Below are 113,121 nucleotides of genomic sequence, written 5' to 3'. Positions count from 1 at the left end.
CCCAGTGTGCGTGGGGCTGTGCGAGGGCCACCAGGGAGGTTTGAGGCCAGGCACGCGTTTTGGGTCTGGCACCTTTGGCCTGGGAGCAGGGGCTCGACGTTTGCAGTTTTGAGGGTGAGTGCTGATTTTGGCCGAGGGTTAGAGTGACGTAAGGTGCTATGTGGAGGCCTTGCTCGGCTCGGCGAGCCCGCAGCCCCAGTGTGCGTGGGGCTGTGCGAGGGCCACCAAGGGAGGATGTGGGCCAGGCACGCGTTTTGGGTCTGGCACTTTGGCCTGGGAGCAGGGGCTCGACGTTTGCAGTTTTGAGGGTGATTGCTGATTTGGCCGAGGGTAGAGTAGACGATTAAGGTGCTATGTGGAGGCCTTGCTCGGCTCGGCGAGCCCGCAGCCCCAGTGTGCTGGGGCTGTGCGAGGGCCACCAAGGGAGGTTTGAGGCCAGGCACGCGTTTTGGGTCTGGCACCTTTGGCCTGGGGAGCAGGGGCTCGACGTTTGCAGTTTTGAGGGTGAATGCTGATTTTGGCGAGGGTAGTTTTTAGAGTGACGTAAGGTGCTATGTGGAGGCCTTGCTCGGCTCGGCGAGCCCGCAGCCCCAGTGTGCGTGGGGCTGTGCGAGGGCCACCAAGGGAGGTTTGAGGCCAGGCACGCGTTTTGGGTCTGGCACCTTTGGCCTGGGAGCAGGGGCTCGGACGTTTGCAGTTTTGAGGGTGAATGCTGATTTTGGCCGAGGGTAGGGTAGAGTGACGTAAGGTGCTATGTGGAGGCCTTGCTCGGCTCGGCGAGCCCGCAGCCCAGTGTGCGTGGGGCTGTGCGAGGGCCACCAAGGGAGGTTTGAGGCCAGGCACGCGTTTGGGTCTGGCACTTTGGCCTGGGAAGCAGGGGCTCGACGTTTGCAGTTTTGAGGGTGAATGCTGATTTTGGCGAGGGTAGAGTGACGTAAGGTGCTATGTTGAGGCCTTGCTCGGCTCGGCGAGCCCGCAGCCCAGTGTGCGTGGGGCTGTGCGAGGGCCACCAAGGGAGTTTGAGGCAGGCACGCGTTTTGGGTCTGGCACCTTTGGCCTGGGAGCAGGGGCTCGACGTTTGCAGTTTTGAGGGTGAATGCTGATTTTGGCCGAGGGGAAGTGAGTGACGTAAGGTGCTATGTGGAGGCCTTGCTCGGCTCGGCGAGCCCGCAGCCCCAGTGTGCGTGGGGCTGTGCGAGGGCCACCAAGGGAGGTTTGAGGCCAGGCAAGCGTTTTGGGTCTGGCACCTTTGGCCTGGGAGCGGGGCTCGACGTTTGCAGTTTTGAGGGTGAATGCTGATTTTGGCCGAGGGTAGAGTGACGTAAGGTGCTATGTGGAGGCCTTGCTCGGCTCGGCGAGCCCGCAGCCCCAGTGTGCGTGGGGCTGTGCGAGGGCCACCAAGGGAGGTTTGAGGCCAGGCACGCGTTTTGGGTCTGGCACCTTTGGCCTGGGAGCAGGGGCTCGACGTTTGCAGTTTTGAGGGTGAATGCTGATTTTGGCCGAGGGTAGAGTGACGTAAGGTGCTATGTGGAGGCCTTGCTCGGCTCGGCGAGCCCGCAGCCCCAGTGTGCGTGGGGCTGTGCGAGGCCACCAAGGGAGGTTTGAGGCCAGGCACGCGTTTTGGGTCTGGCACCTTTGGCCTGGGAGCAGGGGCTCGACGTTTGCAGTTTTGAGGGTGAGTGCTGATTTTGGCCGATGTTAGAGTGACGTAAGGTGCTATGTGGAGGCCTTGCTCGGCTCGGCGAGCCCGCAGCCCCAGTGTGCGTGGGGCTGTGCGAGGGCCACCAAGGGAGGTTTGAGGCCAGGCACGCGTTTTGGGTCTGGCACCTTTGGCCTGGGAGCAGGGGCTCGACGTTTGCAGTTTTGAGGGTGAGTGCTGATTTTGGCGAGGGTAGAGTGACGTAAGGTGCTATGTGGAGGCCTTGCTCGGCTCGGCGAGCCGCAGCCCCAGTGTGCGTGGGGCTGTGCGAGGGCCACCAAGGGAGGTTTGAGGCCAGGCACGCGTTTTGGGTCTGGCACCTTTGGCCTGGGAGCAGGGGCTCGACGTTTGCAGTTTTGAGGGTGAATGCTGATTTTGGCGAGGGTAGAGTGACGTAAGGGCTATGTGGAGGCCTTGCTCGGCTCGGCGAGCCCGCAGCCCCAGTGTGCGTGGGGCTGTGCGAGGGCCACCAAGGGAGGTTTGAGGCCAGGCACGCGTTTTGGGTCTGGCACCTTTGGCCTGGGAGCAGGGGCTCGACGTTTGCAGTTTTGAGGGTGAATGCTGATTTTGGCCGAGGGTAGTAGAGTGACGTAAGGTGCTATGTGGAGGCCTTGCTCGGCTCGGCGAGCCCGCAGCCCCAGTGTGCGTGGGGCTGTGCGAGGGCCACCAAGGGAGGTTTGAGGCCAGGCACGCGTTTTGGGTCTGGCACCTTTGGCCTGGGAGCAGGGGCTCGACGTTTGCAGTTTTGAGGGTGAATGCTGATTTTGGCCGAGGGTAGAGTGACGTAAGGTGCTATGTGGAGGCCTTGCTCGGCTCGGCGAGCCCGCAGCCCCAGTGTGCGTGGGGCTGTGCGAGGGCCACCAAGGGAGGTTTGAGGCCAGGCACGCGTTTTGGGTCTGGCACCTTTGGCCTGGGAGCAGGGGCTCGACGTTTGCAGTTTTGAGGGTGATGCTGATTTTGGCCGAGGGTAGAGTGACGTAAGGTGCTATGTGGAGGCCTTGCTCGGCTCGGCGAGCCCGCAGCCCCAGTGTGCGTGGGGCTGTGCGAGGGCCACCAAGGGAGGTTTGAGGCCAGGCACGCGTTTTGGGTCTGGCACCTTTGGCCTGGGAGCAGGGGCTCGACGTTTGCAGTTTTGAGGGTGAATGCTGATTTTGGCCGAGGGTAGAGTGACGTAAGGTGCTATGTGGAGGCCTTGCTCGGCTCGGCGAGCCCGCAGCCCCAGTGTGCGTGGGGCTGTGCGAGGGCCACCAAGGGAGGTTTGAGGCCAGGCACGCGTTTTGGGTCTGGCACCTTTGGCCTGGGAGCAGGGGCTCGACGTTTGGAGTTTTGAGGGTGAATGCTGATTTTGGCCGAGGGTAGAGTGACGTAAGGTGCTATGTGGAGGCCTTGCTCGGCTCGGCGAGCCCGCAGCCCCAGTGTGCGTGGGGCTGTGCGAGGGCCACCAAGGGAGGTTTGAGGCCAGGCACGCGTTTTGGGTCTGGCACCTTTGGCCTGGGAGCAGGGGCTCGACGTTTGGAGTTTTGAGGGTGAATGCTGATTTTGGCCGAGGGTAGAGTGACGTAAGGTGCTATGTGGAGGCCTTGCTCGGCTCGGCGAGCCCGCAGCCCCAGTGTGCGTGGGGCTGTGCGAGGGCCACCAAGGGAGGTTTGAGGCCAGGCACGCGTTTTGGGTCTGGCACCTTTGGCCTGGGAGCAGGGGCTCGACGTTTGCAGTTTTGAGGGTGAATGCTGATTTTGGCCGAGGGTAGAGTGACGTAAGGTGCTATGTGGAGGCCTTGCTCGGCTCGGCGAGCCCGCAGCCCCAGTGTGCGTGGGGCTGTGCGAGGGCCACCAAGGGAGGTTTGAGGCCAGGCACGCGTTTTGGGTCTGGCACCTTTGGCCTGGGAGCAGGGGCTCGACGTTTGCAGTTTTGAGGGTGAATGCTGATTTTGGCCGAGGGTAGAGTGACGTAAGGTGCTATGTGGAGGCCTTGCTCGGCTCGGCGAGCCCGCAGCCCCAGTGTGCGTGGGGCTGTGCGAGGGCCACCAAGGGAGGTTTGAGGCCAGGCACGCGTTTTGGGTCTGGCACCTTTGGCCTGGGAGCAGGGGCTCGACGTTTGGAGTTTTGAGGGTGAATGCTGATTTTGGCCGAGGGTAGAGTGACGTAAGGTGCTATGTGGAGGCCTTGCTCGGCTCGGCGAGCCCGCAGCCCCAGTGTGCGTGGGGCTGTGCGAGGGCCACCAAGGGAGGTTTGAGGCCAGGCACGCGTTTTGGGTCTGGCACCTTTGGCCTGGGAGCAGGGGCTCGACGTTTGGAGTTTTGAGGGTGAATGCTGATTTTGGCCGAGGGTAGAGTGACGTAAGGTGCTATGTGGAGGCCTTGCTCGGCTCGGCGAGCCCGCAGCCCCAGTGTGCGTGGGGCTGTGCAAGGGCCACCAAGGGAGGTTTGAGGCCAGGCACGCGTTTTGGGTCTGGCACCTTTGGCCTGGGAGCAGGGGCTCGACGTTTGCAGTTTTGAGGGTGAATGCTGATTTGGGCCGAGGGTAGAGTGACGTAAGGTGCTATGTGGAGGCCTTGCTCGGCTCGGCGAGCCCGCAGCCCCAGTGTGCGTGGGGCTGTGCGAGGGCCACCAAGGGAGGTTTGAGGCCAGGCACGCGTTTTGGGTCTGGCACCTTTGGCCTGGGAGCAGGGGCTCGACGTTTGCAGTTTTGAGGGTGAATGCTGATTTTGGCCGAGGGTAGAGTGACGTAAGGTGCTATGTGGAGGCCTTGCTCGGCTCGGCGAGCCCGCAGCCCCAGTGTGCGTGGGGCTGTGCGAGGGCCACCAAGGGAGGTTTGAGGCCAGGCACGCGTTTTGGGTCTGGCACCTTTGGCCTGGGAGCAGGGGCTCGACGTTTGCAGTTTTGAGGGTGAATGCTGATTTTGGCCGAGGGTAGAGTGACGTAAGGTGCTATGTGGAGGCCTTGCTCGGCTCGGCGAGCCCGCAGCCCCAGTGTGCGTGGGGCTGTGCGAGGGCCACCAAGGGAGGTTTGAGGCCAGGCACGCGTTTTGGGTCTGGCACCTTTGGCCTGGGAGCAGGGGCTCGACGTTTGCAGTTTTGAGGGTGAATGCTGATTTTGGCCGAGGGTAGAGTGACGTAAGGTGCTATGTGGAGGCCTTGCTCGGCTCGGCGAGCCCGCAGCCCCAGTGTGCGTGGGGCTGTGCGAGGGCCACCAAGGGAGGTTTGAGGCCAGGCACGCGTTTTGGGTCTGGCACCTTTGGCCTGGGAGCAGGGGCTCGACGTTTGCAGTTTTGAGGGTGAATGCTGATTTTGGCCGAGGGTAGAGTGACGTAAGGTGCTATGTGGAGGCCTTGCTCGGCTCGGCCAGCCCTCAGCCCCAGTGTGCGTGGGGCTGTGCGAGGGCCACCAAGGGAGGTTTGAGGCCAGGCACGCGTTTTGGGTCTGGCACCTTTGGCCTGGGAGCAGGGGCTCGACGTTTGCAGTTTTGAGGGTGAGTGCTGATTTTGGCCGAGGGTAGAGTGACGTAAGGTGCTATGTGGAGGCCTTGCTCGGCTCGGCGAGCCCGCAGCCCCAGTGTGCGTGGGGCTGTGCGAGGGCCACCAAGGGAGGTTTGAGGCCAGGCACGCGTTTTGGGTCTGGCACCTTTGGCCTGGGAGCAGGGGCTCGACGTTTGCAGTTTTGAGGGTGAATGCTGATTTTGGCCGAGGGTAGAGTGACGTAAGGTGCTATGTGGAGGCCTTGCTCGGCTCGGCGAGCCCGCAGCCCCAGTGTGCGTGGGGCTGTGCGAGGGCCACCAAGGGAGGTTTGAGGCCAGGCACGCGTTTTGGGTCTGGCACCTTTGGCCTGGGAGCAGGGGCTCGACGTTTGCAGTTTTGAGGGTGAATGCTGATTTTGGCCGAGGGTAGAGTGACGTAAGGTGCTATGTGGAGGCCTTGCTCGGCTCGGCGAGCCCGCAGCCCCAGTGTGCGTGGGGCTGTGCGAGGGCCACCAAGGGAGGTTTGAGGCCAGGCACGCGTTTTGGGTCTGGCACCTTTGGCCTGGGAGCAGGGGCTCGACGTTTGCAGTTTTGAGGGTGAATGCTGATTTTGGCCGAGGGTAGAGTGACGTAAGGTGCTATGTGGAGGCCTTGCTCGGCTCGGCGAGCCCGCAGCCCCAGTGTGCGTGGGGCTGTGCGAGGGCCACCAAGGGAGGTTTGAGGCCAGGCACGCGTTTTGGGTCTGGCACCTTTGGCCTGGGAGCAGGGGCTCGACGTTTGCAGTTTTGAGGGTGAGTGCTGATTTTGGCCGAGGGTAGAGTGACGTAAGGTGCTATGTGGAGGCCTTGCTCGGCTCGGCGAGCCCGCAGCCCCAGTGTGCGTGGGGCTGTGCGAGGGCCACCAAGGGAGGTTTGAGGCCAGGCACGCGTTTTGGGTCTGGCACCTTTGGCCTGGGAGCAGGGGCTCGACGTTTGCAGTTTTGAGGGTGAATGCTGATTTTGGCCGAGGGTAGAGTGACGTAAGGTGCTATGTGGAGGCCTTGCTCGGCTCGGCGAGCCCGCAGCCCCAGTGTGCGTGGGGCTGTGCTAGGGCCACCAAGGGAGGTTTGAGGCCAGGCACGCGTTTTGGGTCTGGCACCTTGGCCTGGGAGCAGGGGCTCGACGTTTGCAGTTTTGAGGGTGAATGCTGATTTTGGCCGAGGGTAGAGTGACGTAAGGTGCTATGTGAGGCCTTGCTCGGCTCGGCGAGCCCGCAGCCCCATTGTGCGTGGGGCTGTGCGAGGGCCACCAAGGGAGGTTTGAGGCCAGGCACGCGTTTTGGGTCTGGCACCTTTGGCCTGGGAGCAGGGGCTCGACGTTTGCAGTTTTGAGGGTGAATGCTGATTTTGGCCGAGGGTAGAGTGACGTAAGGTGCTATGTGGAGGCCTTGCTTGGCTCGGCGAGCCCGCAGCCCCAGTGTGCGTGGGGCTGTGCGAGGGCCACCAAGGGAGGTTTGAGGCCAGGCATGCGTTTTGGGTCTGGCACCTTGTGCCTGGGAGCAGGGGCTCGACGTTTGCAGTTTTGAGGGTGAATGCTGATTTTGGCCGAGGGTAGAGTGACGTAAGGTGCTATGTGGAGGCCTTGCTCGGCTCGGCGAGCCCGCAGCCCCAGTGTGCGTGGGGCTGTGCGAGGGCCACCAAGGGAGGTTTGAGGCCAGGCACGCGTTTTGGGTCTGGCACCTTTGGCCTGGGAGCAGGGGCTCGACGTTTGCAGTTTTGAGGGTGAGTGCTGATTTTGGCCGAGGGTAGAGTGACGTAAGGTGCTATGTTGAGGCCTTGCTCGGCTCGGCGAGCCCGCAGCCCCAGTGTGCGTGGGGCTGTGCGAGGGCCACCAAGGGAGGTTTGAGGCCAGGCACGCGTTTTGGGTCTGGCACCTTTGGCCTGGGAGCAGGGGCTCGACGTTTGCAGTTTTGAGGGTGAATGCTGATTTTGGCCGAGGGTAGAGTGACGTAAGGTGCTATGTTGAGGCCTTGCTCGGCTCGGCGACCCCGCAGCCCCAGTGTGCGTGGGGCTGTGCGAGGGCCACCAAGGGAGGTTTGAGGCCAGGCACGCCTTTTGGGTCTGGCACCTTTGGCCTGGGAGCAGGGGCTCGACGTTTGCAGTTTTGAGGGTGAATGCTGTTTTTGGCCGAGGGTAGAGTGACGTAAGGTGCTATGTGGAGGCCTTGCTCGGCTCGGCGAGCCCGCAGCCCCAGTGTGCGTGGGGCTGTGCGAGGGCCACCAAGGGAGGTTTGAGGCCAGGCACGCGTTTTGGGTCTGGCACCTTTGGCCTGGGAGCAGGGGCTCGACGTTTGCAGTTTTGAGGGTGAATGCTGATTTTGGCCGAGGGTAGAGTGACGTAAGGTGCTATGTTGAGGCCTTGCTCGGCTCGGCGAGCCCGCAGCCCCAGTGTGCGTGGGGCTGTGCGAGGGCCACCAAGGGAGGTTTGAGGCCAGGCACGCGTTTTGGGTCTGGCACCTTTGGCCTGGGAGCAGGGGCTCGACGTTTGCAGTTTTGAGGGTGAATGCTGATTTTGGCCGAGGGTAGAGTGACGTAAGGTGCTATGTTGAGGCCTTGCTCGGCTCGGCGACCCCGCAGCCCCAGTGTGCGTGGGGCTGTGCGAGGGCCACCAAGGGAGGTTTGAGGCCAGGCACGCGTTTTGGGTCTGGCACCTTTGGCCTGGGAGCAGGGGCTCGACGTTTGCAGTTTTGAGGGTGAATGCTGATTTTGGCCGAGGGTAGAGTGACGTAAGGCGCTATGTGGAGGCCTTGCTCGGCTCGGCGAGCCCGCAGCCCCAGTGTGCGTGGGGCTGTGCGAGGGCCACCAAGGGAGGTTTGAGGCCAGGCACGCGTTTTGGGTCTGGCACCTTTGGCCTGGGAGCAGGGGCTCGACGCTTGCAGTTTTGAGGGTGAATGCTGATTTTGGCCGAGGGTAGAGTGACGTAAGGTGCTATGTTGAGGCCTTGCTCGGCTCGGCGAGCCCGCAGCCCCAGTGTGCGTGGGGCTGTGCGAGGACCACCAAGGGAGGTTTGAGGCCAGGCACGCGTTTTGGGTCTGGCACCTTTGTCCTGGGAGCAGGGGCTCGACGTTTGCAGTTTTGAGGGTGAATGCTGATTTTGGCCGAGGGTAGAGTGACGTAAGGTGCTATGTGGAGGCCTTGCTCGGCTCGGCGAGCCCGCAGCCCCAGTGTGCGTGGGGCTGTGCGAGGGCCACCAAGGGAGGTTTGAGGCCAGGCACGCGTTTTGGGTCTGGCACCTTTGGCCTGGGAGCAGGGGCTCGACGTTTGCAGTTTTGAGGGTGAATGCTGATTTTGGCCGAGGGTAGAGTGACGTAAGGTGCTATGTTGAGGCCTTGCTCGGCTCGGCGAGCCCGCAGCCCCAGTGTGCGTGGGGCTGTGCGAGGGCCACCAAGGGAGGTTTGAGGCCAGGCACGCGTTTTGGGTCTGGCACCTTTGGCCTGGGAGCAGGGGCTCGACGTTTGCAGTTTTGAGGGTGAATGCTGATTTTGGCCGAGGGTAGAGTGACGTAAGGTGCTATGTGGAGGCCTTGCTCGGCTCGGCGAGCCCGCAGCCCCAGTGTGCGTGGGGCTGTGCGAGGGCCACCAAGGGAGGTTTGAGGCCAGGCACGCGTTTTGGGTCTGGCACCTTTGGCCTGGGAGCAGGGGCTCGACGTTTGCAGTTTTGAGGGTGAATGCTGATTTTGGCCGAGGGTAGAGTGACGTAAGGTGCTATGTTGAGGCCTTGCTCGGCTCGGCGAGCCCGCAGCCCCAGTGTGCGTGGGGCTGTGCGAGGGCCACCAAGGGAGGTTTGAGGCCAGGCACGCGTTTTGGGTCTGGCACCTTTGGCCTGGGAGCAGGGGCTCGACGTTTGCAGTTTTGAGGGTGAATGCTGATTTTGGCCGAGGGTAGAGTGACGTAAGGTGCTATGTGGAGGCCTTGCTCGGCTCGGCGAGCCCGCAGCCCCAGTGTGCGTGGGGCTGTGCGAGGGCCACCAAGGGAGGTTTGAGGCCAGGCACGCGTTTTGGGTCTGGCACCTTTGGCCTGGGAGCAGGGGCTCGACGTTTGCAGTTTTGAGGGTGAATGCTGATTTTGGCCGAGGGTAGAGTGACGTAAGGTGCTATGTTGAGGCCTTGCTCGGCTCGGCGAGCCCGCAGCCCCAGTGTGCGTGGGGCTGTGCGAGGGCCACCAAGGGAGGTTTGAGGCCAGGCACGCGTTTTGGGTCTGGCACCTTTGGCCTGGGAGCAGGGGCTCGACGTTTGCAGTTTTGAGGGTGAATGCTGATTTTGGCCGAGGGTAGAGTGACGTAAGGTGCTATGTGGAGGCCTTGCTCGGCTCGGCGAGCCCGCAGCCCCAGTGTGCGTGGGGCTGTGCGAGGACCACCAAGGGAGGTTTGAGGCCAGGCACGCGTTTTGGGTCTGGCACCTTTGGCCTGGGAGCAGGGGCTCGACGTTTGCAGTTTTGAGGGTGAATGCTGATTTTGGCCGAGGGTAGAGTGACGTAAGGTGCTATGTTGAGGCCTTGCTCGGCTCGGCGAGCCCGCAGCCCCAGTGTGCGTGGGGCTGTGCGAGGGCCACCAAGGGAGGTTTGAGGCCAGGCACGCGTTTTGGGTCTGGCACCTTTGGCCTGGGAGCAGGGGCTCGACGTTTGCAGTTTTGAGGGTGAATGCTGATTTTGGCCGAGGGTAGAGTGACGTAAGGTGCTATGTGGAGGCCTTGCTCGGCTCGGCGAGCCCGCAGCCCCAGTGTGCGTGGGGCTGTGCGAGGGCCACCAAGGGAGGTTTGAGGCCAGGCACGCGTTTTGGGTCTGGCACCTTTGGCCTGGGAGCAGGGGCTCGACGTTTGCAGTTTTGAGGGTGAATGCTGATTTTGGCCGAGGGTAGAGCGATGTAAGGCGCTATGTGGAGGCCTTGCTCGGCTCGGCGAGCCCGCAGCCCCAGTGTGCGTGGGGCTGTGCGAGGGCCACCAAGGGAGGTTTGAGGCCAGGCACGCGTTTTGGGTCTGGCACCTTTGGCCTGGGAGCAGGGGCTCGACGTTTGCAGTTTTGAGGGTGAATGCTGATTTTGGCCGAGGGTAGAGTGACGTAAGGTGCTATGTGGAGGCCTTGCTCGGCTCGGCGAGCCCGCAGCCCCAGTGTGCGTGGGGCTGTGCGAGGGCCACCAAGGGAGGTTTGAGGCCAGGCACGCGTTTTGGGTCTGGCACCTTTGGCCTGGGAGCAGGGGCTCGACGTTTGCAGTTTTGAGGGTGAATGCTGATTTGGCCGAGGGTAGAGTGACGTAAGGTGCTATGTCGAGGCCTTGCTCGGCTCGGCGAGCCCGCAGCCCCAGTGTGCGTGGGGCTGTGCGAGGGCCACCAAGGGAGGTTTGAGGCCAGGCACGCGTTTTGGGTCTGGCACCTTTGGCCTGGGAGCAGGGGCTCGACGTTTGCAGTTTTGAGGGTGAATGCTGATTTTGGCCGAGGGTAGAGTGACGTAAGGTGCTATGTGGAGGCCTTGCTCGGCTCGGCGAGCCCGCAGCCCCAGTGTGCGTGGGGCTGTGCGAGGGCCACCAAGGGAGGTTTGAGGCCAGGCACGCGTTTTGGGTCTGGCACCTTTGGCCTGGGAGCAGGGGCTCGACGTTTGCAGTTTTGAGGGTGAATGCTGATTTTGGCCGAGGGTAGAGCGATGTAAGGCGCTATGTGGAGGCCTTGCTCGGCTCGGCGAGCCCGCAGCCCCAGTGTGCGTGGGGCTGTGCGAGGGCCACCAAGGGAGGTTTGAGGCCAGGCACGCGTTTTGGGTCTGGCACCTTTGGCCTGGGAGCAGGGGCTCGACGTTTGCAGTTTTGAGGGTGAATGCTGATTTTGGCCGAGGGTAGAGTGACGTAAGGTGCTATGTGGAGGCCTTGCTCGGCTCGGCGAGCCCGCAGCCCCAGTGTGCGTGGGGCTGTGCGAGGGCCACCAAGGGAGGTTTGAGGCCAGGCACGCGTTTTGGGTCTGGCACCTTTGGCCTGGGAGCAGGGGCTCGACGTTTGCAGTTTTGAGGGTGAATGCTGATTTTGGCCGAGGGTAGAGTGACGTAAGGCGCTATGTGGAGGCCTTGCTCGGCTCGGCGAGCCCGCAGCCCCAGTGTGCGTGGGGCTGTGCGAGGGCCACCAAGGGAGGTTTGAGGCCAGGCACGCGTTTTGGGTCTGGCACCTTTGGCCTGGGAGCAGGGGCTCGACGTTTGCAGTTTTGAGGGTGAATGCTGATTTTGGCCGAGGGTAGAGTGACGTAAGGTGCTATGTGGAGGCCTTGCTCGGCTCGGCGAGCCCGCAGCCCCAGTGTGCGTGGGGCTGTGCGAGGACCACCAAGGGAGGTTTGAGGCCAGGCACGCGTTTTGGGTCTGGCACCTTTGGCCTGGGAGCAGGGGCTCGACGTTTGCAGTTTTGAGGGTGAATGCTGATTTTGGCCGAGGGTAGAGTGACGTAAGGTGCTATGTGGAGGCCTTGCTCGGCTCGGCGAGCCCGCAGCCCCAGTGTGCGTGGGGCTGTGCGAGGGCCACCAAGGGAGGTTTGAGGCCAGGCACGCGTTTTGGGTCTGGCACCTTTGGCCTGGGAGCAGGGGCTCGACGTTTGCAGTTTTGAGGGTGAATGCTGATGTTGGCCGAGGGTAGAGTGACGTAAGGCGCTATGTGGAGGCCTTGCTCGGCTCGGCGAGCCCGCAGCCCCAGTGTGCGTGGGGCTGTGCGAGGGCCACCAAGGGAGGTTTGAGGCCAGGCACGCGTTTTGGGTCTGGCACCTTTGGCCTGGGAGCAGGGGCTCGACGTTTGCAGTTTTGAGGGTGAGTGCTGATTTTGGCCGAGGGTAGAGTGACGTAAGGTGCTATGTGGAGGCCTTGCTCGGCTCGGCGAGCCCGCAGCCCCAGTGTGCGTGGGGCTGTGCGAGGGCCACCAAGGGAGGTTTGAGGCCAGGCACGCGTTTTGGGTCTGGCACCTTTGGCCTGGGAGCAGGGGCTCGACGTTTGCAGTTTTGAGGGTGAATGCTGATTTTGGCCGAGGGTAGAGTGACGTAAGGTGCTATGTGGAGGCCTTGCTCGGCTCGGCGAGCCCGCAGCCCCAGTGTGCGTGGGGCTGTGCGAGGGCCACCAACGGAGGTTTGAGGCCAGGCACGCGTTTTGGGTCTGGCACCTTTGGCCTGGGAGCAGGGGCTCGACGTTTGCAGTTTTGAGGGTGAATGCTGATTTTGGCCGAGGGTAGAGTGACGTAAGGTGCTATGTGGAGGCCTTGCTCGGCTCGGCGAGCCCGCAGCCCCAGTGTGCGTGGGGCTGTGCGAGGGCCACCAAGGGAGGTTTGAGGCCAGGCACGCGTTTTGGGTCTGGCACCTTTGGCCTGGGAGCAGGGGCTCGACGTTTGCAGTTTTGAGGGTGAATGCTGATTTTGGCCGAGGGTAGAGTGACGTAAGGCGCTATGTGGAGGCCTTGCTCGGCTCGGCGAGCCCGCAGCCCCAGTGTGCGTGGGGCTGTGCGAGGGCCACCAAGGGAGGTTTGAGGCCAGGCACGCGTTTTGGGTCTGGCACCTTTGGCCTGGGAGCAGGGGCTCGACGTTTGCAGTTTTGAGGGTGAATGCTGATTTTGGCCGAGGGTAGAGTGACGTAAGGTGCTATGTGGAGGCCTTGCTCGGCTCGGCGAGCCCGCAGCCCCAGTGTGCGTGGGGCTGTGCGAGGGCCACCAAGGGAGGTTTGAGGCCAGGCACGCGTTTTGGGTCTGGCACCTTTGGCCTGGGAGCAGGGGCTCGACGTTTGCAGTTTTGAGGGTGAATGCTGATTTTGGCCGAGGGTAGAGTGACGTAAGGTGCTATGTTGAGGCCTTGCTCGGCTCGGCGAGCCCGCAGCCCCAGTGTGCGTGGGGCTGTGCGAGGGCCACCAAGGGAGGTTTGAGGCCAGGCACGCGTTTTGGGTCTGGCACCTTTGGCCTGGGAGCAGGGGCTCGACGTTTGCAGTTTTGAGGGTGAGTGCTGATTTTGGCCGAGGGTAGAGTGACGTAAGGTGCTATGTTGAGGCCTTGCTCGGCTCGGCGAGCCCGCAGCCCCAGTGTGCGTGGGGCTGTGCGAGGGCCACCAAGGGAGGTTTGAGGCCAGGCACGCGTTTTGGGTCTGGCACCTTTGGCCTGGGAGCAGGGGCTCGACGTTTGCAGTTTTGAGGGTGAATGCTGATTTTGGCCGAGGGTAGAGTGACGTAAGGCGCTATGTGGAGGCCTTGCTCGGCTCGGCGAGCCCGCAGCCCCAGTGTGCGTGGGGCTGTGCGAGGGCCACCAAGGGAGGTTTGAGGCCAGGCACGCGTTTTGGGTCTGGCACCTTTGTCCTGGGAGCAGGGGCTCGACGTTTGCAGTTTTGAGGGTGAATGCTGATTTTGGCCGAGGGTAGAGTGACGTAAGGTGCTATGTGGAGGCCTTGCTCGGCTCGGCGAGCCCGCAGCCCCAGTGTGCGTGGGGCTGTGCGAGGGCCACCAAGGGAGGTTTGAGGCCAGGCACGCGTTTTGGGTCTGGCACCTTTGGCCTGGGAGCAGGGGCTCGACGTTTGCAGTTTTGAGGGTGAATGCTGATTTTGGCCGAGGGTAGAGTGACGTAAGGTGCTATGTTGAGGCCTTGCTCGGCTCGGCGAGCCCGCAGCCCCAGTGTGCGTGGGGCTGTGCGAGGGCCACCAAGGGAGGTTTGAGGCCAGGCACGCGTTTTGGGTCTGGCACCTTTGGCCTGGGAGCAGGGGCTCGACGTTTGCAGTTTTGAGGGTGAATGCTGATTTTGGCCGAGGGTAGAGTGACGTAAGGTGCTATGTTGAGGCCTTGCTCGGCTCGGCGAGCCCGCAGCCCCAGTGTGCGTGGGGCTGTGCGAGGGCCACCAAGGGAGGTTTGAGGCCAGGCACGCCTTTTGGGTCTGGCACCTTTGGCCTGGGAGCAGGGGCTCGACGTTTGCAGTTTTGAGGGTGAATGCTGATTTTGGCCGAGGGTAGAGTGATGTAAGGCGCTATGTGGAGGCCTTGCTCGGCTCGGCGAGCCCACAGCCCCAGTGTGCGTGGGGCTGTGCGAGGACCACCAAGGGAGGTTTGAGGCCAGGCACGCGTTTTGGGTCTGGCACCTTTGGCCTGGGAGCAGGGGCTCGACGTTTGCAGTTTTGAGGGTGAATGCTGATTTTGGCCGAGGGTAGAGTGACGTAAGGTGCTATGTTGAGGCCTTGCTCGGCTCGGCGAGCCCGCAGCCCCAGTGTGCGTGGGGCTGTGCGAGGACCACCAAGGGAGGTTTGAGGCCAGGCACGCGTTTTGGGTCTGGCACCTTTGTCCTGGGAGCAGGGGCTCGACGTTTGCAGTTTTGAGGGTGAATGCTGATTTTGGCCGAGGGTAGAGTGACGTAAGGTGCTATGTGGAGGCCTTGCTCGGCTCGGCGAGCCCGCAGCCCCAGTGTGCGTGGGGCTGTGCGAGGGCCACCAAGGGAGGTTTGAGGCCAGGCACGCGTTTTGGGTCTGGCACCTTTGGCCTGGGAGCAGGGGCTCGACGTTTGCAGTTTTGAGGGTGAATGCTGATTTTGGCCGAGGGTAGAGTGACGTAAGGTGCTATGTTGAGGCCTTGCTCGGCTCGGCGAGCCCGCAGCCCCAGTGTGCGTGGGGCTGTGCGAGGGCCACCAAGGGAGGTTTGAGGCCAGGCACGCGTTTTGGGTCTGGCACCTTTGGCCTGGGAGCAGGGGCTCGACGTTTGCAGTTTTGAGGGTGAATGCTGATTTTGGCCGAGGGTAGAGTGACGTAAGGTGCTATGTGGAGGCCTTGCTCGGCTCGGCGAGCCCGCAGCCCCAGTGTGCGTGGGGCTGTGCGAGGGCCACCAAGGGAGGTTTGAGGCCAGGCACGCGTTTTGGGTCTGGCACCTTTGGCCTGGGAGCAGGGGCTCGACGTTTGCAGTTTTGAGGGTGAATGCTGATTTTGGCCGAGGGTAGAGTGACGTAAGGTGCTATGTTGAGGCCTTGCTCGGCTCGGCGAGCCCGCAGCCCCAGTGTGCGTGGGGCTGTGCGAGGGCCACCAAGGGAGGTTTGAGGCCAGGCACGCGTTTTGGGTCTGGCACCTTTGGCCTGGGAGCAGGGGCTCGACGTTTGCGGTTTTGAGGGTGAATGCTGATTTTGGCCGAGGGTAGAGTGACGTAAGGTGCTATGTTGAGGCCTTGCTCGGCTCGGCGAGCCCGCAGCCCCAGTGTGCGTGGGGCTGTGCGAGGGCCACCAAGGGAGGTTTGAGGCCAGGCACGCGTTTTGGGTCTGGCACCTTTGGCCTGGGAGCAGGGGCTCGACGTTTGCAGTTTTGAGGGTGAATGCTGATTTTGGCCGAGGGTAGAGTGACGTAAGGTGCTATGTGGAGGCCTTGCTCGGCTCGGCGAGCCCGCAGCCCCAGTGTGCGTGGGGCTGTGCGAGGGCCACCAAGGGAGGTTTGAGGCCAGGCACGCGTTTTGGGTCTGGCACCTTTGGCCTGGGAGCAGGGGCTCGACGTTTGCAGTTTTGAGGGTGAATGCTGATTTTGGCCGAGGGTAGAGTGACGTAAGGTGCTATGTGGAGGCCTTGCTCGGCTCGGCGAGCCCGCAGCCCCAGTGTGCGTGGGGCTGTGCGAGGGCCACCAAGGGAGGTTTGAGGCCAGGCACGTGTTTTGGGTCTGGCACCTTTGGCCTGGGAGCAGGGGCTCGACGTTTGCAGTTTTGAGGGTGAATGCTGATTTTGGCCGAGGGTAGAGTGACGTAAGGTGCTATGTTGAGGCCTTGCTCGGCTCGGCGAGCCCGCAGCCCCAGTGTGCGTGGGGCTGTGCGAGGGCCACCAAGGGAGGTTTGAGGCCAGGCACGCGTTTTGGGTCTGGCACCTTTGGCCTGGGAGCAGGGGCTCGACGTTTGCAGTTTTGAGGGTGAGTGCTGATTTTGGCCGAGGGTAGAGTGACGTAAGGTGCTATGTTGAGGCCTTGCTCGGCTCGGCGAGCCCGCAGCCCCAGTGTGCGTGGGGCTGTGCGAGGGCCACCAAGGGAGGTTTGAGGCCAGGCACGCGTTTTGGGTCTGGCACCTTTGGCCTGGGAGCAGGGGCTCGACGTTTGCAGTTTTGAGGGTGAATGCTGATTTTGGCCGAGGGTAGAGTGACGTAAGGTGCTATGTTGAGGCCTTGCTCGGCTCGGCGAGCCCGCAGCCCCAGTGTGCGTGGGGCTGTGCGAGGGCCACCAAGGGAGGTTTGAGGCCAGGCACGCCTTTTGGGTCTGGCACCTTTGGCCTGGGAGCAGGGGCTCGACGTTTGCAGTTTTGAGGGTGAATGCTGATTTTGGCCGAGGGTAGAGTGACGTAAGGTGCTATGTGGAGGCCTTGCTCGGCTCGGCGAGCCCGCAGCCCCAGTGTGCGTGGGGCTGTGCGAGGGCCACCAAGGGAGGTTTGAGGCCAGGCACGCGTTTTGGGTCTGGCACCTTTGGCCTGGGAGCAGGGGCTCGACGTTTGCAGTTTTGAGGGTGAATGCTGATTTTGGCCGAGGGTAGAGTGACGTAAGGTGCTATGTTGAGGCCTTGCTCGGCTCGGCGAGCCCGCAGCCCCAGTGTGCGTGGGGCTGTGCGAGGGCCACCAAGGGAGGTTTGAGGCCAGGCACGCATTTTGGGTCTGGCACCTTTGGCCTGGGAGCAGGGGCTCGACGTTTGCAGTTTTGAGGGTGAATGCTGATTTTGGCCGAGGGTAGAGTGACGTAAGGTGCTATGTTGAGGCCTTGCTCGGCTCGGCGACCCCGCAGCCCCAGTGTGCGTGGGGCTGTGCGAGGGCCACCAAGGGAGGTTTGAGGCCAGGCACGCCTTTTGGGTCTGGCACCTTTGGCCTGGGAGCAGGGGCTCGACGTTTGCAGTTTTGAGGGTGAATGCTGATTTTGGCCGAGGGTAGAGTGATGTAAGGCGCTATGTGGAGGCCTTGCTCGGCTCGGCGAGCCCGCAGCCCCAGTGTGCGTGGGGCTGTGCGAGGACCACCAAGGGAGGTTTGAGGCCAGGCACGCGTTTTGGGTCTGGCACCTTTGGCCTGGGAGCAGGGGCTCGACGTTTGCAGTTTTGAGGGTGAATGCTGATTTTGGCCGAGGGTAGAGTGACGTAAGGTGCTATGTTGAGGCCTTGCTCGGCTCGGCGAGCCCGCAGCCCCAGTGTGCGTGGGGCTGTGCGAGGACCACCAAGGGAGGTTTGAGGCCAGGCACGCGTTTTGGGTCTGGCACCTTTGTCCTGGGAGCAGGGGCTCGACGTTTGCAGTTTTGAGGGTGAATGCTGATTTTGGCCGAGGGTAGAGTGACGTAAGGTGCTATGTGGAGGCCTTGCTCGGCTCGGCGAGCCCGCAGCCCCAGTGTGCGTGGGGCTGTGCGAGGGCCACCAAGGGAGGTTTGAGGCCAGGCACGCGTTTTGGGTCTGGCACCTTTGGCCTGGGAGCAGGGGCTCGACGTTTGCAGTTTTGAGGGTGAATGCTGATTTTGGCCGAGGGTAGAGTGACATAAGGTGCTATGTTGAGGCCTTGCTCGGCTCGGCGAGCCCGCAGCCCCAGTGTGCGTGGGGCTGTGCGAGGGCCACCAAGGGAGGTTTGAGGCCAGGCACGCGTTTTGGGTCTGGCACCTTTGTCCTGGGAGCAGGGGCTCGACGTTTGCAGTTTTGAGGGTGAATGCTGATTTTGGCCGAGGGTAGAGTGACGTAAGGTGCTATGTGGAGGCCTTGCTCGGCTCGGCGAGCCCGCAGCCCCAGTGTGCGTGGGGCTGTGCGAGGGCCACCAAGGGAGGTTTGAGGCCAGGCACGCGTTTTGGGTCTGGCACCTTTGGCCTGGGAGCAGGGGCTCGACGTTTGCAGTTTTGAGGGTGAATGCTGATTTTGGCCGAGGGTAGAGTGACGTAAGGTGCTATGTTGAGGCCTTGCTCGGCTCGGCGAGCCCGCAGCCCCAGTGTGCGTGGGGCTGTGCGAGGGCCACCAAGGGAGGTTTGAGGCCAGGCACGCGTTTTGGGTCTGGCACCTTTGGCCTGGGAGCAGGGGCTCGACGTTTGCAGTTTTGAGGGTGAATGCTGATTTTGGCCGAGGGTAGAGTGACGTAAGGCGCTATGTTGAGGCCTTGCTCGGCTCGGCGAGCCCGCAGCCCCAGTGTGCGTGGGGCTGTGCGAGGGCCACCAAGGGAGGTTTGAGGCCAGGCACGCCTTTTGGGTCTGGCACCTTTGGCCTGGGAGCAGGGGCTCGACGTTTGCAGTTTTGAGGGTGAATGCTGATTTTGGCCGAGGGTAGAGTGACGTAAGGTGCTATGTGGAGGCCTTGCTCGGCTCGGCGAGCCCGCAGCCCCAGTGTGCGTGGGGCTGTGCGAGGGCCACCAAGGGAGGTTTGAGGCCAGGCACGCGTTTTGGGTCTGGCACCTTTGGCCTGGGAGCAGGGGCTCGACGTTTGCAGTTTTGAGGGTGAATGCTGATTTTGGCCGAGGGTAGAGTGACGTAAGGTGCTATGTTGAGGCCTTGCTCGGCTCGGCGAGCCCGCAGCCCCAGTGTGCGTGGGGCTGTGCGAGGGCCACCAAGGGAGGTTTGAGGCCAGGCACGCGTTTTGGGTCTGGCACCTTTGGCCTGGGAGCAGGGGCTCGACGTTTGCAGTTTTGAGGGTGAATGCTGATTTTGGCCGAGGGTAGAGTGACGTAAGGTGCTATGTGGAGGCCTTGCTCGGCTCGGCGAGCCTGCAGCCCCAGTGTGCGTGGGGCTGTGCGAGGGCCACCAAGGGAGGTTTGAGGCCAGGCACGCGTTTTGGGTCTGGCACCTTTGGCCTGGGAGCAGGGGCTCGACGTTTGCAGTTTTGAGGGTGAATGCTGATTTTGGCCGAGGGTAGAGTGACGTAAGGTGCTATGTTGAGGCCTTGCTCGGCTCGGCGAGCCCGCAGCCCCAGTGTGCGTGGGGCTGTGCGAGGGCCACCAACGGAGGTTTGAGGCCAGGCATGCGTTTTGGGTCTGGCACCTTTGGCCTGGGAGCAGGGGCTCGACGTTTGCAGTTTTGAGGGTGAATGCTGATTTTGGCCGAGGGTAGAGTGACGTAAGGTGCTATGTGGAGGCCTTGCTCGGCTCGGCGAGCCCGCAGCCCCAGTGTGCGTGGGGCTGTGCGAGGGCCACCAAGGGGGGTTTGAGGCCAGGCACGCGTTTTGGGTCTGGCACCTTTGGCCTGGGAGCAGGGGCTCGACGTTTGCAGTTTTGAGGGTGAATGCTGATTTTGGCCGAGGGTAGAGTGACGTAAGGCGCTATGTGGAGGCCTTGCTCGGCTCGGCGAGCCCGCAGCCCCAGTGTGCGTGGGGCTGTGCGAGGGCCACCAAGGGAGGTTTGAGGCCAGGCACGCGTTTTGGGTCTGGCACCTTTGGCCTGGGAGCAGGGGCTCGACGTTTGCAGTTTTGAGGGTGAATGCTGATTTTGGCCGAGGGTAGAGTGACGTAAGGTGCTATGTGGAGGCCTTGCTCGGCTCGGCGAGCCCGCAGCCCCAGTGTGCGTGGGGCTGTGCGAGGACCACCAAGGGAGGTTTGAGGCCAGGCACGCGTTTTGGGTCTGGCACCTTTGGCCTGGGAGCAGGGGCTCGACGTTTGCAGTTTTGAGGGTGAATGCTGTATTTGGCCGAGGGTAGAGTGACGTAAGGTGCTATGTCGAGGCCTTGCTCGGCTCGGCGAGCCCGCAGCCCCAGTGTGCGTGGGGCTGTGCGAGGGCCACCAAGGGAGGTTTGAGGCCAGGCACGCGTTTTGGGTCTGGCACCTTTGGCCTGGGAGCAGGGGCTCGACGTTTGCAGTTTTGAGGGTGAATGCTGATTTTGGCCGAGGGTAGAGTGACGTAAGGTGCTATGTGGAGGCCTTGCTCGGCTCGGCGAGCCCGCAGCCCCAGTGTGCGTGGGGCTGTGCGAGGGCCACCAAGGGAGGTTTGAGGCCAGGCACGCGTTTTGGGTCTGGCACCTTTGGCCTGGGAGCAGGGGCTCGACGTTTGGAGTTTTGAGGGCGAATGCTGATTTTGGCCGAGGGTAGAGTGATGTAAGGTGCTATGTGGAGGCCTTGCTCGGCTCGGCGAGCCCGCAGCCCCAGTGTGCGTGGGGCTGTGCAAGGGCCACCAAGGGAGGTTTGAGGCCAGGCACGCGTTTTGGGTCTGGCACCTTTGGCCTGGGAGCAGGGGCTCGACGTTTGCAGTTTTGAGGGTGAATGCTGATTTTGGCCGAGGGTAGAGCGATGTAAGGCGCTATGTGGAGGCCTTGCTCGGCTCGGTGAGCCCGCAGCCCCAGTGTGCGTGGGGCTGTGCGAGGGCCACCAAGGGAGGTTTGAGGCCAGGCACGCGTTTTGGGTCTGGCACCTTTGGCCTGGGAGCAGGGGCTCGACGTTTGGAGTTTTGAGGGTGAATGCTGATTTTGGCCGAGGGTAGAGTGACGTAAGGTGCTATGTGGAGGCCTTGCTCGGCTCGGCGAGCCCGCAGCCCCAGTGTGCGTGGGGCTGTGCGAGAGCCACCAAGGGAGGTTTGAGGCCAGGCACGCGTTTTGGGTCTGGCACCTTTGGCCTGGGAGCAGGGGCTCGACGTTTGCAGTTTTGAGGGTGAGTGCTGATTTTGGCCGAGGGTAGAGTGACGTAAGGTGCTATGTCGAGGCCTTGCTCGGCTCGGCGAGCCCGCAGCCCCAGTGTGCGTGGGGCTGTGCGAGGGCCACCAACGGAGGTTTGAGGCCAGGCACGCCTTTTGGGTCTGGCACCTTTGGCCTGGGAGCAGGGGCTCGACGTTTGGAGTTTTGAGGGTGAATGCTGATTTTGACCGAGGGTAGAGTGACGTAAGGTGCTATGTGGAGGCCTTGCTCGGCTCGGCGAGCCCGCAGCCCCAGTGTGCGTTGGGCTGTGCGAGGGCCACCAAGGGAGGTTTGAGGCCAGGCACGCCTTTTGGGTCTGGCACCTTTGGCCTGGGAGCAGGGGCTCGACGTTTGCAGTTTTGAGGGTGAATGCTGATTTTGGCCGAGGGTAGAGTGACATAAGGTGCTATGTGGAGGCCTTGCTCGGCTCGGCGAGCCCGCAGCCCCAGTGTGCGTGGGGCTGTGCGAGGGCCACCAAGGGAGGTTTGAGGCCAGGCACGCGTTTTGGGTCTGGCACCTTTGGCCTGGGAGCAGGGGCTCGACGTTTGCAGTTTTGAGGGTGAATGCTGATTTTGGCCGAGGGTAGAGCGATGTAAGGCGCTATGTTGAGGCCTTGCTCGGCTCGGCGAGCCCGCAGCCCCAGTGCGCGTGGGGCTGTGCGAGGGCCACCAAGGGAGGTTTGAGGCCAGGCACGCGTTTTGGGTCTGGCACCTTTGGCCTGGGAGCAGGGGCTCGACGTTTGCAGTTTTGAGGGTGAGTGCTGATTTTGGCCGAGGGTAGAGTGACGTAAGGTGCTATGTGGAGGCCTTGCTCGGCTCGGCGAGCCCGCAGCCCCAGTGTGCGTGGGGCTGTGCGAGGGCCACCAAGGGAGGTTTGAGGCCAGGCACGCGTTTTGGGTCTGGCACCTTTGGCCTGGGAGCAGGGGCTCGACGTTTGCAGGTTTGAGGGTGAATGCTGATTTTGGCCGAGGGTAGAGTGACATAAGGTGCTATGTTGAGGCCTTGCTCGGCTCGGCGAGCCCGCAGCCCCAGTGTGCGTGGGGCTGTGCGAGGGCCACCAAGGGAGGTTTGAGGCCAGGCACGCGTTTTGGGTCTGGCACCTTTGGCCTGGGAGCAGGGGCTCGACGTTTGCAGTTTTGAGGGTGAGTGCTGATTTTGGCCGAGGGTAGAGTGATGTAAGGTGCTATGTGGAGGCCTTGCTCGGCTCGGCGAGCCCGCAGCCCCAGTGTGCGTGGGGCTGTGCGAGGGCCACCAAGGGAGGTTTGAGGCCAGGCACGCGTTTTGGGTCTGGCACCTTTGGCCTGGGAGCAGGGGCTCGACGTTTGCAGTTTTCAGGGTGAATGCTGATTTTGGCCGAGGGTAGAGTGACGTAAGGTGCTATGTCGAGGCAAACGACAGCCACGAGGCCACGGTGATGGGCGCCGAACCACACCCCCCCCCCCAAAGCCTGCCCAGCCCCCCCCTCAGGGGGCCCCCCGCTGTGTCCCATCCCCCCCTAATCCGGGGGGGTGACGTCACCCGGAAAAATCCTCCTCATCCTCCAGCTGGAGGCACCGGCTGCACCCCCCCCCCGCCCCCCCCCAACACCCTTTTAGGGGTCCCCCCACAGCTGCCCACCATCATTGCCCCCCCCCACTTTCTTGGGGTGGGGTCCACAGGCTGAACCCCCCCCCCAAAAATTGGGGTGCGATAGGGCTGTGGGGGGGGTGTGGGTCCGTCCTTACCAGAGTGATGGCGATGGCGGGGGGGGCCCCCCCGGTCCTTGGGGGTTTTGGGATGCTGGGTCTTGGGGGGGGTCGTGGCGGTGGGGGGGGGCACCCGGCATCTCAGGACCCACCGCAGCTCCGACAACCTATTGGGGGGGGGGGGAGAAGGGAATGAAGGGAACCCCCCCAAAACCCCCCTTATTGCCCCCCCAAATCCCCCCTATTTTTTGGGGGGGCTCCCCCCCACTTACGTCAGCGGGTGCCACCGGAGTGAAGCGGGGGGGTCCCGGCGGGGGGGGGGGGCAGCTCGCTGGCAACGGGGGGTGAGGAAGGCAGGGGTGGTCCGGCATGGCTCCCCGCTCCGGCAAGGTGGGGGGCAGGCGGCTGTGGGGGCACCCCAGAAACAGTCACGGGAGGGGGGGCCAGCCCCCCATGTTCTATACCCCCCCCCCCATACCCTAGGAAAGACCCCTATATCCCATAGGGGATCCCCAAACCCCATAGGGGAACCCCTATACTCATAAGGAACCCCATAGGGGACCCCCAAACCCCATAGGGACCCCTATACCCCATAGGGACCCCCCATATCCCCTAGGGGAACCCCCAAACCCCATAGGGGAACCTATATCCCATACCTCTAGATTCCATAGGGGACCCCTATACCCCATAGGGACCCCCCATATTCACTAGGGGACCCCCTAACCCATAGGAGAACCCCTGTACCCCACAGACAATCCCCATATCCCCTAGGGGAACCCCCAAACCCCATAGGGGAGCCCATACCCCCCACATTCCATAGGGGACCCCCCAGTATCCCATAGGGGAACCCCCAAACCCCATAGGGGAGCCCATACCCCCCACATTCCATAGGGGACCCCCCCATATCCCAGAGGAGAACCCATACACCCTATAGGGCACCCCACGGAGAACCCCCACACCCCATAGGGGACCCTCTCCACAGACCCCCTCATCCCCTTCAGCCCCCCAATTCCCACCCGAGCCCCCCCAGCCCCCCATAAACCTATAGCCCCCCAATACCTTTCCGTCACCGCCGGGCGAGGGGCCCCAAATTCCAACAGCTGGAGCTGGGGGGAGGGGGGGTGCGTGTTACATTTGGGGGGGTCCCATAACCCCCCCCCAAAACCGAGGCACCGCCAGATACCGGGGACCCCCCCCCCAAAGCCCCCCGGGCTGCAGCTGCGAGAGGGGAAACTGAGGCAGGATGGGGGGGGCAGCCCCCCCCCGCCCTTTTCCCAGCAGCGGCTGCCAGGACCCCCCCCCTCCCCCCCCAGCCCCTCCCCCACCCGCCTGGAAAAGCCATCAGGGACCGGGGGCCCCCGGTGGGGGCGGGCGGACACGAGTGGGGGTCCAACCCACACCCCTCCTTGGGAGGGGGGGGGCAGGAAGCCTGGGTCCCCGAAAAAATTTGGGGGGGGGGGGGGGTTGTCCCGGATGCCTGGGTCCACTCGAGGTTTTTTTTGGGGGGGTGTCCCCTGGGTCCCCTAAAGAATCGGAGGGGGACACACACGGACACACGCGTGGGTCCACTCGAGGGTTTTGGGTTTTTTTTTTTGGGGGGGGGGGTGTTGCCCCGGACTCACCCGGTCTCTGTCGCCCCCAGAGCCAGGAGGGTCCCCAAGATGCAAAGGGCGGCCGGGAAGGGGGGGCGCATGGCGGGGGGGGGGGTGTGGGTGTCCCGGTATTGGGGGGGCGGGGGGGATCCCCGGTATGGAGGAGGAGGAGGGGGGGTCCCGTTATGGGGATTTTGGGGGGGGGGGGTCTCACGGCAGCGCCCGGGGCTGACGGCGGATCCCGGCTGAGCCGTTGCTCTCCGGAGGGTCCCGGTGCCCCCCCCCGGGACCGCCCCCCCTCCCCGCAGCCAATGAGCGGGGCCGGGGGGCGGGACACCCCCACCTCCCCCCCCAAACCTCCCCACCCGCGCAGGTGGTCCCGGAGCGGCACCGGGTCGCGTGGGTGTGGGGGTGTCCGGTATTTTGGGGGGGTTTCCCGTGTGTGGGGGGGTGTTTAGGGCTGTGGTCGGTGCTGGGGGGTCCCGGGGGTACCGAAGGGTCCGCGGGGGGGGGGGGGGGGTGGTGTCTTGGGGGGGGTCCCCGTGGGAGCGTCCCCGTGGGAGCCCTTGAGGCCGGTCTTGGGGGGGTTCCGAGGGGTTCTGGGGGGGGTCCCGGGGGGGGTCCCCTAGACGGTGGTGTAGACGAAGACGATGACGAGGAGTTTGAGGACGATGCCCAGGACCCCTGGCACATCCAGGACCCGTCCTGCCGGCCCCCCGGGGACCCCCCCTCCCCGCCCCATCTGCACGTGCAGGTTCAGATCCACCTGCCGGGGGGGGGGGGGGGCACCCCAGGACCCCCCGAATCTCCCCCTGACTGCCCTCACCCCCCTCCAGACCCCCACTCAGACCTCGGGACCCCCCAGGACCCCCCGAACCCGGTTCCCGGGAGGCCTGGAACAGCCCCCCGGGACACCCCCGTGCCCCCCAGGGATCCCCATGGGGCCCCCCCGTACCCCCAAACCCCATCAGACCCCAGGGGGGCTGGGCTATAGGGCCAGGCTATAGGGAAGCTACAGGGGAGGCTGAGCTATAGGGCTGGGGGGGGCTATAGGGGGGGCTGAGCTATGGGGCGGGGGGGCTATAGGGGGTCTGAGCTATAGGGCAGGGCTATATGGGGGGACCTGAGCTATAGGGGGCACAGGCCGCCGCTGGGGCGAACCCCCCAAAAAATACACAGGGCAGAAAGCAGAGGGGAAAGGGGGTGTGTGGAGGGGGAACCCCAAAACCCACAGCACCGGGGGTCCCCTTCCACGGCTGGGCAAGCCTGCAAGCCCCAGTGTCAGTGGGGATGTTAAAGGACCACTCAGAAGGGGTTTTTTCTAGAAAAATCTTCTCTGTGGCTGGTATTTCTGTTGTGCTTTAAGGAGCAAATCTTCAGAGCTGTGTGACGGGGCTGGGCAGCCCAAGTGGGTCCCATGAGGATGACCATGAGGATGGGGCTGGGCATCCCAGGTGGGTCCCATGAGGATGGGGCTGGGCAGCCCAGGTGGGTCCTATGAGGATGGTCCTGGTCTTGGTCTTGGTCCTGGTCTTGGTCCTGCTGTGCCAAGGGTTCTAGCTGGGGAGGGGGTTGCCTGTTCCTGCCTGTCCTTAGGAGGTGGCCGAGGAGAGAAATGATGGGGTTACCGCAGGCAGCTGCCCTCCAACAAGGAACAGCAGGTCCCTGTGGTAAGGAAGGCTGGGAGATGGGTGCCTCCGTTGGCCGCGTGTGTGAGCTGCCGTGTGTCTGGGAAGCCTGGTGGGAGAGGAGCGTGGAGGCACCCGCCATCTGCTCCTGGGTGGGCGAGGGTCGGGCAGCCGGCACTGTGGAGGAGCAAGGAGTGGAGGCAGAGAGAGGCCTCGGGGCGGTGAAGGTCTCCCGTGGGTGCCAGGAGGTGTGGGGACTCGTGTGTCCATCCCTGCCGTGCTTCTCCAGATCTCTGCCTGCCTCCATCCTGTCCCGGCCTCCATCACCCTTTCGGGCTGTCCTGATCCCCCAAGATTTTTGCTCTTCTGCCGCTGCTGCCTTCCACTTTTCCTTTATATGCTTCTCCCGTTCTGGTACCCAACCTGCTATTATTTAATTCTTCTTACATTACTTCTGAAAAACGTATTTCTACGTCTTCAGTGCGTCCCTCTGCTCTGCACCCCGTTGCTCTTCCAACGTTCTTCTGCCTGCGGCTGTCTGCTGGGTTCCATCTCTGGACATTTAAGACTTTACCTGTATGGATAGAACTGTTTGGGAGGAGAGAGAGAGACGTAGGGAACCGTTACGTGTCAAGGTGAGCCCGCAGCCCCAGTGTGCGTGGGGCTGTGCGAGGGCCACCAAGGGAGGTTTGAGGGCAGGCACGCATTTTGGGTCTGGCACCTTTGGCCTGGGAGCAGGGGCTTGACGTTTGCAGTTTTGAGGGTGAACGCTGATTTTGGCCGAGAGTGACGTAAGGTGCTATTTGGACCCTTTCCGCGGCTAGGGCGGTTAAAGTGCCCCGCGAGCGTGAGAAGAGCAACGAAGCCGGTTGTGTTGGGTTTGTGTGGCAAAGTTTTGGTAGCGGGGGGGGGGGGGGGGGGGGGTGTCTACAGGGGTGGCTTCTGTGAGAAGCTTCTAGAAGCTTCCCCTATGTCTGATAGAGCCAATGCCAGCCGGCTCCAAGATGGACCCACCACTGGCCGAGGCCAAGCCAGTCAGTGCCTCTGTGATAACATATTTAAGAAGGAAAAAAAACAGAGAGAGCTTTTGCAGCCGGAGAGAGAGGTGAGAAGTAAGAAACTCTGCAGACACCAAGGCCAGTGCAGAAGGAGGGGCAGGAGGTGCTCCAGGTGCCGGAGCAGAGATCCCCCTGCAGCCCGTGGTGAAGGCCATGGTGAAGCAGGCTGTCCCCCTGCAGCCCGTGGAGGAAGGATGAGGGGGTGTAGAGATTCCCCCTGCAGCCCGTGGAGGAAGGATGAGGGGGTGTAGAGATTCCCCCTGCAGCCCGTGGAGGACCCCACGCTGGAGCAGGTGGAGGCACCTGAAGGAGGCTGTGGCCCGTGGGAAGCCCGTGCTGCAGCAAGCTCCTGGCAGGACCTGTGGCCCCATGGAGAGAGGAGCCCACGGCGGAGCAGGTTTGCTGGGAGGACTTGTGACCCTGTGGGGGACCCACGCTGGAGCAGTTTGCTCCTGGTCTGCACCCCGTGGGAGAGGCCCACGCTGGAGCAGTTGGTGAAGGACTGTCTCCCGTGAGAGGGACTCCATGCTGGAGCAGGGGAACGATGAGAGGAGTCCTCCCCCTGAGGAGGAAGAAGTGGCAGAAACACCGTGAGATGAACTGACCGTAACCCCCATTCCCCGTCCCCCTGTGCCGCTGAGGGGGGGCGGAGGTTGAAGCCGGGAGTGAGGTTGAGCCTGGGAAGATGGGAGGGGTGGGGGGAGGTGTTTTAAGATTTGATTTTATTTCTCATTCCTCTACTCTGTTTTGCTTAGTAATAAATTAGATGAATTCCCTCTCTAAGTTCAGCCTGTTTTGCTCGTGACGATAATTAGTGAGTGATCTCTCCCTGTCCTTATCTCGACCCACAAGCTTTTCGTTATACTTTTTCTCCCCCGTTTGGTGAACGAGGGCAGCGATAGAGCGGCTCTGGTGGGCACCTGACCCCCAGCCAGGGTCAACCCACCACACCGGTGAAGGGTCTGGAGAAGCGATGGGAACAAAGCGCCGCGCGGATGGAGAGACGGCAGAGCTGCGGGGTTCCCCTGTCTGAGCGTTTGGGGGCCCTTTGGGAGGGAGCGAGGGAGGAAGAGAAGGAGCGAGCTTGCTGGGAAGATGGCGACAGGCTGTGTCGCTGCAGGGAGGAGGACCAGCGCTAGCAAACAGCTGCGGGTGCCGGAGGTCCTCGGGAACGGGGAAGCAGCTGGAAATTGGGCAGCAGGTCGCTGCAGGAGCCTCCCTTCGGCATCGTCCTCGAAGAAGTCGGGTGGTGCTGGCCGCCTCTTGAGTCAGTGGCTCAGCGTCAGGGAGGGAGCCTGGGCACGGTGGCAGCCGCTCAGCAGGCGATGACGTACGGAGGATGTCACCGCTGGCTGATTGTGTTGTTTGAGGGCAGCTGACGGGTCAGCGATGAGCTACAGAGGAGGTCACTGCCAGACGATTGTGACCACACTGTGAGGGCAGAGGGCCTGTCGTCCCGCACAGAAGCCCCGGGCTCACTGTGCATTGAGGTCCCCGTCCTTGTTGCAGCTGGGCACGGCTGTCTTCTCCTGAGGTACCTCGTGTGCCACAGGGCGCTGACGATGGCTTCTGCCTGGGAGAGGAAACTTCAGCGCTCAGAGCTGGAGAAAGCAGCGACTTTCGTCCCCAGGCTCCTCGCTGAGTGTGCCCCCGTGAGCCGTGTTCCCATTCAGAATATCGTCGGAGTGCTGCTCTTTGCGGATATTTCAGGTGGGGTGAGCAGGGAGGAGCAACCATGGATGGACACGAGCCGTTTTGGGACACGCCAGCCCCTTTGGAGCCCTGCCCTTGCCCCTCAGACAGAGTGATCGTTGCTGAGGTCTTCTGCTGGGATGCTCACAATAGAGCGGGCTGGGTTATCCTGAGCGGTCAACCACGGCTGCCACCAGCACTGAGCCAGGGCACGGGAAGGTGTGACCTACAGGCTCTCGGGCCAGGCAGCGTGGAACTGGCTGCCAGGTCCTTTGGCCCACAGGGGCATTTCCTGATTTCTGAGTGTCCCTGTTACAGGTTTCACTGCTCTGACAGAGAAATTCACCCAGAGGAGCGGCACAGCCAGAGGCACTGATGAGCTGGTGCAAACCCTCAATTACTACCTGTGTGATGTTTTGGAGGGTAAGAGCCACGCTGCAGGACTGTCCGGCATCGGGCCATGAGGCTGGTCATGGAGGGTGGAGGCAGACATGGTGGGCAGCCTGGTTCTGCCTCCTTGGAAGGGCTGGGGCTTTCTGTGAGAGCAGCCAGGGTCTGTCTGTCTGTGAGACCCTCACGAGCCCCTTTTCAGAGGGGACGTGTTGACCCTTCGGAGCTGACTGTGAGCACGTTGTGGCCATCTCTTTGGCAGCGCTTGTAGAGCAAAGCGAGGGAGTCCTCAAAGATGATGAAGGGTCTGGAGCATCTCTGCTATGAGGAAAGGCTGAGAGAGCTGGGACTCTTTAGCTTCGAGAAGAGAAGGCTCGGGGTGGGGGGGGATCTCAGTCATGTGTCTAAAACCTGAAGGGAGGGTGCAAAGAGGACACAGCCAGGCTCTTTGCAGCGGTGCCCAGCGGCAGGACCAGAGGCCGTGCCTCGGGGACACGCTGAAACACAGGTTCCCTCCGTACGTCGGGAAACGCTTTTTGAACGCGAGGGTGGCTGAGCACCGGCACCGGTTGCTTCCTCCTTAGAGCTGTTCAAAACCCATTTATCCGCCGTCCTGGGCGGCTGGCTCTGTGCAGCCCTGCTTGAGCAGCGGGGTTGGACCAGATGGACCCCCGAGGTCCCTTCCAGCCTCCACCTTTCCAAGATTGGGTGGTATCTCGAGGTCCTGCGTGCTGCGTAGGTACCGGGGCTGTGGCTACTGTGAGCCTGGGAGAGAGGCCGGAGTGGTGCTTTCCTGAGCTGCACCCCATGGTGCACCCTCGCTCGGGTGCTCCTCTCCAGGCAGAGGAGCTTGCTCCGTGGCTTCTGGAAGAAGGAGTCCACATGAGTCTTCCTTTCCTTCCCTCTGTCTGCAGAGATGCTGATTTTTGGAGGAGACATCTTGAAGTTTGCCGGTAGGTACTTAGGACGACGATGCCCACGGGTACTGATCTGCAGCATTTAACTGCTGTGGCGGCCATTTGCTCCGCTCTCCTCCTCAGGGGGCTCTGTGCAGCACCTTGAGCCAGCTTTCTGGCCACGCACGCATCCCCCAAGCAGTGCCCTTTCTCCAACTTTCTTCTTTTCTCCCAAAAGCCCATCTTCCTCAGCGCGTCGGCCAGTTTCTGCTGTCCCTGCCGCTGAGCCTTGCTCGGCTCGGGTCTCAGCAGAGCCTTTACTTTTCATCGCTTTCCCCAGGGGATGCTGTGCTGGTGCTGTGGAGAACACGACCCCAGGAGCTGGCTAAGACCATCAGCCTGGTGCTGCAATGTAGCCAGCAGATCCAGGCGAAGTACGGCAGTCGCGACACACACATGGGTCAGAAGATGCGACTGAAGATAGGTACGGGCGCTGTGCCGGGCGCAGATCTGTGGCACTCTCCTGTGGCTCTCCAGGGTGCTTCTCAGGAGCAGGGAATGCGGGGCTCCCTACTGGGGCTACTGCCAAAGGAAAGCATCTCCCGGGAGCCTTCAAGGGGCCAGCTGTAGTCAGAGCGGGGATGGGAGACCAGGACTGCTGGGTTTGCGTGCGTTTGCAGATGCAGAGGAAGCTTAAAGGCAGAGCGGGTGTCAGACCAAGTGTTAGGCTCTTGGAATGTCTGCTTTAGCACAGATGTCTGTGGGAGGTAGTTGTGCTTTCATTTTTTTCAGGTGGGGGCAGCTGTGCATCCCTTCCCCTGCTGCATTCTCCCCTGCCTTTCACACAGAGCGAAGGGGAACTGTGAGAAGGGCTTTTGCAGGCTGTTGTGTTTTCTCCAGCAGAAAAACAGCTACAACCTGCCTGCACGTACACGGAGCAGGCAGCGATCAAACCCGCTGTTCTGCTGGGCTTCTGGGGCAGGCAGCTGGCTAAGACGCCCGGCCCTCTCCACACATTGTCAATGTTGACTTTGTCTCTTTCTAGACACCCGTTTCAGGGACCTGTGTCAGTATCCCCCGAGTAGGATGGAGGGATGCTCCCCCCTCCATAACGCCCGTCTCCTCATTGGGCCTCAGATGAGCTTCTGAACAGCTGAGATGCTGGGGGCTGTAGAGCTCAGGATGTTCCCTGTGTCAGTTCCACTTGTCTCTCTCTCTCTCTCTCTCTCGCCAGGGATCTCTGCAGGGCCCATGAGCCTCCTGCTTGTCGGAGACAGGAGGCAGAAGTACTTCTTTATCTGTGGCAAGGTCCTGTCTGAAGTTTGTGAGGCCGAACGGCTTGCGAATGCAGGTGAAGTTATCCTCTCAGCCTCCTCCTGGGAGCTCTGCGAGCAGCACCGGCTCAGGACCCAGCATCTTGCAGGCAAAAGAGCCGTGAAGGTAGGTGGATGGGATGGCCTCTAGAGCCATTCTGAGGACCCGCATCCTGGACGTGAAGGACGGAGGTGTCAGAAGGCTGGCTGAGGAGCTGAGTGTGGAGAGAGCCGTAGCTGTGAAAGTGGGCAGGCAGCTGAAGCTCTCGTCCTTCCTTCTCGGGGGTAACTGTGGGCTGGGCTTGCTTGGTTTGAGGGGTTGGGAGGCACGGGAAGGGTTTTGGCCCCACCAGCAATGTCCTCTGTGGGTCATGGAGCCGTTGTTGAACAGCTGGGGGATGCCTGCCCAGCTCCGGTGCTTCTGAGGAAGCACTGCTGTCCCGTGCAGCCAGGTGGGCTTGTCCTCCTCTTTTCTGGGCAGTGACAGTGGAGGGCAGGCTCTGTCCCCTGGGACTCCTGGGGAGACCAGTGGCAGTGCTTCCATTCTGTGTGTCTTCAGGTTATGGGCATGGTTCAGATGTCTCGGTCAGAATGCCAAGAAACTTTACGCAAGCTCGTACAACACCCGGTGAGCCATGGCTTGGAGAAGGAAGGTGAGCACCAACTTCACCTTGTTTGTGATTGCCCGGAAAGGTGGCTGCTTCAGGGGCTGGAGAGGAACCACCTCCGTCCTCTCCCCTTCTTTCAGTTAGCACTCATGCTTTTGGCCCTCTTGGGCACGAGCTGGGGCAGTCGCTGCTGCTGCCTCCTCCTTCCGGGGGACAGCTCTGCCCTGAGCATCCGGAGGTGGGAACATGAACAAATGCAGAAGACTCTTTCACCTGCGTTTCCAGTGCCAGCCCCTACTTTCCAGCACCTCGTAGTCTCATCCTCCCAGCAACCACCTGCACTTTCTCTCCTCAGGTGCCGTGAGGCCTGCTTTCTTCCGCTCTCCTCCTAATGTGGAGGAGGTGCCTAGGGAGTACGTACCAGAAACTGCTCTCCGGAAGGTACGGCCAGGCCACCACTGCTGGGGGCTGCGTTTTTGGAGGGCAGAAGCAGCGGTGCATTGCGGAGGTGGAGTTCTCATGAGAACAGACAAACAAAAGAAAATGCACCTTGCGACGGCAACGCGGGGAAACTGAGCCAAGGGGCACCAGTGCTGCACCGTTGTGTGCATTGTCCTCAGAGAGACACGGGCGGTGGCAGGCGGACTTCTCCCTCTCTTGTCTTTTCCGTGGCTATGGTTCTGGATGTGTTGCGGACGTGATGGTGGGATAACGGGGAGATTCCACTGACGTCCCTAGAGCATCCCTGAGGCTCGCCCCTCATGTCCATCCCTGTCCCGAGATGGGGTGTTATCGGAGCACCTTTCCCTCCTTTGTCATTTGCGTTACATTTCGGTATCTGCCTGCCGCAGGCTGGGCGGCCTGCCCGTCATTTGCACCGAGAGGAAGATTTATCCCTTCCCCCCGTAGTATCTGCCACTGCCAGTACGCCTGCTCTCCCTCGGTACCTGGTGTGGGCAGTAAGCCGCCGGGAGAGCAGGCTCGTGAAGTCGTCACGCTCTTGTCTTCCAGTTTGATGACAGAGTGCCGCTGGACCTCTTCTCTGAGCTACGGCCAGTCACCAGCCTCTTGGTCCAACTGCAGGTTGCTGCAGATATGGACACGGAGGCTCTCCACACAATCCTCAACAATGCCAGCAGGATGATGCTAGAAGTCCTCCATCCTCACCAGGGCAAAATCAACAAAATCCTCCTGTTTGATAAAGTGAGAGGGTGGGCAGTGAGCAAGAGGGAGAGACTCCGAGCTCTTAGGCATCGTAGCAAGACGTGCTGCATCTGTCCTTGGCAGGGCTGCATGTTCCTCTGTGTGTTTGGACTCAGTGGAGAAAAGCTGCTCTACGAGAGTATTCACGCCTTGCAGAGTGCTATTCAGATCTTCAACTCGTGCTCCGCCCTGCTCGGGGAAAAAGAGTGAGTGTGTGAGAGCCTTGTAGCGTGCCCCCCCGCTTTGTCCCTGGCGGGAAGGGAGCAGTGCCCTGAGAGGTGGCAGGCGGCAGCCGTGCGGAGTGCCTCCAAGCAGACCGTGCTGGAACGAGCCCTCGCGAGGGCGAGAGGCTCCATGGTGCCGGAGGCAGGACTCCCGGGCGACTGGCCCACGAACGGGGATGGGGCGCAGCCACCTGTCCTCGCAGCTGGTGACATCGTGGGCGCCTTCCTCCCTCCCTCTTGGCTCAGGAGAGAGCTCTGGCCTTCTGCAGGTCACAGCTCAGGGGATGCGGCTGCAGGGGAAGTGCCCAAAACGTCCCTAGCCCTGTCCCTTGTCCCTTGCAACCCGGGTATGTTGCACCCCTGAGCTCCCCGCGTCCCCGAGATCTGTGCTGGTGGGGCAGGATGGCAGGTGGCCCAGGCTAGCGCCGAGGGGAGGTGCGGGAAGGGACGAAGCTGGGCGGGCAGGACTGCACCTGGGGCGCTGCTGAAGCCAGGCTGTTTCCCTGTCTGCCAGGGCAGTGTCTGTTGCAGTTACCAGCGGGACGGTGTTCTGCGGAGTCATTGGCCACCCTGGCAGGCATGAATACACAGGTACGAGGCGTGCGTCTGAGGCGCGGGAGCTTCAGCATGGCAGCCTGGAAGAGGAAGGCGGGCTGGGAGAGGCTTGCCCAGCAGCCGGTCAGGAACGGCCCAGGCGGCGTCGGTGGTGGCCCAGGGTGGGAGAAGGGGCTCTGCGGCCGGTTGTTCCCCTGGGTTCTGCTGACCCCGCTGTGGGGTTGGCCTGTGCCGGAGGTGAGGCAGCCATTGGCCTGGAAGGGCACCATGGGGCTGGTGGCACAGGTACATCAACGCGTGCGCTCTCACTCTCTCTCTCGGTTGCTCTCTCTGGCAGTCATTGGCCAGAAGGTGAATTTGGCAGCCCGGATGATGGTGCAGTACCCCGGGCTGGTGTCCTGTGATGCAGTGACCTACGCCGCCTCTCGGCTGCCCCCTTACTGCTTCAAGGAGCTGCCAGCGAGAGAGATGAAAGGCATTAGCTGTCCTGACACTATCTATCAATACGTGGGGATCGCCAAGAGGAGGTGAGTGTCCTCTGAGGGGGCTGGATGAGGGGACGGTGGCACCGAAGGTGCAGCCTTGGCCAGCAAGGAGGAGTTCTGCAGAGAGAGACCAAGCTGGTCTCCCTTCCCTGTGGAGAGGCTTTTTGCCTCTCCCCGCTGCCGTCTCCTGCTGCTGAGGGAGCGGGAGTGAAGCCAAGGGATGGGGAAGGTTCTTGTGTCTTGGTAGACACAACCTGGCCCTGCAGGCTCTGTCCAAATGGCTTTCCATTGTGCTTTCCGTGCTGTGCTTGCTCCACCATGTGCCCTGGTAGCGCTGACCCAAGGAGGTTTTTGTCCCAGCTGCTTCTGAGCAGGAAGCTTTGGGCCAGTCTGGTTCCCATGGGGAAACCTGGACCATAGGGACACTCTTCCTCATGTCTTCCTGCTGAAATCTCAACCCTTCCTCTGGGCCAGGGGTTTGACCTTCTCTTTGGATGACGGTTTGAATGTTAACATTGCCGTCTCTGAAACTACAGGAAGACTTGAGCCAAAGGTGCCAGGTGCTTGGCATCCCAACCCGTTCAGTGACACAAATCCTCCTTTCCAAGACGCTTCTTTTTCTTAGCCAACATTGCACACCCTGTCTCCACTTTCTCTGGGTTTGGCCTCTGGTGGTGGGCTGTTAACATGTTCTCCTGTCCCGCCGTGGCCACTGGGTTTCTTTATGCTTGAAGCTGTCCTAGCGTGTCAGCTTGAACTTTGTCTGGCTGGAGGAGTGTGCAGGGGGATAATGCGCTGCTTGAAAGAAAAGCAGGTACCCGAGGAGCACATCCTGCCCTTCCACGCCAGGCTGCTTCGCTATGTCCCCTGGCTTCTCACCAGCTAATTGGCTTGTTTTCTTTTCCCCTGCTTCTAGCATGTTTTGCATGGGTCTTGCCAAGGAGAGGTCAGAGTACGTCCCCTTGCTGGGTAGGTGGAGAACGCCTTGCTCTTCTTCTGAACCCTGGTTTCTTCCCCTTGGTCACTCTTAGTGTCACACTGGGAAGGGAGAAGCTTTTGCCAGGGATGGTGCTGCCTGCAGCGGCCCTAAGTGACCCCTGTCTTGGTGCCTACCTGGTTGATATCTTTGGGTTGGAAAGCAGGGTGAGGCGCCTGGTGCTCCCTGCCATGCTCCAGACCTGGTAGGGAGGTTCCTTTCAACTATGGAGCTGCTCACACCCTGGGGGCTAAACTGATTCCTGTCTTTGGGATCAGGAAAGAGGTTTCCTTCTGCCAGACTGACGGAGAGTTTTGGTGGTGGGTTCTCCCCCTTGTACTCCTCAGAGTTCCTTTCTTGGCAGCATCTGGGCGTAGACATGGAATTGTCAGGACACAGGGGATGCCTTTAATCACTCGGTATCTTGCCGGATGTTTTGGGCCCTGTTATGGGTTAACCCCAGTAGGCAGCTCAGCCTCACAGAGCTGCTTGCTCCCCACCGTGGATGGGGTAAAGAATCGGAAAGGTAAAAGTGAGAACGCTGGTGGGCTGAGATACAGACAGCTTAATAGGTAAAGCAAAAGCTGCGCACGTGCTTCTTGCGCACCCCCAGCCTGCCCGCTGGTGGGGTGGCGTGAGAAATGGAAAAGGCCTCGACACTGTGCAAGCACTCTTCAGCGATAACTATAAAACATCATTGTGTTATCAACACCGATGTTTGGTCACAAATCCAAACCGTAGCACCATACGAGCTGTTACTGAAGAAAATTAACTCTAGCCCAGCCAAAACCAGTCGAGGCCCGAAGGTGCTGCCTTAGCTACTGGGAAGCGCTCTGTGGCTCACGGTACAGCGAGGAAATGCTTGGAGTCTCTTTGGGACAGAGCTGCCTGCAGCAATTCAAATCATCCCGTCCGGTCTTGAGCAGGATCACTGTGGGGATTTGCATGGGGCCGGCATGTGGAGGGCAGAGGGGCAGGGAAGAGGGCATGGGAGCTGCGCTGTGGGGCAGGCGGGCAGGTGGGTCCGCTGCTGCTCTGCGGATGGTAGAGGTGCAAAAGCTGGGATGAGTGAGTGGGCGGGAAGAAGGCCTGAGTGTCGGCAGGCTGGCAGACGTGGTGGCAGGGAAGGAAGCTGCGGTGGAGGGTGCCAGCATGCCCCAGCAGCTCGTTTTCTTGTTTGCCTTCACAGGTCGGGAGAAGGAGCTTGACCTCTTTGCCAGCTGCTTGAAAGCCTATAAGGATTTAGGACGAAGGCACATCCTGGCATTTGAAGGCACGATGGGCTCCGGCAAGAGCCACTTACTTACTGAACTGGCCTATTTAGGCCAGGCTGCTGGCCACAGGTACAGATTTTCGACCTGTAGCTTTGGGGACTGCCCCTGCCCATCCCCTGAGAGCCACGGAACGCTCCAGCCCCTCCGCCAGTGCACCCGGCCCTTGGACTGCAGCCTTCTGAGAAAGCCTCCTGGAGACGCTCCCTAGGAGCTCCTGCCTGCTCTGCTCCCGCCTCTGCCTCTTTGGGGAGCTGGAGGTGGCTTCTTGAGCCGTGGCCTTTCCTCCTTCCCCTCTGGGCCAGGAACAGACAGAAGGAAAGAGCCCAAGCTCAGTTGCTGCTCGCCTGACTCCAGACCCAACAAACAGTGGAGTGGCCTGTTTTAGAAGCCCTGCTTGCCCTCTGCTTGCTTCCCAGAAGCAGCACTGGGACAGAAAAGCCTTCCTGTGCTCTGGGAGGCAGACTGCTAAGGTCTGGAGCCCAAAGGCGAACTCACCACTTGCTCCATCCTTGCCTCTTAGCCCCATGAGTTCCTCTGCAGGGGGCACGTAGCGAGACCTGGGAGACGCAGGGTGCTGCGGGGACACAGGGTCTGGACCCTGCCAGTGGCTTGGCAGCAACTGCCCCCTCTGTGCCCTTTCTCATAGGAGGAGTGAAAAGCTTGGCCTTCTCTGGGAAGCACTTTGGGATGGGTGGCTGAAGAGACCTTCCCCGCCAAGGGCACGTCCACCCCTTTTGCCTTAGAAGGCTCGGGCTGTTGGGGATCTCGGTCCCTTTTGCTTTTGCACGGCAGGGTAGTTGCCATGGAACTGCTGGAGGTCGACATGAGGCAGTCCTTCTCTGCCCTCGGTGCGCTGACAGCCAGGGCCCTGGACCTCCAGGAGCGTGAATCGTGCCGTGCCAGGCAGCGCGAGCTGCGGACAAAGCTCCGAGGGACAATCGAAGAGAGCAGCTATTGCCTCCTCAATGACGTTTTGCTTGTCAAGGTGAGAGCGAGAGGCCGCTCTGGCCCTGGAGAAGGCCTTCTCGTGACCTTTTCTGGGTCTGACGTCGTGTGGGCACGCTGCTGGGAGTGCCTTAGCTCAGGGGTGGGAATCGCAGGGGTCAGAGCACACGTTTCCCATTCCTGGGCCCGGGGGGGCCCTCCCTCTCTGTGGTGAGTTCATGTCCCGCGCTGCATGCGGCGGTGCCCGGTGCCGCCTTTGGCACCCTGGAAGTGGCACCGGAGAGTTGATACAGAAGGGCTGGTACTGACCTCATGCTGAGGTCACCGCTGTGTGAGTGGTCTGCTCCAGCCAGCCCAAGATTCCCACAGCCAGAGAACCAGCTCTTCAGCTCGCCCCCAAGCCCCAGCTCTGCCCAGACCCTCACCAGAGGGCCTCTGCTTTTGGCTCCAGGTGAAGTCCCCACTGTGGCTCCTTGCAGCTGTCTGGGGCAGAGGTACGGTGCTGAGGCCAGCAGAGGCGGTTTGCTCTGTGGTCTTGCTTGGTGGGTAGGTGTGTCTAGCCCTGGAGCGATGTTTCTCCCTGACTTTGCTTTTCCGGCCAGTTTCCCATTTCAGACAAGGTTCGCAAGATGAGCGAAACTCAAAGAAAAAGGGAATTGCGCTCGGCTTGGGCAAAAGTGCTAAAGAAGGTGAGCATTTCTCCTTCCTTCCTCCTGGGTCAGAGAAGGAAAACAACCCTCCCGGCTGCGGGCTCTGCACCACAGCAGTGTGAGCGGGCAGGAGGAGGACCACGTGCCTGGGTCATCGCGCCCCCACTCTCCACCTGCTCCTCGCAGCCCAGCAAACACACCCAATAACTTTCCTCCCGTAAAGTCTGCTGTGGAGGAGGAACAATGTCTTCTGCCTTCCCTTGCCCAAGCTCCCTCCTCCTGCAGGGCAAGTGATGTTAGGTGTGACCCTAAATTCTCAAAGAAATTGAGAGCCAGTAAGCTTCTGAGCAGGGGAGTGTTGGGGAGAAACTGCAGAGCATCCTCAAGAGAGACAGAAGCTAAATCTCCTCCCCTGGAAGACACTTGAGAATCCACCGGATTTCCCTCAGAACAACCTGCTTTTTTTCTTCAGGCCATCGGAAGAGACTTTGGCATATTTGTCATCGACAACGCCCAGTTCATCGACCCTGCCTCCTGGAGTATCATGTCACCCGTGCTCCAAAACGTCTCCTTCTTCATGGTCACGAGCTTAGCTCCGGGCTACGCGAGAACAGAGAGCTTTTGCAAAGCCGCAGCAGCCAGCAGGACGTCCCAGAAAATCATCTATCTTCATCTGGATGAGCTGAAACCTTCAGCTGTGGTGCAGAAAGTCTGCCAGGACCTTGGAGTGGTCAGCATCCCCAGGGATTTAGCGAGGTAAGTTTGAGGCAGGGGAACTCTTCCTGAGGGCTTGAACCTCTGCAGACCACGGAAGGGAATCAACCCCCCAGGAAAGGGAGCGCAAGGCTGCTAGAAGCATCACGGACTCCAGCCAGTACCAGATGTGGGTTGCTTGTTATGCCTCACCCTGGCAGGTGTGAGCTGAGAGCGGGGCAGCTCCCTGGACAGAGAGCGTGGGAGGTGTCAGCCCTTCGCTGTCGCACAGGGAGGAAGAGTCCCGAGCCCAAGCCTGGCTGGGGTGTGAAAAAGCCTTGGTCTAGGTGTCCAGGCCGTGGGGGAGATTCCCGGGGCAGAGGTCCGCCCTGCTGCCAGAGAGGATCTAGGCTCCTGAGGAGAGGAAAGGCAGGGCTCGGCGCTCTGGGCTTTGAGCATTGTGCGCAGTTCTTTCTCCGCGGGCGTCAGCGAAGGCTGGAGGTTCAGGGGGGCCCGAAAGCCCAAGCCAGCGGGAGGACCGTGCCTTTCAAAAGTGAGGTGTAGCTGTGACAAGGATGCTGGCTACCCTGTCACGCTCGAGTGACTTGCTGCCCACCTGAACTGCGTTTCACCTTACTTTCCTTGTGCTGGGTCTGCTCCTGTCCAGGTTCCTGCTCCAAAGAAGCTCGGGGATCCCATATTACTGCGAGGAGCTGCTGCGCTGCCTTCGTTGCAAGGACACGCTCTTGTTCCGCGCCCGGAGGCGGGGTGAAAAAGCAGAGGACAACTGGGAGAGCCTGATCAGTAAGCACCTTTGCTGCTGACTAGCGAGTTGTTGCACAGAACAGCCTTGCCCCGTCATTCCCCCGTGGATCTGGGCAGAGTCAGATCTTGCAGCAGTGCAGAACTTGGTCTGGTGGAGGTGTGGGCTCTGTGTGCCTTGCTGTTGGGACAGCCAAAGTGGGGGCTAGCGAGTTCTGGTGGCTTGAAGGGACCTAAATTCTCGCGGTGGGGGTTGAGGGGCTAAAGCACAGGGGAAATCCTTCCGGAGCATGCGTGTTTCTGGTGGGTTTAGGCATTCTAATGGGCACGTAATCTACCTTAGCCAAACGCCAGCTCGCTTGAGAACAAACCCCACTGAGAGCGCAATGCCAGCCAGAGTGCCGTGGCCTTGGGAACAGCCAGGACTGACGTGACGTTTTGCATTATCCCCGGCAATTTCCCTGGCTGTGGAGGTAGCGCTGTCGAAGGCAGCAATGCTGCTGCTTTCTGTCCCGGGGCATTTGGTCGCCACCTGGGAAGTCTGGAAGCTTTGACCGAGGGATGTTTGGGGAAAGCTGGTCTGAAGGCACAACATCTTTGGGAGGGCCATGCAAAGAAAGGCTTGCAGTGGAAACTGTTTTGCTCTGCTTCATGACCAGTCAGTGTGCCTGCGCTGGACCATGTCAGGTGGGACTTGTCCCATCTCAGGTGAATTTTGAAACGTTTCGCAAGCTGCGAGTCACTTTGCAAACTGCCTGAGTCGTGCTCTTTTGCTCCACCCAGCTGCTGCAGTCGAGACTTCAGCCCTGGCAGCAACCTCGAGCTCCAGTGCCGGGAATGATGGCAGGGTCTGCATCGTCAGACCAGATGTGAACCTGGAGAACACCGTGCTGCCCACCGCTTTGAAAGGTGAGGGGCCGAGCACCACTCTGCCGGCTCATGGCTGTGCTGGGGCCCCTTCCCGGCGCATTGGTTAGAGGGAGGCTGGGCATCTGTGTGCTGCAGAGTCACCCTCTCAGCTTGGGAGCTCTGCTTGGAAGGTGGCTCCGGTCCGACCAGCATGTTGGGGGACCTGGGGTTGTGGGCAGCCGTTTTCCCCTCCTGCGTGTGGACGGGCTGTGAGCCTGCTGGCTGATTTCCAGCAGCAGGTAGGAGAGAAAAGGTTATTAGTGCAACACTAAAATGGCTCCCTTTTCTCACAGGAACAAATCCTTTGCTGGGGAAAATCTTTGACTTGCCTCTGACTCAACTTTGAACGCAGCTTCTATCTCGCTGTTCTAAGTTCCCCAGCTAACGCTGGTCTCGGGGCACTTAATCCAAGCCAAATCCATCTTGTTTCCCTGTGGATTGGCACGGAAATCCCCCCATAGCCAGGGGAGCTGGATGGGGGAGCTGTCAATGAGTGTCCCTCCTCTCTAGCCGTAGACGTCTGTATGAGCAGAAACATCTTGCTAAAGCATTCCTGCTATTAAGTTGTTTTGCCCAAAAAGGGGGGAAAAAAAAAAAAAAGGAAAAAAAAGAAAGGAATAGTATCGTACTCCAGATCTGGTAGGGCGCTTCATGGGATGCCTGTACCTGCTGGATACTGCCCTCCACGCCCTTGGTAGGGGAACATTTGTTTGAGCGTCTCGCTCTTCCCCAGGCCTTGTGGTCTGCGATTCCAACAGGAGCGGAGCCACTTTGAAGACGCTTACCCTGGGCTGCGATTGTCCAGCAGGCGCAGTCCTGAGGAGAGGAGGCCAAAGCCTACCCCATTTCATGGGTTGAAACTTTCTGGCCTCTCCAGCTTCAGCGTGGGGAACAGGCAAGAGAGAGACGTGTTGCTTCGTTTTGACAGAGATTGCGCTGGCTCAGCTGGACCAGATGAAGCCGCTGAAGCAGACGGTTTTGAAGTTTGCAGCTGTCATCGGGCTGGTATTTACCACCCAGCTGCTGTCGCACATCCTTCCCGCTGACATCAGGCACAAGATGAATTTCTTGTTGGACATGCTGGTGAGCGACAACATCCTTAAGTGGCTGAAAAGCACAGAGGTGCCAGAAGATGTCCAAGATGCTACCGAGGGGCCAGCCAGCTCTCTGCAGGCAGGGCATGGTAAGTGGTAGCAGTAAGGTGGACAAGGGAGCTCCCAGCTGTGTCCCACCGGGCTCCCCAGGGCACAGTGCGCTTTCCCCGGTGATGGAAGCCATGGAACAGGCATGGCTGTTCAGGATGGGTTGTCCAAAGCTCTTACAAGTCAATCTCAAAGCACGCTAGCTTTGATTCCCTTGTGGTGCAGGGCGGGAAGCTCAGGAGGCTGGCCGCTGCCTTGCTAAGAGCCGGGAGAAAGCGCTGGCCAGGGCTTGCTTCGGCCGGCAGCGACATCCCCAGCGCCAGCCTGGAGTGCAGCTGAGCACTGTGTCCCCAGGGCTGTGCTAGCGTCAGTAAGGCAAGCCGGGCCCTTTTGCCTTGTGCTGCAAGGCTCGGTGTGCAGCAGCGCTGGTTTGCTGCCAAGGATGCGCACCAAGGCATGACTTTCGTGCCCTGGCTGGGACAGCCCTGAGCCCTGGCCCCAGCTCGGGCTGATGCAGAGGCCCTTTGCCTTGCAGGAGCGGAGAGGCCCTCTTGGAGCAAGAAGACCGTGGAGCGGCGGTCTGGCGTTCTGGCCTTCTGTGTCCCGCTGCTGCGGGAGGCTGCCTACGAGCTGTGGCTCGAGAGACAGCGGGTCGCCTTGCACCGCAAGTGCGCCGCCTTCCTGGAGCGGCACGCGCACAAATGCAAGAGCTGCGGCCAAGGGGACTTTGTTGACTTCCACCGCTTCGCTGTCACCGGCACCCAGGATGGAGGGAGCTGTCAGGGTCCTGCTGACCAGGGTGACTCACGCAGCTGGGAGGCCTTGGTGCTCGCAGGAGAACAGATGAAGAGGGATAGGACCCATGCCATTGAGGGTATGCTGTGCACCATGCTCTGCAGCCCAGGCCTTCCAGGAGGCCAGGGGTGTGTGTGGGGAATTGGGTGGGAGCAGGTCTGCTAGGGATGAGCCCAGGTGGTAAGGATGACTGCTGCAGACTGTCCTCAGTGTGTCAGGACCCTTGCAAGGATCCTTGCAAGCCCGCTGGGAGAGGGAGAGCAGCTCTTACCCCAGGGTACGCGAGGCGGTGTCTAACCCCTTGTTTTCTTTCCAGATGCTGCAGATGCTCTGCAGCAGCAGAAGGCTTTCAGGGAGGAGGATTTTGGGTGAGCAGACAAGGTTTTGATTATTTTCGAAGGCAGTGAGCTCAGGGTCTCCAGAGGAGACAAAGGAAGCGCCGGCATTTGGCTGCCAGTTACTTGTGACACTGGCTAAGGGAACAGGCTTTGTGTGGGGTGGGAGCTGGGAGGAGAGATGGCCATGGAGATGAGAGAGTGCTTGAGGATGGCCGTGGGCTCAGAGTGATCGTCTGGAGCAGCCCTTGCTTTCCAGTTCCTACAGAGTAGCACTGCAAAATCTGCAGGGGAAAAGCCACCGCAGGGACTCGGGTGGTTTGCCTGTGGGAGGTGACAGAAAGCCCAGCTTGTCTTTTCTCCCTACCTGCAAAGCCCCTGTAAGAGTCATGCCTGCCCGTGGCCTTGTGCTCTGCTTTGAACAAAGGGCTTTTGATGCCATCTCCGTGGGGAGAAAGGCCAGTAGAGATGATGCCCATGTATTCTTTGCTTTCTTCTTCCCCTGCGAACTGTGCTCGGACTAGTATGGCAGAATGGTTTCTGGCAAAGAGCGACCAGACGACTCAGCTGCCCAGCAAGACTGACGGCAAGCACGACGGCGCGTGCTCGTGCAAATGCAAAGCCATCGTGGAATCGGTGCTTGTGCCTTTGGCTCGCCACTACATGGCAATGGGCGATGCTGCCAGGGCCTTTTACTACCTTGTGGAGTGTGCGGCTGCCTACCTGCATGTCTCCAACAGCTACATGGTGAGTTGCACTGCTTGCCAGCACCCGGGGGTGAAACAGCCCCTCTTAAGACAGATGCCGGGGACAACGCGGGAGGACGAGGCTGGCCATGGGCTCTGCACCCACGCTCACCTGCTCTCTGTGTGCTTGCTCAAAGGCCCTCATGAAGCTGAACGAAGCGGAGGTCCTGAGGAACTCAGTAGAGAAGAAAGCGAATGTGATAGCCCGCTTTGATGAGGCCACCTTCTTCAGCCTCAAAGGGGAGGTAAAGAGACAGGGAGGCCTGGAGGGATCTCCTGGGGGACGGAGCTGGATGCCTTCCCCAGTTGCAGGGGACATCCCTGGCATCTCCAGCCACTGGCAGATTCCTGCAGTCTCTTGGGCAACTAGTCCACGCCGGGATGTTTCCCTTTTCCTGTGCAGGTCTGCTGTCATATGGGACGTACGAAGCTGGCAAAGAAAATGATCAGGAAGGCTTTGTGCCTGCTCAGAAGGCACTTCCCCCGGACCTCCGTTCAAGCCTTTGCCAAGTCGCAGGTGGAAAAGTTGCCGTGTGCCGCTTATGTTGCCAGAAGAGCGTCCTCCCTTCCGCAGGAGGCCTGGTAAGAAGCAGAACTGAGAACCCGGGGGAGGAAGAGCCATTTCCTACCCGGGCCCAGCCCCGGCCCTGTCCGATTTAGCACTGTACAGCCACTGCCTCTGGGCCCAGCCATCTGGGCCCAGACCTGCCTAGACCTGAGGCCGCACCTAACCTGACGCATAGGCCTTAGCAGGACCGAGGCATTAAGGAGCGGCTTTGGGTGAAAGCACGCCTTTGGGTGAAAAGCAGCTTGCAGCCGGGGACGCGTGTGCTGGGGGGTTGGTGGTGGCTGGGAACAGAGAGCTGTAAACAGGGAGTAGAGGCTGAAGAGGGGCAGGGGGTCTGGCGGCACATCTCTTTGCTAGTGCTTTAGCTCCAATGTGGAGGGATTCATGTAGCTGGCGGGCATCTCTTAGCGTCCACAATCCTTTAGCAGCGGCATCTGCTTTGTCGTTACCGGTTTGGAAAAAGCCTTTAATTGGGTCGTGGCTGTTGACGTGGATGACTGATATGGTACCTTTTCGGGGAAAAAAGCGCTTCTTCTAGCATTAGAGCTATTGTAGACGTCGACACACCGGGTCCTGACATGGCTAAGCAAAGCTTGGCCACGAACATTGAATCGGTTACTATATTGAGATGTTCCATTCGGAACAGTCCGCATGCCAGTACTACTGCCGCCGCTTCCAGCTGTTGAACTGAAAGCACACGATCGGTCATTTTGATACGGTGCCATTCTCCTTCCGATTGCCATACTGCTGCCGCGGTTGAGGTTACTGAGGATGCGTCTGTGAAGACCGTTGGTCCCGGCTGGGGCCGGTCCATGACCTTCTGTGGAAGGTCGATGTCGACGATTTTCAGCATTTGAGTCCAGGGGGGCTTTCTGGCATGCCGGACTTCTCCACCAAATCCGACGAGGGCTACAGCTAGATGTTCTGACATTGCTACTGATTGCGTTGGGAGCTGTTTGCGGAAGGGTAGGTATATTGTGGCAGGTTCAATGCCTAAATGTCTTAGGGCGAGTTTTCTGCCTTTCATGATGAGGTTACCAAGGCACTCGATTCCTGGGGAGAATGCACGTGATGGTTTTCCCAGGACTACCCATTGTATTGGTTGAGCTTTTTCGGGGGGGCCCTGGGCCAGTGCCCCTACTCCCCCTCCTGCCGTAAAATGCACATACAGATCGAGTGATACATTTGGCTTCCATCTGGCGAGTGAGCTTGACGATATCTGCTGCTCAATAAAGTCAAGAGAGCTCATTGCTTCTGTCGTTAAAGTTTTTTGTTCCCATGGGTTCTTACCTTTCAGAAGGTCGTATAAGGGGGACATGCTTTCTGGAGGGACCAGGACGATATTGCGGAGCCATTGCAAGGATCCTACTAACTGTTGCATGTCGTGGAGCGTCTTGATGTTCCGACGGATTTTCATTTGGGGGGGGGTTATGTAGGAGCTCGTGATGTTTACTCCTAAAAAACTTACACATGGTCCTCTTTTAATTTTTGCACTCGCGATTTCGAACCCGTTTGTTTTTAGAGTGTCTGAAATTGTCGACACTAGCTGGTCCACCTGACTCCCTGACGGTGCGGCGATCAAAATATCATCCATATATTGAATGATAGTTGCAGTCGGGTCGCTGCGTCGAACCGGTGCCAGTGCCCGATCTACCGTTATTTGGCAGATAGTAGGCGAGTTAATCATTCCTTGGGGTAGTACTTTCCACTGGAAGCGTAAATTGGGGCGTTGGCTATTTGGGAACACGACGGAAAAGGCAAATCGTTCTCTATCCTCCTCATGCAGGGGCATCGAAAAGAAACAGTCTTTAATGTCGAGAACAGCGCAAGGCTGTCCCTCTGGTATCATAGAGTTCATAGGTAACAGCGTTTGGACGGGACCCATTGGTTGAATTTTCTCGTTTACCTTACGTAGGTCATGGAGGAGGCGAAATCCCTCACCCGATCGTTTGGGTATTACAAAGACTGGGGTGTTCCATGGGCTAGTAGAAGGCTCTATATGGCCTCGTTGTAGTTCGCGGTCGATTAGCTCAAGAAGAGCATCCATTCGAGGCTTCGACAGGGGCCGCTGCTCGACCCACACTGGGTCGGATGATCTCCACGTCAGTCTAATTGGTAGAAGTGGGTGTGTAGCAGTGGCCCTTATGGTAAATTTGTCACCCTGGCTTCTAATAGAGCCAGAGCGTCCCTTCCCAACAGGGGTGGGACTCCTGACATGACATATGGGAAAAGGTTGATGGTTTTCTCTGGTCCTTTTTCTGTGTGAAGCGTAATTGCTATTAATTGGGCGCTTCTCCGAGCTCGAGTTAATCCTCCGACTCCACCCACCAAGGGGGCATCTTCCAGTTTCCAGCGTGGGGGCCAGTTCGTTTCGGGGATAACGGTAACATCTGCTCCGGTATCGATCAAAAAGGGGACGCTAATGGTGGTGCCATCTAAGGTATTGTAGAGGGAACAGATTCCCCACACCACCGGCGGGTTATCACACCTTACTGTCAGGGCCACCCTGGGGTCTCGCCCCCGAGGGGTGGTAGTTGCTGTCCCTGAGGCAGGGACGGGTTCGGCTGGATCGTCGGTTGAACCATAAAGTCGGTCGCCCGTCGAGGGGGCAGCGGATTCGGGAGCGCTTCGCCCCATTCGGGGTTGGCATAGTTGGGCCGCCTTATGTCCCAAGTGGGAGAGGGCTGTGTGCGGCCCGGGTGCCCCCTCCCCTTTGCGTTTCCCTGGTTTTTAGATCTGCATTCCCTGGCGAAATGCCCTTTCTTTCCACAAGCCCAACACGGTCCTCTGGGTCGATTTTGACGCGGGGCGGGCAGTGTTGACGGGTCCCTAAGCCAAGGGCAGTTTGCTACGACGTGGCCTGCCTGGCCACATTTAGAACATACCATCATATTAGCTATTGCGGTGCGAACGGCAACTTGAATCGGGGCTAGATGTTCTTCATTCGCGACACGTTTAATCATGTCCGCGATAGTTGATCCCGCTGGCAGCGACCGTAAGATTTCTTTGGCTTTCGAATTACACTGCTGGCGTAAGCAGTCTGCAAGGACCGGGCCTTTTGCTTCCACAGGCAGGGTCGAGGAGTCGATCGCTGCCTGGAGGCGATCTACAAATTGTGTAAAACTCTCACTTTCATTCTGTTTTATTGTGGACCATGGCGATGGCTTGGCGACAACTCTGGAGGCTACACGGATAGCTTCTCTGGCCGCACGAGTAGTTGTCATAACTTCATGGGCCCGCAGGCCCTGGGCTTGTGCATGGGGGGTAATCATTGTTGGGTCTGTACCCATTAGCCGCTGTAGGCTGGAGCCGTGTAGTGGATGGTCCACCCCGGTTACTCGGGCTAGTTGCCTCGTACAGTTGTCCTCCCATTCTTGTTTAAAAACAATCATCCCTGCCCCGTCAAAGATCAGTCTGCAAGTCTGTTTTATATCGAATGGGAGCATATCGTCTCCTCCGAAAATCCCGTCTATTAGGGTGGAAACCAAGGCAGAATTGAGCCCTTTGTCTGCGATTGCTTTAACAATTGTTTGTATATCCTTAGGATTTATTGGCGAGTGGACCCTTTGACCCCCATCCGTCACCCGGACTGGGAATGCTAGCGCGGCCGATGGGGCCCAGTCGGCGCATGCGGTCTTTTATTTTCCTCCAGTCCGTGAGAGGGATTTCTCCCCCTCCTGGTTCCTCTTTAATTTGGATGGGAATATTTTGGCCCTTGACTCTGTTTATCTTCGTTTCCTTCTCCTCTAAGTTCGAATCAGTTGTAAGCCACTCGTCCCAGGAAGCGTCTGATCCGGAGTCGGAACTCGACTGACTGGTTACTTCCGGGTTCCGGTACCGTTTTGTCGGGCTCCGGCCCCGCCCTTTTCCCTTGTGGGTAGGTCGTTCCCTCCATCTTGACCCGCCTCGCCTTCTGACCGACAGGGTGTTTGCCCTATGAGGGCATTTTTTCCGATAGCCGCTCTGATTGGGTTTCCGCCCCTCATTCCCGCCCCCCTTCTCTCCCCGTTCGTCCCCGCCGCTTTTCTCCTCCTCGTTCTCCTCCCCTTCTTGTTTGTGTGCGCTTGTTGATTTTAGCGCTTCCTCCCTGTTCCCGCCGGAGGCATTCTCGCCCTGCCCTTCTTCTTTGTGCTCGGCGCCATCTTGGGGCGCGTAGGGCGGTGGCGTAGTCCAGATTTCTTTAGGTTCTGATTTTTCTGGGGTGCTTCTGGCCTCCTCGGCTAGCGCACCCCAGAAGGATTTAGCTCGTTTCTGTCCTTCCGTAAGCGGGTCGGGGTTTGGGGATTGAGGGGACGCGTCGCCCTCTTGCAGATCTTTAGGCTCAGCAGAATCACCAGCGTCTGGGGGGAGCAAAGTCTGTGTGGCTGCCCCGACTCCCAATTTCGGAGTGGCCAGCAGACAGCTCTTTGCCGCCCTCCAGGTCTCCTGCTCTTGTATAGCTTTCTGCAGGGCGTGTACCACTTTCCCCCATGATTTAAGGTTTTTCCCACGACCCGAGGACATCGTCTCCTCGGCTAACGCTCTAGTGCACTTCTCCCACACTTCAGGGTGGAGAATATCCACCGGCTGGTCAATGACCCCAATTTGTAAAAGTCTCGCAACTGCGAGAGTAAAAACTTTAGGTTTACAATCAATCCCCCACTGCTTCTGTAATTGAGATACGACCTTCACAAGGGCTTCCATCCTCCTTGTTGGTCCGGGAGCGTCCTCCCCGCCGGGCTGGTCCTGCCGCTCCGGCCACCGTTCACCCGATTCCAGGCGAGTTTTCCCGGGTTTCGGCACCACTTGTCGCCTGTCGTTGGCGTGACGACCTGGTTCAGGAACGGCACGACGACCAACCCCGGGTCGTTCGGTCCATTAGCTCACAGACACCAATGTGGTGGACGGCAAATGGCATTTATTGGTGGGCAACAGAGCATTATATAGCTTAGGTTTACAACATCACATCCGTCTGCTTACGTCGTAAATTAAACACTATTGGCTATTAGGAGAGGGGTCTTATCTTTCCGTACAGCGCGACATCTTCCGGCCGCCGGGCCCTGACTACCTACAGGACCAGGACATGGGGAAGGAGCAGTAGGTGGAGGTGTGGGACTGAGGAAGCTCAGAGGGCGATACCCCCTTTCCTGCCAGTTCCTGCCTTTGGCTTGCCCCCCCACCCGGCGCTGTAGTGCCAACGTGCCCTCCCGAGCGGTCAGCTCCCCCCGGCAGCACTTCTTTGTTTGTCCCCTTCCGCTCGGGCAGCCCTCCCTCCATCAGCTCCCTGTCCTCCCAGGAGGCGTATCCAGCTTGTCCGCTGCTCCGCTTTCCCTCGTCCCTGTCCGATTTAGCACTGTACAGCTAGTGCCTCTGGGCCCAGCAGTTTCTTTTGTGTGGCAGGAGGAAGAGGCTAGCCTGGCTGCTGCGGCAGAGCTGCTGCCTTTCCTTACTGGAGCGTCTCTTGAGCCTGGAGGGTACTTCCAGCGGACGGACGGTCTCCCGCCTGGCAGCGTGCATGAAGGCCAACATGGACAAGGCAGCGGACTCCTATCGGCAGCAGATTCCTGCCACAGACAGACTTAAAACAGAAGGGTGGAAATGAAGTGATGTTATTAAATATCTGCTTTATTATGACCTTTGCTGTCGAGCCTTTCTTTCTGAGGCATGGAAAGAAACACTGTTGTCTTGTTTCTGTTGAGGACTACTGCTGCTCCATCAGTGATGACTACAGCTCTCTCACAGGCCCTGCTGCAGACCCATGATTGAAGACGCTTCTGATTTTAGGTCACACTCACACCAGAGACCCTCGAAAACCCTAGCCCTCTCTGTTGCTCTTGCTCTTCACCACCCACGGGCGGTCAGCCGGCTACTGCCGCTGCCTCTCTTTCCCCAGCTAAAGGGGAGGAGAAACCTGTTGAAAAAGGCAAGGGTGACAGGAAAAGCCCCAGACGCTGGGGACTTGAAGCAAAACGCCTGTCTGCCTAGCATTGCCCCCAGTCAGCATCTGCCGCAAAACTCTATGAACAATTACGGTGTATAAGCAGCGCTGCAGACACTGGGGGAAAATGTGGGGACACAGCACGCAGGTAGGTCATGCATCTGCTCCTCCTGCCCTTCCAGCTGGCAGCGCTCCTTCTAGGAGCAGAATTCCTAAGGCTCGTCCCCTCCAGCTGCCTAGCAATGGCTTTGGCAGCAGAAGGGTTTGCACCTGGAGATAATAATCTGTGCTTAGCAGTGAGGAATGTGTAAATTGGTGGCAGAATTCACAGTTGTGGGTATAGCTAGAGGAGTGCACATGGAGATGGGCAGAAGCTCACTGGCCAATTGCAGGACTGTGGGGCTGCTACCTGAGACTTCAGCTATATGGAGGGAAAGCTACTTTAGAGACTGGACGCTGATATTGGCCGAGAGTGATGTAAGGTGCTACGTTGAGGGCTTGCTCGGCTCGGCGAGTGGGGCTGTGTGAGGGCCACCAAGGGAGGTTTGAGGCCAGGCACGCGTTTTGGGTCTGGCACCTTTGGCCTGGGAGCAGGGGCTCGACGTTTGGAGTTTTGAGGGTGAGTGCTGATTTTTGGCCGAGGGTAGAGTGACGTAAGGTGCTATGTCGAGGCAAACGACAGCCACAAGGCCACGGTGATGGGCGCCGAACCACACACCCCCCCCCCAAAGCCTGCCCAGCCCCCCCCTCAGGGGGCCCCCCGCTGTGTCCCACCCCCCCCTAATCCGGGGAGGTGACGTCACCCGGAAAAATTCTCCTCATCCTCCAGCTGGAGGCACCGGCTGCACCCTGCCCCCCCAACACCCTTTTAGGGGTCCCCCCACAGCTGCCCCCCATCATTGCCCCCCCCACTTTCTTGGGGTGGGGTGCACAGGCTGAACTCCCCCCCCCAAAAAATTGGGGTGCGATGGGGGTGTGTGGGGGGGTGTGGGTCCGTCCTTACCGGAGTGATGGTGACGGTGGGGGGGGCCCCCCCGGTCCTTGGGGGTTTTGGGGTGCTGGGTCTTGGGGGGGGGGTCGTGGCGGTGGGGGGGGGCACCCGGCGTCTCAGGACCCACCGCAGCTCCGACAACCTATTGGGGGGGTGGGGGAGAAGGGAATGAAGGGAACCCCCCCCAAAACCCCCCTTATTGCCCCCCCAAATCCCCCCTATTTTTTGGGGGGGCTCCCCCCCACTTACGTCAGCGGGTGCCACCGGAGTGAAGCGGGGGGGGTCCCGGCGGGGGGGGGGCAGCTCGCTGGCAACGGGGGGTGAGGAAGGCAGGGGGGGTCCGGCATGGCCCCCCGCTCCGGCAAGGTGGGGGGCAGGCAGCTGTGGGGGCACCCCAGAAACAGTCACGGGAGGGGGGGCCAGCCCCCCATGTTCTATACCCCCCCCCATACCCTAGGAAAGACCCCTATATCCCATAGGGGATCCCCAAACCCCATAGGGGAACCCCTATACTCATAAGGAACCCCATAGGGGACCCCCAAACCCCATAGGGACCCCTATACCCCATAGGGACCCCCCATATCCCCTAGGGGAACCCCCAAACCCCATAGGGGAACCTATATCCCATACCTCTAGATTCCATAGGGGACCCCTATACCCCATAGGGACCCCCCATATTCACTAGGGGACCCCCTAACCCATAGGAGAACCCCTGTACCCCACAGACAATCCCCATATCCCATAGGGGAACCCCCAAACCCCATAGGGAAGCCCATACCCCCCACATTCCATAGGGGACCCCCCCATATCCCAGAGGAGAACCCATACACCCTATAGGGCAGCCCACAGAGAACCCCCACACCCCATAGGGGACCCTCTCCACAGACCCCCCCATCCCCTTCAGCCCCCCAATTCCCACCCGAGCCCCCCCAGCCCCCCATAAACCTATAGCCCCCCAATACCTTTCCGGCACCGCCGGGCAAGGGGCCCCAAATTCCAACAGCTGGAGCTGGGGGGAGGGGGGTGCGTGTTACATTTGGGGGGGTCCCATAACCCCCCCCAAAACCGAGGCACCGCCAGATACCGGGGACCCCCCCCCCCCAAAGCCCCCCGGGCTGCAGCTGCGAGAGGGGAAACTGAGGCAGGATGGGGGGGCCACCCCCCCCCTTTTCCCAGCAGCGGCTGCCAGGACCCCCCCCCTCCCCCCCCCAGCCCCTCCCCCACCCGCCTGGAAAAGCCATCAGGGACCGGGGGCCCCCGGTGGGGGCGGGCGGACACGAGTGGGGGTCCAACCCACACCCCTCCTTGGGAGGGGGGGGGCAGGAAGCCTGGGTCCCCGAAAAAATTTGGGGGGGGGGGGGTTGTCCCGGATGCCTGGGTCCACTCGAGGGTTTTTTTGGGGGGGGGGTGTCCCCTGGGTCCCCTAAAGAATCGGAGGGGGACACACACGGACACACGCGTGGGTCCACTCGAGGGTTTTTGGTTTTTTTTTTTGGGGGGGGGGGGGTGTTGCCCCGGACTCACCCGGTCTCTGTCGCCCCCAGAGCCAGGAGGGTCCCCAAGATGCAAAGGGCGGCCGGGAAGGGGGGGCGCATGGCGGGGGGGGGGTGTGGGTGTCCCGGTATTGGGGGGGCGGGGGGGATCCCCGGTATGGAGGAGGAGGAGGGGGGGTCCCGTTATGGGGATTTTGGGGGGGGGGGGTCTCACGGCAGCGCCCGGGGCTGACGGCGGATCCCGGCTGAGCCGTTGCTCTCCGGAGGGTCCCGGTGCCCCCCCCCGGGACCGCCCCCCCTCCCCGCAGCCAATGAGCGGGGCCGGGGGGCGGGACACCCCCCACCTCCCCCCCCAAACCTCCCCACCCGCGCAGGTGGTCCCGGAGCGGCACCGGGTCGCGTGGGTGTGGGGGTGTCCGGTATTTTGGGGGGGTTTCCCGTGTGTGGGGGGGTGTTTAGGGCTGTGGTCGGTGCTGGGGGGTCCCGGGGGTACCGAAGGGTCCGCGGGGGGGGGGGGGTGGTGTCTTGGGGGGGGGTCCCCGTGGGAGCCCTTGAGGCCAGTCTTGGGGGGGTTCAGAGGGGTTCTGGGGGGGGTCCCCTAGACGGTGGTGTAGACGAAGACGATGACGAGGAGTTTGAGGACGATGCCCAGGACCCCTGGCACATCCAGGACCCGTCCTGCCGGCCCCCCGGGGACCCCCCCTCCCCGCCCCATCTGCACGTGCAGGTTCAGATCCACCTGCCGGGGGGGGGGGGGGGGCACCCCAGGACCCCCCGAATCTCCCCCTGACTGCCCTCACCCCCCTCCAGACCCCCACTCAGACCTCGGGACCCCCCAGGACCCCCCGAACCCGGTTCCCGGGAGGCCTGGAACAGCCCCCCGGGACACCCCCGTGCCCCCCAGGGATCCCCATGGGGCCCCCCCGTACCCCCAAACCCCATCAGACCCCAGGGGGGCTGGGCTATAGGGCCAGGCTATAGGGAAGCTACAGGGGAGGCTGAGCTATAGGGCTGGGGGGGGCTATAGGGGGGCTGAGCTATAGGGCTTGGGGGGGCTGAGCTATGGGGCGGGGGGGCTATAGGGGGTCTGAGCTATAGGGCAGGGCTATATGGGGGGACCTGAGCTATAGGGGGCACAGGCCGCCGCTGGGGCGAACCCCCCAAAAAATGCACAGGGCAGAAAGCAGAGGGGAAAGGGGGTGTGTGGAGGGGGAACCCCAAAACCCACAGCGCCGGGGGTCCCCTTCCACGGCTGGGCAAGCCTGCAAGCCCCAGTGTCAGCGGGGATGTTAAAGGACCACTCAGAAGGGTTTTTTTTCTAGAAAAATCTTCTCTGTGGCTGGTATTTCTGTTGTGCTTTAAGGAGCAAATCTTCAGAGCTGTGTGACGGGGCTGGGCAGCCCAAGTGGGTCCTATGAGGATGGTCCTGGTCTTGGTCTTGGTCTTGGTCCTGGTCCTGGTCTTGGTCCTGGTCCTGGTCCTGCTGTGCCAAGGGTTCTAGCTGGGGAGGGGGTTGCCTGTTCCTGCCTGTCCTTAGGAGGTGGCCGAGGAGAGAAATGATGGGGTTACCGCAGGCAGCTGCCCTCCGACAAGGAACAGCAGGTCCCTGTGGTAAGGAAGGCTGGGAGATGGGTGCCTCCGTTGGCCGCGCGTGTGAGCTGCCGTGTGTCTGGGAAGCCTGGTGGGAGAGGAGCGTGGAGGCACCCGCCATCTGCTCCTGGGTGGGCGAGGGTCGGGCAGCCGGCACTGTGGAGGAGCAAGGAGTGGAGGCAGAGAGAGGCCTCGGGGCGGTGAAGGTCTCCCGTGGGTGCCAGGAGGTGTGGGGACTCGTGTGTCCATCCCTGCCGTGCTTCTCCAGATCTCTGCCTGCCTCCATCCTGTCCCGGCCTCCATCACCCTTTCGGGCTGTCCTGATCCCCCAAGATTTTTGCTCTTCTGCCGCTGCTGCCTTCCACTTTTCCTTTATATGCTTCTCCCGTTCTGGTACCCAACCTGCTATTATTTAATTCTTCTTACGTTACTTCTGAAAAACGTATTTCTACGTCTTCAGTGCGTCCCTCTGCTCTGCACCCCGTTGCTCTTCCAACGTTCTTCTGCCTGCGGCTGTCTGCTGGGTTCCATCTCTGGACATTTAAGACTTTACCTGTATGGATAGAACTGTTTGGGAGGAGAGAGAGAGACGTAGGGAACCGTTACGTGTCAAGGCGAGCCCGCAGCCCCAGTGTGCGTGGGGCTGTGCGAGGGCCACCAAGGGAGGTTTGAGGCCATGCAGGCGTTTTGGGTCTGGCACCTTTGGCCTGGGAGCAGGGGCTCGACGTTTGCAGTTTTGAGGGTGAATGCTGATTTTGGCCGAGGGTAGAGTGACGTAAGGTGCTATGTCGAGGCCTTGCTCGGCTCGGCGAGCCCGCAGCCCCAGTGTGCGTGGGGCTGTGCGAGGGCCACCAAGGGAGGTTTGAGGCCAGGCACGCATTTTGGGTCTGGCACCTTTGGCCTGGGAGCAGGGGCTCAACGTTTGGAGTTTTGAGCATGAATGCTGATTTTGGCCGAGAGCGACGTAAGGTGCTATTTGGACCCTTTCCGCGGCTAGGGCGGTTAAAGTGCCCCGCAAGCGTGAGAAGAGCAACGAAGCCGGTTGTGTTGTGTTTGTGTGGCAAAGTTTTGGTAGCGGGGGGGGGGGGGGGTCTACAGGGGTGGCTTCTGTGAGAAGCTTCTAGAAGCTTCCCCTATGTCTGATAGAGCCAATGCCAGCCGGCTCCAAGATGGACCCACCACTGGCCGAGGCCAAGCCAGTCAGTGCCTCTGTGATAACATAGTTAAGAAGGAAAAAAAACAGAGAGAGCTTTTGCAGCCGGAGAGAGAGGTGAGAAGTAAGAAACTCTGCAGACACCAAGGTCAGTGCAGAAGGAGGGGCAGGAGGAGCTCCAGGTGCCGGAGCAGAGATCCCCCTGCAGCCCGTGGTGAAGGCCATGGTGAAGCAGGCTGTCCCCCTGCAGCCCATGGAGGAAGGATGAGGGGGTGTAGAGATTTCACCTGCAGCCCGTGGAGGACCCCACGCTGGAGCAGGTGGAGGCACCTGAAGGAGGCTGTGGCCCGTGGGAAGCCCGTGCTGCAGCAAGCTCCTGGCAGGACCTGTGGCCCCATGGAGAGAGGAGCCCACGGCGGAGCAGGTTTGCTGGGAGGACTTGTGACCCTGTGGGGGACCCACGCTGGAGCAGTTTGCTCCTGGTCTGCACCCCGTGGGAGAGGCCCACGCTGGAGCAGTTGGTGAAGGACTGTCTCCCATGAGAGGGACTCCATGCTGGAGCAGGGGAACGATGAGAGGAGTCCTCCCCCTGAGGAGGAAGAAGCGGCAGAAACACCGTGAGATGAACTGACCGTAACCCCCATTCCCCGTCCCCCTGTGCCGCTGAGGGGGGGCGGAGGTTGAAGCCGGGAGTGAGGTTGAGCCTGGGAAGATGGGAGGGGTGGGGGGAGGTGTTTTAAGATTTGATTTTATTTCTCATTCCTCTACTCTGTTTTGCTTAGTAATAAGTTAGATGAATTCCCTCTCTAAGTTCAGCCTGTTTTGCTCGTGACGATAATTAGTGAGTGATCTCTCCCTGTCCTTATCTCGACCCACAAGCTTTTCGTTATACTTTTTCTCCCCCGTTTGGTGAACGAGGGCAGCGATAGAGCGGCTCTGGTGGGCACCTGACCCCCAGCCAGGGTCAACCCACCACACCGGTGAAGGGTCTGGAGAAGCGATGGGAACAAAGCGCCGCGCGGATGGAGAGACGGCAGAGCTGCGGGGTTCCCCTGTCTGAGCGTTTGGGGGCCCTTTGGGAGGGAGCGAAGGAGGAAGAGAAGGAGCGAGCTTGCTGGGAAGATGGCGACAGGCTGTGTCGCTGCAGGGAGGAGGACCAGCGCTAGCAAACAGCTGCGGGTGCCGGAGGTCCTCGGGAACGGGGAAGCAGCTGGAAATTGGGCAGCAGGTCGCTGCAGGAGCCTCCCTTCGGCATCGTCCTCGAAGAAGTCGGGTGGTGCTGGCCGCCTCTTGAGTCAGTGGCTCAGCGTCAGGGAGGGAGCCTGGGCACGGTGGCAGCCGCTCAGCAGGCGATGACGTACGGAGGATGTCACCGCTGGCTGATTGTGTTGTTTGAGGGCAGCTGACGGGTCAGCGATGAGCTACAGAGGAGGTCACTGCCAGACGATTGTGACCACACTGTGAGGGCAGAGGGCCTGTCGTCCCGCACAGAAGCCCCGGGCTCACTGTGCATTGAGGTCCCCGTCCTTGTTGCAGCTGGGCACGGCTGTCTTCTCCTGAGGTACCTCGTGTGCCACAGGGCGCTGACGATGGCTTCTGCCTGGGAGAGGAAACTTCAGCGCTCAGAGCTGGAGAAAGCAGCGACTTTCGTCCCCAGGCTCCTCGCTGAGTGTGCCCCCGTGAGCCGTGTTCCCATTCAGAATATCGTCGGAGTGCTGCTCTTTGCGGATATTTCAGGTGGGGTGAGCAGGGAGGAGCAACCATGGATGGACACGAGCCGTTTTGGGACACGCCAGCCCCTTTGGAGCCCTGCCCTTGCCCCTCAGACAGAGTGATCGTTGCTGAGGTCTTCTGCTGGGATGCTCACAATAGAGCGGGCTGGGTTATCCTGGGCGGTCAACCACGGCTGCCACCAGCACTGAGCCAGGGCACGGGAAGGTGTGACCTACAGGCTCTCGGGCCAGGCAGCGTGGAACTGGCTGCCAGGTCCTTTGGCCCACAGGGGCATTTCCTGATTTCTGAGTGTCCCTGTTACAGGTTTCACTGCTCTGACAGAGAAATTCACCCAGAGGAGCGGCACAGCCAGAGGCACTGATGAGCTGGTGCAAACCCTCAATTACTACCTGTGTGATGTTTTGGAGGGTAAGAGCCACGCTGCAGGACTGTCCGGCATCGGGCCATGAGACTGGTCATGGAGGGTGGAGGCAGACATGGTGGGCAGCCTGGTTCTGCCTCCTTGGAAGGGCTGGGGCTTTCTGTGAGAGCAGCCAGGGTCTGTCTGTCTGTGAGACCCTCACGAGCCCCTTTTCAGAGGGGACGTGTTGACCCTTCGGAGCTGACTGTGAGCACGTTGTGGCCATCTCTTTGGCAGCGCTTGTAGAGCAAAGCGAGGGAGTCCTCAAAGATGATGAAGGGTCTGGAGCATCTCTGCTATGAGGAAAGGCTGAGAGAGCTGGGACTCTTTAGCTTCGAGAAGAGAAGGCTCGGGGTGGGGGGGGATCTCAGTCATGTGTCTAAAACCTGAAGGGAGGGTGCAAAGAGGACACAGCCAGGCTCTTTGCAGCGGTGCCCAGCGTCAGGACCAGAGGCCGTGCCTCGGGGACGCGCTGAAACACAGGTTCCCTCCGTACGTCGGGAAACGCTTTTTGAACGCGAGGGTGGCTGAGCACCGGCACCGGTTGCTTCCTCCTTAGAGCTGTTCAAAACCCATTTATCCGCCGTCCTGGGCGGCTGGCTCTGTGCAGCCCTGCTTGAGCAGCGGGGTTGGACCAGATGGACCCCCGAGGTCCCTTCCAGCCTCCACCTTTCCAAGATTGGGTGGTATCTCAAGGTCCTGCGTGCTGCGTAGGTACCGGGGCTGTGGCTACTGTGAGCCTGGGAGAGAGGCCGGAGTGGTGCTTTCCTGAGCTGCACCCCATGGTGCACCCTCGCTCGGGTGCTCCTCTCCAGGCAGAGGAGCTTGCTCCGTGGCTTCTGGAAGAAGGAGTCCACATGAGTCTTCCTTTCCTTCCCTCTGTCTGCAGAGATGCTGATTTTTGGAGGAGACATCTTGAAGTTTGCCGGTAGGTACTTAGGACGACGATGCCCACGGGTACTGATCTGCAGCATTTAACTGCTGTGGCGGCCATTTGCTCCGCTCTCCTCCTCAGGGGGCTCTGTGCAGCACCTTGAGCCAGCTTTCTGGCCACGCACGCATCCCCCAAGCAGTGCCCTTTCTCCAACTTTCTTCTTTTCTCCCAAAAGCCCATCTTCCTCAGCGCGTCGGCCAGTTTCTGCTGTCCCTGCCGCTGAGCCTTGCTCGGCTCGGGTCTCAGCAGAGCCTTTACTTTTCATCGCTTTCCCCAGGGGATGCTGTGCTGGTGCTGTGGAGAACACGACCCCAGGAGCTGGCTAAGACCATCAGCCTGGTGCTGCAATGTAGCCAGCAGATCCAGGCGAAGTACGGCAGTCGCGACACGCACATGGGTCAGAAGATGCGACTGAAGATAGGTACGGGCGCTGTGCCGGGCGCAGATCTGTGGCACTCTCCTGTGGCTCTCCAGGGTGCTTCTCAGGAGCAGGGAATGCGGGGCTCCCTACTGGGGCTAGTGCCAAAGGAAAGCATCTCCCGGGAGCCTTCAAGGGGCCAGCTGTAGTCAGGGCGGGGATGGGAGACCAGGACTGCTGGGTTTGCGTGCGTTTGCAGATGCAGAGGAAGCTTAAAGGCAGAGCGGGTGTCAGACCAAGTGTTAGGCTCTTGGAATGTCTGCTTTAGCACAGATGTCTGTGGGAGGTAGTTGTGCTTTCATTTTTTTCAGGTGGGGGCAGCTGTGCATCCCTTCCCCTGCTGCATTCTCCCCTGCCTTTCACACAGAGCGAAGGGGAACTGTGAGAAGGGCTTTTGCAGGCTGTTGTGTTTTCTCCAGCAGAAAAACAGCTACAACCTGCCTGCACGTACACGGAGCAGGCAGCGATCAAACCCGCTGTTCTGCTGGGCTTCTGGGGCAGGCAGCTGGCTAAGACGCCCGGCCCTCTCCACACATTGTCAATGTTGACTTTGTCTCTTTCTAGACACCCGTTTCAGGGACCTGTGTCAGTATCCCCCGAGTAGGATGGAGGGATGCTCCCCCCTCCATAACGCCCGTCTCCTCATTGGGCCTCAGATGAGCTTCTGAACAGCTGAGATGCTGGGGGCTGTAGAGCTCAGGATGTTCCCTGTGTCAGTTCCACTTGTCTCTCTCTCTCTCTCTCTCTCGCCAGGGATCTCTGCAGGGCCCATGAGCCTCCTGCTTGTCGGAGACAGGAGGCAGAAGTACTTCTTTATCTGTGGCAAGGTCCTGTCTGAAGTTTGTGAGGCCGAACGGCTTGCGAATGCAGGTGAAGTTATCCTCTCAGCCTCCTCCTGGGAGCTCTGCGAGCAGCACCGGCTCAGGACCCAGCATCTTGCAGGCAAAAGAGCCGTGAAGGTAGGTGGATGGGATGGCCTCTAGAGCCATTCTGAGGACCCGCATCCTGGACGTGAAGGAGGGAGGTGTCAGAAGGCTGGCTGAGGAGCTGAGTGTGGAGAGAGCCGTAGCTGTGAAAGTGGGCAGGCAGCTGAAGCTCTCGTCCTTCCTTCTCGGGGGTAACTGTGGGCTGGGCTTGCTTGGTTTGAGGGGTTGGGAGGCACGGGAAGGGTTTTGGCCCCACCAGCAATGTCCTCTGTGGGTCACGGAGCCGTTGTTGAACAGCTGGGGGATGCCTGCCCAGCTCCGGTGCTTCTGAGGAAGCACTGCTGTCCCGTGCAGCCAGGTGGGCTTGTCCTCCTCTTTTCTGGGCAGTGACAGTGGAGGGCAGGCTCTGTCCCCTGGGACTCCTGGGGAGACCAGTGGCAGTGCTTCCATTCTGTGTGTCTTCAGGTTATGGGCATGGTTCAGATGTCTCGGTCAGAATGCCAAGAAACTTTACGCAAGCTCGTACAACACCCGGTGAGCCATGGCTTGGAGAAGGAAGGTGAGCACCAACTTCACCTTGTTTGTGATTGCCCGGAAAGGTGGCTGCTTCAGGGGCTGGAGAGGAACCACCTCCGTCCTCTCCCCTTCTTTCAGTTAGCACTCATGCTTTTGGCCCTCTTGGGCACGAGCTGGGGCAGTCGCTGCTGCTGCCTCCTCCTTCCAGGGGACAGCTCTGCCCTGAGCATCCGGAGGTGGGAACATGAGCAAATGCAGAAGACTCTTTCACCTGCGTTTCCAGTGCCAGCCCCTACTTTCCAGCACCTCGTAGTCTCATCCTCCCAGCAACCACCTGCACTTTCTCTCCTCAGGTGCCGTGAGGCCTGCTTTCTTCCGCTCTCCTCCTAATGTGGAGGAGGTGCCTAGGGAGTACGTACCAGAAACTGCTCTCCGGAAGGTACGGCCAGGCCACCACTGCTGGGGGCTGCGTTTTTGGAGGGCAGAAGCAGCGGTGCATTGCGGAGGTGGAGTTCTCATGAGAACAGACAAACAAAAGAAAATGCACCTTGCGACGGCAACGCGGGGAAACTGAGCCAAGGGGCACCAGTGCTGCACCGTTGTGTGCATTGTCCTCAGAGAGACACGGGCGGTGGCAGGCGGACTTCTCCCTCTCTTGTCTTTTCCGTGGCTATGGTTCTGGATGTGTTGCGGACGTGATGGTGGGATAACGGGGAGATTCCACTGACGTCCCTAGAGCATCCCTGAGGCTCGCCCCTCATGTCCATCCCTGTCCCGAGATGGGGTGTTATCGGAGCACCTTTCCCTCCTTTGTCATTTGCGTTACATTTCGGTATCTGCCTGCCGCAGGCTGGGCGGCCTGCCCGTCATTTGCACCGAGAGGAAGATTTATCCCTTCCCCCCGTAGTATCTGCTACTGCCAGTACGCCTGCTCTCCCTCGGTACCTGGTGTGGGCAGTAAGCCGCCGGGAGAGCAGGCTCGTGAAGTCGTCACGCTCTTGTCTTCCAGTTTGATGACAGAGTGCCGCTGGACCTCTTCTCTGAGCTACGGCCAGTCACCAGCCTCTTGGTCCAACTGCAGGTTGCTGCAGATATGGACACGGAGGCTCTCCACACAATCCTCAACAATGCCAGCAGGATGATGCTAGAAGTCCTCCATCCTCACCAGGGCAAAATCAACAAAATCCTCCTGTTTGATAAAGTGAGAGGGTGGGCAGTGAGCAAGAGGGAGAGACTCCGAGCTCTTAGGCATCGTAGCAAGACGTGCTGCATCTGTCCTTGGCAGGGCTGCATGTTCCTCTGTGTGTTTGGACTCAGTGGAGAAAAGCTGCTCTACGAGAGTATTCACGCCTTGCAGAGTGCTATTCAGATCTTCAACTCGTGCTCCGCCCTGCTCGGGGAAAAAGAGTGAGTGTGTGAGAGCCTTGTAGCGTGCCCCCCCGCTTTGTCCCTGGCGGGAAGGGAGCAGTGCCCTGAGAGGTGGCAGGCGGCAGCCGTGCGGAGTGCCTCCAAGCAGACCGTGCTGGAACGAGCCCTCGCGAGGGCGAGAGGCTCCATGGTGCCGGAGGCAGGACTCCCGGGCGACTGGCCCACGAACGGGGATGGGGCGCAGCCACCTGTCCTCGCAGCTGGTGACATCGTGGGCGCCTTCCTCCCTCCCTCTTGGCTCAGGAGAGGGCTCTGGCCTTCTGCAGGTCACAGCTCAGGGGATGCGGCTGCAGGGGAAGTGCCCAAAACGTCCCTAGCCCTGTCCCTTGTCCGTTGCACCCCTGAGCTCCCCGCGTCCCCGAGATCTGTGCTGGCAGGGCAGGATGGCAGGTGGCCCAGGCTAGTGCCGAGGGGAGGTGCGGGAAGGGACGAAGCTGGGCGGGCAGGACTGCACCTGGGGCGCTGCTGAAGCCAGGCTGTTTCCCTGTCTGCCAGGGCAGTGTCTGTTGCAGTTACCAGCGGGACGGTGTTCTGCGGAGTCATTGGCCACCCTGGCAGGCATGAATACACAGGTACGAGGCGTGCGTCTGAGGCGCGGGAGCTTCAGCATGGCAGCCTGGAAGAGGAAGGCGGGCTGGGAGAGGCTTGCCCAGCAGCCGGTCAGGAACGGCCCAGGCGGCGTCGGTGGTGGCCCAGGGTGGGAGAAGGGGCTCTGCGGCCGGTTGTTCCCCTGGGTTCTGCTGACCCCGCTGTGGGGTTGGCCTGTGCCGGAGGTGAGGCAGCCATTGGCCTGGAAGGGCACCATGGGGCTGGTGGCACAGGTACATCAACGCGTGCGCTCTCACTCTCTCTCTCGGTTGCTCTCTCTGGCAGTCATTGGCCAGAAGGTGAATTTGGCAGCCCGGATGATGGTGCAGTACCCTGGGCTGGTGTCCTGTGATGCAGTGACCTACGCCGCCTCTCGGCTGCCCCCTTACTGCTTCAAGGAGCTGCCAGAGAGAGAGATGAAAGGCATTAGCTGTCCTGACACTATCTATCAATACGTGGGGATCGCCAAGAGGAGGTGAGTGTCCTCTGAGGGGGCTGGATGAGGGGACGGTGGCACCGAAGGTGCAGCCTTGGCCAGCAAGGAGGAGTTCTGCAGAGAGAGACCAAGCTGGTCTCCCTTCCCTGTGGAGAGGCTTTTTGCCTCTCCCCGCTGCCGTCTCCTGCTGCTGAGGGAGCGGGAGTGAAGCCAAGGGATGGGGAAGGTTCTTGTGTCTTGGTAGACACAACCTGGCCCTGCAGGCTCTGTCCAAATGGCTTTCCATTGTGCTTTCCGTGCTGTGCTTGCTCCACCGTGTGCCCTGGTAGCGCTGACCCAAGGAGGTTTTTGTCCCAGCTGCTTCTGAGCAGGAAGCTTTGGGCCAGTCTGGTTCCCATGGGGAAACCTGGACCATAGGGACACTCTTCCTCATGTCTTCCTGCTGAAATCTCAACCCTTCCTCTGGGCCAGGGGTTTGACCTTCTCTTTGGATGACGGTTTGAATGTTAACATTGCCGTCTCTGAAACTACAGGAAGACTTGAGCCAAAGGTGCCAGGTGCTTGGCATCCCAACCCATTCAGTGACACAAATCCTCCTTTCCAAGACGCTTCTTTTTCTTAGCCAACGTTGCACACCCTGTCTCCACTTTCTCTGGGTTTGGCCTCTGGTGGTGGGCTGTTAACATGTTCTCCTGTCCCGCCGTGGCCACTGGGTTTCTTTATGCTTGAAGCTGTCCTAGCGTGTCAGCTTGAACTTTGTCTGGCTGGAGGAGTGTGCAGGGGGATAATGCGCTGCTTGAAAGAAAAGCAGGTACCCGAGGAGCACATCCTGCCCTTCCACGCCAGGCTGCTTCGCTATGTCCCCTGGCTTCTCACCAGCTAATTGGCTTGTTTTCTTTTCCCCTGCTTCTAGCATGTTTTGCATGGGTCTTGCCAAGGAGAGGTCAGAGTACGTCCCCTTGCTGGGTAGGTGGAGAACGCCTTGCTCTTCTTCTGAACCCTGGTTTCTTCCCCTTGGTCACTCTTAGTGTCACACTGGGAAGGGAGAAGCTTTTGCCAGGGATGGTGCTGCCTGCAGCGGCCCTAAGTGACCCCTGTCTTGGTGCCTACCTGGTTGATATCTTTGGGTTGGAAAGCAGGGTGAGGCGCCTGGTGCTCCCTGCCATGCTCCAGACCTGGTAGGGAGGTTCCTTTCAACTATGGAGCTGCTCACACCCTGGGGGCTAAACTGATTCCTGTCTTTGGGATCAGGAAAGAGGTTTCCTTCTGCCAGACTGACGGAGAGTTTTGGTGGTGGGTTCTCCCCCTTGTACTCCTCAGAGTTCCTTTCTTGGCAGCATCTGGGCGTAGACATGGAATTGTCAGGACACAGGGGATGCCTTTAATCACTCGGTATCTTGCCGGATGTTTTGGGCCCTGTTATGGGTTAACCCCAGTAGGCAGCTCAGCCTCACAGAGCTGCTTGCTCCCCACCGTGGATGGGGTAAAGAATCGGAAAGGTAAAAGTGAGAACGCTGGTGGGCTGAGATACAGACAGCTTAATAGGTAAAGCAAAAGCTGTGCACGTGCTTCTTGCGCACCCCCAGCCTGCCCGCTGGTGGGGTGGCGTGAGAAATGGAAAAGGCCTCGACACTGTGCAAGCACTCTTCAGCGATAACTATAAAACATCATTGTGTTATCAACACCGATGTTTGGTCACAAATCCAAACCGTAGCACCATACGAGCTGTTACTGAAGAAAATTAACTCTAGCCCAGCCAAAACCAGTCGAGGCCCGAAGGTGCTGCCTTAGCTACTGGGAAGTGCTCTGTGGCTCACGGTACAGCGAGGAAATGCTTGGAGTCTCTTTGGGACAGAGCTGCCTGCAGCAATTCAAATCATCCCGTCCGGTCTTGAGCAGGATCACTGTGGGGATTTGCATGGGGCCGGCATGTGGAGGGCAGAGGGGCAGGGAAGAGGGCATGGGAGCTGCGCTGTGGGGCAGGCGGGCAGGTGGGTCCGCTGCTGCTCTGCGGATGGTAGAGGTGCAAAAGCTGGGATGAGTGAGTGGGCGGGAAGAAGGCCTGAGTGTCGGCAGGCTGGCAGACGTGGTGGCAGGGAAGGAAGCTGCGGTGGAGGGTGCCAGCATGCCCCAGCAGCTCGTTTTCTTGTTTGCCTTCACAGGTCGGGAGAAGGAGCTTGACCTCTTTGCCAGCTGCTTGAAAGCCTATAAGGATTTAGGACGAAGGCACATCCTGGCATTTGAAGGCACGATGGGCTCCGGCAAGAGCCACTTACTTACTGAACTGGCCTATTTAGGCCAGGCTGCTGGCCACAGGTACAGATTTTCGACCTGTAGCTTTGGGGACTGCCCCTGCCCATCCCCTGAGAGCCACGGAACGCTCCAGCCCCTCCGCCAGTGCACCCGGCCCTTGGACTGCAGCCTTCTGAGAAAGCCTCCTGGAGACGCTCCCTAGGAGCTCCTGCCTGCTCTGCTCCCGCCTCTGCCTCTTTGGGGAGCTGGAGGTGGCTTCTTGAGCCGTGGCCTTTCCTCCTTCCCCTCTGGGCCAGGAACAGACAGAAGGAAAGAGCCCAAGCTCAGTTGCTGCTCGCCTGACTCCAGACCCAACAAACAGTGGAGTGGCCTGTTTTAGAAGCCCTGCTTGCCCTCTGCTTGCTTCCCAGAAGCAGCACTGGGACAGAAAAGCCTTCCTGTGCTCTGGGAGGCAGACTGCTAAGGTCTGGAGCCCAAAGGCGAACTCACCACTTGCTCCATCCTTGCCTCTTAGCCCCATGAGTTCCTCTGCAGGGGGCACGTAGCGAGACCTGGGAGACGCAGGGTGCTGCGGGGACACAGGGTCTGGACCCTGCCAGTGGCTTGGCAGCAACTGCCCCCTCTGTGCCCTTTCTCATAGGAGGAGTGAAAAGCTTGGCCTTCTCTGGGAAGCACTTTGGGATGGGTGGCTGAAGAGACCTTCCCCGCCAAGGGCACGTCCACCCCTTTTGCCTTAGAAGGCTCGGGCTGTTGGGGATCTCGGTCCTTTTTGCTTTTGCACGGCAGGGTAGTTGCCATGGAACTGCTGGAGGTCGACATGAGGCAGTCCTTCTCTGCCCTCGGTGCGCTGACAGCCAGGGCCCTGGACCTCCAGGAGCGTGAATCGTGCCGTGCCAGGCAGCGCGAGCTGCGGACAAAGCTCCGAGGGACAATCGAAGAGAGCAGCTATTGCCTCCTCAATGACGTTTTGCTTGTCAAGGTGAGAGCGAGAGGCCGCTCTGGCCCTGGAGAAGGCCTTCTCGTGACCTTTTCTGGGTCTGACGTCGTGTGGGCACGCTGCTGGGAGTGCCTTAGCTCAGGGGTGGGAATCGCAGGGGTCAGAGCACACGTTTCCCATTCCTGGGCCCGGGGGGGCCCTCCCTCTCTGTGGTGAGTTCATGTCCCGCGCTGCATGCGGCGGTGCCCGGTGCCGCCTTTGGCACCCTGGAAGTGGCACCGGAGAGTTGATACAGAAGGGCTGGTACTGACCTCATGCTGAGGTCACCGCTGTGTGAGTGGTCTGCTCCAGCCAGCCCAAGATTCCCACAGCCAGAGAACCAGCTCTTCAGCTCGCCCCCAAGCCCCAGCTCTGCCCAGACCCTCACCAGAGGGCCTCTGCTTTTGGCTCCAGGTGAAGTCCCCACTGTGGCTCCTTGCAGCTGTCTGGGGCAGAGGTACGGTGCTGAGGCCAGCAGAGGCGGTTTGCTCTGTGGTCTTGCTTGGTGGGTAGGTGTGTCTAGCCCTGGAGCGATGTTTCTCCCTGACTTTGCTTTTCCGGCCAGTTTCCCATTTCAGACAAGGTTCGCAAGATGAGCGAAACTCAAAGAAAAAGGGAATTGCGCTCGGCTTGGGCAAAAGTGCTAAAGAAGGTGAGCATTTCTCCTTCCTTCCTCCTGGGTCAGAGAAGGAAAACAACCCTCCCGGCTGCGGGCTCTGCACCACAGCAGTGTGAGCGGGCAGGAGGAGGACCACGTGCCTGGGTCATCGCGCCCCCACTCTCCACCTGCTCCTCGCAGCCCAGCAAACACACCCAATAACTTTCCTCCCGTAAAGTCTGCCGTGGAGGAGGAACAATGTCTTCTGCCTTCCCTTGCCCAAGCTCCCTCCTCCTGCAGGGCAAGTGATGTTAGGTGTGACCCTAAATTCTCAAAGAAATTGAGAACCAGTAAGCTTCTGAGCAGGGGAGTGTTGGGGAGAAACTGCAGAGCATCCTCAAGAGAGACAGAAGCTAAATCTCCTCCCCTGGAAGACACTTGAGAATCCACCGGATTTCCCTCAGAACAACCTGCTTTTTTTCTTCAGGCCATCGGAAGAGACTTTGGCATATTTGTCATCGACAACGCCCAGTTCATCGACCCTGCCTCCTGGAGTATCATGTCACCCGTGCTCCAAAACATCTCCTTCTTCATGGTCACGAGCTTAGCTCCGGGCTACGCGAGAACAGAGAGCTTTTGCAAAGCCGCAGCAGCCAGCAGGACGTCCCAGAAAATCATCTATCTTCATCTGGATGAGCTGAAACCTTCAGCTGTGGTGCAGAAAGTCTGCCAGGACCTTGGAGTGGTCAGCATCCCCAGGGATTTAGCGAGGTAAGTTTGAGGCAGGGGAACTCTTCCTGAGGGCTTGAACCTCTGCAGACCACGGAAGGGAATCAACCCCCCAGGAAAGGGAGCGCAAGGCTGCTAGAAGCATCACGGACTCCAGCCAGTACCAGATGTGGGTTGCTTGTTATGCCTCACCCTGGCAGGTGTGAGCTGAGAGCGGGGCAGCTCCCTGGACAGAGAGCGTGGGAGGTGTCAGCCCTTCGCTGTCGCACAGGGAGGAAGAGTCCCGAGCCCAAGCCTGGCTGGGGTGTGAAAAAGCCTTGGTCTAGGTGTCCAGGCCGTGGGGGAGATTCCCGGGGCAGAGGTCCGCCCTGCTGCCAGAGAGGATCTAGGCTCCTGAGGAGAGGAAAGGCAGGGCTCGGCGCTCTGGGCTTTGAGCATTGTGCGCAGTTCTTTCTCCGCGGGCGTCAGCGAAGGCTGGAGGTTCAGGGGGGCCCGAAAGCCCAAGCCAGCGGGAGGACCGTGCCTTTCAAAAGTGAGGTGTAGCTGTGACAAGGATGCTGGCTACCCTGTCACACTCGAGTGACTTGCTGCCCACCTGAACTGCGTTTCACCTTACTTTCCTTGTGCTGGGTCTGCTCCTGTCCAGGTTCCTGCTCCAAAGAAGCTCGGGGATCCCATATTACTGCGAGGAGCTGCTGCGCTGCCTTCGTTGCAAGGACACGCTCTTGTTCCGCACCCGGAGGCGGGGTGAAAAAGCAGAGGACAACTGGGAGAGCCTGATCAGTAAGCACCTTTGCTGCTGACTAGCGAGTTGTTGCACAGAACAGCCTTGCCCCGTCATTCCCCCGTGGATCTGGGCAGAGTCAGATCTTGCAGCAGTGCAGAACTTGGTCTGGTGGAGGTGTGGGCTCTGTGTGCCTTGCTGTTGGGACAGCCAAAGTGGGGGCTAGCGAGTTCTGGTGGCTTGAAGGGACCTAAATTCTCGCGGTGGGGGTTGAGGGGCTAAAGCACAGGGGAAATCCTTCCGGAGCATGCGTGTTTCTGGTGGGTTTAGGCATTCTAATGGGCACGTAATCTACCTTAGCCAAACGCCAGCTCGCTTGAGAACAAACCCCACTGAGAGCGCAATGCCAGCCAGAGTGCCGTGGCCTTGGGAACAGCCAGGACTGACGTGACGTTTTGCATTATCCCCGGCAATTTCCCTGGCTGTGGAGGTAGCGCTGTCGAAGGCAGCAATGCTGCTGCTTTCTGTCCCGGGGCATTTGGTCGCCACCTGGGAAGTCTGGAAGCTTTGACCGAGGGATGTTTGGGGAAAGCTGGTCTGAAGGCACAACATCTTTGGGAGGGCCATGCAAAGAAAGGCTTGCAGTGGAAACTGTTTTGCTCTGCTTCATGACCAGTCAGTGTGCCTGCGCTGGACCATGTCAGGTGGGACTTGTCCCATCTCAGGTGAATTTTGAAACGTTTCGCAAGCTGCGAGTCACTTTGCAAACTGCCTGAGTCGTGCTCTTTTGCTCCACCCAGCTGCTGCAGTCGAGACTTCAGCCCTGGCAGCAACCTCGAGCTCCAGTGCCGGGAATGATGGCAGGGTCTGCATCGTCAGACCAGATGTGAACCTGGAGAACACCGTGCTGCCCACCGCTTTGAAAGGTGAGGGGCCGAGCACCACTCTGCCGGCTCATGGCTGTGCTGGGGCCCCTTCCCGGCGCATTGGTTAGAGGGAGGCTGGGCATCTGTGTGCTGCAGAGTCACCCTCTCAGCTTGGGAGCTCTGCTTGGAAGGTGGCTCCGGTCCGACCAGCATGTTGGGGGACCTGGGGTTGTGGGCAGCCGTTTTCCCCTCCTGCGTGTGGACGGGCTGTGAGCCTGCTGGCTGATTTCCAGCAGCAGGTAGGAGAGAAAAGGTTATTAGTGCAACACTAAAATGGCTCCCTTTTCTCACAGGAACAAATCCTTTGCTGGGGAAAATCTTTGACTTGCCTCTGACTCAACTTTGAACGCAGCTTCTATCTCGCTGTTCTAAGTTCCCCAGCTAACGCTGGTCTCGGGGCACTTAATCCAAGCCAAATCCATCTTGTTTCCCTGTGGATTGGCACGGAAATCCCCCCATAGCCAGGGGAGCTGGATGGGGGAGCTGTCAATGAGTGTCCCTCCTCTCTAGCCGTAGACGTCTGTATGAGCAGAAACATCTTGCTAAAGCATTCCTGCTATTAAGTTGTTTTGCCCAAAAAGGGGGGGGAAAAAAAAAAAAAAGGAAAAAAAAGAAAGGAATAGTATCGTACTCCAGATCTGGTAGGGCGCTTCATGGGATGCCTGTACCTGCTGGATACTGCCCTCCACGCCCTTGGTAGGGGAACATTTGTTTGAGCGTCTCGCTCTTCCCCAGGCCTTGTGGTCTGCGATTCCAACAGGAGCGGAGCCACTTTGAAGACGCTTACCCTGGGCTGCGATTGTCCAGCAGGCGCAGTCCTGAGGAGAGGAGGCCAAAGCCTACCCCATTTCATGGGTTGAAACTTTCTGGCCTCTCCAGCTTCAGCGTGGGGAACAGGCAAGAGAGAGACGTGTTGCTTCTTTTTGACAGAGATTGCGCTGGCTCAGCTGGACCAGATGAAGCCGCTGAAGCAGACGGTTTTGAAGTTTGCAGCTGTCATCGGGCTGGTATTTACCACCCAGCTGCTGTCGCACATCCTTCCCGCTGACATCAGGCACAAGATGAATTTCTTGTTGGACATGCTGGTGAGCGACAACATCCTTAAGTGGCTGAAAAGCACAGAGGTGCCAGAAGATGTCCAAGATGCTACCGAGGGGCCAGCCAGCTCTCTGCAGGCAGGGCATGGTAAGTGGTAGCAGTAAGGTGGACAAGGGAGCTCCCAGCTGTGTCCCACCGGGCTCCCCAGGGCACAGTGCGCTTTCCCCGGTGATGGAAGCCATGGAACAGGCATGGCTGTTCAGGATGGGTTGTCCAAAGCTCTTACAAGTCAATCTCAAAGCACGCTAGCTTTGATTCCCTTGTGGTGCAGGGCGGGAAGCTCAGGAGGCTGGCCGCTGCCTTGCTAAGAGCCGGGAGAAAGCGCTGGCCAGGGCTTGCTTCGGCCGGCAGCGACATCCCCAGCGCCAGCCTGGAGTGCAGCTGAGCACTGTGTCCCCAGGGCTGTGCTAGCGTCAGCAAGGCAAGCCGGGCCCTTTTGCCTTGTGCTGCAAGGCTCGGTGTGCAGCAGCGCTGGTTTGCTGCCAAGGATGCGCACCAAGGCATGACTTTCGTGCCCTGGCTGGGACAGCCCTGAGCCCTGGCCCCAGCTCGGGCTGATGCAGAGGCCCTTTGCCTTGCAGGAGCGGAGAGGCCCTCTTGGAGCAAGAAGACCGTGGAGCGGCGGTCTGGCGTTCTGGCCTTCTGTGTCCCGCTGCTGCGGGAGGCTGCCTACGAGCTGTGGCTCGAGAGACAGCGGGTCGCCTTGCACCGCAAGTGCGCCGCCTTCCTGGAGCGGCACGCGCACAAATGCAAGAGCTGCGGCCAAGGGGACTTTGTTGACTTCCACCGCTTCGCTGTCACCGGCACCCAGGATGGAGGGAGCTGTCAGGGTCCTGCTGACCAGGGTGACTCACGCAGCTGGGAGGCCTTGGTGCTCGCAGGAGAACAGATGAAGAGGGATAGGACCCATGCCATTGAGGGTATGCTGTGCACCATGCTCTGCAGCCCAGGCCTTCCAGGAGGCCAGGGGTGTGTGGGGGGAATTGGGTGGGAGCAGGTCTGCTAGGGATGAGCCCAGGTGGTAAGGATGACTGCTGCAGACTGTCCTCAGTGTGTCAGGACCCTTGCAAGGATCCTTGCAAGCCCGCTGGGAGAGGGAGAGCAGCTCTTACCCCAGGGTACGCGAGGCGGTGTCTAACCCCTTGTTTTCTTTCCAGATGCTGCAGATGCTCTGCAGCAGCAGAAGGCTTTCAGGGAGGAGGATTTTGGGTGAGCAGACAAGGTTTTGATTATTTTCGAAGGCAGTGAGCTCAGGGTCTCCAGAGGAGACAAAGGAAGCGCCGGCATTTGGCTGCCAGTTACTTGTGACACTGGCTAAGGGAACAGGCTTTGTGTGGGGTGGGAGCTGGGAGGAGAGATGGCCATGGAGATGAGAGAGTGCTTGAGGATGGCCGTGGGCTCAGAGTGATCGTCTGGAGCAGCCCTTGCTTTCCAGTTCCTACAGAGTAGCACTGCAAAATCTGCAGGGGAAAAGCCACCGCAGGGACTCGGGTGGTTTGCCTGTGGGAGGTGACAGAAAGCCCAGCTTGTCTTTTCTCCCTACCTGCAAAGCCCCTGTAAGAGTCATGCCTGCCCGTGGCCTTGTGCTCTGCTTTGAACAAAGGGCTTTTGATGCCATCTCCGTGGGGAGAAAGGCCAGTAGAGATGATGCCCATGTATTCTTTGCTTTCTTCTTCCCCTGCGAACTGTGCTCGGACTAGTATGGCAGAATGGTTTCTGGCAAAGAGCGACCAGACGACTCAGCTGCCCAGCAAGACTGACGGCAAGCACGACGGCGCGTGCTCGTGCAAATGCAAAGCCATCGTGGAATCGGTGCTTGTGCCTTTGGCTCGCCACTACATGGCAATGGGCGATGCTGCCAGGGCCTTTTACTACCTTGTGGAGTGTGCGGCTGCCTACCTGCATGTCTCCAACAGCTACATGGTGAGTTGCACTGCTTGCCAGCACCCGGGGGTGAAACAGCCCCTCTTAAGACAGATGCCGGGGACAACGCGGGAGGACGAGGCTGGCCATGGGCTCTGCACCCACGCTCACCTGCTCTCTGTGTGCTTGCTCAAAGGCCCTCATGAAGCTGAACGAAGCGGAGGTCCTGAGGAACTCAGTAGAGAAGAAAGCGAATGTGATAGCCCGCTTTGATGAGGCCACCTTCTTCAGCCTCAAAGGGGAGGTAAAGAGACAGGGAGGCCTGGAGGGATCTCCTGGGGGACGGAGCTGGATGCCTTCCCCAGTTGCAGGGGACATCCCTGGCATCTCCAGCCACTGGCAGATTCCTGCTGTCTCTTGGGCAACTAGTCCACGCCGGGATGTTTCCCTTTTCCTGTGCAGGTCTGCTGTCATATGGGACGTACGAAGCTGGCAAAGAAAATGATCAGGAAGGCTTTGTGCCTGCTCAGAAGGCACTTCCCCCGGACCTCCGTTCGAGCCTTTGCCAAGTCGCAGGTGGAAAAGTTGCCGTGTGCCGCTTATGTTGCCAGAAGAGCGTCCTCCCTTCCGCAGGAGGCCTGGTAAGAAGCAGAACTGAGAACCCGGGGGAGGAAGAGCCATTTCCTACCCGGGCCCAGCCCCGGCCCTGTCCGATTTAGCACTGTACAGCCACTGCCTCTGGGCCCAGCCATCTGGGCCCAGACCTGCCTAGACCTGAGGCCGCACCTAACCTGACGCATAGGCCTTAGCAGGACCGAGGCATTAAGGAGCGGCTTTGGGTGAAAGCACGCCTTTGGGTGAAAAGCAGCTTGCAGCCGGGGACGCGTGTGCCGGGGGGTTGGTGGTGGCTGGGAACAGAGAGCTGTAAACAGGGAGTAGAGGCTGAAGAGGGGCAGGGGGTCTGGCGGCACATCTCTTTGCTAGTGCTTTAGCTCCAATGTGGAGGGATTCATGTAGCTGGCGGGCATCTCTTAGCGTCCACAATCCTTTAGCAGCGGCATCTGCTTTGTCGTTACCGGTTTGGAAAAAGCCTTTAATTGGGTCGTGGCTGTTGACGTGGATGACTGATATGGTACCTTTTCGGGGAAAAAAGCGCTTCTTCTAGCATTAGAGCTATTGTAGACGTCGACACACCGGGTCCTGACGTGGCTAAGCAAAGCTTGGCCACGAACATTGAATCGGTTACTATATTGAGATGTTCCATTGGGAACAGTCCGCATGCCAGTACTACTGCCGCCGCTTCCAGCTGTTGAACTGAAAGCGCACGATCGGTCATTTTGATACGGTGCCATTCTCCTTCCGATTGCCATACTGCTGCCGCGGTTGAGGTTACTGAGGATGCGTCTGTGAAGACCGTTGGTCCCGGCTGGGGCCGGTCCATGACCTTCTGTGGAAGGTCGATGTCGACGATTTTCAGCATTTGAGTCCAGGGGGGCTTTCTGGCATGCCGGACTTCTCCACCAAATCCGACGAGGGCTACAGCTAGATGTTCTGACATTGCTACTGATTGCGTTGGGAGCTGTTTGCGGAAGGGTAGGTATATTGTGGCAGGTTCAATGCCTAAATGTCTTAGGGCGAGTTTTCTGCCTTTCATGATGAGGTTACCAAGGCACTCGATTCCTGGGGAGAATGCACGTGATGGTTTTCCCAGGACTACCCATTGTATTGGTTGAGCTTTTTCGGGGGGGCCCTGGGCCAGTGCCCCTACTCCCCCTCCTGCCGTAAAATGCACATACAGATCGAGTGATACATTTGGCTTCCATCTGGCGAGTGAGCTTGACGATATCTGCTGCTCGATAAAGTCAAGAGAGCTCATTGCTTCTGTCGTTAAAGTTTTTTGTTCCCATGGGTTCTTACCTTTCAGAAGGTCGTATAAGGGGGACATGCTTTCTGGAGGGACCAGGACGATATTGCGGAGCCATTGCAAGGATCCTACTAACTGTTGCATGTCGTGGAGCGTCTTGATGTTCCGACGGATTTTCATTTGGGGGGGGGTTATGTAGGAGCTCGTGATGTTTACTCCTAAAAAACTTACACATGGTCCTCTTTTAATTTTTGCACTCGCGATTTCGAACCCGTTTGTTTTTAGAGTGTCTGAAATTGTCGACACTAGCTGGTCCACCTGACTCCCTGACGGTGCGGCGATCAAAATATCATCCATATATTGAATGATAGTTGCAGTCGGGTCGCTGCGTCGAACCGGTGCCAGTGCCCGATCTACCGTTATTTGGCAGATAGTAGGCGAGTTAATCATTCCTTGGGGTAGTACTTTCCACTGGAAGCGTAAATTGGGGCGTTGGCTATTTGGGAACACGACGGAAAAGGCAAATCGTTCTCTATCCTCCTCATGCAGGGGCATCGAAAAGAAACAGTCTTTAATGTCGAGAACAGCGCAAGGCTGTCCCTCTGGTATCATAGAGTTCATAGGTAACAGCGTTTGGACGGGACCCATTGGTTGAATTTTCTCGTTTACCTTACGTAGGTCATGGAGGAGGCGAAATCCCTCACCCGATCGTTTGGGTATTACAAAGACTGGGGTGTTCCATGGGCTAGTAGAAGGCTCTATATGGCCTCGTTGTAGTTCGCGGTCGATTAGCTCAAGAAGAGCATCCATTCGAGGCTTCGACAGGGGCCGCTGCTCGACCCACACTGGGTCGGATGATCTCCACGTCAGTCTAATTGGTAGAAGTGGGTGTGTAGCAGTGGCCCTTATGGTAAATTTGTCACCCTGGCTTCTAATAGAGCCAGAGCGTCCCTTCCCAACAGGGGTGGGACTCCTGACATGACATATGGGAAAAGGTTGATGGTTTTCTCTGGTCCTTTTTCTGTGTGAAGCGTAATTGCTATTAATTGGGCGCTTCTCCGAGCTCGAGTTAATCCTCCGACTCCACCCACCAAGGGGGCATCTTCCAGTTTCCAGCGTGGGGGCCAGTTCGTTTCGGGGATAACGGTAACATCTGCTCCGGTATCGATCAAAAAGGGGACGCTAATGGTGGTGCCATCTAAGGTATTGTAGAGGGAACAGATTCCCCACACCACCGGCGGGTTATCACACCTTACTGTCAGGGCCACCCTGGGGTCTCGCCCCCGAGGGGTGGTAGTTGCTGTCCCTGAGGCAGGGACGGGTTCGGCTGGATCGTCGGTTGAACCATAAAGTCGGTCGCCCGTCGAGGGGGCAGCGGATTCGGGAGCGCTTCGCCCCATTCGGGGTTGGCATAGTTGGGCCGCCTTATGTCCCAAGTGGGAGAGGGCTGTGTGCGGCCCGGGTGCCCCCTCCCCTTTGCGTTTCCCTGGTTTTTAGATCTGCATTCCCTGGCGAAATGCCCTTTCTTTCCACAAGCCCAACACGGTCCTCTGGGTCGATTTTGACGCGGGGCGGGCAGTGTTGACGGGTCCCTAAGCCAAGGGCAGTTTGCTACGACGTGGCCTGCCTGGCCACATTTAGAACATACCATCATATTAGCTATTGCGGTGCGAACGGCAACTTGAATCGGGGCTAGATGTTCTTCATTCGCGACACGTTTAATCATGTCCGCGATAGTTGATCCCGCTGGCAGCGACCGTAAGATTTCTTTGGCTTTCGAATTACACTGCTGGCGTAAGCAGTCTGCAAGGACCGGGCCTTTTGCTTCCACAGGCAGGGTCGAGGAGTCGATCGCTGCCTGGAGGCGATCTACAAATTGTGTAAAACTCTCACTTTCATTCTGTTTTATTGTGGACCATGGCGATGGCTTGGCGACAACTCTGGAGGCTACACGGATAGCTTCTCTGGCCGCACGAGTAGTTGTCATAACTTCATGGGCCCGCAGGCCCTGGGCTTGTGCATGGGGGGTAATCATTGTTGGGTCTGTACCCATTAGCCGCTGTAGGCTGGAGCCGTGTAGTGGATGGTCCACCCCGGTTACTCGGGCTAGTTGCCTCGTACAGTTGTCCTCCCATTCTTGTTTAAAAACAATCATCCCTGCCCCGTCAAAGATCAGTCTGCAAGTCTGTTTTATATCGAATGGGAGCATATCGTCTCCTCTGAAAATCCCGTCTATTAGGGTGGAAACCAAGGCAGAATTGAGCCCTTTGTCTGCGATTGCTTTAACAATTGTTTGTATATCCTTAGGATTTATTGGCGAGTGGACCCTTTGACCCCCATCCGTCACCCGGACTGGGAATGCTAGCGCGGCCGATGGGGCCCAGTCGGCGCATGCGGTCTTTTATTTTCCTCCAGTCCGTGAGAGGGATTTCTCCCCCTCCTGGTTCCTCTTTAATTTGGATGGGAATATTTTGGCCCTTGACTCTGTTTATCTTCGTTTCCTTCTCCTCTAAGTTCGAATCAGTTGTAAGCCACTCGTCCCAGGAAGCGTCTGATCCGGAGTCGGAACTCGACTGACTGGTTACTTCCGGGTTCCGGTACCGTTTTGTCGGGCTCCGGCCCCGCCCTTTTCCCTTGTGGGTAGGTCGTTCCCTCCATCTTGACCCGCCTCGCCTTCTGACCGACAGGGTGTTTGCCCTATGAGGGCATTTTTTCCGATAGCCGCTCTGATTGGGTTTCCGCCCCTCATTCCCGCCCCCCTTCTCTCCCCGTTCGTCCCCGCCGCTTTTCTCCTCCTCGTTCTCCTCCCCTTCTTGTTTGTGTGCGCTTGTTGATTTTAGCGCTTCCTCCCTGTTCCCGCCCGAGGCATTCTCGCCCTGCCCTTCTTCTTTGTGCTCGGCGCCATCTTGGGGCGCGTAGGGCGGTGGCGTAGTCCAGATTTCTTTAGGTTCTGATTTTTCTGGGGTGCTTCTGGCCTCCTCGGCTAGCGCACCCCAGAAGGATTTAGCTCGTTTCTGTCCTTCCGTAAGCGGGTCGGGGTTTGGGGATTGAGGGGACGCGTCGCCCTCTTGCAGATCTTTAGGCTCAGCAGAATCACCAGCGTCTGGGGGGAGCAAAGTCTGTGTGGCTGCCCCGACTCCCAATTTCGGAGTGGCCAGCAGACAGCTCTTTGCCGCCCTCCAGGTCTCCTGCTCTTGTATAGCTTTCTGCGGGGCGTGTACCACTTTTCCCCATGATTTAAGGTTTTTCCTACGACCCGAGGACATCGTCTCCTCGGCTAACGCTCTAGTGCACTTCTCCCACACTTCAGGGTGGAGAATATCCACCGGCTGGTCAATGACCCCAATTTGTAAAAGTCTCGCAACTGCGAGAGTAAAAACTTTAGGTTTACAATCAATCCCCCACTGCTTCTGTAATTGAGATACGACCTTCACAAGGGCTTCCATCCTCCTTGTTGGTCCGGGAGCGTCCTCCCCGCCGGGCTGGTCCTGCCGCTCCGGCCACCGTTCACCCGATTCCAGGCGAGTTTTCCCGGGTTTCGGCACCACTTGTCGCCTGTCGTTGGCGTGACGACCTGGTTCAGGAACGGCACGACGACCAACCCCGGGTCGTTCGGTCCATTAGCTCACAGACACCAATGTGGTGGACGGCAAATGGCGTTTATTGGTGGGCAACAGAGCATTATATAGCTTAGGTTTACAACATCACATCCGTCTGCTTACGTCGTAAATTAAACACTATTGGCTATTAGGAGAGGGGTCTTATCTTTCCGTACAGCGCGACATCTTCCGGCCGCTGGGCCCTGACTACCTACAGGACCAGGACATGGGGAAGGAGCAGTAGGTGGAGGTGTGGGACTGAGGAAGCTCAGAGGGCGATACCCCCTTTCCTGCCGGTTCCTGCCTTTGGCTTGCCCCCCCACCCGGCGCTGTAGTGCCAACGTGCCCTCCCGAGCGGTCAGCTCCCCCCGGCAGCACTTCTTTGTTTGTCCCCTTCCGCTCGGGCAGCCCTCCCTCCATCAGCTCCCTGTCCTCCCAGGAGGCGTATCCAGCTTGTCCGCTGCTCCGCTTTCCCTCGTCCCTGTCCGATTTAGCACTGTACAGCTAGTGCCTCTGGGCCCAGCAGTTTCTTTTGTGTGGCAGGAGGAAGAGGCTAGCCTGGCTGCTGCGGCAGAGCTGCTGCCTTTCCTTACTGGAGCGTCTCTTGAGCCTGGAGGGTACTTCCAGCGGACGGACGGTCTCCCGCCTGGCAGCGTGCATGAAGGCCAACATGGACAAGGCAGCGGACTCCTATCGGCAGCAGATTCCTGCCACAGACAGACTTAAAACAGAAGGGTGGAAATGAAGTGATGTTATTAAATATCTGCTTTATTATGACCTTTGCTGTCGAGCCTTTCTTTCTGAGGCATGGAAAGAAACACTGTTGTCTTGTTTCTGTTGAGGACTACTGCTGCTCCATCAGTGATGACTACAGCTCTCTCACAGGCCCTGCTGCAGACCCATGATTGAAGACGCTTCTGATTTTAGGTCACACTCACACCAGAGACCCTCGAAAACCCTAGCCCTCTCTGTTGCTCTTGCTCTTCACCACCCACGGGCGGTCAGCCGGCTACTGCCGCTGCCTCTCTTTCCCCAGCTAAAGGGGAGGAGAAACCTGTTGAAAAAGGCAAGGGTGACAGGAAAAGCCCCAGACGCTGGGGACTTGAAGCAAAACGCCCGTCTGCCTAGCATTGCCCCCAGTCAGCATCTGCCGCAAAACTCTATGAACAATTACGGTGTATAAGCAGCGCCGCAGACACTGGGGGAAAATGTGGGGACACAGCACGCAGGTAGGTCATGCATCTGCTCCTCCTGCCCTTCCAGCTGGCAGCGCTCCTTCTAGGAGCAGAATTCCTAAGGCTCGTCCCCTCCAGCTGCCTAGCAATGGCTTTGGCAGCAGAAGGGTTTGCACCTGGAGATAATAATCTGTGCTTAGCAGTGAGGAATGTGTAAATTGGTGGCAGAATTCACAGTTGTGGGTATAGCTAGAGGAGTGCACATGGAGATGGGCAGAAGCTCACTGGCCAATTGCAGGACTGTGGGGGTGCTACCTGAGACTTCAGCTATATGGAGGGAAAGCTACTTTAGAGACTGGACGCTGATATTGGCCGAGAGTGATGTAAGGTGCTACGTTGAGGGCTTGCTCGGCTCGGCGAGTGGGGCTGTGTGAGGGCCACCAAGGGAGGTTTGAGGCCAGGCACGCGTTTTGGGTCTGGCACCTTTGGCCTGGGAGCAGGGGCTCGACGTTTGGAGTTTTGAGGGTGAGTGCTGATTTTTGGCCGAGGGTAGAGTGACGTAAGGTGCTATGTCGAGGCAAACGACAGCCACGAGGCCACGGTGATGGGCGCCGAACCACACCCCCCCCCCAAAGCCTGCCCAGCCCCCCCCTCAGGGGGCCCCCCGCTGTGTCCCACCCCCCCCTAATCCGGGGGGGTGACATCACCCAGAAAAATCCTCCTCATCCTCCAGCTGGAGGCACCGGCTGCACCCCCCCCCCCGCCCCCCCCAACACCCTTTTAGGGGTCCCCCCACAGCTGCCCCCCATCATTGCCCCCCCCACTTTCTTGGGGTGGGGTGCACAGGCTGAACTCCCCCCCCAAAAATTGGGGTGCGATGGGGGTGTGGGGGGGGGGGTGGGGGGGGGTGTGGGTCTGTCCTTACCGGAGTGATGGCGACGGCGGGGGGGGCCCCCCCAGTCCTTGGGGGTTTTGGGGTGCTGGGTCTTGGGGGGGGTCGTGGCGGTGGGGGGGGGCACCCGGCGTCTCAGGACCCACCGCAGCTCCGACAACCTATTGGGAGGGGGGGGAGAAGGGAATGAAGGGAACCCCCCCAAAACCCCCCTTATTGCCCCCCCAAATCCCCCCTATTTTTTGGGGGGGCTCTCCCCCACTTACGTCAGCGGGTGCCACCGGAGTGAAGCGGGGGGGTCCCGGCGGGGGGGGCAGCTCGCTAGCAACGGGGGGTGAGGAGGAAGGCAGGGGGGGTCCGGCATGGCCCCCCGCTCCGGCAAGGTGGGGGGCAGGCGGCTGGGGGGGGACCCCAAAAACAGTCACGGGAGGGGGGGCCAGCCCCCCATGTTCTATACCCCCCCCCCATACCCTGGGAAAGACCCCTATATCCCATAGGGGATCCCCAAACCCCATAGGGGAACCCCTATACTCATAAGGAACCCCATAGGGGACCCCCAAACCCCATAGGGACCCCTATACCCCATAGGGACCCCCCATATCCCCTAGGGGAACCCCCAAACCCCATAGGGGAACCTATATCCCATACCTCTAGATTCCATAGGGGACCCCTATACCCCATAGGGACCCCCCATATTCACTAGGGGACCCCCTAACCCATAGGAGAACCCCTGTACCCCACAGACAATCCCCATATCCCCTAGGGGAACCCCCAAACCCCATCGGGGAGCCCATACCCCCCACATTCCATAGGGGACCCCCCAGTATCCCATAGGGGAACCCCCAAACCCCATAGGGGAGCCCATACCCCCCACATTCCATAGGGGACCCCCCCATATCCCAGAGGAGAACCCATACACCCTATAGGGCACCCCACGGAGAACCCCCACACCCCATAGGGGACCCTCTCCACAGACCCCCTCATCCCCTTCAGCCCCCCAATTCCCACCCGAGCCCCCCCAGCCCCCCATAAACCTATAGCCCCCCAATACCTTTCCGGCACCGCCGGGCGAGGGGCCCCAAATTCCAACAGCTGGAGCTGGGGGGAGGGGGGTGCGTGTTACATTTGGGGGGGTCCCATAACCCCCCCCAAAACCGAGGCACCGCCAGATACCGGGGACCCCCCCCCCAAAGCCCCCCGGGCTGCAGCTGCGAGAGGGGAAACTGAGGCAGGAAGGGGGGGCCAGCCCCCCCCCCCCCTTTTCCCAGCAGCGGCTGCCAGGACCCCCCCCCAGCCCCTCCCCCACCCGCCTGGAAAAGCCATCAGGGACCGGGGGCCCCCGGTGGGGGCGGGCGGACACGAGTGGGGGTCCAACCCACACCCCCCTTGGGAGGGGGGGGGCAGGAAGCCTGGGTCCCCGAAAAAATTTGGGGGGGGGGGGGGGTTGTCCCGGATGCCTGGGTCCACTCGAGGTTTTTTTTTGGGGGGGTGTCCCCTGGGTCCCCTAAAGAATCGGAGGGGGACACACACGGACACACGCGTGGGTCCACTCGAGGGTTTTTTTTGGGGGGGTGTCCCCTGGGTCCCCTAAAGAATCGGAGGGGGACACACACGGACACACGCGTGGGTCCACTCGAGGGTTTTTTTTTTTTGGGGGGGGGGTGTTGCCCCGGACTCACCCGGTCTCTGTCGCCCCCAGAGCCAGGAGGGTCCCCAAGATGCAAAGGGCGGCCGGGAAGGGGGGGCGCATGGCGGGGGGGGGGTGTGGGTGTCCCGGTATTGGGGGGGCGGGGGGGATCCCCGGTATGGAGGAGGAGGAGGGGGGGTCCCGTTATGGGGATTTTGGGGGGGGGGGGGTCTCACGGCAGCGCCCGGGGCTGACGGCGGATCCCGGCTGAGCCGTTGCTCTCCGGAGGGTCCCGGTGCCCCCCCCCGGGACCGCCCCCCCTCGAGACCGCCCCCCCTCCCCGCAGCCAATGAGCGGGGCCGGGGGGCGGGACACCCCCCCCCCCCCCAAACCCCCCCACCCGCGCAGGTGGTCCCGGAGCGGCACCGGGTCGCGTGGGTGTGGGGGTGTCCGGTATTTTGGGGGGGTTTCCCGTGTGTGGGGGGGTGTTTAGGGCTGTGGTCGGTGCTGGGGGGTCCCGGGGGTACCGAAGGGTCCGCGGGGGGGGGGGATGGTGTCTTGGGGGGGGGTCCCCGTGGGAGCCCTTGAGGCCGGTCTTGGGGGGGTTCCGAGGGGTTCTGGGGGGGGTCCCGGGGGGGGTCCCCTAGACGGTGGTGTAGACGAAGACGATGACGAGGAGTTTGAGGACGATGCCCAGGACCCCTGGCACATCCAGGACCCGTCCTGCCGGCCCCCCGGGGACCCCCCCTCCCCGCCCCATCTGCACGTGCAGGTTCAGATCCACCTGCCGGGAGGGGGGGGGGGGGGGCACCCCAGGACCCCCCGAATCTCCCCCTGACTGCCCTCACCCCCCTCCAGACCCCCACTCAGACCTCGGGACCCCCCAGGACCCCCCGAACCCGGTTCCCGGGAGGCCTGGAACAGCCCCCCGGGACACCCCCGTGCCCCCCAGGGATCCCCATGGGGCCCCCCCGTACCCCCAAACCCCATCAGACCCCAGGGGGGCTGGGCTATAGGGCCAGGCTATAGGGAAGCTACAGGGGAGGCTGAGCTATAGGGCTGGGGGGGGCTATAGGGGGGCTGAGCTATAGGGCTTGGGGGGGCTGAGCTATGGGGCGGGGGGGCTATAGGGGGTCTGAGCTATAGGGCAGGGCTATATGGGGGGACCTGAGCTATAGGGGGCACAGGCCGCCGCTGGGGCGAACCCCCCAAAAAATGCACAGGGCAGAAAGCAGAGGGGAAAGGGGGTGTGTGGAGGGGGAACCCCAAAACCCACAGCGCCGGGGGTCCCCTTCCACGGCTGGGCAAGCCTGCAAGCCCCAGTGTCAGTGGGGATGTTAAAGGACCACTCAGAAGGGTTTTTTTTCTAGAAAAATCTTCTCTGTGGCTGGTATTTCTGTTGTGCTTTAAGGAGCAAATCTTCAGAGCTGTGTGCCGGGGCTGGGCAGCCCAAGTGGGTCCCATGAGGATGGTGCTGGGCAGCCCAAGTGGGTCCCATGAGGATGACCATGAGGATGGGGCTGGGCATCCCAGGTGGGTCCCATGAGGATGGGGCTGGGCAGCCCAGGTGGGCCCCATGAGGATGAGGATGGGGCTGGGCATCCCAGGTGGGTCCCATGAGGATGGGGCTGGGCAGCCCAGGTGGGTCCTATGAGGATGGTCTTGGTCTTGGTCTTGGTCTTGGTCTTGGTCTTGGTCTTGGTCTTGGTCCTGGTCCTGGTCCTGGTCCTGCTGTGCCAAGGGTTCTAGCTGGGGAGGGGGTTGCCTGTTCCTGCCTGTCCTTAGGAGGTGGCCGAGGAGAGAAATGATGGGGTTACCGCAGGCAGCTGCCCTCCGACAAGGAACAGCAGGTCCCTGTGGTAAGGAAGGCTGGGAGATGGGTGCCTCCGTTGGCCGCGCGTGTGAGCTGCCGTGTGTCTGGGAAGCCTGGTGGGAGAGGAGCGTGGAGGCACCCGCCATCTGCTCCTGGGTGGGCGAGGGTCGGGCAGCCGGCACTGTGGAGGAGCAAGGAGTGGAGGCAGAGAGAGGCCTCGGGGCGGTGAAGGTCTCCCGTGGGTGCCAGGAGGTGTGGGGACTCGTGTGTCCATCCCTGCCGTGCTTCTCCAGATCTCTGCCTGCCTCCATCCTGTCCCGGCCTCCATCACCCTTTCGGGCTGTCCTGATCCCCCAAGATTTTTGCTCTTCTGCCGCTGCTGCCTTCCACTTTTCCTTTATATGCTTCTCCCGTTCTGGTACCCAACCTGCTATTATTTAATTCTTCTTACATTACTTCTGAAAAACGTATTTCTACGTCTTCAGTGCGTCCCTCTGCTCTGCACCCCGTTGCTCTTCCAACGTTCTTCTGCCTGCGGCTGTCTGCTGGGTTCCATCTCTGGACATTTAAGACTTTACCTGTATGGATAGAACTGTTTGGGAGGAGAGAGAGAGACGTAGGGAACCGTTACGTGTCAAGGCGAGCCCGCAGCCCCAGTGTGAGTGGGGCTGTGCGAGGGCCACCAAGGGAGGTTTGAGGCCAGGCACGCATTTTGGGTCTGGCACCTTTGGCCTGGGAGCAGGGGCTTGACGTTTGGAGTTTTGAGGGTGAATGCTGATTTTGGCCGAGAGCGACGTAAGGTGCTATTTGGACCCTTTCCGCGGCTAGGGCGGTTAAAGTGCCCCGCGAGCGTGAGAAGAGCAACGAAGCCGGTTGTGTTGGGTTTGTGTGGCAAAGTTTTGGTAGCGGGGGGGGGGGGGGGGGGTCTACAGGGGTGGCTTCTGTGAGAAGCTTCTAGAAGCTTCCCCTATGTCTGATAGAGCCAATGCCAGCCGGCTCCAAGATGGACCCACCACTGGCCGAGGCCAAGCCAGTCAGTGCCTCTGTGATAACATATTTAAGAAGGAAAAAAAACAGAGAGAGCTTTTGCAGCCGGAGAGAGAGGTGAGAAGTAAGAAACTCTGCAGACACCAAGGTCAGTGCAGAAGGAGGGGCAGGAGGAGCTCCAGGCACCAGAGCAGAGATCCCCCTGCAGCCCGTGGTGAAGGCCATGGTGAAGCAGGCTGTCCCCCTGCAGCCCGTGGAGGAAGGATGAGGGGGTGTAGAGATTCCCCCTGCAGCCCGTGGAGGAAGGATGAGGGGGTGTAGAGATTTCACCTGCAGCCCGTGGAGGACCCCACGCTGGAGCAGGTGGAGGCACCTGAAGGAGGCTGTGGCCCGTGGGAAGCCCACGCTGCAGCAAGCTCCTGGCAGGACCTGTGGCCCCATGGAGAGAGGAGCCCACGGCGGAGCAGGTTTGCTGGCAGGACTTGTGACCCTGTGGGGGACCCACGCTGGAGCAGTTTGCTCCTGGTCTGCACCCCGTGGGAGAGGCCCACGCTGGAGCAGTTGGTGAAGGACTGTCTCCCGTGAGAGGGACTCCATGCTGGAGCAGGGGAACGATGAGAGGAGTCCTCCCCCTGAGGAGGAAGAAGTGGCAGAAACACCGTGAGATGAACTGACCGTAACCCCCATTCCCCGTCCCCCTGTGCCGCTGAGGGGGGGCGGAGGTTGAAGCCGGGAGTGAGGTTGAGCCTGGGAAGATGGGAGGGGTGGGGGGAGGTGTTTTAAGATTTGATTTTATTTCTCATTTCTCTACTCTGTTTTGCTTAGTAATAAATTAGATGAATTCCCTCTCTAAGTTCAGCCTGTTTTGCTCGTGACGATAATTAGTGAGTGATCTCTCCCTGTCCTTATCTCGACCCACAAGCTTTTCGTTATACTTTTTCTCCCCCGTTTGGTGAACGAGGGCAGCGATAGAGCGGCTCTGGTGGGCACCTGACCCCCAGCCAGGGTCAACCCACCACACCGGTGAAGGGTCTGGAGAAGCGATGGGAACAAAGCGCCGCGCGGATGGAGAGACGGCAGAGCTGCGGGGTTCCCCTGTCTGAGCGTTTGGGGGCCCTTTGGGAGGGAGCGAGGGAGGAAGAGAAGGAGCGAGCTTGCTGGGAAGATGGCGACAGGCTGTGTCGCTGCAGGGAGGAGGACCAGCGCTAGCAAACAGCTGCGGGTGCCGGAGGTCCTCGGGAACGGGGAAGCAGCTGGAAATTGGGCAGCAGGTCGCTGCAGGAGCCTCCCTTCGGCATCGTCCTCGAAGAAGTCGGGTGGTGCTGGCCGCCTCTTGAGTCAGTGGCTCAGCGTCAGGGAGGGAGCCTGGGCACGGTGGCAGCCGCTCAGCAGGCGATGACGTACGGAGGATGTCACCGCTGGCTGATTGTGTTGTTTGAGGGCAGCTGACGGGTCAGCGATGAGCTACAGAGGAGGTCACTGCCAGACGATTGTGACCACACTGTGAGGGCAGAGGGCCTGTCGTCCCGCACAGAAGCCCCGGGCTCACTGTGCATTGAGGTCCCCGTCCTTGTTGCAGCTGGGCACGGCTGTCTTCTCCTGAGGTACCTCGTGTGCCACAGGGCGCTGACGATGGCTTCTGCCTGGGAGAGGAAACTTCAGCGCTCAGAGCTGGAGAAAGCAGCGACTTTCGTCCCCAGGCTCCTCGCTGAGTGTGCCCCCGTGAGCCGTGTTCCCATTCAGAATATCGTCGGAGTGCTGCTCTTTGCGGATATTTCAGGTGGGGTGAGCAGGGAGGAGCAACCATGGATGGACACGAGCCGTTTTGGGACACGCCAGCCCCTTTGGAGCCCTGCCCTTGCCCCTCAGACAGAGTGATCGTTGCTGAGGTCTTCTGCTGGGATGCTCAAAATAGAGCGGGCTGGGTTATCCTGGGCGGTCAACCACGGCTGCCACCAGCACTGAGCCAGGGCACGGGAAGGTGTGACCTACAGGCTCTCGGGCCAGGCAGCGTGGAACTGGCTGCCAGGTCCTTTGGCCCACAGGGGCATTTCCTGATTTCTGAGTGTCCCTGTTACAGGTTTCACTGCTCTGACAGAGAAATTCACCCAGAGGAGCGGCACAGCCAGAGGCACTGATGAGCTGGTGCAAACCCTCAATTACTACCTGTGTGATGTTTTGGAGGGTAAGAGCCACGCTGCAGGACTGTCCGGCATCGGGCCATGAGGCTGGTCATGGAGGGTGGAGGCAGACATGGTGGGCAGCCTGGTTCTGCCTCCTTGGAAGGGCTGGGGCTTTCTGTGAGAGCAGCCAGGGTCTGTCTGTCTGTGAGACCCTCACGAGCCCCTTTTCAGAGGGGACGTGTTGACCCTTCGGAGCTGACTGTGAGCACGTTGTGGCCATCTCTTTGGCAGCGCTTGTAGAGCAAAGCGAGGGAGTCCTCAAAGATGATGAAGGGTCTGGAGCATCTCTGCTATGAGGAAAGGCTGAGAGAGCTGGGACTCTTTAGCTTCGAGAAGAGAAGGCTCGGGGTGGGGGGGGATCTCAGTCATGTGTCTAAAACCTGAAGGGAGGGTGCAAAGAGGACACAGCCAGGCTCTTTGCAGCGGTGCCCAGCGGCAGGACCAGAGGCCGTGCCTCGGGGACACGCTGAAACACAGGTTCCCTCCGTACGTCGGGAAACGCTTTTTGAACGCGAGGGTGGCTGAGCACCGGCACCGGTTGCTTCCTCCTTAGAGCTGTTCAAAACCCATTTATCCGCCGTCCTGGGCGGCTGGCTCTGTGCAGCCCTGCTTGAGCAGCGGGGTTGGACCAGATGGACCCCCGAGGTCCCTTCCAGCCTCCACCTTTCCAAGATTGGGTGGTATCTCGAGGTCCTGCGTGCTGCGTAGGTACCGGGGCTGTGGCTACTGTGAGCCTGGGAGAGAGGCCGGAGTGGTGCTTTCCTGAGCTGCACCCCATGGTGCACCCTCGCTCGGGTGCTCCTCTCCAGGCAGAGGAGCTTGCTCCGTGGCTTCTGGAAGAAGGAGTCCACATGAGTCTTCCTTTCCTTCCCTCTGTCTGCAGAGATGCTGATTTTTGGAGGAGACATCTTGAAGTTTGCCGGTAGGTACTTAGGACGACGATGCCCACGGGTACTGATCTGCAGCATTTAACTGCTGTGGCGGCCATTTGCTCCGCTCTCCTCCTCAGGGGGCTCTGTGCAGCACCTTGAGCCAGCTTTCTGGCCACGCACGCATCCCCCAAGCAGTGCCCTTTCTCCAACTTTCTTCTTTTCTCCCAAAAGCCCATCTTCCTCAGCGCGTCGGCCAGTTTCTGCTGTCCCTGCCGCTGAGCCTTGCTCGGCTCGGGTCTCAGCAGAGCCTTTACTTTTCATCGCTTTCCCCAGGGGATGCTGTGCTGGTGCTGTGGAGAACACGACCCCAGGAGCTGGCTAAGACCATCAGCCTGGTGCTGCAATGTAGCCAGCAGATCCAGGCGAAGTACGGCAGTCGCGACACGCACATGGGTCAGAAGATGCGACTGAAGATAGGTACGGGCGCTGTGCCGGGCGCAGATCTGTGGCACTCTCCTGTGGCTCTCCAGGGTGCTTCTCAGGAGCAGGGAATGCGGGGCTCCCTACTGGGGCTACTGCCAAAGGAAAGCATCTCCCGGGAGCCTTCAAGGGGCCAGCTGTAGTCAGAGCGGGGATGGGAGACCAGGACTGCTGGGTCTGCGTGCGTTTGCAGATGCAGAGGAAGCTTAAAGGCAGAGCGGGTGTCAGACCAAGTGTTAGGCTCTTGGAATGTCTGCTTTAGCACAGATGTCTGTGGGAGGTAGTTGTGCTTTCATTTTTTTCAGGTGGGGGCAGCTGTGCATCCCTTCCCCTGCTGCATTCTCCCCTGCCTTTCACACAGAGCGAAGGGGAACTGTGAGAAGGGCTTTTGCAGGCTGTTGTGTTTTCTCCAGCAGAAAAACAGCTACAACCTGCCTGCACGTACACGGAGCAGGCAGCGATCAAACCCGCTGTTCTGCTGGGCTTCTGGGGCAGGCAGCTGGCTAAGACGCCCGGCCCTCTCCACACATTGTCAATGTTGACTTTGTCTCTTTCTAGACACCCGTTTCAGGGACCTGTGTCAGTATCCCCCGAGTAGGATGGAGGGATGCTCCCCCCTCCATAACGCCCGTCTCCTCATTGGGCCTCAGATGAGCTTCTGAACAGCTGAGATGCTGGGGGCTGTAGAGCTCAGGATGTTCCCTGTGTCAGTTCCACTTGTCTCTCTCTCTCTCTCTCTCTCGCCAGGGATCTCTGCAGGGCCCATGAGCCTCCTGCTTGTCGGAGACAGGAGGCAGAAGTACTTCTTTATCTGTGGCAAGGTCCTGTCTGAAGTTTGTGAGGCCGAACGGCTTGCGAATGCAGGTGAAGTTATCCTCTCAGCCTCCTCCTGGGAGCTCTGCGAGCAGCACCGGCTCAGGACCCAGCATCTTGCAGGCAAAAGAGCCGTGAAGGTAGGTGGATGGGATGGCCTCTAGAGCCATTCTGAGGACCCGCATCCTGGACGTGAAGGAGGGAGGTGTCAGAAGGCTGGCTGAGGAGCTGAGTGTGGAGAGAGCCGTAGCTGTGAAAGTGGGCAGGCAGCTGAAGCTCTCGTCCTTCCTTCTCGGGGGTAACTGTGGGCTGGGCTTGCTTGGTTTGAGGGGTTGGGAGGCACGGGAAGGGTTTTGGCCCCACCAGCAATGTCCTCTGTGGGTCATGGAGCCGTTGTTGAACAGCTGGGGGATGCCTGCCCAGCTCCGGTGCTTCTGAGGAAGCACTGCTGTCCCGTGCAGCCAGGTGGGCTTGTCCTCCTCTTTTCTGGGCAGTGACAGTGGAGGGCAGGCTCTGTCCCCTGGGACTCCTGGGGAGACCAGTGGCAGTGCTTCCATTCTGTGTGTCTTCAGGTTATGGGCATGGTTCAGATGTCTCGGTCAGAATGCCAAGAAACTTTACGCAAGCTCGTACAACACCCGGTGAGCCATGGCTTGGAGAAGGAAGGTGAGCACCAACTTCACCTTGTTTGTGATTGCCCGGAAAGGTGGCTGCTTCAGGGGCTGGAGAGGAACCACCTCCGTCCTCTCCCCTTCTTTCAGTTAGCACTCATGCTTTTGGCCCTCTTGGGCACGAGCTGGGGCAGTCGCTGCTGCTGCCTCCTCCTTCCGGGGGACAGCTCTGCCCTGAGCATCCGGAGGTGGGAACATGAACAAATGCAGAAGACTCTTTCACCTGCGTTTCCAGTGCCAGCCCCTACTTTCCAGCACCTCGTAGTCTCATCCTCCCAGCAACCACCTGCACTTTCTCTCCTCAGGTGCCGTGAGGCCTGCTTTCTTCCGCTCTCCTCCTAATGTGGAGGAGGTGCCTAGGGAGTACGTACCAGAAACTGCTCTCCGGAAGGTACGGCCAGGCCACCACTGCTGGGGGCTGCGTTTTTGGAGGGCAGAAGCAGCGGTGCATTGCGGAGGTGGAGTTCTCATGAGAACAGACAAACAAAAGAAAATGCACCTTGCGACGGCAACGCGGGGAAACTGAGCCAAGGGGCACCAGTGCTGCACCGTTGTGTGCATTGTCCTCAGAGAGACACGGGCGGTGGCAGGCGGACTTCTCCCTCTCTTGTCTTTTCCGTGGCTATGGTTCTGGATGTGTTGCGGACGTGATGGTGGGATAACGGGGAGATTCCACTGACGTCCCTAGAGCATCCCTGAGGCTCGCCCCTCATGTCCATCCCTGTCCCGAGATGGGGTGTTATCGGAGCACCTTTCCCTCCTTTGTCATTTGCGTTACATTTCGGTATCTGCCTGCCGCAGGCTGGGCGGCCTGCCCGTCATTTGCACCGAGAGGAAGATTTATCCCTTCCCCCCGTAGTATCTGCCACTGCCAGTACGCCTGCTCTCCCTCGGTACCTGGTGTGGGCAGTAAGCCGCCGGGAGAGCAGGCTCGTGAAGTCGTCACGCTCTTGTCTTCCAGTTTGATGACAGAGTGCCGCTGGACCTCTTCTCTGAGCTACGGCCAGTCACCAGCCTCTTGGTCCAACTGCAGGTTGCTGCAGATATGGACACGGAGGCTCTCCACACAATCCTCAACAATGCCAGCAGGATGATGCTAGAAGTCCTCCATCCTCACCAGGGCAAAATCAACAAAATCCTCCTGTTTGATAAAGTGAGAGGGTGGGCAGTGAGCAAGAGGGAGAGACTCCGAGCTCTTAGGCATCGTAGCAAGACGTGCTGCATCTGTCCTTGGCAGGGCTGCATGTTCCTCTGTGTGTTTGGACTCAGTGGAGAAAAGCTGCTCTACGAGAGTATTCACGCCTTGCAGAGTGCTATTCAGATCTTCAACTCGTGCTCCGCCCTGCTCGGGGAAAAAGAGTGAGTGTGTGAGAGCCTTGTAGCGTGCCCCCCCGCTTTGTCCCTGGCGGGAAGGGAGCAGTGCCCTGAGAGGTGGCAGGCGGCAGCCGTGCGGAGTGCCTCCAAGCAGACCGTGCTGGAACGAGCCCTCGCGAGGGCGAGAGGCTCCATGGTGCCGGAGGCAGGACTCCCGGGCGACTGGCCCACGAACGGGGATGGGGCGCAGCCACCTGTCCTCGCAGCTGGTGACATCGTGGGCGCCTTCCTCCCTCCCTCTTGGCTCAGGAGAGGGCTCTGGCCTTCTGCAGGTCACAGCTCAGGGGATGCGGCTGCAGGGGAAGTGCCCAAAACGTCCCTAGCCCTGTCCCTTGTCCCTTGCAACCCGGGTACGTTGCACCCCTGAGCTCTCCGCGTCCCCGAGATCTGTGCTGGTGGGGCAGGATGGCAGGTGGCCCAGGCTAGCGCCGAGGGGAGGTGCGGGAAGGGACGAAGCTGGGCGGGCAGGACTGCACCTGGGGCGCTGCTGAAGCCAGGCTGTTTCCCTGTCTGCCAGGGCAGTGTCTGTTGCAGTTACCAGCGGGACGGTGTTCTGCGGAGTCATTGGCCACCCTGGCAGGCATGAATACACAGGTACGAGGCGTGCGTCTGAGGCGCGGGAGCTTCAGCATGGCAGCCTGGAAGAGGAAGGCGGGCTGGGAGAGGCTTGCCCAGCAGCCGGTCAGGAACGGCCCAGGCGGCGTCGGTGGTGGCCCAGGGTGGGAGAAGGGGCTCTGCGGCCGGTTGTTCCCCTGGGTTCTGCTGACCCCGCTGTGGGGTTGGCCTGTGCCGGAGGTGAGGCAGCCATTGGCCTGGAAGGGCACCATGGGGCTGGTGGCACAGGTACATCAACGCGTGCGCTCTCACTCTCTCTCTCGGTTGCTCTCTCTGGCAGTCATTGGCCAGAAGGTGAATTTGGCAGCCCGGATGATGGTGCAGTACCCTGGGCTGGTGTCCTGTGATGCAGTGACCTACGCCGCCTCTCGGCTGCCCCCTTACTGCTTCAAGGAGCTGCCAGCGAGAGAGATGAAAGGCATTAGCTGTCCTGACACTATCTATCAATACGTGGGGATCGCCAAGAGGAGGTGAGTGTCCTCTGAGGGGGCTGGATGAGGGGACGGTGGCACCGAAGGTGCAGCCTTGGCCAGCAAGGAGGAGTTCTGCAGAGAGAGACCAAGCTGGTCTCCCTTCCCTGTGGAGAGGCTTTTTGCCTCTCCCCGCTGCCGTCTCCTGCTGCTGAGGGAGCGGGAGTGAAGCCAAGGGATGGGGAAGGTTCTTGTGTCTTGGTAGACACAACCTGGCCCTGCAGGCTCTGTCCAAATGGCTTTCCATTGTGCTTTCCGTGCTGTGCTTGCTCCACCATGTGCCCTGGTAGCGCTGACCCAAGGAGGTTTTTGTCCCAGCTGCTTCTGAGCAGGAAGCTTTGGGCCAGTCTGGTTCCCATGGGGAAACCTGGACCATAGGGACACTCTTCCTCATGTCTTCCTGCTGAAATCTCAACCCTTCCTCTGGGCCAGGGGTTTGACCTTCTCTTTGGATGACGGTTTGAATGTTAACATTGCCGTCTCTGAAACTACAGGAAGACTTGAGCCAAAGGTGCCAGGTGCTTGGCATCCCAACCCGTTCAGTGACACAAATCCTCCTTTCCAAGACGCTTCTTTTTCTTAGCCAACATTGCACACCCTGTCTCCACTTTCTCTGGGTTTGGCCTCTGGTGGTGGGCTGTTAACATGTTCTCCTGTCCCGCCGTGGCCACTGGGTTTCTTTATGCTTGAAGCTGTCCTAGCGTGTCAGCTTGAACTTTGTCTGGCTGGAGGAGTGTGCAGGGGGATAATGCGCTGCTTGAAAGAAAAGCAGGTACCCGAGGAGCACATCCTGCCCTTCCACGCCAGGCTGCTTCGCTATGTCCCCTGGCTTCTCACCAGCTAATTGGCTTGTTTTCTTTTCCCCTGCTTCTAGCATGTTTTGCATGGGTCTTGCCAAGGAGAGGTCAGAGTACGTCCCCTTGCTGGGTAGGTGGAGAACGCCTTGCTCTTCTTCTGAACCCTGGTTTCTTCCCCTTGGTCACTCTTAGTGTCACACTGGGAAGGGAGAAGCTTTTGCCAGGGATGGTGCTGCCTGCAGCGGCCCTAAGTGACCCCTGTCTTGGTGCCTACCTGGTTGATATCTTTGGGTTGGAAAGCAGGGTGAGGCGCCTGGTGCTCCCTGCCATGCTCCAGACCTGGTAGGGAGGTTCCTTTCAACTATGGAGCTGCTCACACCCTGGGGGCTAAACTGATTCCTGTCTTTGGGATCAGGAAAGAGGTTTCCTTCTGCCAGACTGACGGAGAGTTTTGGTGGTGGGTTCTCCCCCTTGTACTCCTCAGAGTTCCTTTCTTGGCAGCATCTGGGCGTAGACATGGAATTGTCAGGACACAGGGGATGCCTTTAATCACTCGGTATCTTGCCGGATGTTTTGGGCCCTGTTATGGGTTAACCCCAGTAGGCAGCTCAGCCTCACAGAGCTGCTTGCTTCCCACCGTAGATGGGGCAGAGAATCGGAAAGGTAAAAGTGAGAACGCTGGTGGGCTGAGATACAGACAGCTTAATAGGTAAAGCAAAAGCTGCGCACGTGCTTCTTGCGCACCCCCAGCCTGCCCGCTGGTGGGGTGGCATGAGAAATGGAAAAGGCCTCGACACTGTGCAAGCACTCTTCAGCGATAACTATAAAACATCATTGTGTTATCAACACCGATGTTTGGTCACAAATCCAAACCGTAGCACCATACGAGCTGTTACTGAAGAAAATTAACTCTAGCCCAGCCAAAACCAGTCGAGGCCCGAAGGTGCTGCCTTAGCTACTGGGAAGCGCTCTGTGGCTCACGGTACAGCGAGGAAATGCTTGGAGTCTCTTTGGGACAGAGCTGCCTGCAGCAATTCAAATCATCCCGTCCGGTCTTGAGCAGGATCACTGTGGGGATTTGCATGGGGCCGGCATGTGGAGGGCAGAGGGGCAGGGAAGAGGGCATGGGAGCTGCGCTGTGGGGCAGGCGGGCAGGTGGGTCCGCTGCTGCTCTGCGGATGGTAGAGGTGCAAAAGCTGGGATGAGTGAGTGGGCGGGAAGAAGGCCTGAGTGTCGGCAGGCTGGCAGACGTGGTGGCAGGGAAGGAAGCTGCGGTGGAGGGTGCCAGCATGCCCCAGCAGCTCGTTTTCTTGTTTGCCTTCACAGGTCGGGAGAAGGAGCTTGACCTCTTTGCCAGCTGCTTGAAAGCCTATAAGGATTTAGGACGAAGGCACATCCTGGCATTTGAAGGCACGATGGGCTCCGGCAAGAGCCACTTACTTACTGAACTGGCCTATTTAGGCCAGGCTGCTGGCCACAGGTACAGATTTTCGACCTGTAGCTTTGGGGACTGCCCCTGCCCATCCCCTGAGAGCCACGGAACGCTCCAGCCCCTCCGCCAGTGCACCCGGCCCTTGGACTGCAGCCTTCTGAGAAAGCCTCCTGGAGACGCTCCCTAGGAGCTCCTGCCTGCTCTGCTCCCGCCTCTGCCTCTTTGGGGAGCTGGAGGTGGCTTCTTGAGCCGTGGCCTTTCCTCCTTCCCCTCTGGGCCAGGAACAGACAGAAGGAAAGAGCCCAAGCTCAGTTGCTGCTCGCCTGACTCCAGACCCAACAAACAGTGGAGTGGCCTGTTTTAGAAGCCCTGCTTGCCCTCTGCTTGCTTCCCAGAAGCAGCACTGGGACAGAAAAGCCTTCCTGTGCTCTGGGAGGCAGACTGCTAAGGTCTGGAGCCCAAAGGCGAACTCACCACTTGCTCCATCCTTGCCTCTTAGCCCCATGAGTTCCTCTGCAGGGGGCACGTAGCGAGACCTGGGAGACGCAGGGTGCTGCGGGGACACAGGGTCTGGACCCTGCCAGTGGCTTGGCAGCAACTGTCCCCTCTGTGCCCTTTCTCATAGGAGGAGTGAAAAGCTTGGCCTTCTCTGGGAAGCACTTTGGGATGGGTGGCTGAAGAGACCTTCCCCGCCAAGGGCACGTCCACCCCTTTTGCCTTAGAAGGCTCGGGCTGTTGGGGATCTCGGTCCCTTTTGCTTTTGCACGGCAGGGTAGTTGCCATGGAACTGCTGGAGGTCGACATGAGGCAGTCCTTCTCTGCCCTCGGTGCGCTGACAGCCAGGGCCCTGGACCTCCAGGAGCGTGAATCGTGCCGTGCCAGGCAGCGCGAGCTGCGGACAAAGCTCCGAGGGACAATCGAAGAGAGCAGCTATTGCCTCCTCAATGACGTTTTGCTTGTCAAGGTGAGAGCGAGAGGCCGCTCTGGCCCTGGAGAAGGCCTTCTCGTGACCTTTTCTGGGTCTGACGTCGTGTGGGCACGCTGCTGGGAGTGCCTTAGCTCAGGGGTGGGAATCGCAGGGGTCAGAGCACACGTTTCCCATTCCTGGGCCCGGGGGGGCCCTCCCTCTCTGTGGTGAGTTCATGTCCCGCGCTGCATGCGGCGGTGCCCGGTGCCGCCTTTGGCACCCTGGAAGTGGCACCGGAGAGTTGATACAGAAGGGCTGGTACTGACCTCATGCTGAGGTCACCGCTGTGTGAGTGGTCTGCTCCAGCCAGCCCAAGATTCCCACAGCCAGAGAACCAGCTCTTCAGCTCGCCCCCAAGCCCCAGCTCTGCCCAGACCCTCACCAGAGGGCCTCTGCTTTTGGCTCCAGGTGAAGTCCCCACTGTGGCTCCTTGCAGCTGTCTGGGGCAGAGGTACGGTGCTGAGGCCAGCAGAGGCGGTTTGCTCTGTGGTCTTGCTTGGTGGGTAGGTGTGTCTAGCCCTGGAGCGATGTTTCTCCCTGACTTTGCTTTTCCGGCCAGTTTCCCATTTCAGACAAGGTTCGCAAGATGAGCGAAACTCAAAGAAAAAGGGAATTGCGCTCGGCTTGGGCAAAAGTGCTAAAGAAGGTGAGCATTTCTCCTTCCTTCCTCCTGGGTCAGAGAAGGAAAACAACCCTCCCGGCTGCGGGCTCTGCACCACAGCAGTGTGAGCGGGCAGGAGGAGGACCACGTGCCTGGGTCATCGTGCCCCCACTCTCCACCTGCTCCTCGCAGCCCAGCAAACACACCCAATAACTTTCCTCCCGTAAAGTCTGCCGTGGAGGAGGAACAATGTCTTCTGCCTTCCCTTGCCCAAGCTCCCTCCTCCTGCAGGGTAAGTGATGTTAGGTGTGACCCTAAATTCTCAAAGAAATTGAGAGCCAGTAAGCTTCTGAGCAGGGGAGTGTTGGGGAGAAACTGCAGAGCATCCTCAAGAGAGACAGAAGCTAAATCTCCTCCCCTGGAAGACACTTGAGAATCCACTGGATTTCCCTCAGAACAACCTGCTTTTTTTCTTCAGGCCATCGGAAGAGACTTTGGCATATTTGTCATCGACAACGCCCAGTTCATCGACCCTGCCTCCTGGAGTATCATGTCACCCGTGCTCCAAAACGTCTCCTTCTTCATGGTCACGAGCTTAGCTCCGGGCTACGCGAGAACAGAGAGCTTTTGCAAAGCCGCAGCAGCCAGCAGGACGTCCCAGAAAATCATCTATCTTCATCTGGATGAGCTGAAACCTTCAGCTGTGGTGCAGAAAGTCTGCCAGGACCTTGGAGTGGTCAGCATCCCCAGGGATTTAGCGAGGTAAGTTTGAGGCAGGGGAACTCTTCCTGAGGGCTTGAACCTCTGCAGACCACAGAAGGGAATCAACCCCCCAGGAAAGGGAGCGCAAGGCTGCTAGAAGCATCACGGACTCCAGCCAGTACCAGATGTGGGTTGCTTGTTATGCCTCACCCTGGCAGGTGTGAGCTGAGAGCGGGGCAGCTCCCTGGACAGAGAGCGTGGGAGGTGTCAGCCCTTCGCTGTCGCACAGGGAGGAAGAGTCCCGAGCCCAAGCCTGGCTGGGGTGTGAAAAAGCCTTGGTCTAGGTGTCCAGGCCATGGGGGAGATTCCCGGGGCAGAGGTCCGCCCTGCTGCCAGAGAGGATCTAGGCTCCTGAGGAGAGGAAAGGCAGGGCTCGGCGCTCTGGGCTTTGAGCATTGTGCGCAGTTCTTTCTCCGCGGGCGTCAGCGAAGGCTGGAGGTTCAGGGGGGCCCAAAAGCCCAAGCCAGCGGGAGGACCGTGCCTTTCAAAAGTGAGGTGTAGCTGTGACAAGGATGCTGGCTACCCTGTCACGCTCGAGTGACTTGCTGCCCACCTGAACTGCGTTTCACCTTACTTTCCTTGTGCTGGGTCTGCTCCTGTCCAGGTTCCTGCTCCAAAGAAGCTCGGGGATCCCATATTACTGCGAGGAGCTGCTGCGCTGCCTTCGTTGCAAGGACACGCTCTTGTTCCGCGCCCGGAGGCGGGGTGAAAAAGCAGAGGACAACTGGGAGAGCCTGATCAGTAAGCACCTTTGCTGCTGACTAGCGAGTTGTTGCACAGAACAGCCTTGCCCCGTCATTCCCCCGTGGATCTGGGCAGAGTCAGATCTTGCAGCAGTGCAGAACTTGGTCTGGTGGAGGTGTGGGCTCTGTGTGCCTTGCTGTTGGGACAGCCAAAGTGGGGGCTAGCGAGTTCTGGTGGCTTGAAGGGACCTAAATTCTCGCGGTGGGGGTTGAGGGGCTAAAGCACAGGGGAAATCCTTCCGGAGCATGCGTGTTTCTGGTGGGTTTAGGCATTCTAATGGGCACGTAATCTACCTTAGCCAAACGCCAGCTCGCTTGAGAACAAACCCCACTGAGAGCGCAATGCCAGCCAGAGTGCCGTGGCCTTGGGAACAGCCAGGACTGACGTGACGTTTTGCATTATCCCCGGCAATTTCCCTGGCTGTGGAGGTAGCGCTGTCGAAGGCAGCAATGCTGCTGCTTTCTGTCCCGGGGCATTTGGTCGCCACCTGGGAAGTCTGGAAGCTTTGACCGAGGGATGTTTGGGGAAAGCTGGTCTGAAGGCACAACATCTTTGGGAGGGCCATGCAAAGAAAGGCTTGCAGTGGAAACTGTTTTGCTCTGCTTCATGACCAGTCAGTGTGCCTGCGCTGGACCATGTCAGGTGGGACTTGTCCCATCTCAGGTGAATTTTGAAACGTTTCGCAAGCTGCGAGTCACTTTGCAAACTGCCTGAGTCGTGCTCTTTTGCTCCACCCAGCTGCTGCAGTCGAGACTTCAGCCCTGGCAGCAACCTCGAGCTCCAGTGCCGGGAATGATGGCAGGGTCTGCATCGTCAGACCAGATGTGAACCTGGAGAACACCGTGCTGCCCACCGCTTTGAAAGGTGAGGGGCCGAGCACCACTCTGCCGGCTCACGGCTGTGCTGGGGCCCCTTCCCGGCGCATTGGTTAGAGGGAGGCTGGGCATCTGTGTGCTGCAGAGTCACCCTCTCAGCTTGGGAGCTCTGCTTGGAAGGTGGCTCCGGTCCGACCAGCATGTTGGGGGACCTGGGGTTGTGGGCAGCCGTTTTCCCCTCCTGCGTGTGGACGGGCTGTGAGCCTGCTGGCTGATTTCCAGCAGCAGGTAGGAGAGAAAAGGTTATTAGTGCAACACTAAAATGGCTCCCTTTTCCCACAGGAACAAATCCTTTGCTGGGGAAAATCTTTGACTTGCCTCTGACTCAACTTTGAACGCAGCTTCTATCTCGCTGTTCTAAGTTCCCCAGCTAACGCTGGTCTCGAGGCACTTAATCCAAGCCAAATCCATCTTGTTTCCCTGTGGATTGGCACGGAAATCCCCCCATAGCCAGGGGAGCTGGATGGGGGAGCTGTCAATGAGTGTCCCTCCTCTCTAGCCGTAGACGTCTGTATGAGCAGAAACATCTTGCTAAAGCATTCCTGCTATTAAGTTGTTTTGCCCAAAAAGGGGAAAAAAAAAAAAAAAGGAAAAAAAAGAAAGGAATAGTATCGTACTCCAGATCTGGTAGGGCGCTTCATGAGATGCCTGTACCTGCTGGATACTGCCCTCCACGCCCTTGGTAGGGGAACATTTGTTTGAGCGTCTCGCTCTTCCCCAGGCCTTGTGGTCTGCGATTCCAACAGGAGCGGAGCCACTTTGAAGACGCTTACCCTGGGCTGCGATTGTCCAGCAGGCGCAGTCCTGAGGAGAGGAGGCCAAAGCCTACCCCATTTCATGGGTTGAAACTTTCTGGCCTCTCCAGCTTCAGCGTGGGGAACAGGCAAGAGAGAGACGTGTTGCTTCTTTTTGACAGAGATTGCGCTGGCTCAGCTGGACCAGATGAAGCCGCTGAAGCAGACGGTTTTGAAGTTTGCAGCTGTCATCGGGCTGGTATTTACCACCCAGCTGCTGTCGCACATCCTTCCCGCTGACATCAGGCACAAGATGAATTTCTTGTTGGACATGCTGGTGAGCGACAACATCCTTAAGTGGCTGAAAAGCACAGAGGTGCCAGAAGATGTCCAAGATGCTACCGAGGGGCCAGCCAGCTCTCTGCAGGCAGGGCATGGTAAGTGGTAGCAGTAAGGTGGACAAGGGAGCTCCCAGCTGTGTCGCACCGGGCTCCCCAGGGCACGGTGCGCTTTCCCCGGTGATGGAAGCCATGGAACAGGCATGGCTGTTCAGGATGGGTTGTCCAAAGCTCTTACAAGTCAATCTCAAAGCACGCTAGCTTTGATTCCCTTGTGGTGCAGGGCGGGAAGCTCAGGAGGCTGGCCGCTGCCTTGCTAAGAGCCGGGAGAAAGCGCTGGCCAGGGCTTGCTTCGGCCGGCAGCGACATCCCCAGCGCCAGCCTGGAGTGCAGCTGAGCACTGTGTCCCCAGGGCTGTGCTAGCGTCAGCAAGGCAAGCCGGGCCCTTTTGCCTTGTGCTGCAAGGCTCGGTGTGCAGCAGCGCTGGTTTGCTGCCAAGGATGCGCACCAAGGCATGACTTTCGTGCCCTGGCTGGGACAGCCCTGAGCCCTGGCCCCAGCTCGGGCTGATGCAGAGGCCCTTTGCCTTGCAGGAGCGGAGAGGCCCTCTTGGAGCAAGAAGACCGTGGAGCGGCGGTCTGGCGTTCTGGCCTTCTGTGTCCCGCTGCTGCGGGAGGCTGCCTACGAGCTGTGGCTCGAGAGACAGCGGGTCGCCTTGCACCGCAAGTGCGCCGCCTTCCTGGAGCGGCACGCGCACAAATGCAAGAGCTGCGGCCAAGGGGACTTTGTTGACTTCCACCGCTTCGCTGTCACCGGCACCCAGGATGGAGGGAGCTGTCAGGGTCCTGCTGACCAGGGTGACTCACGCAGCTGGGAGGCCTTGGTGCTCGCAGGAGAACAGATGAAGAGGGATAGGACCCATGCCATTGAGGGTATGCTGTGCACCATGCTCTGCAGCCCAGGCCTTCCAGGAGGCCAGGGGTGTGTGTGGGGAATTGGGTGGGAGCAGGTCTGCTAGGGATGAGCCCACGTGGTAAGGATGACTGCTGCAGACTGTCCTCAGTGTGTCAGGACCCTTGCAAGGATCCTTGCAAGCCCGCTGGGAGAGGGAGAGCAGCTCTTACCCCAGGGTACGCGAGGCGGTGTCTAACCCCTTGTTTTCTTTCCAGATGCTGCAGATGCTCTGCAGCAGCAGAAGGCTTTCAGGGAGGAGGAATTTGGGTGAGCAGACAAGGTTTTGATTATTTTCGAAGGCAGTGAGCTCAGGGTCTCCAGAGGAGACAAAGGAAGCGCCGGCATTTGGCTGCCAGTTACTTGTGACACTGGCTAAGGGAACAGGCTTTGTGTGGGGTGGGAGCTGGGAGGAGAGATGGCCATGGAGATGAGAGAGTGCTTGAGGATGGCCGTGGGCTCAGAGTGATCGTCAGACTACTCTGGAGCAGCCCTTGCTTTCCAGTTCCTACAGAGTAGCACTGCAAAATCTGCAGGGGAAAAGCCACCGCAGGGACTCGGGTGGTTTGCCTGTGGGAGGTGACAGAAAGCCCAGCTTGTCTTTTCTCCCTACCTGCAAAGCCCCTGTAAGAGTCATGCCTGCCCGTGGCCTTGTGCTCTGCTTTGAACAAAGGGCTTTTGATGCCATCTCCGTGGGGAGAAAGGCCAGTAGAGATGATGCCCATGTATTCTTTGCTTTCTTCTTCCCCTGCGAACTGTGCTCGGACTAGTATGGCAGAATGGTTTCTGGCAAAGAGCGACCAGACGACTCAGCTGCCCAGCAAGACTGACGGCAAGCACGACGGCGCGTGCTCGTGCAAATGCAAAGCCATCGTGGAATCGGTGCTTGTGCCTTTGGCTCGCCACTACATGGCAATGGGCGATGCTGCCAGGGCCTTTTACTACCTTGTGGAGTGTGCGGCTGCCTACCTGCATGTCTCCAACAGCTACATGGTGAGTTGCACTGCTTGCCAGCACCCGGGGGTGAAACAGCCCCTCTTAAGACAGATGCCGGGGACAACGCGGGAGGACGAGGCTGGCCATGGGCTCTGCACCCACGCTCACCTGCTCTCTGTGTGCTTGCTCAAAGGCCCTCATGAAGCTGAACGAAGCGGAGGTCCTGAGGAACTCAGTAGAGAAGAAAGCGAATGTGATAGCCCGCTTTGATGAGGCCACCTTCTTCAGCCTCAAAGGGGAGGTAAAGAGACAGGGAGGCCTGGAGGGATCTCCTGGGGGACGGAGCTGGATGCCTTCCCCAGTTGCAGGGGACATCCCTGGCATCTCCAGCCACTGGCAGATTCCTGCTGTCTCTTGGGCAACTAGTCCACGCCGGGATGTTTCCCTTTTCCTGTGCAGGTCTGCTGTCATATGGGACGTACGAAGCTGGCAAAGAAAATGATCAGGAAGGCTTTGTGCCTGCTCAGAAGGCACTTCCCCCGGACCTCCGTTCGAGCCTTTGCCAAGTCGCAGGTGGAAAAGTTGCCGTGTGCCGCTTATGTTGCCAGAAGAGCGTCCTCCCTTCCGCAGGAGGCCTGGTAAGAAGCAGAACTGAGAACCCGGGGGAGGAAGAGCCATTTCCTACCCGGGCCCAGCCCCGGCCCTGTCCGATTTAGCACTGTACAGCCACTGCCTCTGGGCCCAGCCATCTGGGCCCAGACCTGCCTAGACCTGAGGCCGCACCTAACCTGACGCATAGGCCTTAGCAGGACCGAGGCATTAAGGAGCGGCTTTGGGTGAAAGCACGCCTTTGGGTGAAAAGCAGCTTGCAGCCGGGGACGCGTGTGCCGGGGGGTTGGTGGTGGCTGGGAACAGAGAGCTGTAAACAGGGAGTAGAGGCTGAAGAGGGGCAGGGGGTCTGGCGGCAGGACCAGGACATGGGGAAGGAGCAGTAGGTGGAGGTGTGGGACTGAGGAAGCTCAGAGGGCGATACCCCCTTTCCTGCCAGTTCCTGCCTTTGGCTTGCCCCCCCACCCGGCGCTGTAGTGCCAACGTGCCCTCCCGAGCGGTCAGCTCCCCCCGGCAGCACTTCTTTGTTTGTCCCCTTCCGCTCGGGCAGCCCTCCCTCCATCAGCTCCCTGTCCTCCCAGGAGGCGTATCCAGCTTGTCCGCTGCTCCGCTTTCCCTCGTCCCTGTCCGATTTAGCACTGTACAGCTAGTGCCTCTGGGCCCAGCAGTTTCTTTTGTGTGGCAGGAGGAAGAGGCTAGCCTGGCTGCTGCGGCAGAGCTGCTGCCTTTCCTTACTGGAGCGTCTCTTGAGCCTGGAGGGTACTTCCAGCGGACGGACGGTCTCCCGCCTGGCAGCGTGCATGAAGGCCAACATGGACAAGGCAGCGGACTCCTATCGGCAGCAGATTCCTGCCACAGACAGACTTAAAACAGAAGGGTGGAAATGAAGTGATGTTATTAAATATCTGCTTTATTATGACCTTTGCTGTCGAGCCTTTCTTTCTGAGGCATGGAAAGAAACACTGTTGTCTTGTTTCTGTTGAGGACTACTGCTGCTCCATCAGTGATGACTACAGCTCTCTCACAGGCCCTGCTGCAGACCCATGATTGAAGACGCTTCTGATTTTAGGTCACACTCACACCAGAGACCCTCGAAAACCCTAGCCCTCTCTGTTGCTCTTGCTCTTCACCACCCACGGGCGGTCAGCTGGCTACTGCTGCTCCCTCTCTTTCCCCAGCTAAAGGGGAGGAGAAACCTGTTGAAAAAGGCAAGGGTGACAGGAAAAGCCCCAGACGCTGGGGACTTGAAGCAACACGCCTGTCTGCCTAGCATTGCCCCCAGTCAGCATCTGCCGCAAAACTCTATGAACAATTACGGTGTATAAGCAGCGCCGCAGACACTGGGGGAAAATGTGGGGACACAGCACCCAGGTAGGTCATGCATCTGCTCCTCCTGCCCTTCCAGCTGGCAGTGCTCCTTCTAGGGGCAGAATTCCTAAGGCTCGTCCCCTCCAGCTGCCTAGCAATGGCTTTGGCAGCAGAAGGGTTTGCACCTGGAGATAATAATCTGTGCTTAGCAGTGAGGAATGTGTAAATTGGTGGCAGAATTCACAGTTGTGGGTATAGCTAGAGGAGTGCACATGGAGATGGGCAGGAGCTCACTGGCCAATTGCAGCTGGCTTAGGGAACTGCAGAATGGCAGGGGCTTCCTTCAAGGAGCTTCCAGTCACCTGCAGGAGGTCTGCATATGCAGCTTTGCCTCTGGCACCCTCTTTAGCACAGGATTTCCATGGCCACCACAGAAACACGGACAAAACATTTATATTAACTACCTAGGAGGAATTTTGGGCTACTAGCCACCACTTCAGGTGTCTCCAGACAAAGACAAAATGCTCCTGGAGATGCTCAAGAGGAGTCCCAGAGAGATGTTGGGCACTGACCTGCCTTCAAGATGAAGAAAGCTCTTGAAGTAACTCACTAGGAGGACTCTGGGGCTGCTACCTGAGACTTCAGCTATATCCAGGGAAGGCCAAAAACTCCAAAGCTGCCCTGGAGGAGTCCCAGCAAGCATCCGGGCATGGAGCATCCCCCAACCTGGACAACACTCCTTCGTGGATTCCTTGGAGGCGACTGGGGCTGCTCCCTGCAAACTTCAGTCGTCTCCAGGGTGGCCAAAAGATTCTGGAGCTGCCTGCGAAAGAAGCAGAAGAGCTATGAGGCACAGACCTTCCCCAACACACACACACAATGCTCTTTGGGTAGCTACTCTAGAAATGTCTGGGGCTCCTACATAGCCCAGACATTCAGCTGTCTCCAGAGAAAAACTAAATGCTCCTGGAGGTGCCTGGGAGGAGTATTGGGTAGCTACCAGGCACAGACCTCCTCCAACATGGACAAAATGCCTTGGCCAGCAACCTTAGAGGGGTCTGGGGCTGCTACCTGGGAATTCCCCGGTGTCATGGTTTAACCTGGCCGGCAGCTAAAACAACCACACAGCCCTTCACTCGCACACACACCCCACAGTGGGATGGAGAAGAGAATTGAAAAGGGAAAAAAAAAAACCAAACTTGTGGGTTGAGGTAAAGACAGTTTAATAGGACAGACAAGGAAAATAACAACAATATTGATAAAAGAATATACAAAACAAGTGATGAACAGCACAATTGCTCACCACCTGAAGCCAACGCTCAGCTAGTTCCTGAGCTGCCCCACCTCCCAGCCAACCCCCAGTTATATACGGAGCATGACATCATATGGTAGGGAATATCCCTTTGGACAGTTTGGGTCAGCTGTCCTGGCTGTGTCCCCTCCCAGCTGCTTGGGCACCCCCCCGCCTTCTCATTGGCAGGGCAGTATGAGAAGCTGAGAAGTCCTTGACTGCTTGGCAACAAATAAAACATCGGTGTGTTATCATAGAATCATAGAATGGTCTGGGTTGGAAGGGACCTCAAAGATCATCTAGTTCCAACCCCCTCCCTGCTGCGGGCAGGTACACCCTCCACGTTGCCCAAAGCCCCATCCAACCTGGCCTTGAACACTTCCAGGGATGGGGCCTCCACAACCTCTCTGGGCAACCTGTTCCAGTGCCTCACCACTCTAACAGTAAAGAATTTCTTTCTAACATCTAATCTAAATCGACCCTCCTTCAGCTTGAACCCATTACCCCTTGTCTTGTCACTACACTCCCTGATAAACAGTCCCTCACCATCTTTCCTGTAGGCCCCTTCAGGTACCAGTAAAGCTGCAATTAGATCTCCCCGGAGCCGCCTTTTCTCCAGGCTGAACGATCCCAACTCTCTCAGCCTGTCCTCATGGCAGAGGTGCTCCAGCCCTCTGATCAGCTTCGTGGCCTCCTCTGGACTCACTCCAACAGCTCCATGTCTCTCCTGTACTGGGGCCCCCAGAGCTGGACGCAGTACTCCAGGTGGGGTCTCACAAGAGCGGAGTAGAGGGGCAGGATCACCTCCCTCGACCTGCTGGTCACGCCTCTTTTGATGCAGCCCAGGACACGGTTGGCTTTCTGGGCTGCAAGCGCACACTGCCGGCTCATGTTGAGCTTTTCATCAATCAATACCCCCGAGTCCTTCTCCTCAGGGCTGCTTTCAATCCATTCCTCGCCCAGCCTGTAGTCGTGCTTGGGATTGCGCCGACCCACATGCAGGACCTTGCACTTGGCCTTGTTGAACTTCATGTGGTTCGCATGGGCCCACCTCTCCAGCCTGTCAAGGTCCCTCTGGATGGCATCCCTTCCCTCCAGCGTGTCAACCACACCACACAGCTTGGTGTCATCAGCAAACTTGCTGAGGGTGCACTCGATCCCACTGTCCATGTTACCGACAAAGATGTTGAACAGCGCCGGTCCCAGTACCGACCCCTGAGGAACGCCACTCGTCACCGTTCTCCACTTGGACATTGAGCCGTTGACCACAACTGTTTGAGTGCGACCATCCAGCCAATTCCTTATCCAGCGAGTGGTCCACCCATCGAATCCATGTCTCTCCAATTTAGAGACAAGGATGTCATGCGGGACAGTGTCAAATGCCTTGCACAAATCCAGGTAGATGACGCCAGTTGCCCTTCCCTTGTCCACCAACGCTGTAACCCCACCATAGAAGGCCACCAAGTTTGTCAGGCATGATTTGCCCTTAGTGAAGCCATGTTGACTGTCACCAGTCACCTCCTTATTTTCCATGTGCCTGAGCAGAGTCTCCAGGAAGGTCTGCTCCATAATCTTGCCAGGCACGGAGGTGACACTGACCGGCCTGTAGTTCCCTGGGTCTTCCTTTTTCCCCTTCTTAAAAATGGGGGTTATGTTTCCCCTTTTCCAGTCGGCGGGAACTTCACCAGACTGCCAGGACTTCTCAAATATGATGGTGAGTGGCCTGGCCACTTCATCCGCCAGTTCCCTCAACACCTGCGGCTGCATCTCATCAGGTCCCATGGACTTGTGCACCTTCAGGTTCCTTAGATATTCTCGAACCTGATCTTCTCCTACAGTGGGCGGGTCTGCATTCTCCCAGTCCCTGCCTTCTGTGACCTGGGCAGTGTGGCTCAAGCACTTGCCAGTGAAGACTGAGGCAAAGAAGTCGTTGAGTACCTCAGCCTTCTCCATATCCTGGGTAAGGAGGTTGCCTGTTTCATTCCGGAGAGGACCCACATTTTCCCTCGTCCTCCTTTTATCACTAACATACCTATAGAAGCTTTTCTTCTTGTCCTTAACATCCCGGGCCAGATTTATTTTTGCAGGGCTTTGGCTTTCCTAACCTGATCCCTGGCTGCTCGGACAGTTTCTCTGTATTTCTCCCAGGCTACCTGCCCTTGCTTCCACCCTCTGTAGGCTTCCTTTTTTTTGTTTGGCTTTGCCCAGGAGCTCCTTGTTCATCCATGGGGGCCTCTTGGTGGTTTTGCTTGACTTCCTCTTTGTTGGGATGCATCGCTCCTGAGCTTGGAGGAGGTGAGCCTTGAATATTAGCCAGCTGTCTTGGGCCCCTCTTCCTTCCAGGGCTTTGTCCCATGGTATTCTACCAAGCAGAGCCCTGAAGAGGCCAAAGTCTGCTCTCCTGAAGTCCAGGGTAGTGAGCTTGCTGTGTGCCCTCCTCGCTGCCCTGAGGATCTTGAATTCCACTGTTTCGTGGTCACTGCAGCCAAGTGATGTGAGCTTCACATCCCCTACCCGGCCCTCCTTGTTGGTGAGAACAAGATCCAGCATGGCACCTCTCCTCGTGGGCTCCTCTATCACTTGGAGGAGAAAGTTGTCATCAACACATTCCAGGAACTTCCGTGATTGCTTGTGCTCTGCTGCGCTGTCCCTCCAACAGATGTCGGGGTGGTTGACGTCCCCCATAAGGACCAGGGCTTGTGAGCGTGAGGCTGCTCCTATCTGCCTATAGAGGGCTTCATCTGCTCGGTCTCCCTGGTCAGGTGGCCTGTAGCAGACCCCCGCTATGATGTCCCCTGCCCCAGTGCTCCCTTTAATCCTGACCCAACATTATTCTCATCTTAAATCCAAAACACAGCACCATACCAGCTGCTCGGAAGAAAATTATCCAGCCGAAACCAGGACAGCCCCAAAGAAATTTCTTCAGAAATGTGAGGTGTCCCCTGAAGAGGAAGGAGGCCAGCCCCATCGCGATGCAGCTGGTGGAGGAGCTCCTGCCCATCTTTGATGATGTAAGGCTGATGTGGGAGACTGAGCCCTGCAGATGGGCACTGGGCAATGAGAGCCGCTCTTCAGCCCAGCCCTGTGGGCAGGGCCTTCTGCCCTCCTCGCTCCCCTGCGCTCTGGTGGGATGGCTTCTGGGCTTTGCAACCAGCACGGCTTCCCCTGACGGGTTGATGCCTCTGGGGGACCGGAGCCCCTCCCCGTGCTGGGGCCCAGCCCTGCCCCTGTGCCAAGCACCTGCAGGGCAAGAGCTGCTCCCAGAGCCCCGAGGGCTCCCCAGCTGCACCGCCAGGCAGGACCAGAGATTCCCACACTCCTGTGTGCAGAGCCCGACCCCGGAGCATCTCCCCTCACATCTGCCATGCTCACGCCCTTGGGCTAATGCTCACTGGAAGCAGGGAGTGGCTCCTTCTGAAGTCTCCTTCTCCCTACCAGCAGTCCAGCCAGATGAGAAAGCTCTCCATCAGCCTCTTCAGAGACGTGGTGGGGAACGACCAGAGGAGGATGAAGAAGAAAGTGCAAAGCGGCCTGCTCCCGTTCGTCTTTCACACGCGTGGCGAGACCGACAGCGTGGCCCAGGTAGAGATGCCAAAGCTGGTTAGTGACACAGGGAAGAGCGTGCTGACCCCCTGGGCATCAGGGGCAAAAGCTGCTGGCGGTCGGACTCTGGGAGTGTGTGTCACCTCGGGGTCCACCTGCCCGAGTCACTGAGGACAGAGCAGAGCTCCCCTCCATCCCTGCCCCGGTCCCACCGCTGCCTTCCTCGTCCCCCAGTGCCTCTTGCTGCAGAGGTGGAAGGGGAGGTGGGGGTCCCCTCCCAGCTATGCTCCCTCCATTCAGCCCCCCTCCAGGGCACCCATAGGAAGGGTCCCTGCAGAACCAGGGCGAGCAGGGGCGGAGAAGCTGGCATGGACCTTTCCAACACCTGCCCTACCTGGTCGAGCAGGGCTCGGCAGCAGCCTGTGGCCACCGAGGTCTGACCACACGCGTCCCTACGGGCTTCTCCGCTGTGCCTGCAGGGGTTGAAGTCCAGGGACTTGAGCGTCAATCCCTGTCCCCCAGGGCTGTGCCCAAGGGATCCTGTTTAGGGCAAAAAGGGAACAAATCTTACATGTATAAGTCAGGGATCTTCTTATTAGCATAACTGAAATATGAAGCCTAATGGAATAATTATTATTAGTCCAGGCCCAGTTATTAAAGAAAGATAAAATACAATAATACTGCTTTTATAGAAGGAGTCTCAGGAATACAGTTTCAAAGCACATATCCTGTTCTCTACCCCTTTTCCTCTGCTGTTACCCTCACTCTCCCACTGCCCCCCCGGTCCTGAGGTCAATGAAGCAGAAGGTGGGGAGCTAGAGGCAGTTGTCAGAGTCCCAAGGTCTTCCCTGGGAGGAGTGCGATGATGAACGGGTTTCTTTGTCACCTTCCCCCCCCGCCGCCCTGCCCAATCTAGATGTCTGACAGCTTTTTTTTTTTTTTTTTTTTTCCTGAGTAGAGCTACTTACAGTGATGGAAAAAAATCAAAGCCCCTCCAAAACCCTGTGTTAGAAACCAAGGGGCTGCTATCACAGTAATTTTTGGTGCGTGTTCTCTCTTGAGTCTCTTCTGTTTTGCTGGCTTTATGCTTGCACTACCTACAGGTATGTGTTGCGTTGCAAGGCCTCATAGACTTTTTTCCAAATCATGATGCTGTGCGCGTTGGTTTGGGCTTTTTTTTTTTCTCTTCCTCAGAGACGGCAAGGTAAACTTCAGAAGATGCTCTGTTTTTCTTCTGAGGCTGGTGTAGTGACACGCTATCATCAACGAGATTTCATAATCCATCCAGACTGCTGAAAGCCTCGATGGATGGTGAGGGCTATAAGAAGTACAAGGCTCGGAAGGTGGAGGAGCGGTCTGAGTTGTACAAGCCCCAGTGGAAAGATGAGGGCTGGCACGGGAAGCTGTAGACCCGCTGTTTGTCCTTCAGTCACGCCTTCCACCTATCTGCCAGGCTTTGATTGTGGATTGGGTTTAGGATTGGCGTTAGGATTACGCAGAGTAGGGAGCTCGGCGTGGGAAGGAGCAAGGCACATTGCGCGGTCCAGAGCGGGAGGTCGAGGAGTGCTGTAGCCGGATCTTCTGTTGGTCCTTGAGCAAGATGACTACGGATTTTAGCACGTGATCCGGGTGAGATGAAGGGTTAGGGTAACGAGAAGCAAGGAGCACAAAATGGGACGGAGCGTACGTGTTGCCTGGGGTAGAAAGCAGAAGCCTGGCCCAGGAGTCTGCGCGGGGCAGGGGCTATGTCCGCGTGTGTCTTGCGGTGGGAACATGCACCCACCAAGCTTAGCATGGGAGGGGCCCACAGGTCGATACCTAGGGTAATGTTGCTTAAAAAAGAAGCCGAACTTTAAATGTCTGCCTTTCTCACTCTAGCAGAAAAAAAAAAAAAAATATTTTCATTCTATTTGAATAAGTAACAGAAACGAACGAGTGCCGCTTCAGCGAGGTTAACGGCCTTGATTGCAGCAGCAGGTTTAACATTTATTTGCATTTCACTAAAGCACAGTGTAATCGGGGAATCCGTTGTCGTCTGCAATGGAGGGAACGTAGTTTTCACTGAAAAGGGAAGTTTTGTTGCTGGTTAAAAATGCTGAGGTGCCAAAGTACTTGAAAACATGCATTTCCCTAGAGTTTCCTTTAGTTAAGTGAACCTGAACAGCTATGGATTCGATCAAACATTTATCCTTCATAAGCTAAAATGTTCTCGGAAAACGTTACGGTGTCTATTAAGAAGATGGGGTTAGATGTAGTGAGAGAATAATTTTTAAAAAAATTGTTTTCTGTCGTAATCCTTTTCTCTGTAGGTCTAAGATCTTTTTTTTTTTTTTTTACAATGTAAATACGAGGAGGAAAGCTTTAAAAAAAAAACCCCAAAAAAATCCAAGGGAAGAGTGTGCAGAAATACTGGAAGCTAGTTATAGCATGTTATTAAGGACATTGTCCAAATGCTTCTTAAATACTGACGGCCATCGACCGCCTCTCTAGGAAGCCTGTTCCAGGGTTTGGCCACCCTCTCTGTAAAGAAATGCTTCCTAACATCAAGTCTAACTCTATTTTACGAGTCCCTTCTTTAGAGCACCACCAGCACCCAGCTCCCTTGCCCAGCTGGGGTACTCAAGCCCACTTGGCTGAGAGGTTCCTCTGTCCTCTCTCAGCTTCGCTTCCCTTCTGGGTGGCCATAACGCAGTTTTCCCGACGGGATGGTCTGGAATCACGGGTCTGCTTCCCCTTTTTTGTTCATCACTCGCACTGCTAAATGCCTGGCTGGATTGATAGCTCTTGTCCCAGGGGAAACATGAAATTTAAGGCGCTGCCCAGCCTGAGGGCTCTGGCAAACCTGACCATCGGCAGGGTCTGCAGCTCTGGTCCGTGGCTCCAGAAACACCTGTAAGAGCAGCCCAGAACTTGCACCTGAAACCCGGCAGATACCAGCAAGGTGCTAATGGCAACTCCTGCACTCAAGGGAATGACACACGAGCCAGGGTAATGGCTTTCCTAGATTTCTTCTTCTGAAGCGTGGGTGATGTTGGGCCAGTGGTCGAGCCTGACAAAAGCATGCGGACCTGGGGACGAACAGCTCTGTGCAACTCCTAACTCTGGTCTGAAGGCCCTCAGCAAAAGACCTGCCTTGTCACCCTGAAGCTTCGCCGTCAGGTTTGTTAGACTGTGGAGCTCCGCAGCAGCTGCCAGTGCCTGGTGGGCACAGAAGAAGACTCTTCAGCCAGGGGACCAGGTCCTGCACTCGGCAGCTTGGTGCCGGCACAGAAAGGCTGCTGAGCTGTCAGGGTGGCAGCCACCACGGGGAACCCTAAGGGAGGAGGCTTCTCCACTTACCGCAGGCGAGTAATTTTCATGGATGCGAGTAAAATAAATGTTTCACCATAGCACTACACCACCAGGTGGATTAATAGTCCTGTTCTGCAGCTATGTTTTGGGGGTGGTGGTTGTTTTTGTAAATATTTTCCCAAAGACTTTCTCAGGTGGCTATTAGATTGCAAAGAAATGCTTACAGTCATCATCATTAGCGGTAGTCGTATACTGCAGCCGTCACCATTGCAATCCTCAGTCAAAACCTCCAACAGCTCAGTTGTAGAAGGTCCCAAAGAACATGCCAGAAAGAGCATTTCCAGCTGATGAGCGGTAATTCCGCTCCTGAGAAATACCATAGACCTGTTCCTTGAAGAGATGCTGCAGCTACTCGACATTAGGCGCTCCGTCGTTTGTATAAAAAGTCAATGTTACAACACTCAAGGCAAGCTCTTGGGGAAGGGGTGGGCGATTTCACTTCACAATACCTTGAAGCAAGTTGATTAGACCCACCCACGCCTTCTCACCCACCCGTGGACAAGAACCACACCATGAGCGTGCACACGGTCTGCGCGGCACCACTCGGGTGCAACGTGGAGACGTTTAGCGGTTCTGCGGCCTATGGTTTGTTTTTCCATGTTCGCAGTTCCTTGGCGTTACAGGGGCTGGTGGGCTAGCAGGAAAGCAGTGACATGTGAGGTGTGCTGGAGCCTTGTTGCCATCCTGCTCTTGTCATCTTCTGCCAGTGGATCATCTCTTATTAGCAGAGGGCAGGACTAATCTTGGCGGAAGCAACACATTCCTCATTTTTACTGAGCACTGGTTGAGCCTACAAAATTAAGCCTGGAAGAAATATAACGGGTCTAATTCCTACCAAGAGCAGACCACTACCGCCCAAGTCTCCTCAACAGAAATAGTTGGCTTTAAAACAGTGGTTACTGGGAATCAGCTTCACCAGTCCCCCCTTCAGAGGAAGCAGCCACAGAGCAAGGGATGAACCCACGTACCCAGAGCAGTGGTGAGGGGTCCTGGCTGGTCGGGGCAAATGTCTGATTTCTGAAGCTGGGCTCACTGCCATAGTCCCTGAAGAGAAGTCTTCTGATTCATTTCCTAACAGTGCATAGTATTCAAGACGTTTCCAAGAAGATGACTTTTCCCACAGTTTAAATGTATTTTTTATCGCCACAGAGACTCCATAGCCTCCTCCGGGGGCCACCATGGGAAGGGAGGTGAAGGGGAAATTCGAATTGTACCTGCTCAGTCACGGTCATTCATGACCAAGGAATGATCTGGCGAGAAGGCCCAACTGCAGAAGGGCTTAAGGGACCCAGGAACAGAAGTACTCCAAGTCAGGGAGCAAAGTTTCCCTTGGTGTTGAGATGAGAAAGGCCACGGCATCGTCTTGGAGCAACAGTGCAGGGCAGATGCCCAGGGGCCACCTTGGGCAGCAGTGCTGGCGCTGGGGGGGTGAACCCAAGGCTGGGCTGAGGCACCCCATGATGATGCTCACAGGATCGATGCAAGTCAACCAAAAAGGCATATAGGGTATATATGGAATATATAACGCATCGGCTCGTGAGGCATCTTTGCAGAGTTCTTGTAGAACTGCTTACAGCAGTAAGACCCTGCTCAATGCATTGCTCAATTGAATCATTTTATATCTGGCACAAACGTGTGTTTAATTTGCCTCAGTAGGTAGAAAGACCAGCCAAGGACACGGGGTGCTCTGGAGGGCAGCAGCATCCCCCCATGAGCTGTACCCGCTATGACCTACCCAGCCACAGAAGGCAAGATTATTGAAAAGTTACGTGCACTCGGAGTTAACGAGGAAGATTCTGATATTGATTACGATAATGAACCTTTTGCCTCTGCCCCAGCAGGAGATGCCCCCCACCCAACCACCTCCGGTTACAACCACGGTCGTGTCAGTAGACTGTAATAGAATGGAATGGAATCATAGAACGGTTTGGGTTGGAAGGGACCTCAAAGCCCATCCAGTTCCACCCCCCTGCCACGGGCAGGGACACCCTCCACTAGCCCAGGTTGCCCAAAGCCCCATCCAACCTGGCCTTGAACACTTCCAGGGATGGGGCCTCCACAACCTCTCTGGGCAACGCGTTCCAATGGAATAGAATATTTCAATTATCTTCAGTAACAGATGCTGTTAGACAACGGGAAGAACCATGGGGATAGAACCTTCCTGCTCCTTGGGCTGGCTGGGTGGATACTGAGCTTGGCCTTAATGTGACGTGGTGGCAGCCATGACTGGAAGACCACGATGGCTCGAGGGCTGCAGAAGTGCACGGCTATTATGGGAAGCCCTGAGGTGGCGGTCCATCGGAAGGAAGAGCAGGTGAGGATGGTCCCAATTGGCAAAGGCAGGTCAGAATCGTAAGAAACTAAGGGGAGGAGCACCCATCTAAGGCAAACTAAGGGAGGAGATCCCAGTTGCCGGCCCACACAGGTCCAATGACCCCTCCCATTTGCCAAAATTTTGTGAATTAACAGTAGTAAAAGCCCTCCTATACCATTAGTGACAAATGATAAATATTGTCCCAGCCACAGGAGTCTCAATATCGATGATTAAAGCTAGGCAGATCCTACCTTCATCCAGAAAGGATTTATGTAACAAGGATTGCCAGAAAAAGACGTCTTCCCAGTAGCTAGGATAAAGTTAACCCCGCCGAACTGAAGAACGCTAAGATCCACGGCGGCACTGGGGCCCTTAAATATATTAGGTATGGATCTATTAAAACTCCAAACCATGACTACTCCACCAGGCACTTGGATGCCAAACCCTCATTCCAAACTCGCCAGTCTCTATAGACAAAACACCAACCGTCTTTCTATTACAGGCTGCGCCTAAATTACCTAAAAGCGGCCACGGTTAAAGAAGGGACACCCCAGAGCGCACGGGCTCGTGCTCAGCAATTAAAGTTGGGGGGGAGAAGGACGGGGGGGACGTCC

The 113,121-nt window shown here is 58.9% G+C and overlaps 3 protein-coding genes and 1 long non-coding RNA gene across 4 annotated transcripts; 3 read left to right on the top strand and 1 right to left on the bottom strand.

Annotated features, from left to right (window-relative positions):
- The first annotated feature begins 28,229 nt into the window (after positions 1-28,229).
- Positions 28,230-49,533, top strand: LOC129200175 (adenylate cyclase type 10-like). Its single transcript, XM_054811453.1, has 24 exons — positions 28,230-28,377; positions 28,678-28,782; positions 29,664-29,702; positions 29,986-30,129; positions 30,880-31,085; positions 31,518-31,611; positions 31,922-32,007; positions 32,578-32,769; positions 32,854-32,975; positions 33,508-33,584; positions 33,886-34,075; positions 34,950-35,002; positions 36,199-36,352; positions 37,076-37,268; positions 37,831-37,917; positions 38,351-38,634; positions 39,239-39,375; positions 40,126-40,242; positions 41,171-41,425; positions 41,920-42,258; positions 43,047-43,261; positions 43,398-43,505; positions 43,664-43,842; positions 49,208-49,533. Exons 1-24 carry the CDS (start codon positions 28,230-28,232, stop codon positions 49,407-49,409), a joined length of 3,726 nt encoding a protein of 1,241 aa, XP_054667428.1. The 3' UTR covers positions 49,410-49,533.
- Positions 49,534-51,029: 1,496 nt separating this feature from the next.
- Positions 51,030-52,440, bottom strand: LOC129200178 (uncharacterized). The gene is made up of 3 exons (XR_008574823.1): positions 52,261-52,440; positions 51,699-51,745; positions 51,030-51,117 (listed from the first exon to the last, which is right to left on the bottom strand). It is a non-coding gene; the product is annotated as an uncharacterized LOC129200178 (long non-coding RNA).
- Positions 52,441-56,561: 4,121 nt separating this feature from the next.
- On the top strand, positions 56,562-77,851 carry LOC129200174 (adenylate cyclase type 10-like). Its single transcript, XM_054811452.1, has 25 exons — positions 56,562-56,709; positions 57,010-57,114; positions 57,996-58,034; positions 58,318-58,461; positions 59,212-59,417; positions 59,850-59,943; positions 60,109-60,136; positions 60,228-60,339; positions 60,910-61,101; positions 61,186-61,307; positions 61,824-61,900; positions 62,202-62,391; positions 63,266-63,318; positions 64,515-64,668; positions 65,392-65,584; positions 66,147-66,233; positions 66,667-66,950; positions 67,555-67,691; positions 68,442-68,558; positions 69,489-69,743; positions 70,238-70,576; positions 71,365-71,579; positions 71,716-71,823; positions 71,982-72,160; positions 77,526-77,851. Exons 1-25 carry the CDS (start codon positions 56,562-56,564, stop codon positions 77,725-77,727), a joined length of 3,780 nt encoding a protein of 1,259 aa, XP_054667427.1. The 3' UTR covers positions 77,728-77,851.
- Positions 77,852-85,108: 7,257 nt separating this feature from the next.
- LOC129200173 (adenylate cyclase type 10-like) lies at positions 85,109-102,128 on the top strand. Its single transcript, XM_054811451.1, has 24 exons — positions 85,109-85,256; positions 85,557-85,661; positions 86,543-86,581; positions 86,865-87,008; positions 87,759-87,964; positions 88,397-88,490; positions 88,801-88,886; positions 89,457-89,648; positions 89,733-89,854; positions 90,387-90,463; positions 90,765-90,954; positions 91,829-91,881; positions 93,078-93,231; positions 93,955-94,147; positions 94,710-94,796; positions 95,230-95,513; positions 96,118-96,254; positions 97,005-97,121; positions 98,049-98,303; positions 98,798-99,136; positions 99,934-100,148; positions 100,285-100,392; positions 100,551-100,729; positions 101,386-102,128. The coding sequence occupies exons 1-24, from the start codon at positions 85,109-85,111 to the stop codon at positions 101,585-101,587; spliced, it is 3,726 nt and encodes a 1,241-aa protein (XP_054667426.1). The 3' UTR covers positions 101,588-102,128.
- The last annotated feature ends 10,993 nt before the right edge of the window (positions 102,129-113,121 follow it).

Source organism: Grus americana, assembly GCF_028858705.1.
Source record: "Grus americana isolate bGruAme1 chromosome 34 unlocalized genomic scaffold, bGruAme1.mat SUPER_34_unloc_2, whole genome shotgun sequence".
In the NCBI taxonomy this organism is placed as follows: domain Eukaryota; kingdom Metazoa; phylum Chordata; class Aves; order Gruiformes; family Gruidae; genus Grus; species Grus americana.
Note: the sequence above shows the minus strand (reverse complement) of the source record. Positions and strands in the feature narration are given on the sequence as shown.

Bases quoted from the DNA above. Each gene is read 5' to 3' on its own strand.
- LOC129200175 (XM_054811453.1), top strand. From the start codon at position 28,230: ATGGCTTCTGCCTGGGAGAGGAAACTTCAGCGCTCAGAGCTGGAGAAA. The intron at 30,130-30,879 runs GTACGGGCGCTG...CTCTCTCGCCAG, and splicing joins GAAGATGCGACTGAAGATAG to GGATCTCTGCAGGGCCCATG. The intron at 41,426-41,919 runs GTAAGTGGTAGC...TTTGCCTTGCAG, and splicing joins CTCTCTGCAGGCAGGGCATG to GAGCGGAGAGGCCCTCTTGG.
- LOC129200174 (XM_054811452.1), top strand. From the start codon at position 56,562: ATGGCTTCTGCCTGGGAGAGGAAACTTCAGCGCTCAGAGCTGGAGAAA. The intron at 64,669-65,391 runs GTACAGATTTTC...TTTGCACGGCAG, and splicing joins GGCCAGGCTGCTGGCCACAG to GGTAGTTGCCATGGAACTGC. The intron at 68,559-69,488 runs GTGAGGGGCCGA...TCTTTTTGACAG, and splicing joins GCTGCCCACCGCTTTGAAAG to AGATTGCGCTGGCTCAGCTG.
- LOC129200173 (XM_054811451.1), top strand. From the start codon at position 85,109: ATGGCTTCTGCCTGGGAGAGGAAACTTCAGCGCTCAGAGCTGGAGAAA. The intron at 87,965-88,396 runs GTAGGTGGATGG...GTGTGTCTTCAG, and splicing joins CAGGCAAAAGAGCCGTGAAG to GTTATGGGCATGGTTCAGAT. The intron at 90,955-91,828 runs GTGAGTGTCCTC...CCCTGCTTCTAG, and splicing joins GTGGGGATCGCCAAGAGGAG to CATGTTTTGCATGGGTCTTG.